Raw genomic sequence first — 127,910 nt, 5'->3', positions numbered from 1 at the left:
ACACACAAATCCATAGGCATTTGCTATAATTTTTTAACATGGCTGGAAATAGAAGTAAGCGCATGCAGTATGCGAGCGTTACAACATGTGTTGGCTGTAAATCTGTCTGGAAGTGGCCTGATCCTGTTCCTGGTTAAACCAGTGGGAATTTTGCCATTGACTTCAATGGAAGCAGGATGGGATTTTTTGGACTTATTTTAAAGTGGGACTTTGTTTCTTTGAAACAAAGCTTTCAGATTCACAGCTACATTTCAGTACTGGTCTTGAACTCCCATCAATTCACCTTTCATGTGTTTAACAGATGGGGCTTCTTTGCTGCTCACCTTCTGTTTGGCTTTAGCACTGTAACCAGTCTCGTCTGGGTGACGGCCACCCAGAACCTGGCGCGCGTGGGATCCGTGGCTGTGCTGTGGGACTGAGCCGAGAGAAGGAGGGAGCTCACGTTGCCTTCCCCGGGCACCTTCGGTCCAAATGCATTAGAGCACTTTAAAGAGAAGGCCACTGCCTCCATATTTTTCAGCACTGGCAAGTGGTAGGCCAAAATGTTTCTTAGAGCACAGAGGAGAGAGGTGGGTGGTGGTGGGGGGCGCGGGGGCCTCTGCTCTGCCCGGAATGTGTCTAGTAACTCTGTGTTGTGTCATGTTAAATGGAGGTAATTGCGATCACCGCGGCTTTCCCAAATTATCTGTAGCCCTTTGGGATAGCACTCTGTTGCAAGTATTAGGCTATACATATATGCTTTTAGCTTAAGTTTGTAAGGAAAAGAAGAGGCTTATATATGGTATATGGCCATGTGTTTGCTGCTGCCACAGTAACTTTTGAACCATTGGGCAATTTTGTCAGAATACAAATCTCCTGCAAGGTTTGTGAAAACAGCTGGGGAGATAGGACGGAGAGACCGTGTTAGTGCCATCATGACAGGAAAAACCTGAGCTCAACCTTTATTATACACCCGTGGATCCAACCACATGCTAAGCACCTCTAGGAAAGCAGCATTCATTTGTGCCACTGCTCACAGAGCTAATTGCTTCATTGATATTCATTTTTGGTGGCCACAGTATGACGAATCCAGCTCTTTTTTTCTCTTCAAAGAATACACTCTCATGCTGCTCCTTTCCAGCATTGTCCCTGCTCCCACCTGGCCTCCTTGCTGAGCACTTTCAGCTCCCCCTTCCCAGCTCTGCCTCTGCCCTGCTCCCCACAAAGAACCCCGGGCTCCTCTGCCAATTGTCTTCTCACTTTCCAGGGAGACATTTCTTCTCCTTCTCACTCTGCTAGCAGTGTGTCATCTAAGCCCCTTCTCTCATTACTCACCCAGGGCACCCCCTCTCAGCTGTTGATGCTTTACAGCCTGTCCCTCCACCCCCCCATCCGAAATTTCCACCACAACAAAAAACTCAGGAACGAGGCAATTAATATGTATTATTTCAATAGGAGGCTTAAAAACAAAAAGCTTTTGCAACAACTTCCCAGTCAGAACCACGGAGACTATTGTAAGGCAGAAAAACCTAAGAAACGGCAGCTGTAAAATATATTTAAAAGCCTTTATTCTTTCCTATCACAATGTGGCAAAAGAGACTAAATACAGCTTTCCATTTGTTTAACTAAAAGCTGCCATTCCTCAGTCTCTTTGATGATAATGATACCCACAGTTACAATCAAACTCCAGCACACACATGGAAAACTTTGAGCTCTGTACCAACTTTGCACAGTGTATTATTAATAGCAAGATTCGCGAACCCAAATGCTCTGAGGTGCTGAGAGCAAGGGAAAGCCTGACTGTGCTGGGCTCGTGACTGATGCTGATAAATGTAGCACACTGAGGAGGAAAAAGAAAAACCTGCAACTGAGGATTGTTTGTATTACAGTAGCCGCTGGACCCACTGTGCTGTGCATGGGGAGAGACCATTCAGGAGTTCAAAATCGAGCAGAGAAGTCAGACAAGGGGTGGGAGAGAAAAGGTATTAGCAGTCCCATTTTGCTAACAGTATGGTAAAGGTCCAGTACTGCCCACGGGCTTACACTGGGTTGGGTCCTGGATCACTTTCCAGGCTGAGGAAGACCAAAAGACCCTACTGATTGTCCTAATCTGCAGCTGCATGGCCACAAAACCACCCCTCATTTCAGAGTGCCTGATAGTGCAGAGTGCCTCTTTACTTCAGCAAATTCTCAGTGCTAAGCCCTAAGTTTGAACTTCTGAGAAGCACAGCCTGAATTTGCGGAGGGCCACATGCTCCTGATGTCCTGTGGAGGCAGCTGAGCACAAGAGTGAAAACATTGCCCTGCCGTACCAGCTGCCCGAAAATGGGCAGCTTCCTGACTATTGTTCTGCAGGTCCCCGTTCCCTGGAGGACCATCCAGTGGAGTTATTTGAGGCGTGGGCCTCAGTGCCATCCTACTGACTGTGAAGCAGCCTTAGCACCATCGATTTCCATGAGAAGTTACACTGAAAAATCAATGGGGTCTGTGTGCAGGATCCTGGGGAGAGAGGGAAGACACCTCTTGGGAAAAAGAGCTACTCTGCAATGATAAGGAAGCAGCCCCACCCCCAGAGGGAAAGGGTGATGACTGTGACTCAAAACGTTCACAGAAAGGGAAAAGAAGCAGAGCAGAGCTCCTCTGAGATTATGGATTTCTTGTCTAGGAAGCAGCATAAATGCAAGGTCTGACTTGAGAGGTGCACGTATGTCAAAGGGAGGATTACGAAGAAAATCTTCAGCCTGATACATCCAGCAGAGCTGTCTCCAGCAAGATCATAGCATCACTATGAAATTTTTAGGAAGGTAAGCATGTACATAAGTTCTGTGCCAAACATGCTTTGAAATGTTCTCAAAACACAGGCATGTTTGGCTATGATTAAAACACAGCTCAACCTTGCTTCCAGCTATCAGCTGGGATCCTCTAGAGCTGATCCCTTTCCTGTCCTCATCTGTCTTTTACTAGCAGAACATACACGGCTTTTTCTGTTATGAGATTGCTTTTTGGGGGTCACTGACACATGCTTGGTGACGTCAGGTAAAAAGCAGGGGCTCCCTTAGGAATCACTGACTTTCTGGGACATCCTCACCTAAGTACTCCGTGTTGAAAACCCATCTCCAAACAACTGGGTATCCAGCAGCATCAGAAGAAAGTTCCTACATCTGATATTGCACAGGCATAGTCAAATGGCAATCTCTCCCTCAACAGTTTACAACTTAACTAAACGCAAAAGTAATCTACAGGCTTGTCATCCATGTTGTATCTGGCTCTTGGTTTTTGTCTGCTTTGTCTCTTCAGATTGTAAACTGTTTGAGGCAAGAACTGTCTTTGACTCTATGTTTGGACAGCAGAGGGGTCCCAGTCCTTGCAGAGCCAGGTACCATAATACAAATAAGGCGCAATAATTTATTTTAAAATGAACATCAAAGAAAATAAAAGATTAAAAGGGAAAGAAAAACCTTTCATAGCTCAAGTCTTCCCCCCATGACAGTGCTCCAGAAGAATGTGCTATCTCCTGGAGGGAGTGTCTAACCCCAGTTGCTGAGAGGGCTGTGCGACGTACCATCACGGGAGCCAACCCCGGAATGTGCCTGGACACGGGGGGAGAGGAGAGGTCAAAAGCTAAAGCGTGATAAGCAAAGGAGAAAGCCCTTTAAAATATACACACGCGTTTTCTTGCCAGGATCTATCAAGCCAAAAGCCAAGGCATGGTAATGGCATTTTGTTTATAAGGAAAAAGAAATTGCTTCTGGCCTAAGAATTTGTTTGACAAGTTTCAGGCAAGGGGGGTCTAAATGACTTGTTGGTTTAAGAATTTGTGTATTTTTAAGGAGGCGTTCTAATAAGATTGCTGGCATGGCCCTTTATAACACCGAGCACACAGCCCTGTAAGCACTTACTACAGAGCATGACACTTACATCGTGGAAGCCAGCCTGGTGGAAGTCAATGGCAGCACTTACAGTTAAAGACGTCATGCTGGCTTTGCGGGGCTCAGCCACTTGGGTCACATCCAGACATCAGTGAAGTTGATGGATGAACTCCCACCAGCTTCAGCAGACTTTAAATGAAGCCCTTGGTTTGGGACTGTAACTGGGTGGGGGTCCACAAATATGCCCCTCTAATTCAGTCTGTGGAAAATTTGCTGTTGACCCTACCTGGAGTGTGGTCCAACTGGAGCTTCTCCAGCATGAAGCTGACCGGATGCTGCTCTGTTGGTAGGGACCTGCAGAGACCACGATCAGTGGGCCATTTTGGGGACTTTTAGCGGATGAACATGCAGAGCTTGGGTCACCTCACACTAGCAAGAGGTTATTTGATTTTTCAGGAGTCTTAACTGCACCCCACGGTTACAGTGGGGTGAGAAACTCAAGCCCAATTCAAAGCCCTCAGTAGCAAAGCCAACAGAATTGCCAGGGTCTGTTGGAGGGACAGACTTTACAGCTCCATGGTCTCCTCTTTACAGGTGAGGAGAAGCTGCGGGGGATCGGCGCCTTCCTTGCAAGCTGGGAGCCAGCACCAGTGGCTGCGTGGAGAAGGAGGATACCAAAGTGAAGTGGGAACCAAGTAGGTTATTTGCGGAGATGGGGTCGGCAGGGTTGGCTCCCTGCAGGCTTGGGGTTTTGCTGCAGTAGCTTCTGCTGCCATTAGCAAAGGGCCAGGCCTGTTGGCGTGTTACAGTGGTTGGGGATCTGTCCTCTCCAGCCTGGGTCACTGTGTGACCCCCTCCCCTTCTCCATTTCCCCTTCCAGGTCCATTCACTGTGCCAAACAACAGCATGCAATCATCTTGTGGGGGTTATTTCTGCCTAATGTACCCACCCAGTGGGATTTCAGTGAACATTAAAGCGGTAGATGGAGCCTTTAATGAAGTTAACCTGCTGAAACCAGGAGAGCGTTTGGTTGAAGTACACCTGAAAGCCCTGGATTACACAGCAGCTGCTTCAAAAGAAACCCATTGCCTCCTTTCATACCGCTGCCGTATTGAGAAATAATACAGCACCTTTATATTCAGCCTAATTTAGTCAGCCTGCTGAAGTCTGAAAGCTTTTTTTTATTAGCTCTGAAGATGCAGGGCTTTCCTCCCCGCAGCTGGCACTGCCGACCCCCACCCCAGGCTGCTGCTCAGAGCAGGCCCCCAGCAGCTCGCCTGCACCCCTCCCGCGGCTGAGCACCTCCTGAGCCGCCAGGAATCACTCTCCCTCTCTCCGCTAATCCGATGATGGATTTTAACTTCATTAGTTTGCTTCCTCTGTTCTCTTCCCTGTTTTCTGCCGTTTATTCATTTTCCCCCATCCCCTTGTTCTGTCTCTTTGTTTCTTTTGCCGCCTCCCTTCTCCGCTCTTTGCTCCTTTTTCCTCTGTTTTTTTCCTCCCTCCTTTTCATTTCTCCTTTCCAGGCTGCCTCAGCACTCCCCTCATTTCCCCTGCAGTGGTGTTGCTCCCCAGCTCTCCCCGCAGCCCTCTGCCAGCTCCTGGCACCGCGGCAGGGAGTACTGTCCCAGGGCCCGCAGGGGCCGCCTGAGCTTCAGGCCATGCTGCAGCCGGGCAGCATGAACGCTGGAGTAGCCTCTGCACACCAGCAACATTCCTCCTGTATGAAATATCTGTGAGCAGGCGAGGCAGGGAGGGGAAAGGAGCTCCCTGCCACCCTGCAGTCGGGCTGGCAGCTGGAAAAATGGGGGGGACACACACACATGGTAGGAGGAGGCAAGCAGTAACGGGGTGGGCAGTAACAGGGTGGGCGGGCAGTAACGGGGTGGGCGAGCGCTGACCTGCCACAGCACCCACAGAGCCGAAGGGGCAGCCTCCAGGCTCACCTGGCACCCGCTGTTTTCAACCGCAGATTAGCAGCCACGGCACTCCCCATGAAAAATTAACTGGGCAGCTTGCTAATTAAGCCACCTCTACACTGGAAGTTTATGGACTTGAATGCAACGTGCCAAACTGCTTTCTCCAAGTCAGGGTATTGGCCTGCTTTTTGAATATGGACGAATTCCCAAGCAAATAGTCTGGCTGAAGACTAGGGCTAATGGGATCCTAAGGTAATTATTGGCTATTTGTGGCTGTAAAATGAGATCTCATAATCATGCACCTGATAGACTAATAAAAACATTTTATATGATGCACTTAGAGCTTTTTAGCTGAGGATCTCAAAGCGCTGTCTGGAGGAGGAAAACTGCAGCGACAAGTTTGCGCTCCCGCAAGGAGTTGGGGAGACAACCCATGCCGTCTGCCCCCATGCCCCACGCTCCCGCTCCTCGGGTATCCTGCCAAAAACGTTTGAGTGCCTGCTCTCCTGCTGACTGACAATACTTATGGTTTTATCTAGGCCGGGTATCATTTTTCCCCACTCTCATTCCTAACACTGTTTCAGTCCTGCTGTGTTGTTTTCTCTGGAAGGCTGTCAAGTTCTGCATTGGAAATAGTGTGTTTTGACATAAAACTGGGGGAGAGACCCTGTTTGTCCAGCTACTCTGGAGCCCAGAGAAGGTTACAGGAATACATGACGCCTTGGTTTTAATTGTGTTTTCTTTTAAATCAGGATTGAGAAAGGCTCTAAGGAAAAGCTAGGGGGTTTCCTGCTTTACAGACACCTCCTGATGGTCAGTTCATGGGCTGAGAAGGAATCATTTAGAAAGAGGAAGCTGTGATTGAAAATAAATGAGGTTGTATGATCAATGTTGAAAAGAAGCTGCAATTAGAGGGAAGAGAAGAGCAGAGCTGAAAAGTACCAGGGAAAACCCTAGGTACACAGGCCCTCGGGTCAGCAGCAGGGAACTAGGCAGTGTTTGAGGAAGCAAAGGCTTTCTGCTGGAGGGGTGGAGAGAGATGGGGGAAATTTCACTGCATCATAGCTCTGACTAACGCTTGGGCTGCAAAATTCCTTCAACCAAATTTAATGCAGATGGTACGTTAAATCTTACAGTACCATTAAATTACATATTGTCTCATTTTCAGTGAGGTTTTGTGGATGTTTCTGACATACAGATATGGAAAAATGCTGCAGTTCCCGATGGGTTTGGCGAGTGCTTACTCGTGGGTTTTAAATCTGAACGGAGAGCAGAGCCCTGAGCCCTTTGGCAGAAGCGGGACTTCCCTGGCATGGAGAGCTCATGAGGTCCAGCCTTGCTTGGAGCAAGGAGCAACGCCCACAGCAGCAGCAGCTGCCCCTGGAAACAGGGAGGAAAATTGCCCCTGTGCTGTGTGGTGTGTGAGATGGGGCCATCTCTGATTAGGGCTTGGTAACCTCTTCCTTTTCCATGCACTTCTCAAGAGAGGAATGATTCATGCTCCGGGTTTATATTACGCTCCAATATCTGTGTTATGGTTTGCGAGGGCTATTTATACACACAAAAAATCACACTTTGCTAGCTTGATAGTATTCTAACTATAAGCAAGTAGTAAATAATAGTTGCATAATTCCACATCAAAATACAATAAATAAGGCAGTAGACTCAGTTGCCACTGGCTTTGCCTTGACTTCAACAGGTGTTGGAGCACATTTGAGCCACAGAAGATGCAAAATCAGGTATCAAAACACACAGAAGGAAGAGGGATGCTACAGCCCTCAGGGCAACGGCTGAAATATCAGATCTATCTGTCAGGCCAAATCTGTTGCTGTCAATGAACTTCCACTGGCCTCGGAGGAACTCGGTGCGTTCGTGTTGTGTGAATGTGCTCAAGCAGGTTGGCATCGTGATTTCACTGACGTGAGCTGGTGATGCTACCCGTAACTGATAGACAGCAGAGTACAAAATAATTAGTCTCATCACCCTAAACGAATACCAGTGAAACGTTAGTACTTTGCCTCTCACCCACACAATGATGTATCTCACTTCTGCCACATGCCAGTATCTCTTCACTAATTACCAACTTAAAAAAACTGTGGTAACGTAGTTTTAATCCTGTTGTCTACTGTAAATTTGGAAGTTGGAATCTATAATCTAGGGACTGATCGACAACATAAAGAATTTGGTTTTAAGTAGCTTTTTGGTGCGGGGTTTTAGGGCTCATTTCACTTGTGTGCTTTGAAATTTCACCTCTCAAACAGAATGGAGGTGTGAGTTAGCCCCTGTTTGCCAGGTACCGGCTTTTAAGCCTGTTGTAGTCTGTGAACTTAAGTGGCAAGTAAATGCAAGGTCCCGGCGGTTCCAACCCCGGCAGGGACCCCTCACCTCCTCAGGGGCAAAGGCGAACAAACTTTCAGAGCACTCTTAAGGTGACTATGTGAACGCTGCTCTCGGCTTGTCTTTTTAAAGAGCATCTTGGAGAAAACTGGTTGGGAGCGTGGAAGCCAACCCTGGTGCGGTCCCGGAGAGGTTTGGCATTTGTCCCTTGCAGCGGCCTTTACACCGCAACGTGGGTGTCGGCAGCGAGGGAGCGCGTGCTCCCCGCTTCCCGCTACGGCGCGGCGGCTCCGGCCGAGGCACGGCGGCTCTGGGTCTCGGCCGGCAGCGGCGGAAGCCCACGAGCAGGGACAATCCTTGTCCTGATGCTCCCCCATCCGACAATTTCTGGGTGTCTCCCTTCGCGCAGCAATTATTTCAATGGGGATTTTTGATTCCCGCCCGCGCTGCGAGGCCGTGAGCGCTCGGGGAAGGGGCCGGCCGGCACCCGGGCCGCGGCACAGCCGCGGATGTGCCCGGCCCCGCGCACCGCGGAGCCGCTCCGCGCGTGTCCGTCCCCCCCCCGGCGCTGCGGGAGCCGCCGCGTTTCCCCGCGGCTGCGGGCGGGGCGGGGCGGGGCGGGGCCCGGCAGGGCAGGGCGGGGCGGGGCGCGGGGCGGGGCACGGGCGCCCCGAGGGGGCGGGGCGCGGGCGGGCGGGGGGGCGCGGGGGGCGGCGCCGCCGCTCGGCGCTGACAGCCACATGCCGCCCTGCCTGAAAAGGCTGCGAGGCGCCGGCGGGGAGGGAGAGGAGGCGCAGACGGCGCCCCAGCCCGCACCGCAGCCGCCGCGCCCCGGGGGATGCCGAGGCGCCGGCCCCGCGGGTCGCCCTAGGGGAGAGGCGTTCCGCCGGCACCGCCCGCCCCGCAGCGCCGGCCCGGGGGAGGCCGCCGCCCCCCCCCCCCCCCCCCCCCCCGCGCTAAGCCCCGCCGGAGCCGCTTGCGAGTGGGGCGCCCACGCGGGGCGCGGCGCGGCGCGCCCGGGGCAGGGAGGCGAAGCCCGGCCCCGCAGCCTGGGGTGTTGGTGGGGTTTTTTCTAATTTCTTCCGAAGGATGGATACGTTTCTTCTCGCGTGGGGATTTCTAGGGCTGTGCTTGCCCGGCTCCGGAGGCACGGCGGAGACAGGTAAAGGCGCCCCCCGGGGCGGGGGATGCCCCCGGCCGCGCGTGGGCGAGGGAGCCCTCCCCGCCCGCCCAACTTTCGGATGCCCGCGCGCGGTCCCGGGCGCACGCACAGAGGCTTTGCCCGGCCTGGGGCATCGCATAGGGAATAAACGAGGGGTCGGCGGCGCCGCGCAGCTTTCGCAGTACGGGGTTGGGGGGGGGGGGGTTGTTCGTGCGCGTGGTGGGGCGGGGATGGCGCAGCCCCCCCGGCAAGGCGCGCAGCGGGTGTAGCCGCGCAGCTCCCATCGCCCGGCGTGAAGGGGCGAGGGAACGGAGCCGCACTGGAAAGTTGCGTGCTGGGTTTGTTTTTTTTTTGGGGGGGGAGGGGGGGCACGGGGAAGGGAGGGGAAGCCGTAGTGACCAGCCGCATCCCGGACACCCGCATCCGGATGCCCGCGGCTCCGTGCCCGGTTGCAGCCTCGGGAAACTTTAGGTGAGAAATTAAAATCATCTGGCAGGCAGCCGGGAGCCGTGCAGGGCGGCGCTGGGAGCAGGCAAAGCTTAACGGCGGTGGCGGCACCCGCCCGTTGGAGGCACCCTCCGGGCAGCCCCCCGGGAAAGCCTGCCCGCGGTACGTGCGGGACCCGCACTTACTTTGCAAACGCCGGGGTGTCCCGGGACCTGGCGGGCTCGTGGCAGGTTTTGGGGCGCGAGTGTGTTTTTCCGGTCTTCGCTTAAGAGCTAGGCTGGGCTGTCAGGAGGCGCTGGGATGAAGCCCCGGCGCTTGCGTTGCTTCGGCTTGGGGACAGGAGAGGGGCAAGGGCGGGCTGAGGCTGGGCCCTGTGCTCCCCAGCCACTGGCTTTGCGTCTGGCCAATGGGTGCAGCAGGGTCTCCACCTGGAGCAGCCGCTGGAGGAAAAGGATATGCCTCACCCAGCCGTCCACCGCTCTCTTGGGGCTCCTTCTGCGGTCAGCGGCCCAGGAGCTGCCTGGCAGGACGGTGTTGCCAAGCCAGCAGCTGCTGAGCTGTGGGTTTCCTTTCCCGTTAGCCGGAGCCTCAGGACATGCCTCGCACAGCCCGCGGGGACGCGGGGTCCTGAGCCGCGGTCTGACCCAGGCAGCGTTAGGTGGCAAGGCGCGATGTGCGTGCGTCGGTCCCTGCCTTTCCCCGTGCCCCTCTGCCTTCCCCGGCCCCGAAGCGGCATGGCCACCCCCTCCCCCTTGGAAAGGAAAGTGAGAGAGTGCTGCCTGAGAAAGTCTCTCTTTTTTGCAGCAGCGAAGCACAGACGTTCCCGGCAAACACGCTCCGTGTACATTCAGTTGCCGGTTGGCATCGCCTCCTTCCTTATGGTTATAAAGGAAAGAAAAAAAAAATCCCATCTTTTGTTCAAATAGGAAGACAAATCAATAGACACTCGATGGGGTGAAGAGAAAGGGCAAAGTCCTGGGAGGCCCTGCTGAGCGCAACAGTCTTTTCATATGGTCCCTGTTGCAGAGGCAGTGTCTGCTCTCCTGGAGTGGGTATCGTGCTGAGGCTGATCGGGCTGTAACCTGAGGCTCGCTCCTGAGGGTGCACTGGCCAGCCTGGCTGCGATCCCTGTGGCTGGTGAGCCTGGGTGTGTGGTGCCTGTGTCTGTGAGCGCACCTCCTTCTATCCTTGAGTGGGCTCGGGATCAGGAGTTCTAACTGGGAAGGGGTTTATGAGCCAACCGTGTCTCTGAGGCCATTCAGTCGCTGTAAGAAATGTTTATTTGAACGGGTGGTTTTCCCGGCTAAGCAGAGCATCACATGGTGTTGGAGCCAGCGACGAAGTTGTCCCCCTGCAGCTGACAGCAGCGGCTGTTTGCAGAGACGTTGTTGTGGTGCTGCAGACCCAGTCAAATGACTTTATTGCTAGCCCAGTGAGCAAAGGTATGGGGTAACAGGACGCGAACCTCGATCAGGCTGTGCTCAGCTCCAGTAAATTAGCCAGCCTAGTAAGAAAAACATGCCAGAGGCAGATGGATTTATGTTTCAGTCTGGTGTATCTGAAAGCCTTCCCCCATTATGAAAGTCCCTCTTAAGGTTCCCTAAGGGAGGTTAGTAGAGAGGGGAGATGTTTTTAATAGACAATAATATGATAATCCACATGGAAAAAACCCTCGTGCAATATTTCTACAGTAAGAGATAAACAGTGCAGCTGCCAATTTGTATGTAGCCAAGCAAACTCGGAGATAACCATGGAGGGGAGTGGGTGGGAGACCCTGGAAGATAAATCTGAAGGCTGGATGACTGTGTGCTTTTCATCTTCCCGTAAAAAGCAATCAAGTAAGAAAGTAACAGATTTGAGTGACCCAAGTACTGAGCCCTTCAGACAATGTTTATGCACCTCCGAGCAAAGCTCACTCTTGAAGCCTTCCAAATAGTTTGCTTAAAAGCTAGTATTTTTAGTAATGACTTAGGAGATGTGGCCAAGTGGGGAGGGGGACCAAAACAAATTGCTGCCAAGCGGCACACGGCCGCACACGTACAAAGATGCACACCCACACCCACGAAAGCGTTGAGTGTAATGCCTTTTGCCCATTGTGCTGTTAACTCAGCTCTTACTGGGAACAAAAGCTTTTTTAGCCTAGGAATCAGACAGTTGTCAGGAGCATCACTGAAAACGACTGATACAAGCTCAGTGGGGGGCTTTGACCCAGGTTAGGATGCTGCATTTTGTTTTCCTAACTTTCCTGCCGCAGAAAAATCATGGTGTGTGGTGTCTGGAGTGACAGGCAGGCATACTGGTCCCAGGGGGCTCTACGGAGGTGCTTCCCATCTCCCTGCCCTGCTCCTTCTCCCCCCCAGCCCCCTTCCCAGTATTTACTCTGTGTTTGGTACCTCATGCATGGCTTAGAAGGTTAAGACGAGAAAGCAACCCCTTTTTGCTGGGCCAGAGAAGGCAGTGCTCCCCGTCCCAGCAGCGTGCCGCTCTGGGCAGGCGGGTGGGTTGGTTTCCTAGCAGAAGCCTCCAGTGCAGCCGGACTCCAGGACATGGTGGCCTTGTATCACAGATAGATAGCCTGAGAGGAGAAAGCATCCTTCATGGGGTTTAGGAAGCTGTCAGGTTCAGATAAGGCTGGGATCCTATCCTGTGGGACCCCCAGTTGTATTAATAAGGAAAAATTAATTTTTAAGCACTGGGATTGCTGCCAAATTATATGACCTCTGACAGACCAGCTGTGCTAGGAAAATAAATCGTCTATATCTGAGGCCCGTGATCCTATCTGAAATCGAAATAGAAAAAGTCGGCATTTAGCCACGATGGTAGGGGCAGATTGCAGCAGCCTGAGAGCAAACTGGAAGCTGCTAAACTTGTTCTCCATTGTGCGGTGAAGTCACCATCACTGTGTCCCCATGGGGTCTCGGGAATACAGTTGTCTAATCCGGGAAGTGTGGAGAGCTGATGTGTCTGCACACACCCAAGCGGGGGCTGACGGTGTCAGCACAGAGATGGGGGCAGAAGCAGGGTGGGAATGTTTCCAGCTCTACCCTCACTCTGTAACAGCCCTTTGACACATTTCTAATTATAATACACACACAGACAAAGAGGTAGCTGGGCTATTTTCGAAATCCCTGTCTACACCCTGGTGGAAACCGCAATACTAGCAACAACATAAATCAGGGCTGTTGCTAGCAGTGTTGCACACGGCTTAGCGCTACAGTAGCATGGTTTTAATCATACTCGGAATCAAAGGGTCAGCCTTCTCCCTGCCTGAGCCAAATCGCAATCTCAGAAGGCCGGATCCTGAGCCAGGCTTGATGCCTGTGCAGTGAAAAGACACAAGCGCAGACACGGAGGAGATGTTTGTCAGCACGAGGTCGGCAGGCACAGGGCCAAACACTCGAAATCACAACTCAGATCTGTAACCCTTTCTATGTGCCAAGCAGTGCCTGTGGATCGCATGGGGGAGGACATCTAGGGTAACGCTGGGGGGCTGGGGTCCTGACCGAAGCCTTGGTGAGGCAGCCTCTTCCCAAACAGGTTGGGGAAAGGGGTACAAGCAGTGACTCGGCATGCAGAATAGCCCGAAGTATTACTTGCAGGGATGGATGGCTGCAGAGACTTTCTGTCTGAATGCTTCTGCCCCTCTCTTCATACCTGATGAGTCAAAGAAAATGGGCCCCAGAGATGAAGTGCTGGGCTCCAGGTCTTTGAAACCTGCCCTGATTTCTTCCCTGTGCGTTTGCGACAAAGGCAAGACAGCTGCCCCAGCTGTTCTGGTGGGTCACCCCTAGCTGTGAAGTGCTGTCTGTGTGGATCTTGAATGCCTGCCTTTCTCTAAGCCCCTCCTAGGAAGATGGTGAAGCCAAATGGACACTGTCCTTTCACTCTGCTTACGTTTTGTTGAAAGGCTCCTTTGGACTCTGGTTTTTAGGGGATGCCTGTGGGGAGAGGAGGGAGGAAAACCCCAACCCCTTGTGTACGTAGACACATACACACAATCTCCCTGGTTTCTCTTCTCTCTTCACAAGCACACAATTCTCTACCTTTTCTCTTATGCATGGAGCCCCTCTGGTCCCCCCCACCTTGCTGCCTGCCACACACACACTCCTGCATCCTTCCCTTCCCTGCGCTCTCCCTCATGCGCCCAGAGCCCCTCGGCAACTTTCTCCCTCATGCACACCCCCAGGCTCGCTCCTGCTTTCCTTTCTTTTGGTCTGACTGCTGAATATGTGCTCAGCAGGAAACAATGTGCTTAAGACACTCGCCAGGATGTGTAGTAACTTCGGTGCTAGTAGTGAGGCTCAGCAGTAGCTGGATTTGAGCAAGCCATTGTAAAGGCTGAAGCCGCTGCCGCTCAGCAGCATGCGTGGAGGGAGCTGCGGCAGGACCTCTCCCCGGGTGGCTCTGGAGGATCTGCTTCCCCTCCCGTCCTGTCCCATCTGTGGGGCTGCCTGCTCCCGAGGCACCAGGTTTTGCTCTGCAGCTCCAACAGGGCCCTTGGGAGGGAGGGCTGAGCCAGGGGTGGTGCGGGATTCAGAGAGGCTCTGCCAGGCGCTTTGGGAAGAAGCAGGAATAAACTGCCATTGCCCAGTGGGGAAAGCCAGGATTCAGTTTTTGTGAAGAATGGACCCTGACAGATGGGCTCGAAAGGTGTGAGGGAGCTGCGAGGGTGCAGGGGGAGATGAGAGACAAGAGAGGCTTTTTTTTTCTTCTTGGAATTGTCGTAATAACAATACTAATTAGTATTTCAGAGGCATTGAACACCTTTCATCAAGACTGAAGCTGTTTAGAGAGGAATCCTAGGTGAATGTATGGCTCTTTCTTTAATGTATGGAATTAGAAATGTCTCTTGCTTTTCCTCCATGGCCCACGAACCAGCCTGTTACTGATAGTATTCACGGGGGTAGCTCAGCAAATTGTTTCATCCTCGTATTATTTCCTAGTGTAGCCTATAGGTAGGGTGGCAGGCTGCCATGCAGGAAGCCTCTGCTTTATTTCTGCCTCTGCTCTGAGCCTTCAAGCTTCCCCAAGTCCCCATTTCCCTGCCTGCAGTTCTGGTGAGGTTTCTTCCAAAACTGCCCGATCTGCAGCTTGAAGGTCTCCTGAAGCTGCCACCTATTCCTGGGAGACGGCAGTGTGTTTCCACGAGACTTCAAACCCCTGGGAGCCTAACACAGAGGCAGGAGAAACGGGCATGATTCCTGCAAGTTCAATATGCAGTTATCCCCCTCCCTTGCACGTGCACATGCGCACTCACACGCTCTCTCGAATGATTGCTGGAGTAGCCAGGAGTTGTAATTCCAGACCCACGGATTACATTCGCAGGCAAGCCGGGAGAATTGTGTGCACACATATCTATATAAAGACTAACACTGTTGAGCCAGTTGCCCTATTGGAATTGCATTTGCCTGTGATACAAGATGACAAATAACAAAGTTAGCGGAGGTGGCACCATGTAAAACCAGGATATAAAATCTCATCAAAGATACAAGGTTTGGGGGGGTGGGGGGAAACCGCCAAAACCCCAAAATGGCAACATTTAAAGGTCAAGGTTGCCACTGACTCAAGTGGTACAAAGCGATGCCAGCCCCTGGAAAGCAGCTATCCAGAACCACCGGGGTGGAAATCAGCTGAACTCCAGTGATTTCAAAGCAAATTACCTGGATTAGCATGCAGGATTTGGCCTCTCATTTTCCACGGTGAAGCTTGAGTAGGTCTCTATTTCAGGTTTCTACTTAATTCTTCTGTGGATTAACATGGCAAAGAAAGTGCAGGTATTGGAAATCTCCAAATCTCCTTCTCTCTCTTCCTCCCACCAACGCTCCCTTCTTATTTAAAAATAATTTTAAATGGTCTCTTTTTGCAAAGGCTCACAGCTAAAATGTTCCATTTGCTGAGCTTTCCGGCGTTCCCCTCTCACTACTGTCCACCGCTATAAAGTGAATATATTGCATCTCTCCCCAGTTGCTTTAGGAAGTGGTCAAACGGCTGCATTCCTCAACTGATGGATTGGCGCGTTCCTTTCTTGCTTAAGCCCAGACAGTGTTTTTATGAGCCTGTCTCGTGACAGGCTTGAGACGCTTTGAATCAAACAAAATCCTAGTTCAGATCACAAAAGCAGTCTTTAAATTCTGCTTTGCTATGCCTCTACTTTTAAGTGACGTTTTAGTTAAACTGGTAAAGGCCCTCAATTAAATGTTCAGGGGCTTTCCCTGATTGTGTGATATCCCAAGATGGGGATGTGGGTACTGCTCTGGGATGAAATGTGCGTGTAAGTGCTTTGTGTTGTTTGGGTGTGTTTGTCCATTAATTTGTTCAGGAAGCTTTTGAAGCTTTATCTCGCAATCCAAAGCAAACACACTTCTGCTAAAATGATCTATGCTACTGGGGATAAAATATCTAATCTTATTAGCTTCCTCTGCACTATGTCTCTCTCCTTGGCCAATGGCTAAGCTGTACCATTTAAATCCGATGGTTCGCATCTGTGTTCCTGCCTGATGCGAAAGTTGTGCCGTACAGTTTGGGGTGAGAGCCCCTGCCACGTTAGCCGTGCCCAGACTCTCCCCCAAGGCCAGAGCCTCGTGAATGAGGCAGGATGAACATTAACAGTAATGAATCCTTGGCAGAAGAGATCTGTTTCTCCCCTCCATGCCAGGGTTTGGCAAAGCGCTTGGATGCACGTGGACCTTGAAAAACTTTTCTTCTTGAAGAGCTGTTTGACTCTAACGGGACTGAAATGCAGGGTTTGCTGCACAAGGGCTTGCGCCAAGTTCAGCAGCTCTGAGAACGGTAGGTCGTGCGTGCCAGGACCCATATTTTACTGTGCTGTCGGAGGGTTGGCAGAGCAAATCTCTGCCCAGCGCTGAATCCTGGGATGTAGAAATCTTCTGCGGTGGTGGGATGAGAGTGCAGAGCTGGGCTGTGAGGGCCTCAGGCGAGGAAGAGAAATAAGTGATGAGGCCAGGCGGTGCATCCCTCTGCCGTGGGACTCCTGGGATCTCTCTCCCTTGCTCCTTTGCTGCCCTTGGCGGCTGCTTTTTCTGAGCAGCACTGACACTGATGGTGCTGCTTGCCTCTGAGGCAACAAGAATGCCTTAAATTTTGTGTGCAGCCCTAAATTACATCCCCAAAGTAAACTGAACCCAGCAGATCAAAACATGTGATAGTTTTCTGCTGGATGCTACAAGCTCTGAGAGGCTGTAGTATGTGTGTTTGTTGTGAAATGGGCCTCTCTGGTGATGATTATTTTTGTTACAGGCAGAGTTGGCTTTAGTTTCTGTGTTGAAGGTCCAACAATAACAGTGAGCCCTGCTCTCCTGGGGTGAGGGCAATCCAGAGGGGTTTAATAGGCAGGAAATTCAAGTAGGAGAACGCTCTTCTCCCAGCCTAAGGTTTCAGTGTGCGCTGATGAGCTGCAGAGCTGAAAAACCCCAAGTGTGGGTGGAGGTTGACAGGGCCTGGCTGTTATTTTTGGGTCTCCTCAGTGATGATTGCTCGTTGCAGCCCAGGGGAGGAAGGGGGAGACTTCATCAGCCTGGATGTCTCCAGCAGGTCAGGGCAGGGAAAGAGGGGTCTGCCCCTCGCAAAGGGTGAGGAGCTCAGCTGCTGATACCCATCTTCATGGGAAACTTTGGAGTTGCCCGCTGTACACTGCAGTGTTTGCAGGAGTCTGCCCTCATGAGCTTCTCCAGGTCTTCCTTTCCCATCCGTATGGCTTGGTTGTCGTCCTCTGGTGTAGTTCACCTGTTGAGGTTGTCCTGCAAGGAGAGGGTTGCTGGGATAATGTAAGTCATGTGGTGGGCCTTAATGAAGGAGGGGATCTGGGGATTTCCCATTCTGAACATGGCCTGCTCTGACACTGCTGGGGAGTGCCGACCTCCGTAGCCTCCATTGAGGAGCCTGGCTGCTCTCCTGTGGCCTCGCTATCGGCACAGTGCTCCACTGGCCCCTCTGCCATGTGGGCTGGCAGGGGACCCAGCAGTTTGCTTTCAACGCCTGCATTTTGCTTACTGAGCAACGGGATGTCCCACGCACCTGGCAGACTTGGCTTATACTTCAGAATTTAATTTTAATTTTATTAAGTGAATTCAGGGCTGGCAGAAGCTGCCAGAGCCCATTAGCTGTGGAGCACGTCTTGCTTCCAAAGCATACAGCCTGGGCAGTAGCCATGCTACTCACCTTTATTTTTGCGTGGATTCAATGCATCAGTTTGAAAGGACAAATTTATGTAGAAGCTTGTCCCCCTACTGTGTACAAAACAGGCCTGATTTCATACAGAAAGCCAGTGGTTGGCATGTCTGCTGAGGCAAACCCTTTGCTCGTCAGTGGGCACAGTGATAGATTTTTTTTTTTTTTTTTTTAGCAGGTATTTATCTGCTAAGTACCAGTGAATCAAAACAGAAAAAGCCCGGCAGAACAATGACAAAGATATTAAAGTCATTTTGCCTCTTCAGATAAGTCTAAGAAGCCCTGGTTTCCCTGGTATGCTATTGCCCACCACGTGGCCTGGTATCATGCGTGGACAAGGCAGCGCTGTACTGAAGTAGCCCCCTTCATTTCTCTGGATCTTCTTAGGGAGGGATGAATGAGAGGACAAAAACCTGTTCCTCTGAGAGACATAGATAAGCTTTCCTGCAGGTGGAAGGCTTTCCCTGCTGCAGAAAGATGGTGAAATTTTCCTGGTGGTATCTGAACACCTGAGGGATGTGGTTGGTGCTCCTGTCCGCTCAGTGGTTTTGCCTGCTTGTCCCATTTTGCTGCAGAGACCACAGCTGCAGGGAGCTGGGCTCCAGCCCCTCTCACTCAGGCTGTCCTCACCGGCACCAGCAGTTTAACTTGAGCACCAAGCTGACCTGAAATCAGGATCAAGCCCATGGATCAGTCCCGCTGACCTGCGATGGCCTCGCAGGGCAAGGGAGAGGTTTTGAGATCAGGGTAAACCTGGGTTTCTACTCCTGAGTTCATTTGTCAGGGAAGAGCGGGAGCAAGCTGGAGCCTGACACCCCTGTTCACATTGCAGTTCCCCTCCAACTGGTTGAGTTGCAACGGCTCACAGAGTATTCATAGTATCCGGCGTGAGTAAGGGGCTAGCAACTTCTGAGTGGTGGGTGATGTTGGTGGTATCAGCCTAGCGGGTAGCATGTGTGTGAAAGCTGGAGAGACGGGGAGGGGATGACGAGGTGTGGAAGGATTGACTGTATTTTCATTGCTTCGAGACTTTGCCCTTTCCAAGAAAAATAATCTGCAGCTTGAATATTTCTCTTTGCTGGAGGGGGTGGACATGTGTGCAAACGAGGTGTGAATTTTTATGAGAAGGTGTGAAAGTGCGTACATGAGTGAAGTGTGAATTACACGTCTATTTGTACATTGATGTCAACAAGTCCATGAATTTCTTCCTTCCACGTGAATGTCTCTCTTTCTCCCCCCAAACCCACATAGACACGTGTGTGGGCAACTATGCCTTGCTGAGAGAAGAGATTTGTGCAAGAACGTAGGTTTGTAAATGTTTGTGTGTTGAGCAAGCTCTCCTGTGGAACAAAACCAGATGTTTTTTGGTATTCTCAGCTCTTCCATAGCAGTGTTGCGATTTTTCCCCTCGTATTCTTCAGGATACTTACAGGACTATTTTAAGAAAAAAGGGAAGGCTGCAGAGATGCCTTTGGGTGTGTGAGAAGAAAGTTATTTTGAAGAATGAATGTGTTAGAGGGCATGAAAAATATGGGGGAAACTGAGATAGTGCTTTTTTCATCGCGAAGGAAGCCGTGCTGCCCCACGAAGGGCCCTCCTGTTGCCCTTGTTCCCGCACAGGGCATGTGCATTTTCTGCAGGCAGCATGTAGGCAGTGTGCAGACAGTGTGCAGGCAGCAGGTTGTTTATTCAAAGTGCTTTTTTCCAGGAAGCATTGTCGCTGAGGGGTCCTGCCTTGCTCCTGCTGCTCGCATTGGCTCCAGCAAGAGGGCAGTTTGGGGGCGGGCTGGGATGTCCCCACTGAGAGCAGACAGACTTGTGGCAGCCTGGCAGGGGACACCCCTGAGGCCTGGCGGACCCCATGGCAGAGGGACAGAGCCAGACCCACGGCGTGGGGTTGAGCCCACACGAGTCTGCACTGCTTTGCTTCTCCCAGGTGGTCCCGGGGCTTTGCAGTGAGTGCTGCTGCGGGAGGGACAGGAACAGCCCTCAGGGCCAGGGTGGTGAGGAGCACCTTGGAGACCCTCGGCCCGCAGAGCCGATGGGGTGGGGTACCTGTGGTTGCTCTCCCACACTGAGGGTGATGCTCCTCCTGTGCCTTGGCTCCCTTGGGGCATGGGATGCGCCTCAGGCCCCATCGCAAAGTGTGCACATGTGGGCCCTGGGAAAGCCCACCCGCACCCTCCTGCAGGACTGGAGCCCTCTGGGACTGAGGGGAGGCTGTGGGGACAGTCTTGCGGTGGGGACAACCCACGAGGGTTTGAGTCCTATGTTGTACCCCATTGCTTATCGTCAGGGATTGTACCCCGATTGCTCATCGTCGTTGCCTTTCTGCAACGTGGGACCGGGATCACCCTGTATTCCTGCTGGCCTGCCTTGTGGAGGGGCTTAGGGTTTTGCTGGGTTTTGCCCATTTTGCTCTTTTTTGCCTGTTTTGCTGGATTTGAGGAGGCAGTGCTGTCTTCTGGGGGCAGCTGTGGCAGCCTGTGGCTGTGGCACTGGGACAAGGCGGTGGCAGGGGAGGGGTGCAAGTGAGAGGCATGCGATAGGGGCCCCGTGGAGAAAGGGACTTTGTTGGGATTTGTAGTGCATTATCAATTGACCCTGTGATGCAGATTTTCCTCCCAGCCAGTAATGCAATAATAAATTTGATTTGCAGCGTTCATGAGATTAAATGGTTTTTTGAAGATGAAATCACCCTCCAGGGCCTGTTCTAACCCAAAGCTGACAGTGCTTCCTCCACTCACCATGCAGCCATTGCCAGCCATTTGCGGGCTAGCCCCACAAAACCACCACTGCTGATTATCCGTGTCTGCAATTCCAACAGCTGGGTTAGCTTGAAAGGTTTTGGGAGGTGGGAGGCCAATGTGCTGAGATGGGGTGGTGGGGGCAGGTGGGGTTGGGGAAGGGAGAGCACAGCAAGCGATGAAGGCCTGTCCTCAGCTCTGCCACCAGCCATGCGGGTGGGGCTGGGCTCGCCATCAGCCCTGCCGTGCCTCAGTTTCCTTCCTTGGGACCAGCAAAGCTTTCTGCACTCCTGCAGCTGAACCAAGGGTCGTACACGTCCAAATTTTGGTGTCTCTCAAGGCAGCTGTGGGAGACTGCCACAGAGCAGCTTGCAAAGGAGGCAAGAGAAGGGATAAAACGAGGCGGCTCCAGATGATCTGATATCAATCTGTCTTACTTTATGGCTCTGTAATTGCCTCGGCAAGAGCATTTATTTCTCTTTTCTGGTCTGTGTGAAATGTGGTATCTATGTGTGGCAGGAGGTGGAGGGGAAAAGGAGTAGGTTTGTTGTGTAGAATAATTGCCCTTGCCCAGAGATTAATATGAAATATTAGAGTACCAAACGGATGTCAACGGCCTGGAGAATGGCCTTTATCAGACCACCCCTAGCAGTGGCCCGGAGGGACCGGCTGTGCGCGGCCGATCCCCAGAACACGTTTCAATGCCTTGTTCCCTTCTGTGTCTTTGCAGCTCAGCCGTGTGGGGGCCGCCTGAACTCCAAGGATGCTGGGTACATCACCTCCCCGGGGTACCCCAATGACTACCCCTCCCACCAGAACTGCGAGTGGGTCATCTACGCCCCTGAATCCAATCAGAAGATTATCCTCAACTTCAACCCTCACTTTGAAATCGAAAAGCACGACTGCAAGTAAGAGCCTTCCTCTTCCTTTCTAGTACACAGTCACCTCCTCTTCCCGCTTTTGCCTAGTGGTATGGGCCTCATGCTTCCTTGCGCATGAAAACAAGTGTTGTCCTGAGCCCCCATAGCGCTGCGTCTCGTTGCCTTTCAGGGGCAAGTGTGCCTCTACTGACTGGGTGGTTATAAGATGCTGCTTTGGACACAGAGGATGAGCCTACTCTGCATTGAACTCGTGGTTCTTAACTCAGCCTGATATCACCTGAAAGCAAGAGCTAACTGGCTTTCAACCTGAGTTTGACTTTGGTTAAAAGGCAGCTTGTTTTTCTCAGTGTCCAAGTGGCCTCACTGTCCTTCTAAACCGTGCTGGGAGAGCAGAGCAATTTCCTGGCATGTAACTAGGCAGAGGTATGGCCTAGAGAGCCCTAGGGCTGGAGACCCAGGCTCGGGTCATGTGAGGCTGGGGGCTTGGGGGTCTGAGCTGTTTGGGCTGGATCTGACTCTCCACAGTGCTTATTCTGCTGCGTCTGGTAAACTGGGGGTTTGGTTTTGTTTGTTTGCTTTTTTTTCTCTTTTCTTCTAAGAAAGGACTCGGAAACTAGATGTCCGGAAAAACAATTAACAGCCAGTAAAGAATAATTAACGGCATCAAAGGGCACCATAAAAGGCTGAGTTAATAACGTGGTCCCAGCAGACGTATAAACCTGTGTTTAATCTGGAATCCACAGCCAGCTACAGGGATGCCTGAGCTGTGAAGGAGCTTGGGGTCTCCTAAAATGGGCCTGACACAGCAGCCTTGCCAGGCACGCTGGTCCTGTTGATTAAAAGGGGGTTATATATGGAGAGGGGAACTCTGTTTGCAAAAAGGACAGAGGGACAGGGGAAGCATTTATGGGGCTGTAGAATCAGTCCTGTGGAGAACAAAGAATTCAGCATGGGTTTGATGATATACTGAAGGTTATGAAGTGTAGAGCTGGATCCTCAGCTACCATAAATCGGCGTAGCTCCTCTAACTCTAATGAAGGTGTGCTGATTGATGTCATTGGGGATCTCATCATCCCCTACAGATAAAGCCTGGGCTAATAAGGCTTCGAGCACTATGAACTCTCCCTGAAGTCACTGTGTGTGCAAGGCGTTTAGCACTTTGCAGGATCAGGCCTGTGTTTAGAGAGGGGAGAAGGTAGAGAAGGGCTTAATGTGGGCATGGATGAACACAACAAGGCCTCGGCAGTGTGTGTGAGAATGATGGTTGCTATCAGATTTTATTATTGCTTGTACAGGCTGAACTGTATAGCCTTCTCTTAGCTAATGCAGTTGCCCCAAATTCACAGTAATAAAAGCTTTATAGGCCTATATTCGCAGTCTGCAGAGTATGTGATACGTATCGGGCAGGGCAATGTTGTGTGCAGGGGTTGAGCTGGTCAGGAGGGACTCCAGCTTCTGCCTCTCCAAGGTCTCAGTCAAGCAAAGCCAGGTCGGTCAGAGAGCCAGAAACCCCACAGGCACCTGGCTTTTCCTCCACGTGTAGGAAGCTGTCAATTTTAGCTCTGAGCACCTTGGACAACTTTTGCCATGTTTTGCTGCCTGTGAGAGAGCAGAGTCTGGTCCCGAGCTGCAGGCGGTGTGTGCTGGAGGGGCCGCCTGGGCGCTGGAGATGTCGTCCCTTTGCTGCTTTCTACTTTACTGTGGCAGATCTGAGTGGCTGCTACGTGGTCTCGCCCTTTCCCTTTCTGCGTGTATGTGCGCGAGGGAGACTTCAGTTAAAGCAGAAAGGTTTGAGTTGGAGGGTTTTGGTCCCCCATGTGGGACATGAATGGTGGAGGGTTTGTCAGGGTCTCTGATTCAGTTCAGCTTCTGTGGGAACATTGCTCTCTGGAAACCAGGTATTAACATCAAACCTCTCCTGAAAGTGAAGTTTGCCTGCACCTCTATCCCCTCAGCTGCCACCTGTGTGCAAGTGAAACCGGGTTCATCCACAGTGCACTTGGGCTTCTGCTGGCCACAGGTATGAGCTGAGAGCCAAGCTGACTTTGGGTGCCTGCTCCCCAGAGCCACCACTGCAAAGGAGTGGGTTCGAAAGAACTTCATGGACAGTGCTTGATAGGAAGCATAACCAACCAAATGAAACAGTGCATGATAAACACTGCCTGAAAGAAATTGATAGGAGGGAGATTTTTTTAAGTGACCTACCGGAAGGAGACAAGTATTAACGCTGTGTAATGCTTGGGCATTAAGCAGTACTAATAGGTGACCATCTAGTAATAAATTTCATCCAAGTGTCAGAGGGTATTTTATGAAGAAACAAAGGCCTCATTGCAGCTGCAGGTGGGAACCTTAACAGGAACAGGAGTTCAGCATCAAAGAAATATAGTCTCACGGCAGAGCCCTTCTTTTGACGTCTGATCATTAATATAGAGCACATTCACACAAAGGTGACAGGCTGATGAACCCCATTGTGGCACTCTGTCTCGGGGCAGACAAGGTTCCCCCTACTCTGGTATTTCTACCTGGCAGCTATCGGAGCCAGAGCAGGGCCGGTCTGTGCTTCCAGCTGCCAGAGGTAAACACAGTAACCCCTTCCTCTGTTGCGTCTTCCTTCAACATTTCATTTTACCTTATTAGGCTAAAGTTTCTCCCTCATAAAGCATAACATTTACATTCCTAAAACCCATTCGAAGGCCTACAAAAATATCTGCAAAAGTCTTTTTAGTCTTACTGTGTCCTTTCTGGCCTTCTTTGTATCTGCTTTAGATTTCCCTTTGGGACAGGAGGCGTTTCCTCCTGTGTTTTGTACAGTGCCTGGCACCCTGGGGACCTCTGCGGAAAGGTCAGTGATTTCCCCTCGCAGGGCAGCTGGCCGGAAAGGGGCCTGTGTACCTGGTGCTGCCCAGACGCGGAGCGAGAGCTGGCTGCAGCCAGCCCTCCCCGCCTGGAGGCGGGAGCATCAGCCAGGGATGGACGCCTGGAGGTGGCAGCCAGGGGCTGCTCCATGCTGATTGTTGCTATTGTTTTTCTGGAGGCACATCTGGGCTTTTATTTTTCGGCTGTGTCCAGCTGCATTAAGAAGTAACTGCACACACCACCCCCCCCCCCCCCCGCTCCCACCCTCATGAAAGGAGTAATTTGGTGTAATTGAAGCCTCAGAACATAGCCCACCCGCCCCCGCCCCCCACTCCTGGGCTCTGTCTGTCTCTCTCTCTGTGCTTCATCCGTGCTCGGAGGAAGCGCCTTACCTTGGGAAGGCACTTCAGGTTAAGAAAATTGGCCTTCTCCTGCTGTTGTGGCTCTTGTGCACCAGCGCAGCAGGGATCCCTGTTGCGGGAGGGTGGGCACACTGTGATAGGGAATATGGCACCCGGGCCATTGTTGGCGCTGTCTTGCAGCTGTGGGGCCACAGCAGTAATAGCAGAGCCAAAAGGGAAGTTCGATGCTCCAATAAAAGACCTGCCAAACTATTCGGAAATAATTGTAATAGCCTGCCTGCTCGCCGTTTCTTCCTCTCTGTGCTGCAAGCGCAGCTGTTGCTCGGGCACTGCAGCCCTGCGCCATTGGTATCTGCTCTCTGAACAGGGAGGTGGCATCCAGTGGAAAAGAGCGTGCTGCTGCTGCTGTGGTGAAATGTTTCCACTCCCCGCCTGGCATGGAGGTAGCATGCACAGCCTTGTGCATGCCAGGGTTTATTTGTGATCCCAGGAGAGACCTGAACCATTTGCAATAGGTGTGCAATAGGGGTGGCTGTCCCCCCGGCTCACACAGTCATGTAGCCAAGCTGCCCGCTCCTTCCGAATTGCCATTTCGCTGTTCTGTCTGTGCTGCTTGCTCGGAAAATCCAAGTCAGAAACCTCAGCTCTGTGTGAATCACTGCATTTATAACCACCTTTTCCATTTGTGCCTCCCTCCCAGTGCTGGGCTTTTCTTTGGACCATTAAAAGCTCCCTCCCAAGATTGGCTACTGACTCTGCCATCCCTGGCCGCACTCGGCTGAATCTGCCGGAGGATTAGGCTGGGCAGAGCTGCCGTTGAGTGCCGGGACGTTGCTGTACACACACGGCAGAGGCACACTCCTTCCAGACTGCAGCGGATGGGCTCGTGCTCCCTCTGCAAGCAGAAGATCTTTCAGCTGAGTCATAACATCTGCACCAGAGGAATGTTATTTAAAAAAAAAAAAAAAAGCCCGACTGACAATCAGACTGTGCCAGTGGGTTTTTCTGTAGCCCGTTCTGACACATGCCGCAACTGCGTTGCGATCAGTGGGATCCCTGCCTGTGGAGGATTTGGGGGACCGCTGCTGTGGCTCGCAGCCCCCTCTGGTGGCACATGCCAAATGCTGGTGAAGGTCTCCGGAGACAGGGGCCTGGGGCTCCAAAACCAGACAGGAGCCAGCAAATTGGAGACAGCCCGGGGCTGCACAGTCAAGCTCTTCCTCCTGACTTTGGCTTCCCATATCAAGCCCTGGGGGTTTCCAGAAACAGGAACTGGGGCCACTGTAATGAGGAAATTTATGCAGTTGTCACTGTGACCTCATAAGCGCCATGGTGGTGCCAAAAGAGTTGAACCAAGTTCAGCATCCTGGTGTGTGCTGGATACTGGACAGGCATGGCAGGAGATGCCCCTGCTCCCAGCCTGAAGGGCAGAGGGGACCAAGGTTTGGCAAGGGAAGACACCACGCTCCCAGCACCTGTCTCACAGAGCGCTGCCTACCAGGGGACACTGGCAGTAATATGCTGGTGTTCCTGGGCCACAGGGTGAGGCACGCGGGCTCGGCTAGCCAGTGAAGGCCTCTTATGGCAGCATGGCCATCTCCTGTGCTTCCAGGAAGCTGGGCACTGGAACAAAACAGCTCTGCATCCTTCCTAGAGAGCAGCAGAGACACTGGCCCGAGTCCCTTGCTCAGGCAGCGGGGGGAGCTGCAGCCAGCCCCAGTGCCCACAGACTGGCAGGCAGCAGGTGGCTGCAGTATTCAGCCTGGCTCTCTTGACTTCTCCTTCAAATAAGAGCATAATATTGCAAGAAGCCATCCTTCCATCCGTGAAGGTTGAATAGACAAGGCAGCAATTATGGACAGCTAATTAGTAAATGCTTTGAAAAGTATGCATAATTAGCTTATTAGTAAACATTTTAGAACCAATGCAGTTCATCTTGAGATTGGGAAAATGCTTAGAAAAGAGACACACATTTGGAGCACTACCGAATGCCAGGGCTTGGGGGGGGTTCTTCGCTAGGATGCAAGGGGAAGTGACTGCATCTCCTGCAACACTGGGGGAGTGAAGCTTTAACTTTGCAGAGAGGGGAAGTCAAAGATGAGATGTTAAGGAAGGCATTTGCTTGCTCATACATTTGTGGCATGGGTAGCCAGAAGCAACATTTCTAACGTACAGGAAATAATTCAGTCTGGGTAACATGACGCTGCAGCTCAATTTGTCTTCAAATGAGCTTCTAGTGTTTTTTAACTCCATCCAGCATCCTCTGTATGGTTCATAATTCCCGTCAAGCCCAGGTCATTTTCCAAAATGAAACATCAATGAATGGGTTAGCTGTGATGGCGTTAGACCAGCACATGAGTTAACAGCTCAAGGTTGTTCATGTCTCTCTGCTGCCCATCCGCAGAGCTGTGAGAGCTTAGCTCGCTCCGCGACTGTGCTTCCCTGTGCCCTAGAGCCTCTCCCTGGGGGGGCAGGCCAAGTCCAGGCTCTGCAGAAGGTGATGGCCCCAAAGGCACTCTCCTGGGGTCTCCTGTCCCGCTGGCTCACCAACGTCCGGTGCGTAGGAGTCAGATCTGGTTTTGCACCTTGTTTCCTGTTGGCATGATGACAAATTGAGGGCCAGCTGGTGACACTGGGAACAATAGAGTTAGAGACAGAGACCTCTCCCCCTCCTTCCTGCTAGCAAGCAGGAGGAGGAGGTGGTGGTATACTCGCTTCTTACTTAGCCTCTCTGGCCAGCAAGGGAGGGAGCAGGACCCCTGGGTCCCCCGCAGCATCTGGGGAGGGAGTGAGCACAGGGCTGGCTGTGGTGACTCCTCACTAACTGGGTTCAGGATCCAGCTAAAAGTGTCAGAAACCTGTGCCTTTTGTGAGTGTGCTGTGCAAGCCACGCTCCAGCTCTAAGCCCCTTGCATCTTTGCTGACCCCACTTAGCGCAGATGCCATAGGACAGTAGTAGAGCAATCCCACTGAAATGGCCTGATGATAAGCACAGCGTTGAGATGCTCGTGCTTTCAGCAAAAAGCCCAAGGCCCTCGGCTGGCTTTACAACGGTGCTCCAACTCACTGGATGTCACCGTTCACAGAGGCTCATCCCAAACAGGTGGGCCTCAGGAGCCTAAATGTCTGTGGGGATATGAGTCTCAGTGACTTTTTTTGCATCGCACAGCGGGGTTAGCAGTGCTCTTCCGTGTCATGGGTTTGCTATCTGGATGCGGGAATTAGAAGGTTTAGTGAATGTAAGGAGAGTGCCAGAATGATATTAAAAAAATTACCCTTTTTTTGTTAAGGACCAGATGCAAAGCCCAGTAAAGGCAGCGGGAGGTTTTACCTTGATTTCCACAGGAACTGGTTTAGGCTTTTAATGAGCAACTGTTTGCGTTAGCTACATGCAGCCTTTTTAATGGATATCATCCCTATTGTCAGGCTGTAACAGGGGAGAGGGGAGTGGCAGACTCCCCTATCAGGGGAGTATCAGGGCTGGGAGTTGTGAGATTTGGGTTCTTCCCCCTCCCTGCTATTGATTTACTGTTCCTGCTTTGGCAAATTACTTTAAATTCTCCGCCCTATAAAGAAGAGGAGACCTGGGCGTCTGCAGGCATAAAACCCAGTCTAGATAGCAACAGTGCATTGCACACTCCCCTCCAAAGGCTGCTGCATAGCAGCATCACACAGGAGCAGGTCAGAGCGCTGCAGACGACGATTGGTTCGTTCCCAGCCTTTTCTGGCCGGGTGTGAATTCTGCAATTAAATATGAATGCAAAATAAAAAGAACAGACTGTAAAGAGCAGACTGAAAACAGAAGAAATTTCTGGTTGCTTTTGGCCAGAGCTCAGCATAGAGCTTATTCAAAAGAATTGGGGGTGGTTAGTTTTTAGTCTGAGACTAGTTCTCCGTTTTCTTTAAGTCAAGCGGCTGCACACCACCGTTGAATGGCAATGTAATAATATGTTGCAAACCACAGTCTGGTGATCCTGGAATTCCTCGTAAGTTAATAGCAGTCATGGTCCACTAATCACAGCTAGGATGTTTTAAGCAACCATCTTTGATATATCAGTTCAAACACACCATAGAAAGCCTTCCTTATGCTGGCTTAGCGAGTAGATCAGTAGATCATTAGAAAGAGTGAATAACCTGGGGGGTTTTGTTGGGTTCCCCCCCCCCCCCCGAATCCCAAGGAATTCTTGGGATCTATGTACAGCGTTGCTGAGCAATCACAGTCCAGTAGTATGGTGGTGGTTTTAAAGTAGCACTGGGTCAGACATGGAGATATTAGTGTTCAATATATTGCTAGAAGCGGAGCCTGAAGCAGTGGGTTCTGGCAGCAGAAATCCTATGCCAAAGACTTAGTCCTGTTACAAATGGCACAGAAACTGGCAGGGCGGCTGCTCTGTGTGTGTGCTTTGGCTGCCCCAAATGTCACTTCTTGCAGAGGTACAGAAGACATTGCGGTCAGTGTGAGGAAGGGCGCACCCCTGTTTTTTGAGGTGGGGTCCCCCTTTGCTGAGACAGGCAGCACTCACCCGCTGGCAGTGGGATAGCCCCCGTGCTCAGCCCCGTGCCTGCCGAGGCTGTGCCGCATGCAGGGTGTTCGCATGGGAAGTGCTTAACATACTAGAAACCTCCAGGGAACTCTTGGAGTTGCGGTTGTTGACGGATGTCTACCAAGGAGTAGGACCCCCCCGTCCCCGCCAGCAGCAGGAGAGTTTGAGGCATGTGCTCAGCTTCCTTCCTCTTTGCGAGTGTTGGTGTGATGTTCCATTTACATTGTTACTTTGCAGTGAAAAGGGAAGGTGTAACGCCTGGCGCTCGCACGTTGTGCCTTTGGTAATGCTGATGTTTGGCTGATAATCATGGGCAGGAACAAGGTCTGGGATCTCCATCAGCTGAGGGGACTGACTCACCATTGATCTATGTTCACTGCATCTTGTTGAAGTTTTTTGACCCATTTGATTTCTTAGGTTTTCTTTTGTGAAAACCTTCTGATTTTTCTGCCGTTCAGGAGCAAAACATCTCTGTGTCTTTAAATATGGCAGATGGGGATTTCTTCAGATGTCCAACAACTCAATTGAAGGAGACCTCAGGAGACCTCTCCCCTTCCCTGTCCCCCTTCTCAGCCTGTCTTTTCATCTGCAATCTGGAGATGTAAGGGCTATAGTAATAGAGTGTCAGAGGAAGTAATTGATTCATCACACGCCGAGAGAGGAGTCTGTTGCCTTCAGTGTCAATGGAGCTGAACCACAGCCTGGAAGGGTGAGGGAGGCTTGTAAACACTCCATGGCTGAGCTGGCAGGACAAAGCAGGCGCACTGCCGTGGCTGAGTGAGAGGGTGACACAAAGGGTTGCTTCAAAGAAAATCTTCCTGAACAAAGCAGTGGCAGGGCCCTTGTTTGTGGGAGAAACAGCGACGCTCCCATCCCCCTGTTCCCAGAGCGCATTAAGGAGAAAAGGTACCAACCAGCTTCATGCAGCAGCCCATTCCCTCGTCTCTGTCTCCCTCTCCTGTCTCGGTGTGGCTGCCTCTCCAACCTGCTGTCCCAGGCAGGGCTGAGCTCACCTCAGGGGTACCGACCAGCCCCTGCAAGCGGCTAATTTCTCCCACACCCCCAGGTAGATACTGCTGCCTCTGAGACCTGGGTGGGGGGCCACCGCTGCTGCGAATGCGCAGCAAGGCGTGATGTGTGCGTGGCACAGTGCTCACCCTTGTCCAGGCATTGATTGTGCTCATACCCTCGGTGAGGCTTGGTTCAGATGGCTGTTGAGCTGCAAGTGCCCATATTTTGGGTGGAGAAGGGGGTAGGAGATGCTGTGCTGCCTACACACCATGCAAGGAGGGATCAGGCAGGTTTGGTGTGCTGTTTGCCCCAGAAACCGCTCTTACTACAAGCTGGCACGGTTGGGTTGTTGTGGGAGTGCCCGAATAGCAGAGGCTGCAGGCCAGCCTTCGTGGCAAAGCTTTGCTTACTTGTGCATCAGCTGAGGCAGGAGCTGGGCTGTGAACAGGCTGCGTCTGAGAAACTGCGGGGTCAGAAAGCCGTCCCGTGGTGGGCTGGTCCCGAGGTGACCATCTGTCATTAACAAGGGATGTAGGCAGCCAGGAGCACGAGGGTGGGCTGGTCAGGGCTCTGTTCTTGCAACCTCCTTTATACAGCTGGTGCTTAATGAGTGTTTGTTTCGGTTTTGTGCTGAAAAAAGCCAGTGCAAATGAGTGATATGTGGAAAGCCGAGCAGCAAAGCTCCCATCTGATCCCAGTTATTACCAGCTCTTTCGTTCTTCACGGCATGTTGTGTCTAAGGCCATGACTAATACCATGCCAGTGAGGTGCGATGAGACATCCCTCGCTACAGCTCCATGGAGGGTGTTCTCCTCTGGGAGCAGGGCTGGCACAGCAGAGCATGTGAGCGTCCCCTAATCCTCATCAGCACCTGCCAGGCAGTCCCCAGCCCTTCAGCCACCAGGGCCAGCCTGACCCAAACTGGTCTCCATCTATTGCCTGGGCTGTCAGGCACTAGATCCCATCAGGAGATGGGAGCCTGTTCACCTGTTCCCCCCACTGCAAAGCGAGCAAAGTGAGCATTTGCCCCCTGCCTTCTGCCTGCTTTGCTGCTTTTCGGCAGTAAATTTTCCTCTTGTGGTTGTTATCTTTTATTATATACATTTTTTTTCTTTCTCTTAGTGATCAAGTGCCTGTGAGTGGTGACAGTAAAATGACATAGAAACCAAAGTCTAATTTTTTCCACAGATGGATTGTAGCAGAAGGAGGAAAGTGCAAATGCAGTTTCTCGTGTCCTGCATTTTGGGGTATGAAAAGGTTGTGAGTTGCTTCAGTTCCCTTAGAGCAGCAACAGAAGGCAGAATGCCATGCAAAGGGGGGCTATTCTTAACATGCTTTATATATTTTATTCCTGGTTTCACCATAATTTTTCCCCCCAAAGAATACCAAAGACATCTTGCAACAAAAGACCCCTGCAGCTAAAGATAGAAGGGTAGGGAATTTAGAGACGGTTTTGGAGACAGAAATAAAATTAAACAACCATGTGTAACTCCTGAACAACAGCCTGCAGAAAACCCCTAAAGTGCACATTAGCACATCTTGTTTTCTTATATAATGAACTGTTTTCCAGACATGCCCCAGATGAGAGCACTTCTCTACTCCAACGCGCCTTTCTGCAGCGATCTGGCAACACAGCTTGAAGAAGGCAGCCCGAGGATGAACGGCAAAGCGCGGGGGAGCCTTTGCTCTCCCGTCTCGGGGGGGGCAGCAGCATGCAGCACGCTAGGAGCTGAAATTCCCTCCTGAATCAGAACTTGCCACAGGAGCAGTTTGCGGCTATGTTTTATTCTTCCCTTGGCAAGATGTATTTTGGCTACCTTTTTTTTTTCCCCCGCATAAGTTAACAGTAACTGCTGAAAGCCTCTTCCTATCAGCGGTGCTTGTATGGGGGTGAAAACAACCCAAGCAGTATAAATAGAGGCTATTTGTAGTTTCCATTTTTTGTCTTCAAGGCATTTTTGAAGAAGTTTTCCAATCTGTTAGGGTTATTTTATTTCTCTCTCTGTCTCTCTTTTTTCTTTTTTTTTTTTTTCTTCTTTTTTTTGACTGGATGACTGGATTTTTCTCATTTCTCAGACATTCTGGTCAGATTTTTGAGGAGATAAGAAAATAATCCAAAGCACAGTGGAATGATTACAAAACCCCACAATACTGTGATTACACAAGATGGAACTGGATGCAACAAATTCAGAACAAACTTCTGAGAAATCCTAAGCAATTATGCCCCCCCAGGCCTGGCTCTTTCCCCGCTGCCACCGGATTTTGGTCATTTTAGTCACTGAAATCCAGTGAAATCCCTTCAGATTCAGAGCAATGATAGCCTATTTCTCTCTGCTGTTGCCAGGGGCATTTATTTCCATCAGGGCAAGACAAGGGCAAGCTCTGCCTCGTGTGTGTGCATCTTTTGCCGCAGCATGGGCAAAAATGGCCCCACAAGCTGCAGACTGAGACCAGATTCATCTCTCCTATGTTCAGCTACCTAAAGTCCAGGTCCAGTCAGCAAGAGTGATTTAAACTACCTCTGTCAGTGCAGAAGAACAATTAATCCCATCCCAAGCTGGGTGTGAGGAGTCTGCTTTCGCTGAGAGCAGAGGAGGTTTAGTTAGCTAAAGCTAGATATGATTCAAGCTTTTTAGGTCTGTGCATAAATCTGTATCAGTCTATGAGGACTGATTCTTCTCTCACCCCAGGATAAATTAGGAGTGATTACCCTTAAAATGATGAGTTACACATGTGTAAAACCGGTTCAAGTCAAAGGAGAATCCAATTCATCTGCTGCGTTTATAATTAATTACTCTGATTAAGGGCTGGCAGCTAAGATCAAACTTCATTGCTCTTGTTTCATCAGACAGCAGAGGTGCTTGACTCTGCTATCATGGCTATAAAAAAAATACTGTTTAAAAGTCCCCAGTAGTTTCTGCAGCAATTTAACCTTTGAAGGGTATGTCCTGGAGTTGCTCAAGATTGTATAAACATCACAGAAAAGTTTTCTTGTCTTTCACAATGTAACCACCCATGAAATAAGGATTTGGTTTGAAGGTGGCATATGAAAGAGCATGAAGATGGGTGGTGACACAGAAAAATCAACTAAGCCAGCTAGCATGTAATGGACGTTAATTCTAGCTGCCCCTTGATTGCAAAACAAGCACAGAGCATCCGGTTCACCATTTCTTAACGATCTCTATACTGCAACTGCTATTTCATTTCTAAGAAACAGCCTTTTCTTAGAGGATGTTTGAAAAACCTTATGCTTTTTATAACAATTCTGAGAAACAAACCACCTGCCACCTTTTCAAAGGGAACAGTTGCATTTACCAGCTGACGTTACAGCTAAGCAGGTTCCCCACACCTTCCCCCAGCTACCTGCAGTGTATTAATGCCTGCTGAATTTCACTAGAATTGTAGTTTCTCTTCCTATTCTCAGCAGATGCATTCGAGACACCATGACATATGGTTCAAGCAGACCAGAGGTCTCGAAGGCTCACGTCAACACTGGGCATTCCCAAATTTGGGGCTGTTGGCATGCAGTCAGTACCTATTTGTCTCCCTGTCTATCTAGGCCAGACTCCTCCAATATAATATAATCTGTCTAATCAAGGCTGGCTTCTATTCTTGGCTGGGCTGCAAACTTCCTGTGTGACCTTGGGCCAGCCACTGCTCCCCTCTGCCTTCCCACCTCTCAGGGTCTCGTGAGGATCCCATCATTACTGTTTGCCAGGTGCAGTCATGAGCCCCATGGAAATGCCTATAAATAACAGCTCCAAATTAAACATTGGGGAAGTTCAGGTTAGAGCCTTGCAACTCTCTCTGGCCCTGGCAAGCACTGGAAACTGGGCTTAGCTGCGTGCGAGCCCTCACCTACTCCAAATCATAGCTCTGGGAAGAGACTGAGAAAGCTGCCAGCTAGGTCAGAGCTTGGTCTGGGGAGCCAGCCCGCCTTGGGCTTTGAAGCAAGGCTTGCACAAGTTTTATGTATCAGGAGGACTTACATTACGGCTATGAACATATACGTTGATTGATTGTTCGTGTTTCTCTCCATCCTAAGCTAATGTCCCTGTAATGTCCTTGAAGCATGTTTCAGTGGGGAAGGACTCAGCATCTCTTAGGATTTGGGGCTGAGGGGTGATAGGTTTGTTGATTATGCGTGGAGCAGTATGAGTCCCAAAACTGTGCTTTGTGCTGAGTTGTGTGCCTCAGGAGAGGAGCACCCAGAGGAATGGCACAGGCTCTCTGGTGCTGCTCCCCAGGTGGGTCGCAGCATTTCTGGAGCTCACCAGTGCCTGGGTGGGCACTTGGGAGGTCTGTGCTGGCCTTGGGGGAGGATGGAGCACAGCTCAATGGCCAGGGAGCAGATTAACTATTTCACAACAGAAAAGGACTGAAAAGGTGGAGGTCTTCTCATAATCACTGCAGTTGGGGCTTGTTTGCCTTCATTGTGCCTCGCAGCCTTATTTGGAGAGCTAACAGCAAAGTGACTTAGGGAAAATAGAGAGAAAGGAAAGACTGGGAAGCAGAGAGGGTTGACTGGAGGAAAAAGCAAGCAAGCATGGGTAATACAGGCATTAGAAGTGCTTTATAATTAGTTTATAAAAGCTCTCTTAACATCAGCAAAGCACTTTCTACTAAAAATCTTTAATAAAAACGCAGCAATATTTGTAAGCATTGTACGTTTTCCATTTAATTCTGTTAAACAGCTCCAAGAAGAGCATCTAAGCAATGCATTTTCCTTCTTTCTCAACCCCCCATTGTCTGGGCAGTTAAAAGCACTTCAGCTTTGCCTCCCTGCCTTAAAACTCCGCAGTGGAAACCTCTGTTTGAGGCGGTTTCAAACCAACTGGCTGGCCTTCCCACTCAAGCAACAGCTGAAAATACTCTGTTGCTGGAGGAGCAGCGAACTGCAGTCATTTTCCCTGCAAGAAGACTTGGTTAATCCATTGACTATACTTGTGGGTTATGGATGCTGCACCCTGCCCTTACATATTTATGGTTGGCTCATTGGAGAAGTGCCTAGATGGGGAGAAGTGGCCATGAAATGTGCTTGGAGATGGCAGCTTGCCCAGTGGAGGTAATGCCAGAGAGGTCAGCCCACAAGGATGTTGGTGCACGTTGACTGAAACAATGGATTTGGTTATATGAGTGAAATGCAAATTGCTGGGCACTGGTCAAGACAGTTTGGATGCCATCACTGCATCAATATGTCCCACCCAGCTGTGCCGTAGTCTGTAATTATCTGGAAATGAAATGGTTAGAGTAGGAAGCATCCCCAGGGTTGGGTTTTCTTCCTTTCCATTTTTCTTCTTGTTTTTCACACGGGAAGAACAAAGTCTGGAAACCATGCTTAAGCTTAACAGAAGCAAAGGTCTGGCCAAACTAGATTTTAACATGGCCAGTGACCCAATGTGAGGAGAATGGGGTTTATCAGCTTGATTGTGGGCCAAGGCATGGACACGACTGAAGCACCTGATGCCAAAAGAGTCTAGGGTGGGGATTAGCCACTGTTCTTGCTGAAGTTTGCAAGTTTCATGTTTTGGACCAGACGTCTTTGGTGTTTCACTTTGAAAGCCTAAATCTTAATTGCTATGTTGGAGAGGAAGTAGGTGCTCCTGCTCATCTGGGCAGGAGTTATTTCCTGAGTGTAATACTCTCCCAATTCACATTCTGTTTATATGACCTGAAGAGAATTTTGCCTCATGAGGAGCAGAGGGCTTGGGCCAAGATTTTTTTAACTAAGGAAGAAAACTTATGCATTTATATTCATTTTACATTTGGCAAAAATGATTCCCTGACCTTCTCCTAGGGGCTTTTTTAGTTGTTTGTAACATTTGATTTATTAAGGATTAGCTCCAGTAGGAGAAAGCTCAGTTAGATGCTTGGATGAAGCCAAACAGGGTTTAATTCAGAGAGGCAAGTATTTCCTGATGGTTTACTTACTAGATTAATTCTTTTAATTTTCCATTTGCAGATTGCCCATGAGCAGATTGCAATATTCCCAAATTGTATGTATTATTGGAAGCTATTTACCCATTCAATAAGCAAATATTTCTTGGTCCAGAATTTGCTTCTGAAATTGCCAGGGCTCCTACAGCACTGGGTGGTTTGAGGAACCATGTGGACAGCGCTAGGATGTTTGGTGTGTTGGCTACAGCCAAAGCTGTGATCATTACAGTCAAGTAGTTGAAGCCATGTACTGTGTTGGCGAGTTATAACCCCATGAGGACACAAACAGATGTGATTCCCTGGGATGCAGCTAACCTCTGCCTCTGCCATGCAAATGGCAGCTTTTACAGTCCACTCCGTTAACTGTGTTTTGCCAACATTCATGTTTTCGCCAAATTAATTTTTTGCCACATATTCACAATTTCACTAGTAGCCGGTAGTCCTGCGGCACAGATATGTACTTCAGATGTGGAAGGGCTGCAAGCACACTGAGAGCGAGTAGTTATTTAGAGAACAAAATGTCCCTGCTGTTTGCTCAGCGCTACTTTAAACAAATAGACAAACAAAGAGGAAAAAAATTCTACTTAAAAGAAGCACTAACACTGCCCTCTATGTTCGTCCTCCCTGGGGAGACTGTGGGATCAAGCCACACATGATGGACATTAGTGGGGTCATGCAGGGTGCTGCTGGATGGTGTCAGGGTAATAAGGGGTCACGAGGTGATAGGGAGCCACACAGAACTGAGGAGAGAGCAGAGGGAACAGAACTTCATTTACATCGTTGTGTGTCCACCCACCAGCTAAGCCAAATGCTCTTCCTGTGCAAGTGCCTCTTCTCAAGACCACTTGGATTTCACCTTGGCCAAGCCAATTGAGTCTATAACGAAGTTAAAAGCTGGGTGATTGCAGCTAGCTAAGTGCTTGGTCCAGCGTGGACAGGATTTTATCTGCAGGCATTTTGCTTCTGGCTCTCAGCCTGATTTAGTCCAAGAAAGGAGTGAAACTGAAGCCGCTTGGGCCATTTTTCTTTGTGGAGGAGCACACTGAGTCCCCCTGTAAGTTTGTTTTGAGGTTGTTGCCTGCCGATGTGTGCTTTGCAGAACAGGAATGAGTCACATGAGGATCATTCTGTATCCGGCAAGCTACTTCTCCTTTCAACTCCCCATTCCCAAACAGGAGATCTTGTGACAAAGAAGAAAGGCAGATTCCTGGCAGCCTGGAAATGCTTTTTCCCTCCCTGGCCCCGTGAGAAGAGCTGTAGCATGTTGTTCAAACAGGTTGATACAAAGCGAATAAACAGTCGAAGAGATGGGCAGTTTCTGTAAATAGCAGCATGCTGGCCAGAGAGGAGAAGAGGGGCGGGAGAGCACGGGTGTTAGAAGGCAGCTGAAGAACAAGATGTTCACGTAAAAGCTGTTTGTTTCTTCACAGCACGCAGAGCCCGATAGTACCTTGCCATTAGTCATGGCTTAGAAAATATGAAGGAATCCGTGGGAGTTTCACCTTCCAGCCAGACTTTGCAACAAGCTTTTGTCCCTGTACCAGGAGGCAGTTCTTCCAAACCTACAGATTCCTCCCCCAGATGGTTCAGATGCCCAGGAGCCATGCCGGTGGGCAGGTGGGGCATTGCCAGGTGGGGTTTAGCAAAGGCAGATTGTGGTTACAGGGTGTACAAGGGTCAGGCAATAGTGAATGTGGTCACCCAGCTCTTATGCGGCACTTCTCATCCACAGAAATCTTTGATAGCACTTAATAGAAGAGGATCAGTATTACTGTCCAAGTGCTAAGTAAGTATACCAGCCACACTTGTTAAAGGACCAATGTGGTGTCAGACAGTGCACAAAATAGCTACCCGCTCACATGGATTGAACATTGACTATTTGTTTAATGCTTGGTGTGTGCTTGGCCAGATCCCACCTGGATAGTGGAATAAACTGAGCAGTGCTAAGTAGCACGATGGCACTTAGGGAGAGAGGTAAGGGAAGGAGAGTAGCCCCAGGAGAGTTGTATCTGAGCTTCTCCCCATGCTGAAGGAGTCTTGTGGAAATGGAGGCAAATTGCATCCTAAATTTTGCATGTTGGCTCTGAAGTTGAAGTGGATGTGGCTGTAATAAATTAATGATGGAGCAACAGGGAAAGGGACTTAAATGTAGCCAGACAAAAGGGAAAAACATATTGGGGGCTCTGTGGTGTGAGTGACAGAGTCCCAGGTACCTGTCTGGAAGATGTTCTGTGAAATATGCAGATATAAAGAAGTGTTTTGTGTTTGTTCCTGGCATCCTGAAGCATCTCCCTGACAGATGGTTTTACGGCCATTTCATCTGCCTCCACAGGTATGACTACATCGAGATCCGAGATGGGGACAGTGAAGCGGCAGAGCTGCTGGGCAAGCACTGTGGGAATATAGCACCTCCTACCATCATCTCTTCTGGCCCCTCTCTCTATATCAAGTTCACCTCGGACTATGCACGGCAAGGTGCTGGCTTCTCCCTGCGCTACGAGATCTACAAGACAGGTGAGTGTCTGAGTCAGTGCCTGTCTCCCAGGCTGTTTGCCACGATGATCTTCACAAGGAGATGTCTTCGGCCACCTTTTCAATATGATTTTTAGCATGTTCTCCAGAGATGAAGGGCTCTTTTTTTTTTTTTTAAATTTAAGCAAGTCTGTTGCATCGCATTTCCAAGAAGGTAAAGATGTTAGTGGTGCATGATAGTGCATTTTTGGATCACAGTGTGGCACCAAAAGCAGGGTTCCTCCTTAAATGCTCTCTTGTATTCGAGGACTAGAAACATTTAAGTTTTCTCCTTGGCATGTGTGGAGCTTGTTAGGGCTAAGTGGGTATTGTCCCTCGGTTAGGAGCGCATGGAGCTCCCCCTCCTGTGGAGTTGTGATTCAGGGCTGACCAATGGTGCTGTGTTTTCTGTCCCTGGAAGCGGGGTTTGTAACTGGGGAGCTCTGGTTTTCAAGGTACTGAAAACAGGCACATATAAGAGGAACTATTCATAATTCTGTTTAATACCAAACTATTATTGAGGAAAGGAAAAGCGGCTCAAAGGCCTTTTAATAGTGTTTCTGTTTAAATATTTGCCAGAATTGTGTGTCTGGGAAGAAGGAGGCTTGAGAAAATAAAACCTGCTCTGTGTGTGCAGGTGAGAGAGGTGTGCCTGCGTGCCAAGGGAACAAGAGTATGTTTTGCATGGGAATGCGGGTGCCCGCCCTGTGCCCACATCCCTTTGGTGGTGCGTTGGAAGAAAACACATGCAGCTTTCACGTCATCGCATCCGGCATGAAAAAAAATGGCCACGTCTGGTGAAGTACCAGAAAGGAGCACAACAGGGTCACTTAACCAGCCTCTTCAAAGGGAAGGCAGGGAGCACAGGCACCAGTGCCCAGGGGCCCTGGCCCAGCTGTGCGGCAGGCAGAGGTGCGCAGGCAGCCCGCAACCCAGTCACAGGTAGATGTGAATGTGGAGACTCTGCTGGAAGAGGATGGGAATGGGACTCCCCAAATTCATTGTGAAATGGTGAGGACAGGAGGTGTCTGGAGGTTCAGGTGGATGAGGAAAGTGCTGTTGCTGGTGGTTGCCTGGGCTGTATAACCAACCGGCCCTTGAGCTGTTGTGGTGCAGCCAGCTTACCACTGCTGTTTGTTAATGGTTAGGATGCAGATTAGTCCTGAAAGAGTTTAGTGGTTCACCTGGCTATTAGGGTTTGCTGATACCAGCTGCCAGCATGGAGGATGGCAAAGAATGCTTGAGTTCAGGTGGGAAGACTGCTGACCCACCTCATCCTCCCTTGCCTCTCCCTCCCTGTACACACCCCCTCTGAGCCCAGCAGACTGCACTGGGTTGTGCTTGTCCTCACATCAGGTCCGTGCCCTGAGTCGGGCACGGGGCAATGTGGTCCAGCTGGCTGAAGTGGCCGGGCCAGGCTGAGTGCGGCTGGTGGGCAGTGACAAAGGCAGGAGCCCTGTCTGTCTAGCTGAGAGCCAGCAAGGGCCAAATTAATGGGAAAAGGAGATTTTGTCTGAGATTTTTGTAGGGAGTGAGAGGAAGCAAGGGCTGCTCTGGGAGAGAGCAGATGTTGGATGGAGCCAAGTTTGTGTCTCTCTATGTAGGTCCATGTAGAGCTGCCCTCAGGTCTGAAGTGGTGTTTGGGCTCCTTTAGTCACACCGCCCCCCCCCCCCCCCCCCCCCCCCCCCCGGCAGCCATCCTCTCCAGATACAGCCACGCTTTCTTCCAGCCACAGCCCACAAAATCCAGCCCAGCAAGGCAGGTTTTGGCACAGGAGCAGGGATAAGCCTGTGATCCAAGAGCACCCCCAGCCCACCCACCTGCAGGGCTCCCAGGGAGGGCGGTGAGCAGCCCTGGCTGCAGGGCCACCACAGTACAAGCAAACCCTGCCTTTTGTTTGCAGGCAGACAGGCATGAGTGAAGTTTCCTTCTGAGCTGTCAGCGTAGCCAGCAAGGGTGTCACCAGCTTTAAAGGTCATAGGATTGTCATTGTCCACATCAGTGAAGGCAGTGTGGCTGCAGCTTCTTTCTTTCTTAAAGGTGACCTAAAAAACCAACTCTTTTCAACTGAGCATTTATTTCCACACCTTGTGCTAAATTTCCCTTATCACAGTGTGAGAGAGGAGCAATCTGCATACAAACAACTGCATACCAGTCTTTGAATCCCCTGATGGGTATCAGTCAGCGGTCTGTGGGCTGACAAAAGAGCCGCCTGCCCTGGCTGGTCCAGCCTCCCTGCTGCTCACTTTGCGAGTCAGTTTGGCAGAGCTGGCCTGATCTCTCCATTGCTGGGCAACAAAGTCTCCTCTCAGGCTGGTCGGTGCTGCCGAAGCCAGCATGACTCCCATTGATTATCTGCAGCTTCCTTATAAAAAACCTGATCATTGCGTCTGCTGGTATCAGCCAAACTGTAGACAAAGATGCCAAGTGCTGTAAGAGCCCCACATGAGGAAACTGTTGTTGTCTAATGCAGTGACATAGTTATGTCTCTCTCCTGTCTCTAGAGGACAGTCCCTGACTCTGGGTTTAGTCTTTGCTTTTCTCCCTAGCTTGGAGCTTGTGTTATTTTCCCTATTTATCTCTTTGTCTTTCAAGCTGTTTGGAATGAAGTACACTCTTATCCCTGTTTGCAGCGTTATGCTGTGATTTGTGTTTGGCCTTATTTTTTGCCTCTGTGTTTTACCCCACAGGTTCACACCAGAAAAGCTGGCTGCTTCATTAGGTAGTCAATTAAGAGCCTCTCCTGAGTAGCTCTCCAGCTAGGCGCTGCATAATGCAGTGCCGGGATCCTGCTATTACTGCGGGCTGCTGGCCTGACTCCTGTAGGTTAATGCTGAATTGAATAACAAGTCTCACATTAGTCCCAGGAAGGCTCATGCTGCCTGGAAGAGCCGGAGCAGAAGGGTTTGTAGGGGAGAAGGAGGGTGTCCCAGTAAAACTGAAGCAGAAACCTTTGCGAATGCTAACGCTGGGTTGCAGCAGTGGCCGGCAGCCTCTCGTAACATCCCCTTTCGCCTCTGATAGCTTCAGGCTGCGGATTTCTGTTGCCTATTGTCCTGTCTCCACAGTGCAGTGGTTTCAAAGTCACCGTGGTATGAATACGACACAAATTCCCCTTTCCCCGGCCACCCCGAGGCACCTTGGCTGTGTGAGAGGGGGCAGGGAGCTGGCCCGGCTGCAGCCGAGGCCAGTGCTGAGGTCAGCAATAAATAAGATGCCACATTGTCTGCCCTCATTGCCACGCAAAGGTCTTCCTTAAGGATAGAAATAACTTGCATTTCTGGTGCAGACAGCTCAGTCTGTAAGAAGGAGGGCTCTGTTCCTCCTCTCAGCAGAGATGCCCCCCATTACCCCCGCTCTTGCCACGGCCACGGAGCGGGGCCGTATGCTGTAGCTGCCCCTCATCCTTTGCGTGGGACTCAGGGGTCTGCAGGCTAACTGCATGCTTCCCGAGGGTTTCTGAGGGTTTCCAGCTAACAGTGGAGACATTGGCACCCTCCCCCGGGCCCTTTCACTATGTAAATATTTGTGCTTCCTGATTTTCTCAAGAGGAAACTGAGGCACAGATGTCCGTGCTGGAGGGGGAGAGGTTGCAGGAGACCAGACCCTGGGGACAGCTTTTTCCAAAGAGATGCCTCTCTGCCCCTTCCCAGGCAGCCCTCTCCCCGAACGGGGGCTCCTCCGTCACACCTGGAGCTGCTGTGGCCCTTTGCCAGCACAGCTGGCGGGTGGCAGCCATGGCAGTGAGGACCACATACGACAGCCCCCTGCGTGCTGGCCAGCCCCTCCACGGGCTTTGAGCAGCAGACACAGGTCTCCCAGCAGGGTGCTGTTTGGGGAGCCCGGCAGACAGTGTGCAGGGCTGGCAGGGGAATCCCAGCCCAGCTCGGCATGGCCTCCCTTCCCCACCAGGGCCACCACCACTGGCGTGGGGGACACGGCAGGGTGCTGACCTGCCAAATCGCAGCTGTGGCTTTGGGTGGCTTTGGATGGGATCACTCTCCTAGTCCTGGTTTTGGAGTAATTGGCAGGGGGATCAGCAGTGGCACATGGGTAACATTTGCAGAGCTGTCTGAGGGATTTAGACACATGCTGTCCACTCCAGTGAATGCACGGACCTTGTCTCTCCACCTGTGGAAAGCTTTGAAAATCACCCTCGGTCCTTGCAGGAATTCACACAGCTCTTGGGTTACAGGACACTTCCAGAAGTGAATACGCAATTCCTCTAAGCTCAAAATGGGGTTTCCACAGTGTGTCAAGCTGTTGGCATTAAGTTGCATTGTCGCTAAGGCTGCGGGTTTTTTCCTGCCACTACAGGCTCTGAGGACTGCTCCAGAAACTTCACTGCTTCCAACGGCACTATTGAGTCTCCAGGTTTCCCTGACAAGTATCCACACAACCTGGACTGTGTCTTCACCATCATAGCCAAGCCAAAGACAGAAATCCTCCTCCACTTCCTGCTCTTCGACCTCGAGCACGACCCGCTGCAGGCGGGGGAAGGAGACTGCAAATACGACTGGCTGGACATCTGGGACGGCATCCCTCAGGGTAAGCCATGGGGTGCTGTGCTGCTGTCCTCAGCCTCACAAAGCTCCAAAACTGTGCAGTCTGTGTCTGAACACCAAAGGTGCCTTACGTGAGATGTGGCTGCAGCATGCAGCCTGCCATCAGGGCGCTCCGTGGCTGGCTGTGGGGATGATGCGCTTACAGCAGGCTGCATGCATTAAATCCCAAACTACTGCTCTGTTGTAACCACTGATCTGAAAAGCCCCATAGGACACTCCAAGATACCACTGGTCCTCCCTCAGGGAAGGGCAGTGGGTTCATGCAGTGCTGGGAGGACCTCCCTGCCACGTACCAACACTGAGAAACAGAGCAGATTGGAGCATTTCCCAGCAATTGCAGAGCAACGCCTGCTGCAGTGGATATTTCTGCATGGCGCACTGCATGGCACTGGGCCAACGGATGTAAAAAATAGCCCATCCTCAAAGCCTTTCTTTTACCCTGATCAGTCCCGCTAAGGCATCCCTGTTGAGTGATGTCAATCTGCTGGTGACCTAGGAGGCCGGTGGAAAAGCAGGCATTACCTTTGCTGCTCTTTCTTTTGCAGTCGGCCCCCTGATAGGCAGGTACTGTGGCACTAAGATGCCATCGGACATCCGCTCAACCACCGGCGTCCTCTCGCTCACCTTCCACACGGACCTAGCAGTGGCTAAAGACGGTTTCTCTGCTCAGTACTACTTGATCCAGCAGGAAGTCCCAGAAAGTAAGTTGGAAACGTGTGTGTATGACTTTAGGCGGTCATGTCACCTGTTTTTCCCAAGTCTTGTCACATGCGAGAGTGAGGCAGGCAGGAGTGTGTCCAGGGGCTGGTCCCCCACTGGCAGTGCAGACAGCAGTTACACTAGGTGTGTTCTCTGTTTCTCATAGAAGTGAGATTGCAGTAAGAATCACACTTTCTAACCTTTCTTTGACTTTTCACTTGCTTGTGAAGCCTTCTCAATACCTTTTGGGATAGAATCCTTCATGTATGTGCTCAGCCCAAAGGATTTAAGGGAAGGCTTCAGCCCAGCGGGTGCAGCAGATTCATTAAAGCATGGGGGAAAATACTCTCTCCCTCTCTCTGGTTTTCCAAAAATTCATAGGCCCAAACTACAAATTGGAATTTCTTGGCTGTCTAATTAAAAAATGCCTAAAGCTCTAAGAATTTCAAACCAAAATTTGTTTTAGATCCTTTATTAAGGGAGGTAAATTGATGTGGAGTGAGGAAGTAAGTTGTGTGTTTTGAGAATGAAGAGCATTTTGATTCCCTGTGATAATGCTTGCAGGCGAGGAAAGATTCAGTTTGTTTTCCCATGGTATTTTTACATCAGAGCTACAGTTCTCGACCTCTGTTAGCAGTGAACCTGTGATACAACAGAAGAAGCCTTCAGGACACCCCTCAGTCCCAGAGAAAGAGAGGGGGTCCCTGACCCGACACTGAAAGCCCATGACGGAGAGCAGGGTAGAGTAGGGGTTGTGCAGCACTAGGGCAGCTGGGTTACAGGCTCTTGCTCTGTGATTGAGTTAGGGATGTTCTGCTGAGGCTGTGAGAGTTACAGACAAGCATGAGCTTTTCACCATTACCTATATCCACACTCAGTTGACCTGTTCTTTAATCCCCTTTCTATTCAGTTCTTTAAAAGGATTAGGGAATAAAATGTTAATGACACACAAGCTTGAGAAATCAAGCACAAGAGCTGTTAAAGGGCTGGGCCTGTTTTGATTTATGCTGGTGTAAAATTGAAACCTTAATAATACCACTGAGATCTTAACTTGGCCCATCGTTTTCACCCAGGATTGACTTGGCCACATTAAAAACACAGGCAGTTTGGTGGAGCCCTATTGGTTTACAGCAGCGGCACGCTTGGGCCCGTGCAGTATTTCCTATCAATGTTTTCTTTGCTATTGTTTTTTCAGGACAGCTGCCATAAAATATATGACATGTGCAGTAAGATTGAGCTAATTGTGACTTTTAAAGCCTTAGAAGTGAGGAAACCCAAATGAAAGCATACCAGAGTCTTTCATATTCTTGGCTGGTTAATTCCTATGGGCCTGATATCACATACAGCGCATGCACATATACACAGACACATACACGCATGCATCCATACTCTCACACGCACACAAAACCTTTAGACCTTCCCATTCCAGGCCTGGACATTCCTGCCAGCAGCACAGCAGTAAGCACCCTCCCGTTGTGCCTGCCCATACTCCTTGCCTTGTCAGTGCTTAGATTTCACCTCCAGCCTTCAAGAAGATGGGGAACTTTGTGGCAAGGGGACTTGGGACATCTTGGTGGAGATGGAGGGAGGGAAGGGACAGAATTGTGTCAAAACTGTGCAAAGGTGAAGGAATTAGAGAAAGGGAGAAAGATCTGGACTGTATTAGTTTTCAGAGGGCCATGCAAACATAAAGCTGCCCCATCTTTAATTTTTCAGTACCATCTGTGACCACACGCAACCTGCAAGATGGTGTAGATCTGTTCATCTTTCCAGGCAGGCAGCTTTGCTTGGGGTTAGCTGGGGAGGATAGTTCAGGGCTGCCTTCCACGTGGGAGTGAAGTACAGAGACTGTAAGCTGATCTGCATGTGTGCATGTGTGTGTCCGCTCCAGACTTCCAGTGCAACGTGCCGCTGGGGATGGAGTCTGGCAGGATCTCCAACATGCAGATCAGTGCCTCCTCCACCTACTCAGATGGGCGATGGACCCCTCAACAGAGCCGGCTCAACAGTGATGACAACGGCTGGACCCCCAATGTAGACAGCAACAAAGAGTACCTCCAGGTACACACGCTTTCCAGCCTCCTTGCCTCTTCCCGCACCAAATGGAGTGTCACGCTGTTAAACTGACCCGTGACCATAAGGCTTGTTGAATTTTTTATTGCCTCTGTGGCTCATGGGGAGTGAGCAGCAGGGGAGCTGCAGTGCCTCTGTGAAATGCGACAGGCTGGCTCTCCCATTAGCGTGCCGGCATGAGGGCTGACTCAACCTGCTGTCTCTCTCCACTCCCTCCTTCCTGCCCAAAACCTTGATGGACTTTCCAGCATACTGACAGAGACTGAGGGACCTCTGCCACTTACAAGGGCCACTGACTCCACCACTGGCCTGAGGACCAAAGTCTCCAGGAGGCACGTGGAAAAACAACTAGAATAATATTTATCTCATCAGTGATGCAGGGAGTGTGAGCAGGCTAACGTCAGGTAGGAGGCTGACAGAGCAAAAGGCTTTCCCTGGGAGCTGATTACATCCACAGTCTCTGTCCGCACAGGGCTTCTGGCTGTGTCGCTTCGCTGTGAGACACTGCTTGCTAAAGGGCACTAGGAACGGGAGGTGGTGAATGTCATTGCCTCTAGCAGACATCTCATTCTTCATTCATGGCAGTGCTACCAAGCCAGCTCTGCTGACCTTTCTCAACCCACATTATAAAAAAAAAAAAAAAAAGGAGCAAGGGAAAACCAGGAACTGCAGCACTTGCTAATTGGACATCATGCTTTTATTTTACATGGAAAAAGTCAGCCTCTGTCCTGCTTTAATGGACATGAGCTTCTGTGCAGATCCTGTTGCTTGGTCTGAGGCAGGAAGAAGGCTTTGTGATGGTCCTATATGGACAGACATCAAGATCCTTAGTTGCTCTTGTCCCATGGTCATATCTGCAAGCATCCTACTAAAGTCAGCCCAGGGGGTTTGTGCCTGTTGAAATGTGTGCCCACAGATGGAGTGAGACAGACTGAATTCACACCTTTTCATGTTTCAGAGACGGAGTAACTAACTAGCCAGCCTGGCCTCTCAGATGGTCACCGTTCTCTCTCTTGTCCCTTTTTCCCGTGGAAAGGTGGACCTCCACTTCCTGACTGTGCTCACAGCCATTGCCACACAGGGTGCCATCTCCAGAGAAACCCAGAATGGCTACTATGTCCGTACCTACAAGCTGGAGGTCAGCACCAATGGGGAGGACTGGATGATGTACCGACATGGGAAAAACCACAAGGTAAAGGCCTTTTTGTCTCTTTTGCATGCACCTTGGTGAGTCTTGCAGCTGACAGGAGGGAATAGAACAGAGAGATTTTACAGGCCCAGAGAGTTCAATCTGTGAGGGACCCTTTTTCTGATGAGGGCTAAAAGACTGATGATGCTCTGAGCAGAAATAGTCCTTTCTCCTCTGCACAGCAATGAGGAAACACTATTCCTTGGAAAACCTGGCTGCTGTTGCATCTTTCGTGGTGGCAAGAGTATGTTATTTGACTGCAAATGAAGGAGAAAATGCTTTCACAGCCTGTGTTTTGCCATACAAGATTCATTGAGCTTTTATGGCCATAGCCCCGTCTGCATGCTGGGTTAACAATCACAAAACCACATGAAACTGTAGTTCAGGAGTTATTGAGGCCTGGAAATGAAAGGGCACAAATCCTAAGAGGGTATCGCACCACCCCAGAGGACAAAATGAACAATAAATAATGAGGAGCAATTCAGGCTGCCAGAGCTGTGGGATCTGCGCTAGCAGGTGCAGTCGGCAAGGATGCATTGAGCCCTGGGAGCTGCTACACGCTCTCGACATGTTTCTGGGAGGCACACAGAGATGGGAGCGAGAGGGAGGGAGGGTAAATATGGGTGTTCAGCCCTTCCAAGCCTTGCAGGTGCTGCTGCGTGGCCAGGTGAGGCAAGCTCTAGGTGGTCCACATGGGAGCTTTGGCATATGGGGAGCGGGGTTAAGGCAGCCATGGTGTCGGGCTGGTCCTGCTCTGTCACTTGCCTTGGTCATGTGGTTGTCCCCTGGTTAAGGGCACATCAGGAAAGCCCTTCCCTGCTCTTCTGTGGTGCCCACCAGCTCTGCTGCTGTGGCTCAGGTCCTCCCCGTTGATGTGCCATAATCTGTCTGCGTGAACTTGGTGGCTGGGGTCCCACACACCTCCCTCAGCACGTACGTCCAGGCGATTTCTGCTTGCTCAGCGCTTCTGTTAAATTAGCTGTCCCCTCCCCTTGCTGGCACAGGCGCTGCTGGCATGAAATGCAGTAGCCTGCCTTGTTCAGGATTCATCCAGACATTTCCTTCCCTTCCGGGCCGTGTGATTTCCCCTTCCCCACAAGTGTGTCTCATGGTTCAAATTCACTCTGCTTTCCAGAATGAGTCCCCTCTGTGCAGAGGCCCCTAGCAGGGTCTCATACCTCCAATATTTGGAGTATTTAAGCTCCCCACATGCCAGTGAGGTGGTGTTAGTCCTATTTTAGAAGTAGGGAAATGGAGGCACAGGGCAGCCCAGCACCCCATAGGAGAGTCAGCAGCTGGGCTCCCCCAGACCTCAGGTGGGCTGGCTCTGGGGCCGGAGCTCATGGCAGAGCTCACGTATAACCCTAACGCGGTGGCCGTGCGCTGGTGTGGAGGCTCTGTGCTCTCCCAGGACCCACTGGCTGCGGCAGACCTTTCTGTGAACCAGGGCTGTCTCTCCTCACCTCCACCTCCTGGGCACCCCATGGAAACGGGTGAGTTTGAGGTCTCACTGGGACCATTTCTGCAAGTTGAGGCAGATGGGAGACTGGCAACATGCCGGGCAGAGAGATGGGCTAAATACACAGTTCAGTGTTTCAAATAACCACTAAATTTACCTTTCAGAGTCTAACTGGGGCGGGAATCTGGCCTGGAGGGTAGTTTTAGTCACAGGGGAGAGTAGATGTCCCATCCTTGCAGTCCCGGGTGTTGGACTGGATCCTCAGCCAGGGTGGAGCAGGACAGCACAGCTGGTTTTAGTGCTGCTGGGCCAATTTACATCACTCCAGCAAGACCCTAAATCCTGGCTGGTGTCAACCCAAAGCAGCCCCATAGCCACGTGAATTGCCACCATTTCAGGATTTGGCCCTTGAGTCCTATCAGCTTTTTTCTGCTCTGTTTTCTCTCTTCATAAAAAAGAGGAAAAATCAAACCTCTCCTTTTTTACTCCTTTATTCCAGTCTCACTTCGTTCCCATGTTCTGGCCTCAATTTAGCAGACACCTCCCGAGGCTGGAGGATAAGTAATTGCTTTTTGGTGGCTCGCCTACCCCTTGCATCCGTGTGACTGCTTTCCCTCCCCACTGAACAACCAGACGCCAGCTGCCGAACTGCAGCAGGGCCAGGGCAAAGCCCCTTGCTCATGCCGGGGGGCTCTGGCCCCGCATTCCTCACCCGCGTGAATCCCCGCTGTTCCTGCGTTAGGCAAGCTCCCAGATGTCTGTATTCAAGGTGCAGATTCCTCCCTGTGTCAGTGCGGCACTCCGCATGGTTCAGGCTGCAACGGTGGAGCGAACCATGCCAAAGAGATTTGTCAAGTCTGCCACGGCTTGATTTGGTGCCATGAAGAGTGGGGAGGGAGGGGAGAGGGTGGACAGAGAGGGACTCTCTATTCCTCTATATACATGCAGATATATATACCTATATATATACATACACACACACACACACACACACACACACACACACACACACATATATATATATGTGCGCATGCACACATAGGCATATGGGGTGTATCAAACACTGCTCTGAACTTCTGCCAGCTGTGTGGGCCAAAAGCAAAGCTCTGCCGTGTTATAGGCGGGTCAGCTAACATGTACATCTTCATCAGGGAACTAAAGCAAGAGAAAACCAGTGAGTGCAGGAGGGGTGGGGAGGGGATGGCGCTCTGCAGAGAATGGGGAGCTCTGACCTCCTCTCTTTTGTCCCCCCGCTTCCCCTCCCTCCGGTGTTTCGGAGGAGAGTGGGGCCAGGGTGTTTCCCTGCAAAACGTGATGGCTCACCTTTGAGTCGCCAGCCGTTGGCACTCACAGTTAGGGAAACAGGAAAGGCTTTCCCCCTGCCTGGCAGCCCGCTCCCCACAAAGCCCAGCCCAGCACACCCCGAATGTCCCCCTGTCCAGGGGGCGATGCTCTGTCTTTGCCCAGGGAGTGGGACCAGGGGGAGAGGCTAACCCAGCGACCTGGCCGAAGGTGCAGAGCTGCCTTCTGTGTGTCCCCCTGGAGAGGAGACAGGGAGGAGAGCGGCCATCACCGCACATGTTGCCCCACACTCACCCCTTACTACCCACCAGCGCATCCCCATGGGACAGGGCCAAACAACCCCTGCCCCAGAAATGCTGCTCTGGCTCTTGCCCTCCTTGTTGCATCCCCCTCTGTGTCATTGTTGGTCGATGGCCCCAGAGGTTATCTTCCAGGCACCGGCCCTGGTGTGTGCGACAAGATCTTATCTAGCAGTTTGCAAATGTCTTTAGAAAAAACAACTCGTTCTTGAACCCAAGGAAGGAAAAGAGCACCTGGCAGGATTTGACCTTTTGTTTTTGGCCACTTTCTTTGGACAGATTAAGCTATGAGGATTTTATTGGAAAACAAAGTGCTCATCCATTCTGGTCCACTTCCTTCTTTGTAGGGTCTCGGGTTCCAGCTCCCGTGTGGTCTGAGCCGCTCTGTCTTAGTAACTGCGGAGATCAGCTCACAGGGATCATCTAGTGTGGTGGGGGATGGGATGGGTTTCAGGATTCGGGGTGGGTTGGGAATGTGATGGGTGCTCTCGCTGCCTCCATTGCTCTGTGTGTAAAATGGGAGGATGCAAATGAAACATTTGCTTTGAGAACCTGTAGAAGTCAATGGATGAGAAATGGCAGCAAGATCCAGCTGATGTGCATTTTCCATTTCCTACTCATTTTGACAGCTTTGTGCTTGTTATCAGCTAACCTTCCTGGGTGGTATTTCAGGTGGATGCAAGAAGGCAGGTTGAATTGCTGCAAAGAGCCAAATATCTCAGCTGTGCATGGAGCTGGGGACGTCAGAGGTGTTTGGTGCTGGCAGGGAATACTGAGGATGTCTCTTTGGAGACCCTTGTGCCTTCCCTTAGGAGCATTTCCCTGTCCTTTCAGTTCTTAATGAGGTCTCCTGTGTTCATTCACCTGGGGATGGAGAGAAAAGCTTTCAGTCCTGTGGCTTCTTTATCTGGAAAACTCAGGAAAAGCTTGCGTAATCAGCCAGAAGGCCACAACTGTGCTTCTGCGCAGAGACATCATGGTGCAGAGGGTTTGCCCAGAAGCATCCCCAGGTCCCAGCCTGCTTCTGCTGCTTTCGCAGGCAGAACAAAGATGTCAGGCTTTGGGAAAGGCAGCCCCATGCATTCATCCTTGGTGCAGTACCAGGGGAGAACTACAGCCCTGGCTTTCCTAGCAAGGCTGCAGCTTTGTACTTCTGGGCCTGATATCTCCTTTGCAGGCTAACAAAGTGCCACTCCTCGTGTCCCTGGTGGGCTCCCGGATCTGAGTGGAGCCTCTCAGAAGACACGGTGCTGGCAAGCCCAGCCCAGCATGCTGTGCCTTGCCTAGACGGCTGTGCTTGGTTGAGTGTTGCCAAGTATCATTTTTCTTTTACCTCCATGTTCCTGGATTTAATAAATCCAGAACTATCCACCCTCCACTCGAGCCAGAATCCTCCCACCATCAAACATGCCCCATTTTATGCCTTCCCTATCTGACAAGGAAAATAATCTCCCCTACTTTTCTCCTTCATGCTTCTCTGTCTCAGTCCTGAAGCCCTAATCCTGTTAGCATGCTTTGTTCCAGGGCTCTGTCTCCACGGGAGTAACATAATCCTGCAGTAAATCTAGTGGGTCCAGAGAGACACATACATACGGACGAAGGCAGGGCTGCTGCCATCCTTGGCTTTCTCCTCTGCCTCCCCCAGCTGCTTTCTTTAGCTCCCCAAGAAATTGCATAGTGGCCAAGCAGTACAATAAATAAAGTGGGAGAGAGGTTACCTCCTGCCCCCTCCCTGACTCGCTGCCTCTTCGACTTCATGGCACTTCTTGTCTCCCTGTCCTTCACTCCCTTCACTCCACACTCTGCCGTTGGCACAATTCCCATACCCACTGGAACTAATGCAGCTTCAGAAATCCCCTCGTTGCCCTGCAGCAGTTCCAATGTGTCAGAAATACGACTTGTAAGTGTTGGTGTGGAGCCTGCATGTGTGTGCACATGGAAAACTTGCCCGATCCTCCTCTAGGCTAGACATCATCTCCCACCACTTGTTTTCTGCAGCAAATTAATTAAGCTGGTCAGCTCTCATTGATTATCAATTTAATTTTACGTGTAGACCTGCCGACTGGACTAAAAGGGAAGTAAACATAAAGTATATGGGGAGGGGATGGGCAGCTTTTTGATGCAGCAGTGAAAATGAATTCTCTTGACTGCTTCTTGGAAGGTGCTTTTAATTTGTTAATGGTTTTCCCATTTGTCTTCTGGCTCCGTCACCCTTCAGCGCGTGTGTGTGTGCATGCGCGTGCGCATGTGTGCTCTCTGCTGAGTGTGTATATATCTATCTCCCTAGATCACAGCCAGATTTTTTTTTTCTGCTGGTGTAAATTACTGTGACTTCTTATACTTTGATGGCGATATGTTGATTTACACCATTCGAAGACTTGGCTCAAAATATGTGCTGAGTGGGATGGGAAGCAGATAGGATGGGAGGAATAGCAATGTTCTATTTTGGTAAGGGGGAAGAAATCTTTGCTTTCTTGGCGCTCCCAATTTCACACATTTTTCCTGCTAGTTCTTCTCATGCCATGAGTGCTAATTTGAGGCAGGATGTAGAGCCTGTTCAAGTCAATGGGACTCTCTCCACAGTGCGTTCGGGCTCTGGGGTCAGCATTTTCAGTGCAGAGAAACCGTACACTCAGGGTCAGACCCTGGTCAGCAGCTTCGGGACCTGCAGGCTCGCGATGCATTTCCACTTGGGAAGGAGGCTGAAAGGCCAGGCACACAGGAGGACCCCACTTCTCTAATAGCACTAAGTACCTGCCCTCTGAAAATGGCCCCTTTCTGTTATGCTGAACGGGGTGTGAAGCAATGATTTGCTATGATCAGTTGGGGCTTTTAAGAAACAAGGTTCACTGGGGCAGATCCTGCCAATGTGGCTGATACTAAAGCTGGAAGTCAGGTGCTGTTTCTGTCTTCATAAACTGGCAGTTCGGAGTGTCAAGGCCCTAGTTCAGAGTTACATAGCTTGTTGAATGTGATCTAGTCTGAGGAAATTACTGGGCCCCAAATCTAAAGCAGGATTGAGGTTGCTCTCCTTGAAAGCAGGTGGTTGGGACTAAGGTCGTGTAAGAGTTGCTTTCAGCAATGCATGTGGTAGTGATAAAGTTTTTGGGCTCGGTCCTGCTTCTGCTTTCTGTCAAGCTTGACTTTGCAGAAGTCAGCAACAAATTACACTGGTGTAAATTTGGATTCTGGCCCCTGATGCTCGTATGTGCGAAGTGAGCTAAAAAAGAACAAAACTGGAAATATGTTAAACCAAAAAGAGCAGCAAACCTCGTCAGTGACTGTTAAACATGCTGGTCCATATGCAACCTTTGGCTCATGGAGTCTTCAAACTGCTGATTGTGGGAAGCGAAGAGAAGTTGCCAGGAGAAGACTCTCCCGGGCTTGCTGCCCCCGGGCATCTGCTGGGGCCACCATCAGGAGCCTCCTCCTGGGACAGAGGGACCTTTGGGCTGACCTGACGTGCTGCTCCTCACGCTAAAATAGTTGCACTGGCTCAGATAAACATTTCCTGTCCTCCGGTGTTAGGTTCAGAGGTAAGGTGTTGTGTATCAGCTTCTGTGTTGACCTAAAGCTGGAGGCTTTGCTGTGGTGTGGAAATGTATCCTTTTGGCCTGTGTGTGTGTGTGTTCCCACAGGTTTACAAGACACACACACACACACCCACACACACACCCCCCATGCCTGGAGAGTGTTTCACAGTAACCACTCTTCTTATAGCCCTCCTGCTGGAAAAAAGGGTATTTGGTGTCTGCTGAACAAGGAAAAGGATGGGAAGTGGGGTCAGACAGGATAAAATAGGATATTAAAAACACATAAGCCGTGCTGTGTTGCTAAACGGTAGCAGCATGATATATATTCTCCAGATTAGCATTTCTGCTCAAGTTCACATCAACCCCAAATCCCAATTACCAGCCAGATTTGCAGCCAAGGCCCTCTGTGGGGTGGCTGCTCCTTGCCCTGACAGGAGTGCCGCCGTCCCGGGCTGGGCGGTGATGTGCAGGGGCAGCCCAGAGCTGGTTGTGGTGCTGTGAACAGCCACTGTCCCTCTCTGCGAACACCCTGTGTGCCCTGGCGCGCTGGATCCTGGGAGAAGAGCAGTAACGTGCTGTCTGCAGGCCTAGAGCGGTGAGAGGCTTATAAAATGCTTCTTAACTGCTATTCAAGGCAAGAGGCCAGGATACAGCCTCACCCCTTTTTCTGTCCTGGATCACAGGGATCTGCAGTTGAATTGTTTGTCTCTTGCCTCCGACAGAAGGAGATCGGTGCCAGAGACTATACTCTCCTGCTTCGCTCTGAGATAAACTTAGTGGGAGCTCCTGTGCTTAGCGCTGCATATGCAGGGTAGGAGCCTGCAGAAGAGCCCAGCCAATATCTCAGTGCGGATGCGTCTCCTGGCTGAGATCGGGGGATGCTCTAGCCCTGTTCTGAGAGCCTGCATGTTTGGAGGGAAAGCGGGCAATGCCTGCAGCCTCAGTCTGTGAGCTTTAGTGCTTTATGCTGGGGGCAGAAAAAGGGTTGAAAATTACCCTCAGGTTGGGTATTTTCTCTTTTCCCTCTTTTCTTCCCTGCTATGGCTCCGCAGCCTGAAACAGAAACGCAAGGATCCAATCCTTGTCCGGCCTATTAAAATAATGGGCAGGAGGGATGGATCTAACGTCCATCTGGTAGTTATTGATTATGGCCATCTGGTAAGGCAGCAGGCTTTTCATATCATGTTGGATCATAAACTCACCCAAAAAGCTGTCTCTGTGTGGCGGGCTGCATGTGCGCCGGAGAGGCAGAGGCGAGAGGCTGGCTGGGACGGCCGCTTGTCACCCCAGGCAGAGGCAGCATCCTCCCTGCTCGCGCCACTGCTTGCGTACGATGTTTCCTGGTGGAGCTTGGTGCGAGGACGTGTCAGGATATCAGCCTATCTACCCATGGAGGGGAGGCAAGATCTCATGCAGCGTTCAGGGACGTCTGGCCTTTTGCGTTGGAACAGCTGTAGGTTTAGGGGCGGGCTCGAAGCAGCTGTGGCCTGATAGTCTGAGGTGCTTCAGGGTGCCGTGAGAGGCAGCGGGGCAGCAAGCTCCTGCGTCTCCTACCTGATGTACGAGTCCATCCACCATGCTGTCCTGCCAGCGGCTCAGCTTTCCCTGCCTGCCCCTGGGTGCTTGCTCTGGCCGGTGGCTGGCCCTGCCCAGAAAGCCTCTCCTCGGTTTTCCCTGCTGAGATTATTTCAACTGCTGATCTGGTTATTTCTTTCTGCCTGGAGGGGACATAACCATATTTGTGCCCCCTCTCCCTTGCAGACCTTTCAGGCCAACGAGGATGCCACGGAGGTGGTTCTCAACAAGATCCACAGCCCGGTGCTCACACGCTTCGTGCGCATCCGTCCCCAGAGCTGGCACAATGGCATCGCCCTGAGGCTGGAGCTGTATGGCTGCCGCATCACTGGTGAGGGTCCTCTCCTCCCCTCGGCCTCAGCCCTCCCCTCTGTCCCTCTGACAGCCTGTCCTGTGGTGCTGTCCCCCGCAGCTGTCATGGCTGCTTGGGGTGGGAACAGTGACACTGTGAGCAGCATGGAGGCACCCATCCCAAGGGATGCACCTGGGGGGACAGGCACCCAGGCTGCGGAGGCAAGGGGGAAACGCCCAGTGCTGGTACTGGTTTAGTGCCCAGAGCTTAAACCTGCGGGGAAAACCACGAGTGCTCCCTTCAGTTGCCCCGGCTGTTCATGCCCTTTCCTTCCCTGCAGATTCGCCCTGCTCCAACTTGCTGGGAATGCTTTCTGGCCTCATCCCTGACTCGCAGATCTCGGCCTCTTCCATCAGAGGCTACGACTGGTCTCCCAGCATGGCCCGCCTGGTGAGCAGCCGCTCGGGCTGGTTTCCCCGTGTCCCCCAAGCCCAGCCTGGGGAGGAGTGGCTGCAGGTGGACCTTGGCGTCCCGAAGAATATCAAAGGCGTCATTATCCAGGGGGCTCGCGGAGGGGACAGTGTGACCACCACCGAGTCCCGTTCCTTCGTAAAGAAGTTTAAGGTGGCCTACAGCATGAATGGAAAGGACTGGGACTTCATCCAGGACCCCAAAACAATGCAAGCCAAGGTAGGCACTGCCTGGAGCAGCTGCAAATGAGAGATGTTTCTGGCTATCTTCAGTCTGCCTGATGGGGTCTTGGGAAATTAGCTGTCTCTCCCCACAGAGACCTTGGGAGTTTGAGTTGTCACCATGAAATCCCAGGTTGTGTCCCCTGGTCCTGCTCCTAAGCTGTACTAGAGGCTGTAGGTTCCACCTTGCCCCAGGGTTGTCAACTTCCCTTCATTTCTTATTGTTGACCAGGCCTGGGGATGTGGACATCACCTTCTGGTCCTCCCAGCTCCTACAGGTCAGAGCCCACAGGATGGTGTGTTCAATTATGTTTGACACAAACTAATTACATATTTTAAGGGGAAAGGTGTTGCTGTTGTGGCTTGCACCTCTGGAAGAGGAAGATGAATCACAACTTCTTTTCGGGAAATTTGCTATATCTGAAAGTCCCTTTTGCCACACTGGTGTGACCCTGAAATTCCTCGTGTTTTTCCCATATCGTTGGAGTTCCCCATAATCTTTCTGCTTAACAGTATGGGAGTGGCAGGGGGCTTGAGGAATAAATGAATTCTCTGCTTCTGCCTGTTCTGTTTTTATGCAAACTGATCTGCTTCTGAAAATTTGGGTAAGTTTTAATTTTTCCTGATCCTACAAATGAGTCTTAGAAGGCCTGATGCTATCTATAGCCCTCTGTTTATTCCCCACAGACTTGAGTTCGTGCACGTAAGCTGAAAAGCAGCAGTACTTGGACTGTGAGGAAAACTGAGCGTTTACACTATTATAGAGCATGCAGTAGCTTCTTTATTTGGCAAAGGACAAATCTGATTTATATGTGAAGTTAGTGGATGTTCCCCAGGCTTCCCCTGTGTGGCTTGGATCAGAACCTGACCCCTGGATATAAAGCAAAGGCCAAGAGAGATTGTGCAAGTTTCTTAGAAACAGCCTGTCTGGTCCTCTTGAAACTGAGGAGGAACAGTCCAATTTCTGCTTAGCTGGACTCGATGGCCCGGAGTCGCACAGCTAAACTATTTCAAACTGTGGCTGCGTCCTGCCAGACCCAAATTATCAAGTCTGATGGAGAGCAAGTGGGATGCACACATCACTCGCCTTTTCTCTCTCTCTCTCTCTCTCTCTCTCTGTAGCTTTTTGAAGGCAACATCCACTACGATATCCCTGAAGTCCGGAGGTTTGACCCTGTTCCTGCCCAGTACATCCGAGTGCATCCAGAGAGGTGGTCCCCAGCGGGAATAGGAATGCGCCTGGAGGTGCTGGGCTGCAACTGGACAGGTAGGAGCCCCTGCGCCTCTGCCCGCTGGCTCCATCAGGGCCGCGGCAGGCACTAAACCAGCAAGGTGCAAGTGTAAGGTTATTTCTTTCCCTGCTGTCCCACCTCAGGGCCATGCCGTGGCAGGGAGACTGCAGCCATGAAGGCAGGACCTGCAGTGTGGCCTGACCCCATCTTTTTACTTCCACCTTAAAAAGAACTGGCCTCGATGCAGGATGTAGCAGCAATGTTTGGACCTCAATCCAAGCTTTCACACAGAGCCCCATGCGGGATTTGTCCCCAACTCCCTTCTCCCTCCTTTCTGATCTTTTATCTGGATGTTGTGCAGGCTTTCCCAGTCTCTGTGTTAGATAACATTTGAGCTTTTTAATCCAAATGGGTAAGACAAAAAGTAGGAAGAGAAGCAGAGGTGCAGAAGAGGGGTGCGGTGCCCAGTACAGGTATCTTGAGCTGCCACAATAAGGCTTTGCTGTAAAAACAACTGTCCCTCTCTCATTGAACCCCATGTGGAAATCCTTTTGCAGACAGCGTTGGGGATTTAACTCTACGACATCTCTATAGCATTCCTAAGACCAGGAAAGTTTGTTCACTTTTGCCCACCTGTTTTTCACAAGCGGTATGCCTTGCAGCCACCATTGTTTTTAATACAGAGGTGAAAACTGTCTAACATGCTTACTGGGACCAGTAGAGGTTGTGCCTCTGAGCGTCTGAGGCTCAAAGGTGATTGATTGCTCCATAGTTTCATCCCCAAAAGCCAAAAATGCACCCAACAGCTCACTGGGTCTGATGCTAGCTTTTCAGTGCCAGGGGCTAGTTGTCCCTTTTTTAAATCTATTTTATTTTTTAATAATCTGCTTAAATCTGAATCTGGTGTCCAGATGTCGGTGATAAAGAGGTATGATTTCCATTTTATAAACACATCTGTAGAAGGCATTTTCTTGTAAGAATTCCCATTCTAGGAAGCTTAAAAGACACAGAGCTTTTTTCCACCCTTTTGCGGAGTCTTTACTGCCCTTTCCTCCTGTGATGTGCTCTGAGATGCATTACAAACACTTAACAGCAAATCACACAACACACGTACACACAATTAATAATGATCATTTGTCACCTTTGAAGTCAATGGCAAATCTCCCCCTGGACTGGGAACCCATTGTAAATGATCTAAACTTTAAATCAAGATTAGATCTTAATTTAAATCTTACAACATCTTTGGGATGTTGTAGGAGAAGCACACGCCGTGGCTTTTATGCAAGCAGTGGGAGCTGAGGCTCCGTGCAGAAGTGGTCGGGCAGCTCCCACATCGCTGCTTCCTGCAGCTCCTGGGAGTCTCCAGCTGCCAGATTTCTGCAGACCATTGCTGGCTGGTGCATCACAGCACTGCTTCACTGCCGCAAAGGGAGGCAGTCGCACAAGACCTCCAACCATGTACATGTCAGCCCCTCCATTGCACTCCTCCAAATTAAAGAATAGGAGGAGTTTGGCATCCTCAACTTCTTGTGCTATTTTTGGTCCAAAGTTTCTTTTACAGCCGTGTCCACACTCAGTTTCAATATCAGCAGCAACAGCCCATGTTTTTTCCAGGCAGGGTGCTTTATGGTCATTTCCCAGTGTGGCCGTCTAATCATTTGCACATTGTAATGTTTAAAACTCAACTGCCAAGTCATAAATATTCGTAGCTTTATTGATCTACAGGCATTCAGCTTTGTAATCAGAGCAGGGCTTGTAATCCTGTGGATTCACCATGTTATAAAAAGCATTTATATCCCTGATGCAACCTGGGGAGCAGAGATAGCCCATGGCATTATCTGCATGCTAAATCCAGGCTGACTACATGCAGCAGTCCTTGACAATGCCAAGATACAGCCCTCCTTTGCTGGGAGGACCCAGGCACGTTACAGAACTGGCTGTGAAAAGCCAGGCAATTGCACTTGCTTGGGAACAAGATTAAAAGATGGATTAAAACAAGCTGATCGAAAGTATTTTCAAGTGAGGGCTTAAGCCCATGTGTACCCTGCACAGCTGTTTCTATTTCTTATCAGCAATGAGCATCTTAATTACTGAGTCAAACAGGTAACTTAACAGCAACTGGGCTCACAAACTAGTTGGCTAGTAACTCAAAAATTGGGAAGCAGGCAGTCAGCAACTGGCTTCTTTCAAAGACCTGCCAAAATTTTGCCTCTGAAGAGTGGAGATTGATGAATGTTCACTTGCAGCTGGTTTTCTCTCCTTTGAAGTTCCAAACATCTGGTTTCAATTGCTCAGTGACTTTGCATTTTGATCAGCAGTTACCACCAGTTGCACAGACACTTGCTGGGCCAGGGAGAGAGAAAGCGAGCAAGCAAGACCTCTCTTTTTCACTTTCCATTTCACACATCACGTTGTCCTCCCTGCTATTTTCATTATCTCTTGTAACCATCGTGTTGCGGCTCTGCCATGGTAACTGACTTTTCAAGATATATTTCTGCGGCTTGTCCAGGGCAATGCAACACTTTTGATTTACATCTGCTCAGCATCTGTGTCCTGTATGGGACTTGACTTTCAAGGTCCTTCCACACTGTCACATTTCAGCTATAAATCTCAATATACAAGAACAACAACCTAAAAAAATGTACCAGCTCTAAATAACTTGCAGCTTTTGATATGTTGCTTTCACCTGTTGCTTTTTTCTTTTTCTTTTCTTTTTTATGACATTTTTCTGTGCCTGGCTGCTTGCAACTTGCTTCTTGGTTGCATGGGGTTTAACAAATGTGAACTTAAAAATTAAAAGACTTTGAGGTTATTTGGTATTTTATCCTGAACAAAAGACAGCCACTGGAAAAAAAAGAAGTAAAAAAACCCTGAGAGTTTGTGTGCAACATGTTTAATAACAGGAAAATAAAAGGGCAGAAAGGAGCCTATGGAAAATATTCAATGTATTTAGCCATTTCCTCCTGCTTCTGGCTTTATTAAATGATAGCCTGAAGGGTGCCGACATAGAAACACAATCACACATAGCTGAGCAAAGCAGGCTCTTTTTAAAAGTGGAAAGAATCAAGCCTGCTGTACTCCAGTTAATGCACCCGTAAAAGGAGAGACTGCTGGAACCTAATGTCGTTTACTGTTGATCTTAATATCCTTCCCTTTCTTGCTTAAATTTCCCCTGACACCTGCTTGGAGGTTGTTTCACACGGGCCATGTTGGAGAGAGGGAAATTGGACAGAGACCCTTTGAAAGCGTGGTCAGGAGCCTGGAGTGTGAAACCAGATGCTTTCTGCAGTGAGCCAGAGCACACTAGGGGATCCTCTGGGTCTGTTTGCGGTTACGTCATTTGTGGGTTTGAGTGACTTGTTTTATAAATTGGCACAATTGGTGGGAATGTTGTGTGTGTGGGTTTTTAACATGTCATATGCCTTTATGAAAGAAAAAGACGTTCTGCCTGTGATCTCTCTTATCCAGTAATGACAGCTAAGTGGATTGCCAACACCAGTGTAGATTAAAAAATTAAGAGAAAAAGTAGCATGTATGTCTAGAGGAGAGCCTTGTCCAACGGGAACTCTAAATCAAAGGAACTCCCATATGGAAACAGCCAGTTCACCTGAAGTTCAAACCATGCTGACATTTGTAGCACGTGGAAATTTCATGGTATTCTTGTTCTATCTCTTCCTGCCATTATAAAAACATGAGAGAAAGATTTTTTGCTTTGTTTCCTCCTACCTGGGCTTTTTGTACTGTCTGTTGCAAATAGCATCTCTACTCCATTTTTTTCAGATGTAAAGCCCACTGCACAGACTCTAGTGCCCACTTTGAAGAGCGAAGAGACCACCACCCCATACCCAACTGATGAAGAGGCAACCGAGTGTGGTGATAGTTGTGGAGAAGAGGAGGGTATGTATCAGAGCAGCACATCTTTATCTCAATAAATGACGGGTTAAGAGCCAAGCAAATACTCTTATCTTCCCATTAGCTCCTATACATGGGGCTGATTCCTGGAAAACTTAGAGTAATATTATTAGCGATAGGCCAAGATAAAAAAAAAAAAACAAACCAAAACCTGCCAAAATCTGATAAGTTATATCAAGGAAGGATGCAAGAATAAGAGATAGCAGCTAATTCAGTCCCTAGGGTATAAGACTTGAAGAGCTGCTCTCCCAGCCTCCTTATGTGACCTGAAGAAACTCACTTAGTGCCCTGTTCAGAGCCACCTCCGTTCCAGATCCCCTTGGCTGGGTGTCATAAATTCAGAAGGTGATTCAGGGGAGAGATTCAGACTGCCTCATATGCAGGGCTCCTTTTGCAGAGGTCACAACTGTGGGAGTAAATCACGACATGTAGAGAAGGCTGATGTCCTGAACACCTATCTGTTAAGGATCATCTTCCCTAATGTCAGCTGCTTAAAATTTAGGAGGACAGTCTGGGCTCCTTGTGCAGGCAGCAGAGAGAGGGGAACACTAACTCCAGGCAGGAGTTTGTCGCCCCAGTCTTAGATGGCTGTCAGATGTACAGGGGCTGATTTGGTATCTGTGGCACTTGCCTGCCTCTTCTGACTATAGAAGAGGCTGAATGTTAGTTTAGACAACATGCTGTGCTTGTTAAGAGCCAGTGCTGGGGGGGACTAATCTTCTCTGCCTCAAATACCTACCTGTAAAAACAGACATCATATTCTTCTGCTCCTTGCAAGGGGGATGTCAGCATCTAAAGCTTGTGAAATGTCCAGATTAAGGGGAGAGGGCATGGCAGAGCTGTGCAGGGTTAGTTGTACAGTGCAGTGTGCAGGAGATGCATGCCTCTGGGCACAACAGCAGAGCCTGGACCTCAGCACTGGGGCTGGGGCATTTACACAAGGACTTCAATGAGAAATCTCATGAGGAAAAGCTATCCTTTGAGATAGCTCCTAGGACTTCTGTCTCTTCAGCTTCCAGTCCCAGAGAAAAAATTAATGGGTTTTAAAATAAATAAATTTTAAAAAGAACATTAATTGGCTTTTTCACAGCTCCCATCAGGATTCTGCTGTAGTTCAGTTCTGGAAATGCAAGTTGCAGAAGTAGCTCAAAGGGCCTGATTCTCATTGCTTTGCCTCAGTGATAAGGCAACGCTGCTACCTCAGTGTGCAACCCTGCTACCATTGAGGCACTTGGGAAGCTGCCGAGAGGAAATTTAGGCCAGTAATAGTCTTTGCAACAACACGATTCCTGGGTGCAGTCCAGGGCAAGAGAGCGAGCGGAGTATGCTGTGGAGCGTGGAAGCAGCCTCCCTGTCAGCTTCCCTCAGATTTAGCAACAATTTTCATTCTCATACTCCATAAACAATGAGTGTGTTTCTCTGGACAATCAGATTTATGACAGCCAAACAGAAACAATGCTGCTCTCCAGGGTATGAGATTAGATTGGAATAAAAGGATCCATGATCTGCATTGTTTTATTTCTAAGTGGGAGCATGTAAAGAAAGCCTTCTGCCCCTCGCAGCAAAAAGTTCCCCTGATGCCTATCGCCTGAGTCACTCACCTCCTTCTGGCTATCGCTCACTTTGTGAGCACTGTGATTTAAAACTTCCTCTTTGCTCACGGAAAAACCCGGCCTATAATTGGGCTCTGACGTGTGTGTCCGCTGAGTGCTTGGGGTGGTCTCAGACCATTTCTGCAGCCTCCATGCCTTATGGCTGCTTCCCCAACCAAAGGAGCCAGCAGCTGCCTCGCTGCTACATGCAGCCCCTGGCATGTGCCCTCTTGCCCACAGACCTGTCTCTGCAGGAAGGCTCTCCAGAGCTTTTAAAGCTGTTGACACAGAGGAATTAGCTCTGCTCCTGTTTCACAGATGAAAAGTTAAATGACTCGCCCAAAGACCATGTGGTGAGTCCATAGTGGAGCTAGAAATAGAGGCTGGCTCCTTTCACTCAGAATCCAAAAGCTTGAGCTCATGGTGGCCCCATGTTTCCCCTGGTGGCATTTCCACGAGAAGGTAGGAAGCAGTGAGTGACAGCTCGCCACGTTGACAGACAGCTCCCGTCTGGTGCAAGTGGCTAGATCTGTCACTCAGGAGCTAGGTTTCTGGAGCATTTGAGATTCTCGTTTTGGAGCCAGAGCAGGAGCTGATGAGCACAGGGCACTCAGGAAGCACATTTCCCTGACATTTAAGAAGGCATTTAATATTTGACCGCTCTAGGGGATGAAGAGAAGGTGCTGATTAGAGTCTGGAAGCATTTGGTACTTGCTTTTATATTTGCTTAGTTTGGTGGATTAGCCACAGAATGTGGTGTGAGCATTTTGATGATGTAGAACTTAAGGCTGATCCCTGGAGCTGACGAAATGTGAGATAGGTTAAAAGCATCAGTATGAGTGAGATTTCATGCTTTCTTCAGTATTTATGGCTTGCCAGCTATTTTAGTTTTAGGTTGTTTTTTAATAGCAACCCTTCATGGGTAGGTCATTTTTTAATCCAACTTTATTTTGCTTCTATTTCTTTTTATAAGATTTCCACCTCCCTGCGAACTTCAACTGCAACTTTGATCTCCCTGAAGACCTCTGTGGTTGGTCACACGACTTGGCAACGGGTTATACATGGTCTTTTCAGCCTACAAGCACCTGGACTGGCAACTCTGAACCAAGCCCTGAGACTGTGCCTGGTAAGATGGTTAATACCACACCAAAGCAGGGAAGAGGGAGCTGATGGGGCTTTCTCCGTGTGAACAGTATGACTGATTATTACATAGCTATCAAGAGTTGTGAAGGATGTGCAGAGCTGAACGTTTTCTTTTGTGGAAACTTTCAGATGCTTTGCTGTATGGTTCATGACTTATTTATAGGACTGTGACCGCTGGCACTGAATTATACTAACTATCCTCTTGAGATAGCCTTGAATCAGACACTGGGCTTTGAATCCCCTGTGACTGTGAAGGTTAGCCCAGGCTTTGTTCAACATCTTGATCCAAATGTCCTCTGTAGGACTCAATGCTTTTTCCCCAGAATGCATTTCCTCATTTGTTAGAGATGCATTTCTTCCTCCTATATGTTGCTCAGATTGCCTATAGTCCTCAGCTGTTCTGCACTCTGGGCTTACATAGGCTGGATTTCAGCCTCCTGCAAGTGAAAGATGAGCTAAGCCCTAAGAATGCTGAAATATGCCAGCTTCTTGCTGTTTGACTTTTGCTCTTTTTCTCTTCTGTGCTTTGGAAGCAGAAGATTTGAATGAGCATGGCGGATCCTAATTTATGGAGGACCTCACTGAGATGTGCTGGCATGGGTTGGAAGGGAGCCTGCCTCTGGCATTGTGGTTGATAGATCAAGTTCTTCAGCTTCACATCTTGGAACTCGCCCTGGGACTAGTACCCTTTCCATACCATCATTGACTTTGTGGCACGGGTGGTATGAAGAACATTTGCCAGTTTCCTTATAACGGTAGACTGCGTCACCATAGCATCACTTCTCTTTACTATCAGTCATTGCTTATGAAACTCAAGGCTTCCCCAGGGACAGCTGGCTGATCTTACCTGTCTTCAGCTCTGCCCTGATGCCCGGTGACTCCAGTGTCTGCATGCCATGCGCCCAGGGAGCCATGCATGCTGTGGGCTCCTCCCCACCCTCCCCCTGGTAAGGTTGAGTCTCGAGATGCAAACATTCAGGCGAACCTGTTAGCCACCTGGCAGAGGCGCTGGCCAGATTGGCAGTGCTGCCAGCCAGTTGGAAAGCCGTGCAGCCAACACCTGGTAGGCAGTGCTAAAGAGGAAAATATGTATTCCAGAAACATATGGGAAGAGAAGAATCTGCTACATCTCCACACACAAATCACCCCCACACAAATGCACACATCATTTCTCTCTTCAGCTCCTGAGGTGCTCGGCATTTTTCTAAGAGACATGGTAATGCTGTAAGTGCAGCCTATATGGACATCTGACAAATTCTTTGGCGTGACATAGGGTCACAGTGTCTGCTATGGAGAAAAACATTTTCATATTTCAAGTGTTTATCTCTTCAGCATTTGAGTGCTTTAGAAGATTAATATCTGGAGCTCAGTGGAGCCTCAGGCAACAGGAGAGAACACTTACAGCCAGCCCCAGACTTAATAACCCTCCCCATCTCATTCGCTGTAATAATGTTTAATTAATATAAGCCTCCTGCAAGTCGGATAAAAATTACTTATTTTTATAACTCAGACTCAATTTTTCATTTCATTTCCTCTCCCCCGAGTCTCCCTACAATTAGTTGGCCATAGTTTCTTAGAAGACTCTTGTATATGCGCACGCATGCGCGCGCGCGTGCACAGCCTGGGAGAGGCTGGTGCTGCCTCAGACAGCTGAACACGCAGTTCTGATTTTTACCCTTCTTCTACCCTTTCTTCTCTTTCTTAGTTAGTTATGAATTGCAAAACCTCATCGCTGCGGCCGGGGGAACGTTTTCATACTGAGTTTAGTGATCTGGTTTTGTGCCAGTGTGGAGACCTCTCCCTTACGGTGCTGTGCTGAGCCAGGCACCGAAGCACCGACGAGGTGCAGGCAGGCGCTCAGGCCCTGCCTGGCAAGTCACAGGCTGTAAGGGCAGAGGAAGAGGAGGGGGTAGCAGGTCCAGGGGGCTGAAGTGACTTGGCAGTGGAGGAAGTCAGCAGCAGACACCAGGCACAGGCTGAGGGATGGTTGTTGGTGCTGCCATGGGATCAGCCTCCTGGCTGGGTCAGGTAGGGATGCGCCCTCCCGGCGGCCATGCCACTGCCGGCATGCAAAGGCGTCGCTGCCGCGCCTTGCTTTGGTCCTGCTCTTAGAAATTAAGAAGACATGACACAAAAGGAAACAACTATTTGCTTTTTTCCTCCCGGCACAGCTTTTAAAAGCAACTTGAGAAACATGAAAAAAAGGCGATGCCGGCCCCTCAGCAGGGACAGAATCGAAGCATTGTTTGGTTCACACTCCCCCATTCTTCCCCTGCCTTTCCCTCGTGCTCCCTCCAGCACTTTGTTTCTGCTTAGAAAATTCATCCTCAGACTCCAGGGAGCAAGGAATGAAAAGCCCTTGTTCGGGGTGGTCTTTTCTTGTGAATTCCCCACCCTGGGGTGAGCAGTTGGGTGAAGGAAAGCAGCTGTGCTTAGTTTAGGGGCAGGGCAAAAGCTAACGGGAACTCAAAGCCACTGGAGCCCAATTCACTCTGATTTAAAGGTGCTGGTCTGGGCTAGAGGCCGTGGCTGCTCCGCAGTAGCAAGGAAATGTGCTGTGCCTTTAAAAGCCACATGGGATGTGTTTCTATTTCTCCTGAAAATGGCAAAACAAAAATTAAAAGGGACAAAAAAGATAATGAAAGGAGGAGCCCTGGCTCAGTCTGCATGAGAGGGAGGGGGAGGGAAATGACCATGGTGAAATATCCTCTGTGAAGCACTTGATTAGAAAAGTCTGCTGAGAGACAGGCCTGAATTCCTCAGATATCTCCTGATTTCATTTTATGCGCTGCATGCAATTCCTCCTCATCTTTGGCGCGGAGAACTTCTCGAGACTGACAAGACACCCACTGCTCTCATTCCACTATTTTTATTTCCAAGATACTCTTTCAGGCAGCTCTCCATTTCTTTTTTTAGCCCTGTGTTCCTTGGGCTCTTCACACCATGGATTAGCTCCACGTCCTCTCCTGCAGGCTCACGTTACATGTCTGGGGACCCCATTGGTGAAAGTGGACCCAAAGTGCCCAACTCAGCAGAAACCCAGCATGGTTCCAGCTGTTACCCTGCCCTTTGCAAGCCTAGAAAATACCGTTGCTCCCTTTTCCATGCCCCCACAAGAGATTGCCAGGATTTTTCACTCTGTGGATTTTCAGATGCTTCCCATCTGTAGAAAGATTCCCCTTAGCTGCACCTAGAAAGCTTCAAGGAGCAACAAGTTCAGGTTTCAATGAGGTTTCATCCTCCCTCCTGCTGCACACAATGGCAATGTCCCATTGGTGTCAAGATAGAGGTCTTAAGACCTGAAGATAAATCTGAGTTGGTAAGTTGGGCACCTCAACTCTTCACTGTCTTTGAATTTCACTGGGGTCTTGATCCTGAAGGGTGTAAAGATCCTGGGTCATATCCTTAGCTGGTAGGTGCAGTTGCATTGCTCTCAGTGATGCTACACTAATAAGCCAGCACTGAAAAGCTGGAATCGGTGTGTTTTGCCCATTTTTTTCCCCTCTCCTTTTCTTGCAGTCATTAAGTAAATACCTTGGGGTCCTAGAAGAGCACTGTGGGGTCTGCACCTCCACCACACATTGCTTCTCATTCGGGTGAGCACAGCGTCGGGTTCAGAGCCCTGGCAGCATTGTGAACCCCGTGTTGTTCAGATGTTGGCAGCTGTACATGCATGCAGAAGAGGAAGCGATTTTAACCTTGCAGCTCTCCTGACCACATAGCTCTTGGGCTGGGCTGCAAAAACCCACCGAGAGCTTCTGTTGTGGGCCATGGCCTCGCTGGCTTTGAGGGTCAGGAATGCTGCTCATTCGGGTTGCAGGCGCTGCAGGGAAAGGTTTATTTGTTTCAAAGCGTTTCCAGCAGAGGAATGTTTGTAGTGCTGTGAAGTTTTGTAAGAGCTTATTTTTTAAGGAAAACAAATGTTGAGCTGTTTTTAAGCTGATGATGACCCTTTAACCATTCCTGTGTTTTTCCCATGGGATCTTTAAAAGGGAAAGTTTCATATTTTTCCTGCAATCCATGAGAACTTCTGCCTGAAGGCCTTGATCCTACTCTGTCCAAACCAGCAGAAAGGTTTTCATGGTGTTAATAGAGCAGGGCTGGACTGAACTGGGTCTGCACTACTCTCATGAGACTTACTCTCAGGACTTGTGCCTTGGGGACACATTTTGACCTCTAGGGTCAATCCTGTCCCCTTTGAAGTAGGAGGGATTTTTGCATATGGGGTGGTGTGAAAGTCAAGCACTTCTGCGCAATGAGTGAGCAGCTGCACGCTGTGGGAAGGAGACCACATACCTGGCTCTGTCTCTCCCCACTCCCCCCATGTGTGGTACAGATGGCCTCTCAGCAAAGCTGTACGCGGCTCTCCTGACCCTCGTTTGCACAGTGAGGACAGCAAACCCTAAAAAGTCATTCGTGCTCTGGCTGCCCGCAGCATGGTGGAGCTGGGACGCCCTGGCACCCAGATCATGGGAGGTTTGCTGAGCGTCGTCTGGGCTGTGCAAGTGCCCTGGCTGTGGGCTAGGGCCAGGCTGTGGCTGGACTGTGGCCATCCTTGTGTCCGTACTTTCTTTCATGATCAAAGGGGCATGGCCACGGTCTGTCCCTGCATTGCCAGCAAAGCTCCCACTCGCTTGGGCTGGGCTGGAGGCAGAGGAGAAGAAAGCATTCCTCTGGGGCTCACCCGTTTCTTCACTGCTTGCCTGTCTGAGTCCTTAGTCACTTTTTGGACCCAAACACCAGTGACACACGCTGCCTATAAAACCGGGCTGGAATGCTCTCTGGAAAGCCAAGACATTGTCTCTCAAATCTTAGCGTGTGCATCACTCCATCACTTCGCAGCAGTGACTTAGCAGCCCGTGAGTCACTGAGCCCGATTTGAGAAAGCGTGCGCGTGCGCGAGCAAGCTGCAATGTGCAGCCTGTGTGGTGGAAGCGCCGGCTCGGTTAATGCCTTTAATTGTGCATGCATAAACGCCGGGCGCGGGTGGGTCTGCGCAAACCCTTTCATGTATGGGCATGCAGGGTGCCTGTCAGGCTGGCAGTGGACGCGGCGCGGTGGCAAGCAGCTCACTTAGCATAAATGTCAGGCTCCGATTGGCATTTGGTTTGTCAGGGACACAGTGCCCTCCCTGCACTCCCGGGGGTGAGGCAGCGGGACTCACAATTGCGCCGTGCTGTTGAGGACATGAGGCTTAATTAAAAGAGAGGATGTAATGGCCTGTCCATTAGAAAGGCTCTGGAGAGCAGGCGGAGGGCTTGGTTCTGGGCAGGTGTGGGGTTTTATGCCTTTTCACAGACTGATTTAGAGACTGAAATGGCAAGGACTTGGCAGGCTAATTAACACATAATCAAAATTGAGGGGATTTTCCAGCAGACGCAGTGATCTAGTTAATATAAATATTAGTTTTACGGAGGATTGATTTCCCTTCATAAATGAAAGTCAGTCATTGAGGAGAGGCCTGTCACTGAAATTACAGTGGCAGCCTTTTGAGGTGAATTTGCATGATTTGCCAAAAAAAAAAAAAAAAATTAAAAATATAATAACTATCCAATTTCAATCTGCATATTCATGCAGCTGCCATCCCCCTGCTACCAGAGCACCCTGCAGTCGTGAGGGGATCTAAGCTGATCCGCTCCCCGGGAAAGGCAAGGGCTGATGCAGCCTCCAGCTCACATGCCCCAGAAGGACAGCAGGGTCTGGCCCAGCTGGGACGTCTCCCCAGCCCTGACACAGCACGGTCAGGGGTCGCATTTGGGGCTGTACAGGCAGCAGGCAGGGTCCAGAGCAGAGATGCCACCTATGGGATTTGGCAGACAAGAGGTGGCTGCCGGTGGGCTGCGGCACTGCTGCTAAAACACACTGTGAAACAAACTCTGCAATGAAGAAGAGTGCGGTGACCTTTGGTGGGACGTAAGTGAAGGCAGTTCAGTGTCGGTCCTCCATAGGAGCAGAAGCTGTAACTCAACGATATCCAGTGAGAGGGAAATGCGGAGGGAATCTGAAATCTCAGTAATTGCTTGTGTACATCCTGCCCAACATGTTTTGCTGGAAAACCTCCAGATGGGCTGCTGAGACCGATGAGGGAAGGTGCTTTTCTTGGGAGAGGGGGTGAAACGTGCAGGACCCAGGCACAGGCAGGCTGACCTTGCAGAGGGGGCGGCTGCCATGCCTTGTGCTTGCAGCCTGACCTGAACCGTAAGGCTTCATCCCCCGCTGCCCCTAATGTCCTCTCAGATGGCTTGCTAGCAGGAGGGGATTGGTGCGCCAAGAGGAAGCTGCGTTGGCCAGATGGTTTGTTTGCAGGGCCCGACTGGTGATTTATCCGGGACTCACTGCCGTGCACATACAACAAGCGACTCTGCCATCATCTGGCTGGGGATGGTTGCATTTTCACGCTCCTCTGGCTCCTCTACATCCAGATGATCCCATAAATCTTCCATGAGATTTATGCCGTAGCATTGGTTGCAAAAACAGCGGTAGGTTAAAATGCCTGAGCAGGTTTGTCCTGCCTTTTTTGAGCTGGCGCTTTGAACTACCAGTGCCGGTTTGGTGGGGGATGTAGCTGCCATGTTAGCTGGAATAGAGGCTGCAAAGCGAAGTTCTGGGAAAGAGATTAAAATGCATTTCTGATCCTGGAAGAATTGATCAGCTCATTGTTGCAAGGCTCCCTTCAAGTGTTTTAGCAGGGGAAATCAGCCTTTCAGGTGCTTTCTGTGCCAAAGGCTTCCATTTACTGTATCAAACAGAGCGACTACTGGAACCACCGGGCTCCCACATGCTGTTCCAACAATTAGCTCCACAGTGCTCTTGTTCAGTCAATCTCAGCAAATTCGCGGGGCTTTTCAGAAACTAGCCATTAGAGTGATCCAGCCATTTCATCTTCAAATGACACAGAAAGTTGTGTCTGCTTGCACTCTGCTCTCCGTTCCAGAAGCTCCTGTTACCAGGAGCAGGAGCGTGTGGTACCCAAACCCACTGTCACTTGCAGGGGAGCAGCTGTGTTCATCACCCAAACACTGACCCTCCCCGCAGCCCTTGGGATTGCCAGCAAGTCCTGGAGAGCTCTGTGGGCCCCAGCAAGCGCTGGGCACGGAGCACAGAAGATGCAGGGTTTGGGAGGGCTCCTGCGGCTCTGAAAGAGCCTCTGTGGTGGGGGGGGGGGGGGCATTGCTTTTGGCTGTGGTTCAGGAGTTTCTTTGATTTCACAGCCTGATAGGAATGGGAACAAATTGGAGGTCGGTGTCATCCCTGGCGGGAGGGATGTGACTCAGAGACACACAGGCTCTTTTGCTGAAGCAGCAGAGGCAGTGATGCTGGATACCACCAGCTCCCACTGAGGGGTGCAGATCACGGGGAGTGTCCAGCTGCACAATTAACATAGTCCCCTGCAGTCAGCTGTGGGCTTTGGGTGGATCCAAGGGTGGCTCACATCCCTGCACTCAATCAGGCTGCCTAGATACTGGCACCAAAGGTTGGTGCTGAACTTTGAGGATCTGAATTTGATCCTTCTTGAGCCTGGCTGGTGCTTTTATTAAGGATTTGCCTGTGAGACCATTTCAGCTGTGAGATAATTGTATGATTGTAGTCTGATTTGCTCTTCCACCTTGTTTGTTGTTGCTGCTTTTTTCTTGTTGTTGTTGCTTTTTTCTTTGAAGAGGCTTGTAGGGAATTACAAAAAGAGGATTTTAATTCAGGAGACCTTGATGACTTATTATGCCTTATTGCTCTTTAGGCATGGAGTACAGCTTGTTCTTTTTCCTTCCTCCACTTGTTTATCTCCCACATCTCCTCCTCCACCACTACCACTCCAAGGTAAATCACAAGAACACTCCTCCATTAGAGAACGGCATGGTACTTTTTCAAGTGATTCACTCAAGCAGGAGTGGGCAAACATGCTTTCATCTTTTTTTCTGCTGCTGTTTGTTGGCATAAAGTGCCAAGTGGCCGAAGTACATTTCATAGGTGCTGGAAAATATTGCTGGAAAACGTTGCTCGCTCTTTATGTGGCCGGTCAGGGACAGATTTGTCCTTCACGCAGCAAAATCAGTGAAAGTTCATATGGAGTGGATACGCTTTTGCAGTATTTTGATCATACATCCCAGGAGTAGAATGATGGCAAATCTTTCTGCTGTCTTGTCCTAAATTTATTTTAGAAAGCTGCATAGCTCACGGTGGTTGGTTTCAGCCCAGCTCTCTGGCAGTGACAAACTTGCGGCAGGGCCAGTGACTGTGCGACCACTGATACATGTCCCTTGGGCTGGGATGTCACCGGATTGCTGAGCGGCAACGAGGTCAGCTGCTATTTTCTGGGTAGGACCTGTCTTTCAATGCTCGGGAGCTGAGCTCTAAGTTCAGGTGTCTCTGGTTTAAGTTTTGGAGGTGTTTTGGGTGCACTTTGCAAACATTCTCAGTGCAGACACTGCTCTTCTGCCATTGCTGTGGGCACTGAAGCCACAGAGGGAGCAGGGCAAGCAGGAGGCAGGCTGCTGCTCAGAGCTTTGCCTGTCAAGCGCAGCAGGCTAGGACGTGGGAAAAGGAAGTGACAGACCCTTAGGTGTGGTCCTGGGGCAGAGGTGACCCCGCTGGGCTGCAGGAGGGCTCGCACGTGCTGGCATGAAGCACCAGTGATACTTGCCCACTGTGTTCCTCCCTCTGTTGAGTGAAACGCGAAATACAGCAATATCTGTCGTTGGCCTGTCTGTGTCGCCTTGTACTGCAGGCACTGCAGTGGAGCAACCCAAGGGACTCTGTCCTGCCATTGGTCATGATGGGAGGGGGCAGGTAAGGATCAGATGAGCTACATGCTTGGCTTTCAGTCTGTGCTAAGGGACTTCAGGCATCCAAGCTCTGCAAATGGGGAACTCCTTGAGGAGGCTTCTCATCAGAGAGGGCTGGAAACCACTGATTCCAGACCAAATCAGCCATGCCCAGGGATTTGTATCCACGGGCTTTTGCTGCTATTGGTATTCAGATCAAGTATCTCCAATTCCAGTCTCAGCCTTGAACTTCTCGTGGGATATCAAACGTACCAAATCTCCTCCCTGAGGATTGACAAAAAGCATGGCATAATTTAAAATGTAATATTAAAGCAAGTTAATCCCCTGCTGTATGTATTTCAGCTACCTTCAAGTTTGCAGCTACCTGGTTGTCACCTGTGCATACTTCACTCACTGGGACCACGTCCTTCCTCTGTGCTGTGCTTTAGGGGCTGTTTTGCTGCATTACGAAAAACCGAGAGCCAGGCTTTCATTTTGTCGTGCATATCCTTGAAACAAAATTGTCAGCTAAACCGTGATTGTGGAGTATTTACCTCTGGGGATGAAAAGGGGCAGGATGAACATAGCTTGAGATCCCCATCCCAAGATGAGTTTTCAGCACCAGCCGTTAGAAAAACCCACCTCAGGCTTGTTCAGTGAGCAAGCTCCCAGCAGAATAAACACAACCACACACACACCCCCCAGTGTCATTATCATGGCGTCGCTTCTTCTGACAATAACTGCTCTTTAACTTCTCCTAATTATATCGATCTTTGGCTTACCACTTTCTGGTTTTGCTGTCCATCTCCTACCAGACAGTAGTGGCTGGTGAGGGAAGTGTGCTCCTCAGTGCCCTGCCCAGGCTGCACAAGGCGCAGCAGTGGCACGGCTTGCTGCACACACAGAGGGTGCCGGTGTGAGGCCCCACTCCTGCCGGCATGGCTGTGACAGCCTGCCCAGCACTGCCAAAGCCACCGGGCAGGAGGTGAGACACTTGTTGCAAGCAGCCGCATAAAATAATATAATGGTGCTTTTCTCTTTGAACAGATGGCAAGAATTACCTGCAGCTGCAGAGCAGCAGAAGGAGGGAAGGCCAGCGAGCCCGGCTCATCAGCCCCACCATCTATCTGCCCCGGAGCGCTGTCTGCATGGTCTTCCAGTACCAGGCATGGGGCAGCAATGGGGTGATGCTACGGGTCTGGCGGGAAGCCAGCCAGGAGCGCAAGGCGCTGTGGGTCATCACAGAGGACCAAGGGGAGGAGTGGAGGGAAGGTCGCATCATCTTGCCAAGCTATGACATGGAGTACCGGGTAAGATGCTCGGGGAAGACGTGCTGGGCTAGCCAGGCATCTCCAGCATCTTTATTTCAGTGTTTCAGAGCCAGGGCCCATTCATCATTAGGGAATGTGGCTGTTTTCATTGTGTTTCTCAAGTTACTATAGTAACTAAATGACACTGTTTGTTATTCAGAGAGTGCCTGTCTTCTGCACAGACTTGGGCTTTTGTTCAGCCTGTTGCCTTTTATATTCCTCAAATCTCCCACTTTGCAAATATTTTCCCTTCTTTTTTTTTTTCATTTTGTTTCGTGCATTTGCCCCCCCCAGCTGATGGTCATCAGATAGTCTGACCAGAGGCAGGTGTGCAGCTCCAGGGAGCAAACACAGACCCTGCAGCCAGGAGAAGTGAGAAGCTGGGAGGGGGCACAGCCAGCTCTTAAGGGTAGGCAGCAAACAGGCCTTCTCCAGCCTTGGCTGCAAGTGCTGACATGGGAGAAGGAAGAGGGAATGCGGGTTCGTTTGTGAATCCACTTCTCAGATACCTTAGACCAGATCGGAGGGCTGGGTGCAGCGCTGTGGGATCAAGGCCCAGTCCCACTGTCAGGAGATCAGCGGAAGAGGAGGGATGAGCTGGAGGGAGCAGCGCTGCTTGCCACAGCCGCCTGAGCCCCTCTGGCATGGCTGTGCCAGCGCCCTGCGGAGAGGCTGCTGCTTCCAGGAGTGCCTTTGGCATGGTTAACCCTTCCAGGCAGCGCGCCGTTTGCCAGGGAGCCAGGGCTGCTGTTGTCACTTGTTAATGAGCATCAGCGTGGCATCCAGCACCCTCCGAAGCAAAAGGAAACACTCACTTGGAGGCCCGAGGCAGCGCTTTGATGACCACTCCCGGCAGGGAGCATTGCTCTGGCTGGCTCCCAGCCCCAACTCTGACCCGGGGAGCCGATGCTCTCAGGCCACTGACCCCCCCAAACTGCTGCCTCCTGCAAGGGCCGGAGGGTGGCCTGTGATGCTGAACATTGATTCACTGAGTCTTTATTCCATGCAAGAGACATTTAATTGAACAAATTGCAAGCCGAGTGCTGCCAGGCCAGGTAACAATCTTTCTGCCGAACCTGTCCCTGCAGAGCAGCTTTCCCATGGGGAAGGGGTGGCAGAGGCAGGGCAAGGAAGCAGGACTAGTCTCAGGTCATCTGCAGGTGTGCAGGGAATGCCAGAAGCAGATCTCCTGCCCTTTCCCTTAGGAGCAGCAGCTGCTCTCTGCCTCCCAGCTTAGCATTGACATTTCTGTCCCAATTTCTCACAGATTGTGTTTGAGGGATTTATACGCAACGGCCTCTCAGGAGAGCTGGCCCTTGATGACATCCGGCTAGGCACCGACATCCCGCTGGAGAACTGCATGGGTACGTGGTGTGTCCGGCTGTGGGGTCGGGGATGATGGTGGGGACAGCTGGGGCTGGAGAGCCTTTGCTTGCAGGCTGCCAGTGGGCCACTTCTTCTCCCCTGCTTGAGTTACCGGGAGTTTCTGGATCTCAGCTGGGACGTTCCTTGCCCACGAAAGAAATGAGGAAGACTCAGTCTCTGAGGGACGGGGGTTCTGACCGTGTTGGTGTGAAAGGCAGGAAGCACATGTCTCTGCCGCGCAAAGCTGGAAGAGCAGCTGAGGGTTACCGAGGACTATTCTATGCGATAAGGACATACACCAAATTTAAAAGGAAAGTGCTGGACAAAAGAAACCAGCTGTCAGTCAGTATTACATCCATAGAGGGGCCGATGAGTTCAAAAGGAGTCTTCTCTAAAAAGAAATAAAATAGCAGAGGGGTTCTACAGCAATGTTAACAGAATAATAAAAGGAATTTTTGTCCTAGAATTCACCGTTCCCCAAACCAGGCCAAAAGCCAAGTGGATTCATTCAATTTGAAAGACAGAGAAGGCTTTAAAAAAAAAAAGAGAGAGAAAAAAGTGTGTTTTAGCAGTTTGCAGTGGAGCTGTTGCCCTGCCCTGTTCCTCTAGCTGGTGTATCCATGCACACACTCTGATGGCTCTGGTCGCCGTCTAGTTTGGATGTAGATTTAGAGCCATCCCAGTTGAGGATGGGATCAGCAGTATTCAATTAGTGGGATCTGTGCTAAGAGCTGCCCACAGTAGCGAGGCCCTGCTCTTCTGCGTGACCTGGGGGAGGCACGTTTCACTGTTAAACACCCGCAAAGTGTCCGACCCATCCTGAAGTCACTGGAAAAAGTCAGGTGGAGCAGAGCCTCTCTCCCCTTTGGGCTTTTAAAGGCCCCGTTCAGTGAAGCTGCTCTCCCCTCCCACACCAAGGGAGGGGGAGGATCCCGGTGCCTCCTAACCCAAGCAGGACCGACACTCTCTTCCAAGGGGTGTATCTCAGGGGAGGAGGCATGGGACAACTTGTGCCTGTGAAGGGCTGGTCATGTCGCTTGCCACCCTGTGCAGGCAGGTGATGGTGAAGATGGTGCAGGAACCGGCATTAATAATAGAACAGAGTACTGGGACTGCCCCAGAGATGCTCTTGAGCGCCATTGGTCCCAGTTTCTCTGATGCTTTGAACTCTGCTGGTCTCCCATCTGCCAAAGGAGCTAATACTCCACATGTCAAATTCTCTGTATTTAAGGCTTGACAGTGGTGTTTTAATCCCTTGCCTTCTATGGCATTAAAGAGAAGTAAGACTGATGATTAACACTAATAGCATTTCCTATCTAACTTCTGAGCTCAGCAATTCGCTCCAGTGTTACTGTATCTTGGGCCTCATGAAGCTAAAGTTTAATATTTCAAAACAAAAGCATTAATAAATTATAAAGTTTCAAGCGTTGCCAGCCCTAAAAATAACACCAAACTGCTACACAAAATTATTTGTCCCATTCTAGGAAGTTGAACAGGAATCTTAAAACCGATAAGGATAGTTTGTTTCAGATCATTTCTAACAAAGGGCTCCCACTGCAAACTTTAACATAACTCATGGGTCACTTCCGATGTCACCAAAATAATAATGAAATGGTAGAGATACAGTGCTGCTCTCTCTCTGTCAGGGCCATGAGAACAGCTGACTCCAGCACAGGCTACTGTTTTTTCAAATGTAATCCTGGGAAGTAATCTGATTCATTTTTAGCGTGAAAGAACGCTAATAAGTCACAATAATTTTTTCTTTTGACAGATGTGTCATTCGCATTCTGAACTTGAGTGATGATTTCATAGCACTCAGTAGAGCCAGAGTCTGCTTCTGTGACTCACAGGCATAATGCAGAAGTAATCTAAAAATAATCAGAAGTCTATTGCTTCTGTGAGAAAGTAATCAGTAATAAGTACTGATTATTGCTTTTCAGATCCAGTAATTTGTAATAGATTACTTCAAAGTATCTTGAAAGAAGAAAAAATACACTTGCCTTTGTTTCTTGGCACTGTGAGATGCAGAGGAGCATGGCATCGATGCCCAGAAGTAACACAGTTCCCATGTGAATAACGATGCCAAAGTTGAGGCAGAAACCAAACTGCTCTTGGAAATTTTAGGGGGCTTCAGGGTTTCATCACTGGGCCAGGTGGGGCTTTGTCTTCGGATGACTCAGGCCAGCCAGCTGAATCCACATGACCCTCAACTTTGGATATATTTTTCTCTGAAGCCTGTGTCTGAGTTGAAGCTTATTGCGTCTGGTCACTCCTCAGCTGAGACAGGGTTTCTCCCCGTCCTGGTGAGGTTGGCTAGCACCCCGTGCCGTTTCAAGCAAGTGGCTTCTGTGGGCCATAGCCACACGCCTGCTCCGCTTGGCCACTGCAAATCAACAAAGACATGAACTGCGGCCCTGTGTGTAATATTCCCCTCTCTAATACTAGGTTGTTTTTTTTCCTTTGCAGAACCCATCACAGCTTTCCCAGGTGAGAACTACTTTCCAGGTAAAACTGCACTTCTCTCGGTGGTTTCTTTCTGCTGGCATGGGCTTTTACATTGAAGGAAAGTGATGTGTGTGCTTGTACAAACAGCAAATGTTCTGAGCAGTGAAATGGCAAGCGTGTGCTAAACCTCCCCCGCCGCAGCAGCAGGAGGTGGCACCCTCTGACTCCTGCTAGGTGACAGGGAGCAGGCAAATAGACAAGTCGCACTATCTTGGGGCTGCATAGCATTAGGAAACCTGCCATCATGAGGCACTCGGCCTCCTGAAGAGCAGCTGAGCCCAAAATGGGAAGGCTGAGGAGTAAAGGGTAGTTATCAACTGACTTAAATGAAAAAACAGTAGCCAAATAAAGGTGAAATGGAGTGGCAATGACTTATGGGGGAAGGTTGTTCTCTAGTTTATAGATGCTCTGGCAGTGGTGGTGTTCGAGCCGCTAGCGAAGGAGCATGGGGCTGGTCTGCTTGGAAGGGGAAGGGAGCTGGGAGGTAGAAGTGGGAGAGCAAACTGCCGTGAGGAGCTCTGAAGGTGACAGTCAATAAAAGGAAAACAAGGTGAAATGGTGCATTTAATAGCTTAATACCAGCCTGAAGGATAGAAACCGGCATTTCTCTGATCAAACCTACAGAGTAAGACAAAAGGTGAGGAACTCAGAAAAACTGCCTCGCCCTTTGAGCAGTCAGTGGGGATGATGTTTGTCTTGCTCTGGGGTGAGAAAAGCTATCTGCTTTTGCAGGGAAGATCAGTTTAGTATGTTTGAGAGTTTTTTTACCCTGTTTTGATTTTGGATTTTGTTCTCCTGCCTGCCTCTTCAGGAATGCGTCTGGGGGTTGTGTTGTGATGAAGAGCAAACTTGGGGCTCCCCTTAACTTTGAAAGTTGTTTTGCCAGTTCAGTCAATGCGCCCTTCGCTTTCACTTGGACATGATGTCTGTAGTCTTCCTGTCCCCTACTTTGCTGGTGGGCTGTAGGGTATGGCTGGGCTCTGCCCTAGAAGCAGCTGCATTTCTGTGTGGGGCAAAGCTGTCCCTGGTAGGTATGCGTGGTGGGAGCTGTGGCGGTAAAGGAAAAGTAGACACTGAGACTGAAGTCACGTGCGCGACTCCGTCCCTGGGGTATGAGGCAGGCTGTGGAGTGTTACCAACGGGAAGGACATGTGCAGGGTGTAACACCGTATTTTACAGTCATACCCATAGTGTAACAACTAGGAATTTGGGCTTGCTTGTTTGTAGGCTGCTTATTTATCTGCTACTCAGGCTTGTGGTGTTACTGAAAAGCTGCTGCAATATTCTCAGCTGACAGTTAAAGCCTCGCAACCCTTCCTCGCTTATACCATCTATGTTCTCCTGGGCCTGGTCTGGTACCTATTTTGCAAACAGCATCCTTGTCTTTTGGGGCTTGTAACGTGCATGTCATATTCGGTTTGAACCTCATTCTGGGTTCTCACATTGTGTCTATCCCGAAGTCATGTTGTTTCTTTTGCCCTTCGCCCCAGGCCCTGCTGCCTGTATGCCTCCATTTCCTCGTCGTATTCCCCAGGGCACGCTGGCTGGGTAGGGACAGCGTTTGCTGTGCCCAGCACAGTGAGGTCCCAGAGCACCACAAGCAGATGCTGTTGCAGGCACACCTCCCCTTCACACAGGAGCTCGCCAGCTTGTGCCAGTGGACTCCTGCCCATCGCTAGCTCCCTGGAGGACAACCTAGCACTGCTCATAACAGGGGAGCAATTGCAGCAAAAGGTTGAAAAGGTTTCCCTGGCTGGCAGGCAGGAATAGATGGGGCAGAGGGATGGAGTGACCAGGGAAGGAGCAAAATGCAAAGGGAAAACATGAAGAAGTGAAGATGAAGATTGGAGAAAGCAAGATAGCAATTAAAATGAGGGGAAGACAGAGATGCCCAACAGAAGGAGGGAGCAAAAGGAGGGAAGAAGTCCCTGGCTGGAGAAAAAAAGGGAGCTCAAGAGGAAAGACTGTGCAGGAAGTATTGAGATGTTCTGTAGCCCCCACTCCTGCAATTACATGATGAGCTGAAAAGTTGGATGCCATTAAAAATAATAGCAAATCCTTCCTCTCCTGGCTTGGGAGCAAAGCTGAAAATATGCACCTTACAGGCTCCAGGATCACAAGGCAAATAATAAGAAGAGAATTGTGTGGGTGGAATATCTTTCAGCTAGTAGGTCGGGATCTTACAAGACCAGTCAAGTGTGCTTAAACTGTGCTGCATTTGAGAGTTGATGCATCTCACCCATAAAGAAAAGGTATAGCAAGTGGCTGGAAGCAAGGACTTAGATAAATACCAGGCTAAAAAGAAGAGACATATTCCAAAGAGCATGGAGACAAACTGCAGGGAGAATTTGCCTTTGGGACTGGTGGATTCTCCCACACCAGGTATCTTGAAATCAAGACAGCGATATCTTCCTGGAGAAATTACAGGTAGCAAATAAGGGGTTGAGGCTGACACCAGTTTTGTGGCATTCAGATTAGATGAGTGTAGTACTCGCTTTCATCTGTGCCATCTATGAAAAGTCCAGCTGTGTTGCTTGTCCACAGTGGTTAATGTCAGTGATTTTGGAGACGAATACGAGCTGTGACACGGCAGTGGCAGAGCAAGGCAGGCAGCTCTCTAGGAGGCTGTCTGGAAAGGATTTTCTCCTTTTTTTCCCCAGATGACTTTTGCTCTTGCTGCTTTTGGGTTTTGATTTCTGCTACACAGCTCTAAAACTGGTCCCTGTAGAGTCTTCCCTGTTGGGAAGGGGAGGGGGCTGTACCTGGCCAGGTTGGAGGTGTGAGTGCAGCAGCACACCCACACGAAATCATCCACCCTGTAGGGATTAAGCCAGGTTTCCACTGACCGATGTCCCAAGCTGCGCATAAACACAGCACCCACAAACTTGACAGCGACAGCAGGAGGCATTTCTTTATTAAGACAAGAGCCCTAGTGAATAAATGAGGAAGCAGGGGGTGGGTGTGTGGGTGTGGGTGGGTGTGTGTCAGAAGGCAAAGGGAAGTGGAAAAATTATTAAGTTAGGATTGATTTTTTTTTTCCATCTCCCTGAGCAGAGAACTTTTCCACTGATATAAGAGAAAACTTCCAGAGAGCAGCAGAGCCAGTAAAAACAGAGAAGATAACATCAGCACTGTGTGCTTAGTGGATGGGCAGCTATATTTAGTGGCTGACAGTGTAAGGAAGAACAATCATTAATGTTGGGAATTGGCTTCGTTAGGGCTTAGAGACAACTGAGTGTGATTCCTTAATGACTTCAGTTGCTAAATGAACTCTCCAGACTTCTGCTATCTCCTCAGCAGGGCAGCGGGGTGCGGAAACGGGGGCTGAGGAGGAGCTCTGCACCACCCCTCACACTTGCAGCCCTGGCTGCTGTACGGGGACATCTGGAGTGGGTCAAAGCCAAGCAGAGGTTGTCCTGAACCCGCAGCTGCCTCAAGATCCCCCAGAGATCCTTCCCACAAGCGGGATCATCTGGGGCGCATCATGCTGCCTCCCTCCATCCCCAGGCAGGCAGGCAAAGGGCAGAGGTGCGTGGGGAAGGGGAAGGGGGTGCAGGCTGGGCACGATGGCACGTGCTCCTCTACAGCCAGACCCACCCTTTGTACTCCCAGCCTGGCACCGGGCAATGTACAGCCATCAGTAGGCCATGGAAACCTTCCTCCCCTCTGTTTTTCAGAGGGGAGCGCTGCTCCCCTGCAGGCTCAGGAGCCGTCGGCATCCCTGACACCTGCCCCCCTCTCCCCACCCTGGTTTCCACCGGCGGGGCCCGGTGCCTATCAGCGGTGTGAGAGGCTGTTCGCCTGTAAATCTCTCACTGGAGCAAGGCGCTATGTAAGCAGAGACTGTCCTGAGTGTAAACACGAGTGGCCTCTGCACAGCGAGCAGCCCCGCGATCTTCCTGGGGGCCAGCCCCGTGCCCTGGTGCTGTCAGGCACAGGCGAGGTGTTGCTGATCCATTGGGGATGGCGGTGGGATGCATACGGGTCTGGGGCGGCTTGGCCGGCTGGATCTGCGGTGGGAGACAGTGGCAGGTTATCTATCAGTGAAGCTCAGGGCGGTGTTGAACATGCTTACCCCGGCAGGGGGCTGGCGGCAGTCTCCATGGGGTGTCCCACACTGCCACCCCCCATGCAGCCGGATGGGGGGCAGCAGTGGCTCAGGGATGCACAGGGATGCGCCGCTTTCATTCCCCGGCGCCAGGGTGGATGATGGAGGTAGAGAAGGAGGTCGGAGGGCTGCCTGCTCCCTGCCTTCAACCCCCCCTCAACACACAGCCCAGCCTGGATGCCCCTTCTCTCCAGGCGCCGTCAGGGGGCAGGAGGGACAGGGCCACCCCCATTCCTGGCAGTGAGGGGTGGCTGGGGTGAGACGGGGCAAGCATGGCTTATCTGGCAGGTAGGCTTCTCCTGAGACATCCAAATTTCTTGCCTACAATGACGAATATGTGGGTGGTTCCCAGCCTCCTGCTCTGTAAAAGCAGGATTTGTCTTGCCTGTGTGGGGTTTTTTTCTTGGTTTTGACGGTTTGTTTGTTGTAGCTGTGCATCTGGGTGCAGTGTTCATTCTTATTTTTACTCCCTCTGCCCGGGTTTTGGGGGATGGGGAGGGGAGTAAAGCCTTGTGACTGGCGGAGGAACCATCATTTTGCCGCGTCTCCTGTGCCACCAGCAGCAGAAAAGCCATCGCCATCCCAAACTTGCCAGCCTGCTGGCAGGGCAGTGTTAGAAGGGGAGGGCAGAGGCCATGATGCGAGATGCCCTTGCTGCTAGCAAAGCTGGCTGCATCCTGCACTGTTTTGTTTTTTCCCCTTGGCATCCTCTGAGCCTGCTCAGGAAGCCAAGCTGGAGTTTGGTTAATGCAGAGCTCAATGATATGCTGACGCCAAACTGCAGGAGCCCCCAAAATTCTGCTTGCCAGCACCCAGCCAGGGGGCTGCCCCCCACCAGCAGGCCGGGGGCAAGAGGAGAGGGCAAGCGGAGTGGGGGGTCAATGTGTCTAGTGGCAGAACGAACCCTTCGGAGAGTTTCCCCGGGGTCTTTGTCGCCCTTGAAGTAGCCAGTAAATAAATGTGGTGCAAAAGTGCATCTCTCCCGAGTTATTTACAGCTCGCCCCCGCGAGCGGAGTTGGGGAGGTGGGAGCAGCATGTGCAGGAGGAATAGTGCAGAGCCGTTCTCGGGCCGTGGGCGTGAGCACAGGCACCAGCGCTCCTCTCCTCAGTGCCTGCCGGAGGCGCGTGTGTGTGCATGCTTCTGCGGACTGGCAGTAAGGTCCTATGCGCATCTGATCACCAGATGTGCACCGAGCTGTCCTGGGATGACCTGGGAAGCAGGAGCAGCGGCTTGCAGCCGTGCCCTGCCTCCCAACATGCTGCAGCTGCAAGAGTAGGAAGGGTTAACCATCATTGGGCTGAGCCTGGGCGCTGCCTGCCCTTGAATTCAAGGGAGGCAGGTGCTTTTCCAGCCCTCCCTAGGTGTGTTTGCTTTATCAGCATGAATTCATAGGCCTGGCTTGCTTAAGCTGCAGAGAGGATGAGTTTCTTATGTGAGCGTTGGGTTGAATTTTGCAGCCTGTGCCAATCGTAACCATCCTTTCTCACTTTAAAAAATAATAAGGAAATCTGTAAGTCTGTGAATGGGGCGCCTAGTGAGACCAGATCTGTGTGCAGAGCACTTTCAGCCAGAGATCTTCTTCTCTGTCTTTTCCGTAAGAACGACAAATGTTTCTCCCTGTAATTTCTTTCCCAGTCTCCTCCAGTAACTTCCTTGGCCATCTGAGATTATGCTCTTCCTCCAATTAGGAATGTGATGTGTTTTGTCACTGCTTGACAACATCTGCCATGTGGAGACAAAACCCGGCGGCTGATCTGGAGGAGGCCAAAAAAAAGAGGGGAAAAAAACATTTGTTGATGCCAGAAATAACAGTAATAATAGCGTGCATATGGAATTTGTATTGCGATCCAGGCAGCCTGATTAATTAAAAGGGAAGAAAAAGGCGCTTGAATATGCGGGCTCAGCAAACACCAGGCTGTGCTCCCCCCCCGAGGAGCACACCCCGCATCCGGAGGTAGCCCCGGGACCTTGTGTTACTCCGTGCTGTACTCTTGAAAGCATGTGTGTTTCTTTTTGTGCGTCTGCATGCCTCCCACCTAGCAACCCTGTTCTGTGTCTCCTCCCCAGGGGCAACCCTCCTGCCAGGGACCGAGCCCACAGTGGACACGGTGTCAGTGCAGCCCATCCCAGCCTACTGGTATTACGTTATTGCCGCCGGAGGTGCTGTTGTGGTGCTGGTCTCCGTCGCGCTGGCCCTTGTGCTCCACTACCACCGGTTCCGCTATGCGGCCAAGAAGAGCGATCACTCCATCACCTACAAAACCTCCCACTATGCCAACGGGGCCCCCGTGGCCGTGGAGCCCACCCTAACCATAAAACTAGAGCAAGACCCCAGCTCACGCTGCTGAGAGCCGAACAGGAACGAGAGAGCAAACAAAACACAAAACAGACAGACAGACAGAAACTAAGACTTCAAATACGTTGCCTCAGTTTTGCACTTTTTTCCTTACCTAGCATACGTGTGAACTCTTAGACATCTCCGTCCCTCCTCCGTCCCCCCAGCCCTCCCCGAATCTTTTACAAACTCTAAACTAATGCTGCATCTTGGATCGCCAGAAGAGACACACCGCCCCTTCACTTCAGAAGTGAACACTCCCTTTCGATTACTTTTCGAGGACTCTTGAGGTGTCGGGTGGGGTTTTTTGTTTTGTTGTGTTTGTTTGTTTGGGGAGTATTTTTTTGTTGGTAGGCTTGTTCGGTTTGTTTTTTTCTCCTCCCAGTAGGCAACCTGCAAGGAAACTTGATGGCGAGCCTGGAAACTTGTGTGTGCGGCTCGTGTGCGTGTGTGCTAAATCTGTGTATGCAAGTGTGCATGGGAGCGCGTGCATCTGACTGACTGAATGTATATTTAGAAACAGCCCCTTTTTAATTTGCTTGTTGTTGCTTCTACTTGCACAGGGAATGTTTTTTTTTAATTTCCCCCCCTTCCCGCCTCCCCTCTGGAAGGTCTGGGACATGTTTGTGGTAAATACCCTGATTTGTTTACTTGGGGAAGAGAGCAATGCTTTTTTGTTGCCTTATCTAGCTTTGGCTGGGTTTCTTGTTTGATAGCATTAATGTCTCGGGTGCAAAATGAGAAGAAGAAGCCAGGCTGGACAGTAGGAATGTCCGCCTCAGATGGCTAGAAGAATCCAGAGAGGTTCATAGACGTCCAAAAAGTAAGATCTCTCCATCTTATTCTTTCTGCAGCCAACATGATAACACAGCCATTGTTTGGAAGGGGGGGGGGGGGAACCCTCCTTTTTCCCCACCCGCAAGTGAATCTATTTAAAGTTGCCTTATATCAGAGAAGCTCATAATGAATGTTTTGTTTGTATCTGTTAAAGCCAGCCTTAGGGTAACACATAGACTTCAGCAGGTCTAAGGTGGATGCTAAATACTGTAGTTTCTTGAGAATTGAAGGTTTATTTATTTTGTAAGTATCCTCACTTTGGGTGCTGATGGTTCTGCTTTTACACAGGGAAGGGGGAAAGGGCTCCTCCTTGTCTTTCTGCTAGAAATGTTCAAGGGACAAGTAAAATTCCCCTTTCTGAGTTTTGGGTTTGTTTTTTTTCCTCTGCCCAATTCATAGCTGCTGAATCATAAAAATTGCCAGTTGACTTTCTAGAATGTCAATTAGTTTTGCGTTTGCTAATGTTCTGCTTCTTAAAGCATCACTAACATCTAGCAAGCAAAGCCTAGCAGGCGCGCCTGGGGGGCCCAGCTATTGCTGCTGCTTTAACCGGGGGGGCAAGATGGACCCTCCAACATGCCTCCGACTGTTGAATGGCCCAGCGTATTGTAGTGGAAATGCCTTATATAAGTTACTGAATGATGACATGCAAAATTGGTTTGAATTGTTAACTCTAATCTGTTTGCAGGCAAAAAAAGTACCTCCAGTGAGCAAGGTTCTCCATCTTGTTTGTGTTCATTTGTGATGAGTGATCAGATTCCCTGCCCCCTCCTAAACTTGCTAGTGCTCCCCACCCCTCCTTCGTCCATGAATATTGCATAAAATGAATCGAGGCGAGCAGCTCTGTTAACTTCCCTGCAGTCTGGGGAAAAAGCGGAAACACAAACAGTGCTGTGCGTACTTGGTACTGGCCCCTATTGCAGCGGAAGCCTCTCCCCAGGGGATCTCTGTTGATGGGGGTGTCACACTCCCCTCCCTCTCTGCCTTTATTCATGCAGCCTGTTTCAGGCCCTCGTGCCCTTTATTCAGCAGATTTCAGCAGGACCCCCTCAGCAGCAGCAGCAAGTGTCTAAAACGTGCAGGGAGCGCAGAAAAACCCAGGGCAAGCATGTTAGGGGTGGTGGCTGCTTTGGGCAGCATCTCCCAGGGCCCCGACTCCCACCAGCTTTGCAGCACCCCCATGCGAGGGTGGCAGGGGCGTGCCTGTCCCAGCAGAGCTGGAAGGGACCTGTGGGAGCTCCTGTCACCTTGCAGGTCTTGCTGCCCAGAGGTCCCCGGAGAGGGGCTTCCAGGGCTGGGGTGCTTTCTCTGTGAGCCTCCTCGTTACGCAGCACTGGTGTTGCGGTGTGTATGGTTTGTGATGTGAAATCCCACCCCCCCCGCTTCAGCCAGCTGCAAATTAAAACAGATGTGAAATATTGGCATGCGCTTGCTGCATTTTCAGGTCAGCCTAAGCCATGTCAGCAGATGATACCGTCACATTTCCAAAGTCAGTTCAATCTCCCTAGGTCAGATGATCCCCTCGCTTCGACCAGGTTCATCCCCATGGACTTTAGCAAGTGTGCATCGGTGTGTCAGAGAGGAGAATGTGGCACCCTGTCTTTCAAACCAAAATCACCAAAGACAAAACAGAAGGTCACTTCAAGATTTTTATTCCTAGTTCTCCCCTGCTCCTCGAGCCCTGACATCCCCAGCATTGCCCAGTTGCCTATGTGTGAAAAATATCTTGTGGAAATTTGAAACTCTTTGAAGATGTATTGTGTGGAATGTAATAAAATGATGATATTTTTATACAAATATCTGGGGTTTTTCTTCCTTCTTCTTTCTTTGCTAACAAGAACACTGTCGGTTGAAGCAAAGTGGTGTTTCAGAACTCCGTGTTTGCTTTCGGAGCATCAGGGCTATATCCTTTAGGGAAGTGAAGCTCCCATTCCTGCTGCATGCAGATTGGCGGCTAACCCCCAGCTCCTGGCAGCGGAGCTGGTGTGCACACCCTGCTTCAGTGCACTCAGGATCGGGCCATTAATAGCGGCTTTTAGATCCATTACATTTGTACCAGTCCTTAGTGGGAGTTTTGGGCAGCTGGACTGACACTTAGGATTGTTTGGGGATTTCACTAACATTGCTTAAGTGCTAAATTGCTCAATGTGATTATGCAGTATTTCTCTGTCCGGGGCCCCTGGAGACAGGACATCCGACTTCCCAGGGCCCTGGGGGCCGACTTGGCTGCCAGCTCAGCTGAGCCATGCACTCCATCCCCAAGCACAGCGAAAACTGGGTAAGCCATTACCAAAATTAAAAATGAAAATGGCAATGCGTTCCTCTTCTCTAAAATCCTTGCTGGGCCTCCGCATGTCAGACTGTGGAGGAGAGCTGCACAGAAACGGCCCAGGTGCTGCGGCACTGAGGGTTTGGAGAGGTGTGCGTCCCCTGCCTTCCCTCCACCCAAGTCCTCCCAGCTTGTTACAGGGACCTCTGCTGCAGCATTTGTCCTTCCCATCTTCTTCAGGTGCACCTTTCGCCCCTTTAGAGGAGTCAGCAGCATCACATTTCATGTGAAATATATTTTGCTGTCAGTTTGAGAGGTTTTTCTTTCCCTTCTGCAATTATTTTCCTTCTATCATACTCTTTATCCTGGCATACAGCTCAGCTCTGCAATGAAACTTCCTGGCTTTACTAGGAATTCAGGCCATTGACAAAAAAATAATTCAAATGTGATCCCTCACTTTGGCTGTTCAAACACAAGCAAAGCTGAGGACCCATGCCACCTTTTTTTTTTTTTTTAATTGTACAGCAAAGCCCATACACTTGTAATTTGCATTTTGTACACTTCAGTGACTGTCCAAGCAAAATTCAAAACAAATAAGCACATGCGAAAAACAGGGAGGGAGACACTGGCTGATGGCTTCCCAACGAGGAAGAAAAAAATTCTGTTAAGTAAACAGACGAAAAGGGAGGAATCGTTCGGGGTTTAATTATTCCATATGTGCGCTGCAGCCAGATTGACTGGAGAGTTGGGTGCTGCTCAGGCTGCTGCACATCATAGGGAAGAAAGCAGCGAAAATTAGCATGCTTTGTTTAAGAAAATAAATACAACTTAGTGTGATTTTGATGCAACTTCCTCTGCAGGTAACTTCAGGCGTTTAAGAATCTACTTAAAAAAAAATGGGGTAAAGTTTCTGGGGTAGCAGTAGGGGCTCCATATTTCAGGGAGTGGCATTAGGGGTGGAAGCCTGATGTCTCTGGCATGCCACGGGGCAGGTCTGGACGTGGCTACCCTAGTTGTATGTGGGGTAATGGTGTCGGTCTTTTTATCTCTGCAGTTGCTGCCATGTCGTAGGGAAAGCAACTCCGTGCGGCTGGTGGGAGAAGGCCCACGGGCACACTCTGTAAGCGATGGGGCAAAGCCAGTGGCAAACAGGGGTGTGAAAGAGGGACCGATGGCCTGGCAAAGCGAAGGGCTCTGTGGGGAAGGGCTGTGCTGTGCCTCGCCCGGGCAATGTCAGCGTGCCCGAGATGGATGATTGCTCAGGAGCAGGCTGCAAAGTGCAGTGCTCATTCACCCAGCCCAGAGACTGGACGCACAGCCGGGTCAGCCTCCTGCCAGGGCAAGTGCCTGCAAGATGACACTTGGCGCAGGGAACCCAGGGCTGCTTTCTCCCGGGCTGTAAGGGCGAGGTTGGCTTTTTCCTGGGCAGGGATGGGTTGCAGTGCCTCTGCTGGGAATGCAAAGGAATGAGGTAGAAACGGGATCATGCACGGGGCTGTGTTGGGATTTTTGCCCTCTGTGAAAACCTGCTGATTCTATCGGGGCTGGCCCCAGCTTAGCCCATGCCAGGGCAGCAGAGCTTGGCACGCAAACACCAGGCAAGGGCCCCGAGGCAAGCTTGGACAGCCTCTTGGCTTTCCGCCACAGCTCCTCCATCAGTGGCTTTGGCGGCTCTTAGCAGTGATTGCAGGCGTGATTGCCAGTTTGAGGAATAGTGTTGTTAGCCATTGCCGCTGTAAAAACAAACAGCAACAACAGGGAGGGCGATAAACATATCAGGATGCTGCAGAGCTGCCGGCTTCTCCCCGGGCTCCGAGCCTTTGCACGGCAGCAGTGGGCTGGCAGCGCTGCCCTTGTGCTGAGGAGCTGCTTGGTTTGGAACCGGTGAGCTCTGGCATGGAGCGCCGAACCTGAACGGCAGCTCCTTACCCAGGTAGTCCAGTGCTAAGAGAGGGGGAGAGGAAAACCACGCTGTATAATGCCACTGTAATGCCATACGCATGCACGCCGCCGGTGCTTTTTCCCTGGCCTTGTGCCAGTGCCAACGAGAGGTGTGGGGGAAAGGGTCGGGCTGCAACGGGGGACGTGGCTGCTGTGAGGAGGGTTTGGCAGGGTCCCTGATTTGGGCAGCCGCATTGGCCATCTGCCGTGCATGCAGCGAGGGCAGGGTGCCACGCGTCGGAGGGCAGCACTGGGGCTGGAAATAGCTGCTTGCTCGCGTTCGCCTCCGCACCAAGCACCCAGCCCAGCTTCACATCTCTGCTTTCGGTGAGGGTCTTCACCTGCCCAGCTGCGCTTCCCCATCTTCTCTGCATACGGGAAGCCCAAGGAATGCAAGAGGCTCCTCGGTGCCACCCGGTTTGAAGATCGTGCTGCGGTGTGCACTGCCGCCGGGGCAGCCCCGAGGCAATCTGAGGATAAGGTCCGGGAGTTCCCGCGCTGCGGAGGGCGGCCGGGCCAGGGGAGAGGCTGCTTGTTTGCTTTCTTTCATGCTCAGCTGTAGCCAAAGCACTGTTTTAATTTGAAATTTGGCAGGGATTTAGCCCTTTTGTAAACTAAAATTGTTCTGTGTTTCTGGAGGAGTGGGGAAGAGAGAAGTGAGGCGGATTTTCGGCTGGAAATAGAGCAATGGGGAATTTGGAGGGGGTGTTTCTGCCTGGTGCCTGTGCTGCTGCTTTGAGAAGCACTTCCCCGTTCACCGAGGGTGGGAGGTGTCACCCCCCCCCGAGCCCCCAGAGCTCCCAGCCGGAGGAGCAGTGCTGCGCCGCTGCCGCCAAACGGAGTGGTGTCAAGGCGAGGCCACAGCGGCTGCTCTGCTATGTCAAAACAAAATGATGTGTGTTGGAGTCACGCTATTGCTACAGAGAGAAAAGGGCTGGGAATGAGCAAAGGGAGAAAAGTGAGGATCAGAGCGGAGCTGGAGCTCTGCCTCTCTCTGCCAAGGCTGGGGAGCAGTAATTTCTGACCCCGTTTTCCTGGGCTTAGCTGGATTTAACGTTTCAGGCCCTCATGGGCGCTGTTTGGCAGCAGAGCAGCTGTGCACCTCTAACGCTCCCCTTGCCGGACAGGATAGCACTGGCTGAGATGGCTGTTGTGGCAGCAGGAGAGAGGGGTGAGCACTTGCTCTTTTGGGGGAAGTGAGCAGCACGCGGTTGTTTCCCCGCTGTTGAAAGGACCGGAGGGCAGTTGGCTACACCTCTTTTGTACCAGGAGGCACAGCCACAGATGTTACTGGAGAATGAAAGATGGTAGGTAGCAGAGCCCACAAGCCACCATCACCTGGTGCATCCCCTTCGGCCCCAGAGCCCGCAGACCCCTGCGGGAAGTGGGGAGCAGGAACACAGGGATGGCGGGAGCGCATCCCGGGCAGTCTCCAGGCCAGGCTCCACTGCGCCAGAGAGGCTGCAGGCAGGCAACAAAAAGGGCTGGAAATTGCTGCAAGTTTGATATATTGTTTGGGAAAAGCACCTCCTGCTGAGAGGCTCATTTTGTTCACCTAGAAAGAGCCCGAGAGGCGCCATGGCCACCATCTGCAAATGCCTGTGTGTAGAGAGATCCATGGTGATAGCCAGAGCTCTGCCCTGGGATGGAGGGACCCGGCAGGAGGCAGCACTCGGTGCCCAGACTTAAACCAGACAAAGTCAGTCTAGAAAGAAACAGCAATTTTTTTCTCAACGGTGGTCATTTGCCTTGGAGGAATGTGTCTAGGCTGCAGCAATCGGGACTGGGTGTCCTCTCCAAAGCAATAGCTCTTGGCTTGGTGCAAATGTCTCTGCATGAGGTGGTGGGCACTGCTGGTAAGCCTGTGCAGGCAGGCTGGCATTGAGCGTGTGTGGTGGCAGGAAGTACATGCCAGTCCCTATGATGGTCTGACCTCAGCTTTGCAGACGTGAGCTGCCTTGGGCAGGTTTGGAGAGCTTTCCTGCAAGAGGCACGTGTATATCTGTGGTGGGACACCAGAGAACCTCGCCTGCTCTTGTGCTTATCAAGCACGTCACGCCCGCTTCCAGTAACCCCCACGCTATCCCAATCCCTCCTGCCCCTGCTACTATTTTAAAACAGATGTACATTAAAGCTCCTTAATCGCTGCAAATACTAATTCTCTCCTGCTCTCCCTCCATGTGAGTTCATACGACCGTGGTACTTAAGTTGCTCCTTGTCTTTGATTAGAATCTCATCTTTCTTTTTTCAGGTCCCATAAATTAGCCTTTTAGCTGGCAGTGCTCTCAGATCCAACAGATAACAGCCTTTTCTTGGCATCCAGCCGTTTCCAACAGCATCGCTAACATCATCTTTTGGACATGACCGGCTAGGTGCTCACAGCCATCATTCAGGACACACGCTTTAAAAAGGGCCTTTCACTTAGGAGAAAGCGCTCGTCCTGTTTAAATACAGTTCCCCCTAACTTTCTTGTCTACCCTTCTCCAGTATATTTTTTTTCCTTTTAAAATGCAAAGTAAATTGTGCCTGAAAGCTGCTCTTTAAGGAAGCAGCTCTCCACAGCACAGGGCAATGCATGTTTCTCCCATTCTGCCCAGCAGCTTGGGAGCAGGGCTTTTCTGGGGACCACTTTCCAAGGGGGTCACTTTCCATGGCCTGCTCCACTTGTGACAATATTGCTCAGATTTGTCACAAAGGAGCCTAACTGATGACAAATAGCAGGCTAGTTTCTGTGACGGGAAACCATTTCCACTAGGAACTGAACTGAGACCACCAGCTCAATTCCCGCAGACAGCCACGCAGCCAGAGCTGATTTTGTTAATGACTCGAGAAACCACAGTATGGAAAAAGAAACGTCGAGTTGTATTTTTCCAAAGCCAACATAGAGCCCTGCGTGACAACATACAATCTGATAGCAATGAAATGGTGTGTGGGGAGCAGAAGAATAAGGACCTGAGGAGGAAGGAGAATGGGCGAGGAGGAAGATATCATTTAAGCAGGACTTGGAGTCATATTAGCATGGGGAACTGAGAAAATCGCTAGAAGAGTAAATAGATTTTGGGCTGGGCTTTTTGTATAAATGTTCTCTCTTTTCAAGTTTTCCCAGTGCTCCTTCCTTTCAGGCTGTAAGAGCTGGTGTTCTTTCAAAAGTGTTGATTAACCGGTACTTTGTTTTTTCTGGCTTTTCCCTCAAGGCTACCCTGGGAAATAAAAGAGCACCAAACTGCTAGCTTGTTCTCACACAAAATTTAGAGGAGCTACAATATGGAAAGGCAAAAGATTTCCAACAGCCTTTCCCTGCACATGGGCTCCTTGGGCAGACCGTGGTCCAATTTCCACCTTTGCTCGTCTTCGAGCAACCTACAGTTTCCGTAGGGTTGTGTGGGTGACATGGATGGCAAATTTCACTGCTTGTCTTCTGACGGAAGACTAGCAAAGCAGACGTCTCCGTGTGTGAACTGCTTTGCAAGTTATTTTTCCACATGTTCGGCTCTAAATGTTTGCAAGAGGCCCTCAGGCAGTTCTCCCAGCCCTAAGATGTTGCCATCTGGGCCTGTCGTTCTGGAAGTGTTGAGAAATCATGTGAACTCACTGGGATTTACAGAAGATGGTGTGCAGCTATGTTTCTTCAACAAGCTACCAGCAGCCTTGAGTCAGCTTAATTACCTGGCTCACTAGATGCAGAGCTCATCATTAGGAGGGGCAAGTGTTGGGTTTTGTGTGTTCCTGTTGCCAGGTTCGCTTGAAAATTCCAAGAAATCCCTTAATCCTTTGAGTGCGGAGGGCAAAAGACAATTCTGCCCAAAGAATGGGTATTTGGGAAGGTATCATCAGTACCAGCACGGAGGATCACTGCAGTCAGGTGTGAGGTGGTGTTGGGGCGGCGTGGCATTCAGCAGAGCCACCTGCTCTGGAAATGAACCTCAAAACATTACTGGTGGGGATTGCCTGATACCTGGGATATTGCCTGGGATAGCAAAAAAAATAGATTTGACAATTCAGGAGGCCTTTTCCAGTCCTAAATCTCTGTGTAAATATGCACAAGTATTCTTTTATAAGGTTTTGAATAATTTCTTTGCATGTGGCTTTTTAGGCACAAGTTACATTCTTTGGCTTTGGTTGGTTTTAAGTACTCTCTTAAAACTTCTTGCCGTTCTTGCGCAAGATGTGAGGTAACCTTGGTTTTCAACCAAAACTATTTCAAAGGTGTGACTTCTACTGCTTTCTAGTAGTCCCTGATTTTCTGCATTCCCGATCATTTTGAGGTGCCTTCTCAGTTGAGCACCCCAAGTTACAGTCAGCTTTGAAAAATCTAAGCAGATCAAAATGAAAGGGCATTTTCTTTTGGAAAAACTGAAAACACGGTAACTATACGTAGAGATAATGCTAGGAAGACTGCACAGGAAAATAACTTTCTTCTGCTCAGATTACAGCATGTGCATTTGGTTACTAGTGCTTGATCTGTGCTGAACAATAAAAAGAAATGTCACCACTAAAAGGAATTTGGATCAGAGAAATGTTAACATAAATACCTAGATACGGACACCCATTTGCTGCTCTCCCCATTTCAACCAGCTTTTACATTAAAACATATAATGATGATACATGACTTCCTCAAATTACTATGAATTTATCTGAAACCCAAAGAGAAACTGGGTCATTGAAGCTCTGTGTCCAGTAAGATGTATGGGAAAAGATGAAAAGTAGAGTGTGCTAAATGGATCTAGCATTAGTGGCAAGTAATGATAGGCACTAAGATCCTATTCAAAGTTGTAAGGATAATACCCATGAGCATGTTAATAGTGAATTATGGCCATTATGCAGGCACCAATGACAATGGTTTAGTGCTATTCAAGTTATCTGGTTTCTTTGCTTTTCGCTCGTTCTCTTTTCTTCTTAAAAGCTGGTCATTTGGGGGTCATGAAATGTGACGTAGTGGGCAGATCCTATTCTCTCGAGTGTGCAAGAGTCTTCATTGACTTTGGCCAAAGGAAGAAGAGGAAGAGTTCTTCCTCCTTCCATGAGGAAGAGCCTTGCAGTAGTTCAACTATTGCTTTCTTCTGGCCGGTCTCTCAATCCAGTGACCAAAGGCCTCTTTAAACAAACAGTGCTTCCCATTTTGTTGTTCTAGTGAACTTCCCAAGAATGGAGGATGACTTTCCGATCTCTGAGCAAGACTTTGAAGACAACGATGATCCAGGTTGGTACCCAAATGCCACATGGGCAGTTTTTCTGGGGGAGCTTGTGTTTCAGTATCAGATGCTACAATTACTCACAAACCTCAGCTTTAATGGGGGGGTTACGAGCTAGAACACACTTGAGAACGTACACTTAAGTGGTGGCTCAGTGCCTGGACAAAGACATTAGTTTTCTTTTCTTGTTCTCCTTTTTCAACAGCAAGCAACCTTGCAAAGTCGATATATTGTATTTGTGTTAGGACAAGTGGAACTGATCTTTCAAGCATTAATTGCTGCTTGCGTGGCATTTTGACTTGTAAATGGAGAAAATTAAGTCTGGGAGCTGTGACAGATTGTTTCCATAGTTTTGAACCCAATGGCACTTGAAGGGCCAAAGTTTCAGTGGGTGTAAAATGCTAGCATGCTATTTACATAGCCTGTAAAAGTGAATTAGGGCACCTAACTTTCTTGGTAGTTTGGTGCTTTGCATTACTTCTAGACCTGGGTTAGAGAATACTGCTGAGATATACCTATGGGGGAGCTTATACTCTTATAAGGCCATCACAACTCCAAGTAAGAAATGCATAAAGGTGTCGGGGGGGAAGTGATCCCTGGATAATAAGTGCCCATTCCACTGCAGATTACTTTGGATCGGATAGGAACGACACACTGTTCTCTACTAACTCTCCAGGAACCCCAAAGCTGGACAAAGAAAAAAGCTGGCTCTACACCCTGGATCCCATCCTGGTGACCATCATAGCGATGAGCTCCCTTGGCGTCCTCCTCGGGGCCATCTGTGCCGGTCTGCTCCTCTACTGCACATGCTCGTATGCCGGGCTGTCCTCACGGAGCTCCACCACGCTGGAGAACTACAACTTCGAGCTGTATGATGGCATCAAGCACAAGGTCAAGATGAACCACCAGAAGTGCTGCTCAGAGGCCTGATGGGTGCCCTGGGGATCACCCTCGGTGTTGGCACCCAGTGAGGTGGGCTGGCAGGGGCTTACATTTTTTGCTGTTTTCTATTGGAAATGAATGCCATAACGGGGAACGAGGGGCAGAGGAGGAGCGAGGGGAGGCGCTGCTCCTGCTGCCAGCTCCCACCGTCCGGTCACGCTCCACCAGGACTGAGCAGGCGTTCCCGCAAACCGGACTGTGCCAGGCGAGGGGGAACCGAGACCCTTGATTGTTGGTTCATCTTCATTTTCTGCTGATGCGAGTGGCTGGGACGTGGCGAGGGAGACTGGTTTGCCTTTTGGATGTGAGAAACTGAATGTTGATCGTTATTTCCCACCTCCTTTCTCTGGTGAGTTGCTGAGAAGGCTGAGGGATTTCTTCAGCCACCCTGTCTTTAGAAATAACACACACACACACACACACACACACAGAGACCCTGTCAATTTTAGACCCTGTCCAGATACCTTTTTGGCTGTAGGGATTTGTGCACTTCACACTAAGTCCAGGAAGCTGCAGTGGAAGGATGTTGTTACCTTCAACTTTCCTTCTCCTGGTAGGGAGGAAAGGTGGGATACTGGCTCTGGTGTCGATGGTAACAACAGTGCTTTCTGAAGTCGTTAAGAAATAAACTAGAAAGGAAACCCTGTGTGTAGAAGCACCTCTTTGAGAGAAGCTGAAGAGCCTTAAAGTGATTTGTGAATAAGAGCCATTTATTAAATCCAGATCTTGGATTGCAACAGCTGAGGCCTTCATCAGGAAGGCCTTTCTTTGAATCTCCCACCCCACTTGATCCTGCCCTTTTTCTTTTTTTTCTTTTTTTTGCTATAATGAGAAAATCGCAGCAAACAAAAGATAGAGCCTGCCAGGCTCCCGGTGCTCAGGCGACGGCTTTGGGAAGGGGGCTTCACTCGGGGTTTGACTTGAGGCACAGCGCTGAGGCCTCTCCAAAGTGCCAGGGAGGGAAAATGAACAGGGAAGGAGGCTGGAGCCATGCCCACAGCCCCGGGAGCCCGGCCGTGGCGCCCACTGGTCCCCCTCGCCTTTGCGGTGCTCCCCCTCTCCCTGGAGCTGGGGGGTGCGAGCTGGCACTGTCAGCACCAATGGACCAAACGGCTGCTGTCGTATCCCCTTTGGAGCAAAGCTGTGCTGCTCCTGACCAGCAGCAAAAACCTGAAGTTTTATTTATGAGCTGTGTTTTGTTTTACTTTGAACAAGTGCCTTAGAAGAAGTATTTTTCCTCCATCTGATGATCAGTGCTGTATCAAACAAGAAGTGAGGCCTTCATCCTTCCCCAGCAAAACACTCTTCTTCACCACTCTCTACCAGGTAGAGCCCGGCTGAAGAAGTCTGGTCCTTCTACTCTCAAGTGGTCTGGCTACATTGTCTGGCAGCTGATAGCTCTCCACTTACCACTGTGCCATGGGAGAGGAGTGTTATGAAAACAATTTAATGGGGAAAAAGAGTTCAAATGCTGGGCCCCAAACCAATGCCTTCATTTCCAACTCGGTGCAGACGGATCGCCCCTGTCAGCTTGCACATATATAAGTGAGAAACCTTTCCAGCACGTTGTGTTTGCTTTTCCAGGGGCTCTTTGGAAATACCTGACATGTCCTGATTTTACATTTTGCCTAGCAAATAGTTTGGGTTGGGGATGGATTTTTTTTCCTCACCAACCGCAGAGCGCCGAAGGTGTGATGTGCTGTGAAGCTCAGTTTGCACAGCCCCTGCAAACACTTCCTGCAGGAGGCCAGGTGTTCAGGGAGACGAGCAACAGCTGGAGAGGAGATGAGCACGGACAGTGCCACAGCTGCTCCTCGGTGCGGTGGGAATAGGAACATTTGTCTAGTGTTTCATGAAAAGCTCCACCAGACAGTAAGTTTTTAGGAAAAGAAAGAGACTTCTCCACTGTAAGAAAGACACGTGTTACTGGGGAAGCAGCAGCTGTGTCATCAAAACATCCACAGTTCATACACGCACACTCAGAGACGCGCACACACAAAGGCCTTCATTTTTTTAATTCACACTGTGCACCCAACAGAAATGGCAGTAAATGTATCTCAGATTCTCCTTTCGAATCACCTTATTTCTTTTGGCATTCTTCGTGGACAAATTCCCCAGGGGTGTTATTTTACTGTACAAAAGAAACAGAGGCAGTAAGAGGAAATGTACCAGACCATTTCAAAGCTGGATTGCTGCTGCTCAATGATTTTATCCCCTTCAAATCACAGGTGAGGGGAAGGATGAAAGGAAAAGGACCATACAGTAGAAAAGTCGACTTAGGCAAACAATAGGTGAAAATATATAATTAAAAAGGTGATGTTATGGTGTCTAGTAGGCGTACAGAGAGAGGAGTTCGTATATACATATATTCAGAAATAGTGTGTTTGCACACGCACGTGAATTCTCTGTATGTATCGTGTATGTGACTTATTCCGTGGGACTGACTCGTGTTAATATATCTCTTGATCTGGGGCAGGAGAGTACTGCTGATCTTGGCACTAACTTGGCATGGGCCCAGCAAAGCGTCCGCCCTGCGTGTCCCACTTGCCCCTTCCAGACGGGGCAGGGCCCACGCGCGTGTGCTTGCCGGGCGGGAGCAGGCCAATAATGCTGCAAAGCCGATACCTCACTTACCTCTGCTGGGTGCTTTACTGTTCTACAGAAAACTGTGTTTGATTGTAACTTCAACAGGGAAAAAAAAAAAGTCATCCGTGCATTCAATTCATTGCATCCTCCTCTGCAAATAGATTAGGTTTGCTGATCGCAATTCCCTCTGTGAAATTCAGAAAAGAAAAAAAAAAAAGAAATTGGTATTAATGCCATTGCTGAAATGGGCTGTTGCCTCCACAGCCTTCCCATGGCGAGGAAATGTTGCAACCGGGCAGGCTGTAGTGCTGCGTGATTTCATTTTGTGTGAAGGTGCCAGGGGTGAGCATGGGAATTAAACCATTAAGAAATTATATGCAGAAATGGAACTTCTCCAAGGTTTGCAGTTCAAGGTATTTGACTGTTCACTGGCTGAGCCAGGACTTATGGACTTAAAGAGCTTTTACTGTGATTCTTCGGTGTAAAAAAAAAACAAACAAAAAATCAACAAAAAAAAATCAAACTGTGTTTATATGATTTGTATAAAAACCTTTTAAAATTACTATTTAATAAACATTATGGTAGAGATTATGTTGCAGTGACTTTTTTATTTATGATGGAACAACAAGAAGAAAACCGAACTGAGAGGGCTATGGGCAGCCAGAAACCCCCAGGAAAACCGAGGCACGGCTGGAGGCGCGTGGGGCCGTGCACACCGCCCTCCTTTGCTGCGCACTGCCCGTCCCCCTGGGGAGGTCACCTCGGGCTGCCTGTCACCCCGAGGTGACGCGGGGCTGTAACGCAGACCCTGCGCATGCACGTGGCCTCCCACTCGGACACAGCCTCTCCTCCAAAAGCCAGGGATGGCTGGAAGCGGCTCTGGCCCAAGAGCAGCACCTGAGCACAAAGCCAAAAGCGGTCCCTTCCTGCCACTCTGCGCCGCTGCCCAGCGCTGCCAGCGATCCCAGAGAGGAGTGTGGTTTTAGGCTAAGAAAAACATCATTTAGGACTAAGACGGCTCGGTGCTGAGCAGAAAGGTGCAGTCAAGGCTTTGCAGTGCAACCACGTAGCATGGTAATGGCCAGCTGGGGGGATGAGGGTTGGGACACTGTGGGGACACCCTGGCTGCATGAGGGGCTGGGGGTGACAGAGCGCGGCAGCACAGGCACCATGCAGGGAGCAACCTGCACCCTCTCTGCCTCCTTCCAGCCAGCTTCAGGGTGCACAGGGGGCCAGACTGTCCCAGCTCAGCCACCTCACCAGAGTACAGGTGCCAGCATGCCCCTGTCCTGGTCCCACGACCCTGTGATGGCGGGCAGTGACTGGACCAGGAACATCCTCTGTGGTTTGGCTTCAGCCCCATCCTTGGGTGTCACAAGAAGCATCGGGCAGCAGGGACTCGTGGCAAACCCCAAAGCCAAGCCTGCCCCCACACACTTGTCTTCTCCACCCTGTCCTGCCACCCTGCTCACCCTGACCCAGGGTGAGCCTCGCATCTCGCAGAGGTGCCAGCACCCTGCTGCTCTCCACCACCGGCCGGCCAGGAGCCAGCGCAGAGCTGCAAGGAACCAGCTGGAGAAGCAGTGGGGCGGAACCTACAGCATGGAAACTTGTTTATTTATGGGCACCCTGACAAACGAGGGAGCCAATCCATCAAGCCCTGGGCACCTCCAGAGCAAATGAAATTTTGCTGCCGCCTCCTTACCTCCAACGCGGTGGCCCCCTCCCAAAGCGCACGTGTGTTAAAGAGGGTCTTTAAGCGATGAAGGGCAGCTGGCAGCTTAGATGAAGATGACAGTGTAGCTGCAACCTTGACAGCTCTTCCCTCACCCAGGAATAAAGAACTGATGTGCAGATTGATACCTGGGGGAGAGGCTGTCAGCGAGCAGGACGGAGACGGCAGATAAGCGACTCAATCAGTGTCAGTCTTGTCCTGCCGTAACACCGCCTGTAAATCACTGCGGTTAAAGAGGTGCCTCTGCTAAAGCGAGGAGCAGAAAGCAGGTAATAGAAAAACAGGCAGCAAAACAGATGTGTGCACCGGCTGGGTTAAAAGCCTGATAGCTGGGCTGCAGCTGCCACCTGGGCACAAAGGGGAGGCAGGCACCCACTTCAGGACATTTAAATCCTTTGGGATTTTTAGCAGAAGCTGGGATTGCATTTGGGTGGGCTGCTCTGTGGTCGGCAGGGTGGGGTGGGACCCGGGGAGGGGGGGCCCTGTGTGCATTTGCCATGCACACATGGGTACCTGCCACCAGCGGAGGCTGGAGTGTGGGGGGGCTGCGGGGGCGCTTCATGTGGCACAAGAGTAATCAGCGGCTGAGCGGGCTAATAAAATCGATTTCACCATTCTCAGCCTGCTCCAAGATGGGGATCCAGCCGCTCCAGCACGTCCTTGAGAGTTGATTGCAATTGTGCACGCACCCTCGCTGTCTCTCTCACCCCTTCTTCTTTGAAATATTCCTTTGCTTTTGGGTTAATGGGAAATCTTTTCAAATAATGACTTGCTCTCTGGACAGCTGGGGGCTTGGCAGTGAGGGGGAGCCATGGGGCTGAGCTAATGAGTGGATTCGTAATTAATTAATTGCAGGCAGGTGCAAGCAGAGTCTCCTGTCGCCTCTCTCTCCTCTGTCGCTCTCTGAAGAGCTCCTCTGTCTCCCGGAGCCTGGCGCTATCACCAGCCATCCAAGGGGATTTTGCAAAACCTGGTGCCGGCTTTACTGTGGACAGTGACATTGGCAAGCAGGACGGAGGCCGGTGCTCACGTCCACTCCCCACAGGGACCATGGGGAGCCTGCCTGTTGCAGCACATTGCCTTTACATCTCTGTATCTGCCAGGCTCCCTATGCTTAGACCATGACGACTGGCACCCATAAAGACACCTTCTCTCCACCAGGCAGCTCCCCACTGCCCCTCCCTGGGGAAGTTTGATTGCACTCTTTACAGTAGCTACACTGACATAGTTCACACCTCCCAACTTTACACCCCAGATGGGCCAAACCCACCCGAATGTGAGAGGCGATGATGAACCCCCAAGCCCTGACTCCTGGTGAGCTGAGCACTGGGGACCCTACTGCAGCCGGTGCCACCGCTGCTGTGCCCACGCCGTGTCCTCTCAGCCTTACTTTGGCTGCTCCGGTGGGTGCTCAGCAGAGCCCTGTGGCTATAAATATGGAGGGGACCCCGAGTTTTGGTCCGTACACATTCATAGCAAAATTTGCATTGAATTCAATAGGTCCATATTGTCACTCGCACTGATCAGGTAGGATTAGGCTTTCCTATCAATGCCTGTTACACACAACGACCCATTTAAGGCAACAAATTCACCATGACTAAAGCAGTTTAATAGGAAAATAACTAATCCTTAGTGTGTTGACAGGGAATGACTCCTCTCTAGGCTCCTGCATCATAACTCAGTTGCACCACTAATATCTGAAATGGAAAGCACTGAATTAAACACTCAGCAGCTCTACCCCCGCCTTGGCCCAGGTGCCAATCAAGGGAAGAAATACAGCCCTGCTTCCTTGTGCTGCTGTGGAGCGTGGAGGGCTGCGGGATGAGCCAGCATGGGCTGGTGGCTCAGGACTGTTTGCTGCAAAAGGCTTTGCTAACATTTCCTTGGTTAAATGTTTACAAACCCGGAGGAAATAGCTGTCCCAGATGTTGCTGATAATTTCCTATCAGGTCCCTCCTGGCATGGTGCACGGCTGCTTTGTCACCCTTTGGATCAGCTGCCAATCTCATGCTTAATAATGGAGTTGACTGACTTCTTCACAAATGCCATCAAAACTTCTAGTACTATTTTTGCCCCCCTGGTCTCTTGAGTTTATACAGAGAGTAACTCTGCCCTGGCCTCAAGCCCAGCCTGCTTTGCAGCCCTTGAAGCACACTCCCAAGCAGAGTGGCCTTCAGCAGAGGCACAGGGCAGCTCTTCTCTCACCCCACCACCTTGCCAATGGGCTGTGTTGGACAACAGAGGCAGCCTTGGGCTGTGCTGTCCCTTGGGAGGTGCTTCCCAGACGTGTCCTGCTCTGCCACACCAGCAAAGGCGAGGAGCTTCTTCAGCAGCCTCCAGGGACAGCCATTGCCAAATGAATGTCAACCTCATATTTTAAGAAGACATTCAATGTGCTTACCAGAGCTGGGGAGCCCTTTACACCGCAGCAATAATCCAGCGCTCGGCCATGAAATCCTCAGCACAGTGTCACATCCATCCCTTTCAGTAGAGAAGTTTTATTAACTTAGGGTGTGAAAAGTTTTGGAGAGCAAAAAGTCTCTCTCCCTCCAAGAGAAATAAGGATGATTTAAGCAGTCTGGGTGCATTTGAGATGGAGAGCAAGTCCCCCAGCTGACACATCAGAGGGAAAAACTGTAAGCCAAGGCTGCATTTATTAAAGAAGGAAACTGGGGCTCCGTAAAGCCAACCTTTTTAAGCACTCCACGAGAGCATTTTAATAAAAAGCACAACAAGCCCACAACAAATCACAGCTTGGAAGCAAAAAAAAAGTCAATTCCTGTCAAGTTTTGAAGAATCATCTGAGCTTAAGGAAAAGCAAATTCCTGCTATGGTCCCCTCCCCTGCCCTCCGCTCCCATGCATGGAGCAAAGCCACCCCAAACGCTGCCTGCGACACGCTGCAAATCACGCCGGGGAGTGGGGAGGGGGCGGGCAGCTGCCGACCCAGCCGCAGGAAGGCCCACAGAAGGATTGAAGCTTAAGGAAAATGAAATTTATAGTCGGAGCATTAAAATATTAAAGGGCCTTAAAGAACAGCCATGAATCTGACTGGGGGGGGGGGGGAGGCAAGTCTGTCATCAGGCAGAGACAAACGGCTGCTGGACTTGACAACTCACATAAATCTGGCAGAGGAGAAGAAATAAAGCCCAATCAGACCCAAAAGTTAAAAAAAAAAAAAAAGGCGATGAAAAGATTTTGGGGCATAAAGAGTGAAAAGGAGAGGGAAAGCTAAAGAAGATAAGGAGTTGAAAGCAGAGAAGTGATTATAAAAATAGCAGCAGAAGTACAGATGGAGGTAGAGGAGAGAAATTATTAAAAATGGCCAGAAGTGCCCCAGTGGCACAGGTATGTTTGACAATCTTGCCTGAGACCGCTTGTTTTTCTTACACAGCAACAATTCGTTGGGTGGGCTTCAACAACTTAGACCCTGCGTGGACATAAGGAGGAGCAGCCCCTACCACGCAGAGCACCAGCTTTAAACTGCCTGGCAAGGAGGGGTGGGCACAGGGAGCCCCATACAACCCCGGCATCCTCAGGCATGCTGGAGCGAAACCCCTCCATTTCCAGAGGCAGAGCAGCACTCGCCAGGCAAATCCATACATGCTGCTCCTCATGAGCAGCACAACCCACTCCTGAACTGGGGATCGGCTCCCCTGAGACGTGGCTCTGGGCTGACCCCAGAGCTTCCCCCGAGAGCCGTGGCCGGTTGCACAACATGGCCAGGCTGCAGATGCTCTGTGGTGCATGAAGTCAGTAGGGTGGACCTGCCCAGCCCCATACCTTTTGCCCCACGTCACTGGGGACCCCTCCCATGGGGTCTCCCCTGGTGGCAGCCGTGCCCTGCTGAGATTGGGACAGCTGGGGATCAGCCCTGCAGCGCCTCGGGGGCTGCTGCCACGCTGTGCTGAGGAGAGACTGCAAATCCAGCCGGGAGCCACAGCCAGGACCCGCCGTAAGTTGGGAAACAGGGTGCAGCAAGGGCTGGATTTACGAAATGCTGTCTGTAAGCCAGCCCTCCCTCCGAAACACTAAACAAAAAACAACATTCAGATACATTTTGGAGGAAAACACGAAGCATCTGGTTCCCTTCGCTGGTGTACATAGCAAGAGAAAAGTTGGCAGTACATTTGATTACCATAAAAGAGAGAGCTATGCAGAAAAAAGCCACATTAGAGTAACATTGCCCAAAACAAAGTTAAATGTCTGCCTTGTTTTGAACGTGCTCGTGGTGGAAATGTGAGCAAAGGTCAGCCCAAATTAATGAGAACTGCAAATGAATTGGCTGGGCTGGGACTGGCACCCTGCCACCACGTCTCGCCCAGCATTTCTTATTTATCAATTTATTTATTTTGCTGGATGAGGACACATCCTGCAAACACGTAGAAAACCAGGCCTGGCGCTTCCTATGGGTGACATGCGCTGTTTCAGCCAGGGTGACCGGCAGCCACGGGCTCACACGCACCCATCCCCACCGCATCCCTCTCCTGCACCTGCACAGGGGGGGTGATGGGAGCCCAGCCCTCTGCCGGGGGGGCTTCCCCGGGTACTGGGGGCCCTGCCCAAACACCTCCTGCCCTCTGCCAAGGCCGAGCCAAGCACCACGCTGGGGCCACCCATCCCTTATGGCCTGGACAGGGATGAGGACGGGGACACGCAGGGGAACCGTGCTGCCTTCTGCCGCAGGCTGCCCTGTCACCGCTGCCCGTTGCTGTCACTGCAAGAAAATCGCAGTGCCTGGAAGGTGCCAGTTCCCTGCCAACACATGGCAGGACAGCTGTGTCGAGGAGAATGACGGATGTGTCTGCTCAGTTTTATGGAGCAAAGGGGGTTTTCCATGGCTCTTTCTGACACACAGGCAGTGATTAACTGCTGAAGCAGCTAAAAACTTGGTTTTGTTTTGGTTTAGGGGGAAGGAGGAAGAAGAAAGGCCCAGCCCCAGCCTCGACTTTCCTCTTGGAGAGGAAAAGCCATCTCTGCAACTCTTGCTTTTCTGAACTTCAAATACACAAACACCTCGGTGCTGCCCAAGCAGCTCCTTCCAGCTTCAGCAGCGACACACACAGAAGGGTTGGGGGAAACACAGAGGGAAACATGCTGAAGCGGCCAAAGCCAAAGGCAGCAGTGCTGTTAACCCTTCCCACAGGTACCCCCATGGGGCTGTGTGCCTCAGGGGTTTTGGGGGGAGGGATGCAAAGCACATTAGACCATCTCCCTGGGATGGGGAACCCCAGCCTTGGCCCCGCCAGCTCTGCGGAGGCCAGATGCAGATACAAGTACCAGCAAGGAGCATCCTCATCTGGGCGCAGCAGCATTACGGAGTGAGTCACAGAGTCGCACTTGGACGCTGTTTCAAAAATAACCTTTTTTTTTTTTTTTTCAAAGGAAGAAGTTAGACTTTGAGATTAGAAACAGTGTTAGCCTCAATTTAAGGGGGAGAGCTGGGTAAGAACAGGCCCCTTTAAGCACACTTTCTAAGGCAGTTTCAGATCTCAGCCACAGCCCAGCCATGCTATCGGCATTGCCGCAGCTAGGGCCGCAGGCGGGCATGGGGCTCTGAGCACACACCAGATTAATTAGCCCTGCTGACCGCCGTCACACAGCCGGGTCCACACTGCCGATGCAATCTCCAAAGCTCATTAAAACAAAGCAGTGCCACGCTTGGGAATGAGCTGGTGTAATGCTTTGGGTGTCATGATAAAACCATTAAAATGGCAATCTGGAGTCCCTGGCAGGCCCTGCTGCGCAGCAATGCCAGACCGTGGCACAAGAGGAGGGGGCTGTAACGTGACCTGCAGCTGAGCTGCTCTAAACTGCTCTGTCAAGGGCTAAGCAGGACGGTGAGGCTGGGTCGAACGGTGGAGGGTCTGGCAGGTGATTTGGGAGGACGGGAAAGGGCTGCAGTATCTTGTATTTCTGGATATCCGTGGTGTCACAAACAGGACATTGCTCAATGAATTAAAAAATTAACACCTCTGCCTGAGGTTATCAGACTCGGGGTAATGACAATGTTGTGAATGCAGCAATGTTGCTGGAATTGAAGAGATTCAGTGTCCTGACTCAGGAATACGTGATGATGATTCCCCCAGATACTGGAGGTGAAGGGGAGATAATGCTGATGAAGCGCAGGGACGGAGCAACGGTGCAGCCACAGTGACTCATTGCAGCTGCCCTGGCAACTTGGCAGGCGAGGAAAATATTTGCACAAGTTTTAACAAGCCCCGTCCGCATTCCTCCTGATGCCCAAGGGATGCCCTGACAAATTTGGATGGCAGAGGCAGGGTGCTGGGCTCCTCCGACTGGGCAAGCAAGGTGCAGAGGTCTCCTCTGGGCATACAGGGATTTTCACATCCTAAAAAACTCTGGTCAGGTGTCCCAAGCTGCACCGTAACGCTGTCCCTGACAAACTTGTTTTTCAAACGAGGTGGCTAATTATAAAACACCGTCTCTTGATGCCCCCATCTAGCCTAGGCAGGATACACTTTGGCTCGGTCTGCAAACGCGGATAGTGCTGCCAGCCCTGCGCCCACACCAGGCTCGGTATCCTGTGCCTCCTCCCTGAGCACAGGTAACTACGGGATTTGATCCACTGCAAGACAAGAGCTGGGAGGACCCACTCCTCCTGGCTGCCCCCCTGCCCTGCAGTCCCCATGTGGAGGGGGCCCTACACACGTGCAGGGACTACGGAGGCACAGCCCGGGACACCCACCTGCATCCACATGAGGAAGTCGCAACCTGCTCACGGGCATCCTCGCATGGAGAAGGAGGCTCCCGGCACTTGGTGCATCATTCACTGTGAATGGGTGGTGGGGCTGGAGCTGATGTCTGCTGGAGCCACTGCCTAATATGGGTCAGAAATGTTAGCCAGGGTCTTAAAAGTAAACTTTTGTTTGCACTTCCAGAGGAAAAATATACACCCAGAAAACATATCTTTAAAAAAAAGAAGGAAAGCATGGAGATAAATACAATACATTAACAAAATAAATTAAATAAAATCAAGGCTGGAATTGTGTTTTGGTGGCACTGAGCAGCAAAGCCTTTGCCGGGGATGTGCCGCAAGGGCTGGAACCCTGTACGGGCTCTCCCTCCGCAGCCGGCAGGGATGGGTGTGATTAGCTGTGGCAGCGCGAGCTGCAGGCTCAATGCAAAATACCCGTGCAAGAAAAGGGAAGGGAAGAGCCGGAGACCTGGCCCCTTTCCAAGTGCCCTATGTCAAGTGGCTACGGACCGCCTGCAGCACTATAAAAGCCCAGGCACTGCCAAGTGCCATCGCAGCCAGTGAGGCTCTGCAGGCACCCCGGCGATGGACTGCACATGTGGCAAATGGGTCAGACAGGTGCCCCCAGCTGGCTCTGTGCCACAGGGGGACACATGGCAGCAGCAGGAACATCATGGTCCCCCTGAGCGGGTTTTTGACATGCTGCTGGCACTCCTGCACACCTGGCTCAATGCAGGGTGAACTCATCGGGATGCAGACGTGGGGTGTGGGAGCAGAGCAGAGCAGGCTGCCTGTCCAGAGGCATGCCGCGTGCTGTGCCATGCCGTGCTGTGCCACAGCAGCCATGCAGAGCGAGTGTGACAAATTGCTGCACAGGTGCATGGGCTGCTGTTAGCTGTGCCAGACTCGCACATGCGTGTCTAACCCGCAGCCTGGCCTTTCCCTTCCCCGCACCACCACTGCAGACCCTGCAGCCCCGCAGCCCCGCAGCCCTACCTTCAACTCACATCCACGGCAGGGGATCCCTGTGCCAGGCGCAATCCTGCATAACCTCGCTCTGCAGAGGGCCCTCGGCCCTGCTGAGGCAGGCTGCAGCCCTTCTCGCCATGAGGCCATCCCCTTCCCCTACCAGGCCGTGCCCGATTTTCCTGACTGATTCTTGCAAGAGCCCCATGCTCCAGCCTCGGAGGGCACTGGCGAGGCAGGATGCCGCCTTTATACTGCTCCTTTGTTGCTCTGCTTTACAGTGGAGATTAATTTAGAAAAAAAAAAGCATTATTTAAAAAAAAACCTCACCGCTCTCTCTCCTCCTCCACCCTCCCCAAGCAGTGATGGGGGATAATGAACTGCTGGGACTGTCATCCAAAGAGCGCTTAATGACAGTATTCGCTCTGTGTGTGTGTAGCATTGGCTGTTCTCAGAGCTCTCATTATGAATAGTTTTCAAGCTGTTTTGACTGTTATCTGTTACAAAGAGGAACTCACTGTTAGCTGCCTATTTCCATCACTGAAGCTGGCCAACGTAATCCACACGGAGCTGTGACACCACGGCCGATGGCTAGCAGTCCTGCGCTCTCGCCTCCGCCTTTATGGCAGTGGAGAAGGGCCAGGCTCTCCTTCCCTGTCCCTTGCCTCCTTCTCACTGCCAGGCTTCTTTTTTGGGCTCATGCTCCGGTTTTGCAGGTGATGCTTCCCCAAACTGGCCAGCTGCAGCATCCCAAATCGCATCCCCACACGGCGCTGGACCCACAGGTGCTCACGGCACTGCCGAGCCCGTGCCTCCGACTGTCCACTTTTGGGGGCTGAGAGTCCCCACTGCAGGCTTGGCAAGGGGAAGGGGACCCAGCCTGAGCTTCATCTGTGCCGCAGAGACACCGCAAAGATGTGCTAAAACAATCTGTTCTCCCATCTTTTCCAGGACCCTTTGCCGTGAGACACAATATATTGGAGGGGCAGCTGAAACCTTGCTGGTGTTAATTTAGTTTCGGTCTGCTCGTTGTTCACTTTGGGCTTGCTGTGCTTTTTGTGGTTCCTTTTCCTTAAAGAAAGCTTATTTTCTCTTAAAACGGGGCGAGAAGCAGCTTGGCACCACAGACACTTTAAAGATGTTTGAACATTTGCAAGAGGAAGCAAACACATTTTTTAAATATTACGAAAAGCACCTTGAACAACAACTTCTCAGCAAGAGCCCTCCGCAGGCTCCATCCTTTGCTGAAGGAGCCTGTCGCTCAGCCCGGGGCCGTCTAAGGCTCAGCATGTCCCTCCATGCTTTTGTGCTGCATCTCAAAATCCTGCTCCTGGCACATTGTCCCACAGGGCCGGGGCAGTGACTCTGGGCACAGAGTGGGAGATGAGCTCTGCCGAATCACAGCATTATGAAAAACTACAAGGGGCAAAGCAAGGCAGCTCCTCTCTGCAGCCATACTCACCTGCCAGCCCTCACGAGTGGCTCATAAAAATAAAGAGGAAAATAAGTTCACAACGTACTTCAGCATTGCCAAGTGAGCAGTGGTTCCTGGGTCTCACTGAGGTTTTCGGGTATCATTTCACTGTACCCTTCTTACATGAAATTGGGATATGGTTTGTCTTTTTCTTTCCCCAAATGAGGTTTTCCTACTAAAACCTTGATTTTCTGGTCAATATAAAACTTGAGAGGTGGTTTTATTTTTAAGGAATTGTGAGAAAAATTAGGGGTGGCTATGCACAAAAAATTTACATGTCTGCTAATGTCCACAGAGTTCATCTGTTTTTTATAAAAAGCCATTTTCTGGCTAAAAGCCTTTACTTTCTAATGTTTTGACTCTCCCCACACACCTGTCAGTCTTTGCCTGTCTTCTTCTTGTCCCTGCTGACACAGTGCCGCGTTCCTTGCATTTCCCCACCAATTTTTCTTGGTAGAGCCGCGTCCCTGTCAGCTGGCTGGCCGCAGGCACACAAATCACAGCCGCTGGGCGCGGGAGGACTGACAGCCAGCAGAGACCATTTAGATCATCTTGCCTGACCTCTCCCTGACGCAGGGCCGAGTCTGGCATCCAATTACTCCTGTACCGAGCCCGATAGCTCCTGCTTGGCTAAACTGTATGGCGCAGAAATGCATCCTGTCTGGGTCTAAATATATCAAAGGCGAGGGAATGCGCCGCTCTCCTGGGTAGTTTAATCTTTATTAACACTCACTTTCTAAAAGGTCTGTTTGATTCCCAATTTGAATTTGTCTGGCTTCAGCTTCCAGGCGCAGGCTCGTGCGATGCCTTTCTCCTCTAGATTAAACAGCCCTTTAATACCTGCCTTTCTCTCCCCATGAAGGTACTTCACACAGCACAATTAAGTCACCTCTTGATCTTCTTTTTAATAAGCTAAACAGGCTGAGCTCCTCCAGTTTCACACCGTAAGACATTTCCCCCAGCACATCCCAAGGATCAAGTCTCTAATACCGCCTGATCCCATGCAGGGGGACATGTGGCAAAGCAGCCCTGTGCAGCCGATGAAATTAAGCAGCTTGTTGGGAGGCGGCAGCCTTTCCCTGCTGCCCGCTCCCCCAGCCAGCCCATATGTTTGAGGAGGCTGCTTAGGGATGTCCGGTGAGGTTTCACACCTCTCCGGGCACCTCTGTGCCCCACGACCCATCGCTGAGCGATGGGGAGGCACTACCGCAGCTGTCCCCACCTGCACATATGAGATGCCAGATGAGCGACAAAATTTAGGGCTATTTCCTAGTGCGGGGGACTGGGGTGTGCTCAGAGCCACCCTGTGCTTTACACTCAGGGTGGGAGAGGAACCATGGTGCCACAACGAGCTGTCCCCATAGACTTTAGCCATCCCTAAAATTCACAGCTCCCTGTGGTTTTAAGTGGCGTCAGTTCCATCACTCACCCCATCTCTGGGAGGTGGGGGGTCAGGACACACAGGTCCCAGACGACAGGCAGCAGTGCCTCCCAGCCAGGGCACCCACTGCATTTACCAACCGAAACAAGCAACTGGACAAGGCCTCTCCTCACTCAACATTTACCTGGAGGAACAATAAATCTCAGCATTGGCCAAAAAATGGAAGTCAATGTACACGCGATGCTGCACACACATTATTGGCAAGAGTCATCACTTTTGATCCAGTTTTTTACACGTTTCCTTCTGAACTGGAGCCCAGGTGCCACAGCCAACGCATGCAGGGATGGGCATATTTTGGGCGATGCAATTTTACAGCCAGCCAGCCCACAAGCTGGATTTTAGCCACGGGCTTCAGCAATACCATTTCACACACCATTATATTGGTTTAGCCGGGAGAGTACACAGAATCCCTCGCACTCTCCGCCAGGTATTTGTCCTGCCTGCGAATCAGTTACAGCAGAGACACCGCATGCATTAGGATTGCTGCTTGGCGCGTATTTCAGCTGTGATATATGTTGCTCTGCTCCACAACAAATGACTTAGATAAACCTCCAGGAGGTCGTGTCTGTCAGCGAGGTTTTTATTAGGTCAGCCGTGCCCATTCTCACAACAGTAAGGGCTACCTGGCAGAAAATTGTAAGCCATTTCCCTCAGAGGGGGCAAGCCCTAAATGAGTTTCCCAGTCTCACACTCAGATATTAAAGGGACCAGAGAGTATCATTACTGCCAGGTGATAAAAACAACCACTATTTGGGAAGACTGATGGCCTTTGTAAAAGCTCCCAACAGAAGCTTCATTCTGCACAGTGGATAGTAACAGCCGTCTTGGGCTGAAATCCCAAAGCAGCTGCATTTTCCAAGGCTACAAAAGTGACTTCAGGATTCCTGGCGCCACGTTGCTCAAGCATCACTTTTTGGCAGTCACAAAGCCTGAGATCGGTTAATATTCTTCAACGATCACAGCTTAAAGATGTCGTCTGCTCTCTCCCCACTTCCAGCTCTGCTTTCTGGATTGCCTCCCTGGCTCAGCAAGGGTGAGGTGTCAGCGAGAGCAGAGGCTACTTTGGGCAGGAAAGCCAGCAAGCAAAGCTCCTCCTTTTATCTTCCCCCTTGCAACAGGGAGAGGAAGGTTTAAGCCTCACTCTCTGCCACTAAAATAACTGCCAGCTTGCATTATGACACCATGAAGACATCATAGCATCACACTGCAGCTATGACCTTGCACGACAGCTCGTTGTGCTCCAGGAGCAGGCTGCACTTTCCAGCACCATCTCCAGCCCATTTTCACCACATCTGGCAATCACAGTCCCCTGTCTGGCAATTGCAGCCCCCTGACGGCACTGGGACTGGCCCCAGGGCGAGGCACGGGCTGGGACATCCTCATTTACCTGCTGCTTGCTTGGCCACAGCCACATCGAGCAGGTACCTGTCCCAGCTGAGAAATGGTCACCCTGCTCAGGAGTCACTGGGATCTTTCCAGGGTTTTGCCAGTCCCTGGGCCAGGGCTCCGCACCAAGCACAGAGTGCCACCAGCTCACCTGTGAGGCGGTCAGATCCCCACTCATCTACTGACCAGCTTAAAAAGTAGTTCTGTGCCCATTTCCTGCACCCTCCCCATTCCCATGTCACGCACCCACTGGTGACCTTGTGAGAGCCCAGAAGGAAGGTGCAGCAGCGTGGGGATGTGGCGAGGCCATGATGTGCCATCACCCCACCCATGGGGCTGTCCGCTGTGGCAGACCCAGCAGCCCGGAGCAGGGTCTGAGCCCTGGGGCTGCCTCTCACCAGTCTCCCTGTCTCGGGGCAGAGGCTGAAATGGTGGCACATTCACCAGAGGGCAAATAAAAAAGCAGCAGTGCATTTGAGCTCTGCTTTTTGCTTTAACACTGCCACTGTTTGTGGCCCCCCCCCTCGCCAGCGCAGGGGCTTTGGGTGTGCGAGGGCAGGGGTGCCGGCCAGCCCCTCGCACGCCTGGTGCTGGGGGTGAGGTTTGTGCATGGCAGCCACAGGCCGGCTCCTGCACCAGAGCTACCCACATAGTGGACTGGCTTCGGCTTGCTTTCACGGCAAGGTTCCCTGCTGCCGGTATCGCTCGCATTCAGCCCTGACGCCTATTCATCCAGCTCAAGTGCTTTTTTCTACACGAGTTTTCTTGGCTGTTTTCTCTAGATGAAGATTTTCTGAAGACCGCTGGTTCCCTTTGTAACCTTTCAAGAGTCCTCTCTGTATGAAGTTCTCTTCACATCATCTCCAACAGATGCAGGTAATAAAGTCGCAGCAAATTTACGACTTTGAGAATCTCATTATATCTATCTACCCATCAGGAAAAGGAGCTGTTTTTAAAAAAGGCAGGAGATGGATTTTGCCGTTATTTATTGTTTAAAAAGGGCAAGAAAAAGAAAACCTCTTCAATCCTTCCCAGCCCCAATTGTGTAAAAACATCCTCTGAACTCACCAAGCACAGCGCCGGTTCATGCCAACGTCAGGACACGGCGCCGTGGCTCTTTGGAGAGGCAAGAGCACCCAGCTCCACCTCTGTGCACCTCAGCCAAAGCACCTCAGCCAGCACCAACTTCAGGCCCAGCCACGGTGTTGCTGTGGATGACAATCAGTCCAGGAGGTCGGTGCTGTTAGAGACCAGTTAGAGACAAGTTAGGACACCTCCTGAAGGACTATGGCAGCTCACTGCTGCTGCCTGCCCATGAAGGTGAATGTCCTCAGCAAGCAACAGGGTGGGACAGGAAGCTCCCCACGTGGTGCCCATGCCCTTGACGGTTCCCAAAGCCATGCTGCTATGCCCAGAAAGCACAGGTTTTGGTTGTGGAGCCCAAGCAGGACCTCCATCCATCCCAGCACAGACCCCACACCACAGCCCACCCACCTTGGCAGTGGTTTGCCATGAAGGACAAAGGCTGCAAACAAAGGATTAGGCAGCAGAAAAAGAGCCAGGGGGACTGACAGCCTTCAGAAGCAGTCACGTGTCAGGAAAGAGGTGACAATCCCCCGTCCCACCCCAAGGAGCATTGTTGCGACCGCCCTCGTGAGCCTTCGCCCTGAGCAGTCGCTCTCGGGCTCTCCATGGGAGCGGCGCAGCCAGCTCCTCACCCGTTCCCATGCTCTCCACTGCTGCTTTCCCAGCAGCTGAGCCAGGTCTCCTCCAGGGAGCTCCCATCTGCCCGTGCCTGCGGGGCGGGGGGTTTTGTGCCAGGAAGGGCTGACACTGGCGGTACTCAGAGGCAGAAGCTTCTGGGTGGTGTCAGAGAGGGTTAAACAAGCACATTAGCAGGATCCAGCCGGGCGGATTATGGTAACAGGTCATGTGTTTGCCATGTCCTTCGACCACATCAGTCAGGGATTCGTAACTGCTGAAGTCCCCGCTTGGGAAATATATTTTCCAGGCGTGGTTCCAGCCAAAAGGCGGCTTTGCAGGCCTATTGTCAGCATGATTTTGCAGCTTGTTTGCAAATGGTCAGAGACCTGTCTAGCATCTCTCCCAGCACAGCTCATTCCCAAACTGCCCAGCAGCCCCTGCTCTGCCCACCCTTGGAGCAGGAGAAGCCCTTGGGCTCATCCTGCAGGAGAAGGGCCCAGAGCTGTGCTGGGTTACATTGCCCGGGGCAGGTCAGAGACTGGGACTGGGAGGGGGGACCAGGACGTGATAGACACCTGGCATGAAATCATGGCTCCTGCAAGCTCAACAGGACTTTGGTCACCAGGTTACAGCCACAATTTCAGCTCTAAAATGCTGGTGTCTGAGGCCTTCAGTCACTCCCTGCTCTGTTTTGCCGATATGGAGCCTCTTTCTCTGCAAATGTAACAAATCAGTTTTGATCTTTCCTGTCAGCCTCTTTTGCAAACATACATCCCGCACATCTCTACTTGTACATCAAAACACTAGGCGAAACAAAGCAGAAACCTGTTCTCCCTGTCAATTAAAAAATTAATTAGGAAAGAACCCTGATTCTGAACAAATAAACAAAACCCCCACCTCCCTCCAGCTCTTTAAGCAAAAATTGCCATGCAAGGATTAACCGCCGGTGAGCAGTCACAGCCGTTTCATTTGAAAGGTGACTGGTCTGTAGCTGAAATGTCAGAGTTTACTTTGCAAACACTTTCTGTTTTTTACAAAAGAACAGGGAAAAAAACCCACCCTCAGCCATGACTGTTACAAATCATCACTGTTGTATGAAGCAAAACGCCATGGCCCATCTGAATGGTTGATGGTAATACCCGTGATGGTAAGTATTTTGTCTCACGCTGATCTAGGTTGTGAGCCGTGGTGAAGCACGGCCTGTGTTCAAAGAGTTTAATAAGTCAGTTTAAGTGTAGCATAAATTAAGGCCTTGATCGGATGGGACCCCCCCTGCCCCCAGCGTCCCTGGCCTCGGTTTGCTGCACCCTGTGCTGGGCTGGAGGTTCAGACCTGCTTTTGCACCGCCCAGACCCTGCAGCCCAGTGCACCTGCCTGGCATTTGGGCTGTGTGCAGGTACAGCAGCTGAGGGGCTGGCCCTTCGCAGGGGCTTTTACCCCTGCAAACCTCTGGCTAACAGCAGTGGCTCAAGGAAGCGGCACTTCCACGGGCTGTGCCGGAGGAGAAGGGATGGGCTTTGGAGGGGAGCAGCTGGCGGGCGCCCGGCTGAATGGCAGCTGAACAGCAGAGGTGTTGGTGCACTGCAAGAGCGAGTGGTTTGTCCGAACTCAACTGCATTGCAGCCCAGTTGCTCCCACGCCACCGTGCCAGCAAAGGGCCCGATGCCAGGGTGTGGAGCTCCACAATGTCCTCTTGGTCTTCATGGGATGGGACAGCAGTGACATCGATGGAGCATCTCACCGGCTCCCAGCTGGAAGAAGACAGGGAGCTCCGGCTCCACTGCAGGCTGGCGGTGACCACCACCAGCTCCTGCCTTCTCCCATAGCACAGCATAAAATACAGCTGACTGAGGAGTTTTGGTGCAATCTACAGACAGATTTCAGTGCAAGAGCCAGCAAAAATCTCTTCTGCTTGAAAAAAAAAGCCAGTCAGGAGAGAGACAAAGTCTGATTTAGAAGGGTGGGGGAACCAATCAACAGAGAAAAGAGACAACAGTTTTGGCCAACACACCATGGTCTCCATTAAATAAAACAACCTGTCATTTGCATTCACTTGGCAAGTGACTAGTCCTGAACTTGGCTGCACACTTGATGATCCACCATTACTTTCCAGGGAGGAGGTTGAAATATTCTTATTCCTATTCATTAGGCCAAAGTAATTCTCTTAATGCCACCGAACCAGCCATGGACAAGATCCTGCACATAATGTCATTGGCAGCGTTGCTAAATAAAATCCCTCTGCAAGCAGCCGGGGTAATCAATACTTGCAGTAATTTGTCCTTCCAAGTTTTCCTCCCACGCCACCTTATTTGTGGCACCAGTCTGCTCCAGCTCCACCTACCTCAGCCGTGCATGGGGCAAGGAGGGTCCTGGGGCTGGGTAGGTGCCCCGGTGCGGTGCTCTACCTCTGCTACCCTCCTCCATTTGGGAGCCGGCTCCCGGCCCCATGGGCAGTGCCTATGTACAGCCTCGGCATGTCACTGTGGGGCGGGCAGGCTTTGCCGCAGGACTGATTAGGAGCTCAAAGAGAAGGATGAGGTGCTCTCCGCTGGCTCCGTGGAGTATGGAGGGCTGATTTTATAACATGTAGCAAAAAAGAATCATGGCTTTTTCCAGTAATCGGAAATACAACGAAGCCTTCATTAAATTATTAGCCAGCAATTCAGCTTCTGTTAGGTGAGGCTGCCACGCCATGGCAAACGCATCAGGCTATCGGCTAGCACGGGGCCCAGGGACAACCCAGCCCTCGCACATTAGCTGGAGTAAATCTTTATTGCTTCCTGAGCCCTTGCTTTGGACCACATTAAACATCAATATCGCAGCACTCAACGTCGCCCAATATTATATCAAATCATTAGCAGAGGGTTAATCATTACAAAAAGAGGAGGTCTCGGCTGACAATTCACTCATTTCCTACGTGAAAGCACTATTATTACCACAGCAGCTAAAGATTCGGGCTCGGCTGTACTGTTCGCTACCCGAATGCGTCACCGCGACCAGTAGGTTCGTTACAGCAATGGGGTGGAGGGAGAAGGTGACCCCGTCTGTTCGCAGCCAGAAGAAGGGACATGCCCGGAGGCCGGACAGACTCCGTCTAAATCTCCATCCCGCCCAGCCAGTGCAGTAGCTGGCTCGGTGGCGGGACCGAGCTGCCAAAACCAAGAGCCGCACTTATCACTTCCCCCCTGGGATTAGCCCTGAAACACGGTCCTGGTTGCAGCCGCCGCCATCCTGCAGCACAGCAAGCCAGGTGCCCTGCAGACATGGGGAGGTCTGCGCGGCAGGGGGGGTGTGGGGGGTGTGGGGGGTGTGTCCCTTTAGTGTTCTGGCCTGTCATAAAAAATATATATATTACCAGATTCAAATCCTTGTGTTTCTTTTCTGCTGGCATAATAACTTTGAAATGTATTATTGCTGAGAGACTCGCCTCTCTCTGCCAACAACTCCCTGGGGAGAAGCACTAGCAGAAGAAAAGAACTTTTTACAGCTTCTTCATAAAAGAAGTCAGCAATCCACTGGACCTAATCAACTTTTCCTAGAGATGATGGGGACAGAGCCTCAGCTGCAGTAAACCGGTGTAACCTCATTGGTATGCCATTGACGTGGGTTTTTTTACACCAGTGGACAATTTGGCCCACTAATTCAGGACCAATGTACAGGAGACGGCTCCAGATGTGCTCTGTACCTTTGCCGTTCTCTTCCACTGAGGCAAAAATTTATGTTGCTTCCTCCTCTGCCAGCTGTGCTAGGAAAGGGTAGAGGACCGATACTGCAGCCTAGGAAGAACTAATAAAAAAAGAGAAGCATTTAAGTAAAACCACTCACTAACACTATAGATCTCCTCCCGGGGTCGGCCTGCCAGTGTATCAGCACAGCTGGATGGTGTGCACAGAGAACCCACAGCTGATTTAGGATAACAGCCTAAATCAGGTGGCTTTTAGGCTGCTCTTTTCACTCAGCTGCAGAACACCAGTGCCAGAGATTTCAGCGAGAGCCACATTAGCTGCTGGTCTTTCCACCGCCAGGAGCTGTGCCGTCTGCAGGAGAAGACTTCCATTTCAGAAAGCACCTCACGGCCTCCGAGCTAATTTTCCCTGCTCCCAGAGATAAAGGCAGCCACAGATGTGGTTACAACTTTGATTTTTTTTTTTTAAATCATTTGAGAAAGCATCTTGCCAGAGAACAGTTGGAAATGATAGTCCTAAGCAGAGGCAGCTCAGCTGGTAGTCTTCAAAATAAGGCCATTGTATTAAGCATTTAAACTGGAAAAGTTAATGGTTTGGCAACGAGGCAGTAGATCAAAAACTGATGCTGTGTCCTGGGGTTTTGCAAGTAGGCAAGGACCAAGGGCATGAGGTGGGGCTGAGCTGTCCCAGCATGCTGCTCAGCTCTGCAAGACGAGGGCTGACCCAGGCAGGGTGCCCCTGCCACAGGCAGCTCTGACCCCGGCCAGCGGCACCCCCGTGTCACTTTGCCTTGATGCGTCCCGGTTCCCTTCACCTATAACAAGGGACACCAGCACCTCTCTCACCCAGCAGTATGTTCAGATGCGGAGTGGGAGAGCATCCTGGTCAGCAGGTCAGGGATCCCAAACCCCGCTGCAAAAACTGGATCCTGACGCCGTTGTTTCTGGAGTGCATGCTGGCTGCAGCAGCGGCAGGCGGCTGCAGGCACCCGAGGAACCAAGTGGTGTGGGGCAGTGGTTTGGGGCAGACCACGGGGGACTACTTCTTCCCTTCCTTCAATTCCTGGTGGAGAAATAGAAAGGCAAGTGCAATCAATTTGGCATGTATCTATTTACTATGAGCACATACAGAAGACTCACAACAGATCTCCTCCCCCACCTTTGGCAGCCAGCCTACACGTTGGCAAGCAAAAGATGTTATCTTAAGGATACACTGCAATACCCTGAGTCATGCTGGAAGTCTGAATCTTCCAGGAAGCCTGCTGAAGTCAAAGACCTAATGCAGGGATGCTGCCTTCTTACGTATTCCTTGTGGCCACGTTCACCGGGGTGAATGAATCCTCCACACTGCCAGCACTGACGGGGCTGACAGACAGCAACGTTTCACCTGCCTGTTCCAAAGGGTGGGAGATACGAGAGCCCAGGACCGAGATGACAAGAGCACCACTCCACCAAAGCTCTGCCCCAGAAGACTGGGCTTTAATTGGCATCTCCAGCTAAACCTCACCTTCCTATGCAGGGCCCGTGGGGGCAAGCGAGGTTGCTGCGGTGGCTGCCTCGGGGCGCCAGGCTGTGGGGGAGATGGCGTGAGCCTGCGTATGTGACAGAGGAGCAAAGGCAGCAGAGCTAAACTGATTTACATCAGCTGAGGAACTACCGCATGGTTGGGCAACAGAGCATAGCAATTCAAGGGAGGAATAGCAAATTCAAAGCCCAGCATTAAAACAACGCTCAGCTGAGCAACTCAAGGACTCCGAGGAGAAGAAATTCAAACTATGCAGCAGCCTTAAATCAGGAGGATTTGGCAGCCAAGAGCTTTACGTTTGTGCCCTCATCAGACAAATTTGGACTTGGCCAACAGAAGCCTGAACATTTCTTGAGGGCAAGAGAGGACTCCTTCTCCCAGACTGTAAAGTTTTCTGTAAAAGCAGGTATTGGTTCTCACTATTTCAGTGACAGTCACTTTTCAGAGTAGCCAGAGCTCAGCAGAAATAAAGCCATATGGCCTCTGCAGATGATGCCATATACCTCAGTAGTCCTCGGCAAACAGCAGAGCCCAGACCACAAAACATAGAATCATAGAATAGTCTGGGTTGGAAGGGACCTCTAAAGGTCATCTAGTCCAACCCCCCTGCTGTGGGCAGGGACATCTTCAGCTAGATCAGCCTGCTCAGAGCCCCGTCCAACCTGACCTTGAATGTTTCCAGGGATGGGGCATCCACCACCTCTCTGGGCAACCTGTGCCAGTGCCTCACCACCCTCAGCGTAAAAAATGTCTTCCTTATTTCTAGTCTAAATCTACCCCCCTTTAGTTTAAAGCCATTCCCCCTTGTCCTGTTGCAACAGGCCCTGCTCAAAAGTTTGCCCCCATCTTTTTTATAAGCCCCCTTTAAGTACTTATAGGCTGCAATAAGGTTTCCCCAAAGCCTTCTCTTCTCCAGGCTGAACAACCCCAACTCTCTCAGCCTTTCTTCATAGGAGAGGTGTTCCATCCCCCTGATCATTTTCGTGGCCCTCTTCTGGACCCGCTCCAACAGGTCCATGTCTTTCTTATGCTGAGGGCTCCAGAGCTGGACGCAGTGCTCCAGGTGGGGTCTCCCCAGAGCAGAGTAGAGGGGCAGAATCACCTCCCTCGACCTGCTGGCCACGCTTCTTTGGATGCAGCCCAGGATACAATTGGCCTTCTGGGCTGCGAGCGCACATTGCTGGCTCATGTCCAGGTTTTCATCCACCAGTACCCCCAAGTCTTTCTCGGCAGGGCTGCTCTCAATCCCTTCTCCATATCCCAGGTAACCAGGTCTCCCGTTTCTTTCCGGAGAGGACCCCCATTTTCCCTCATCTTCCTTTTATCCCCAACGTACCTATAGAATCTTTTCTTGTTGCCCTTGACGTCCCTGGCCAGATTTAATTCTATCAGGGCTTTAGCTTTCCTAACCTGATCCCTGGCTGCTCGGACAATTTCTCTGTATTCCTCCCAGGCTACCTGTCCTTGCTTCCACCCTCTGTAGGCTTCCTTTTTGTGTCGGAGTTTGTCCAGGAGCTCCTTGTTCATCCACGCAGGCCTCCTGGCGTTTTTGCCTGACTTCCTCTTTGTTGGGATGCATCGCTCCTGAGCTTGAAGGAGGTGATCCTTGACTATTAGCCAGCTTTCTTGGGCCCCTCTTCCCTCCAGGGCTTTGTCCCATGGCACGCTACCAAGCAGATCCCTGAAGAGGCCAAAGTCTGCTCTCATGAAGTCCAGGGTAGTGAGCTTGCTGTGCGCCCTCCTCCTCGGTGCCCTAAGGATCTTGAACTCCACCATTTCGTGGTCACTGCAGCCCAGGCTGCCCTTGAGCTTCACATTCCCCACCAGCCCCTCCTTGTTGGTGAGAACAAGGTCCAGCACAGCACCTCTCCTCGTTGGCTCCTCTACCACTTGGAGAAGGAAGTTATCATTGACACATTCCAGGAACCTCCCGGATTGCTTATGCCCTGCGTGTTGTCCCTCCAACAGATGTTGGGGTGGTTGCAGTCCCCCATGAGGATCCGGGCTTGTGAGCGTGAGGCTGCTCCTATCTGTCTATAGAACATGCTTTCATCAAATTGTGCAGCAGCAAGTCTTCAGCCATCCCTGGACAGAAAACTAGCGTGCGGAAAATGCTGCACCACTGAAATCCATTTGAGGGAAAAGGGGGGCTTAAGGGGTGCCCTGCTGTCTGCAATGTCACAGTGGTCCTGGATGTACATCAGGACCATGTTTTGGGGTGAGGCAGACACAAAGCGTATCACATCATGATCATCTACAAACTACCAGATGGATTTAGCAGGTTTGCAGCAGCTGTTAGCTATTGCAAGGAGATGTATAGATCTTAAGGCCAAAGGATCAGATAAAAATCATTTAATATGAACTCCTGCAAGACACAGGCCACAGAATCACAAGTCCATAATTTCTGTCTGACCCCAAGCATGTCTTTTAGAAAGATCTTCAATCTGGATTTAAAGATATTGAAGGATGGAAACTCTACCATCCCTGAGTACATTAGTAGATAACCTTAAGCATTAACAAGGGAGACGCCCCTTTTTTTGCCTGTCTTCATCTTTCAGGCATTGTATGTTGTTATGCCTTTCTCCTCCAAATTAAACAGCCTTCTGCTCCCAGAAGTCTCATTCCTAAATAAGTACTTAGAGATGATGATCCAGTCACCTCTTAACCTTTCTTTTGTTATGCTAAATTAGTTTAAACTTCCTTCATGGCTCCCTCCAGGGAAAGTTTTCCAGCCTCTGAACCTTTTTCTTTCCCGGGGCAGCCCCTCGCAGCCCCTCCGGCCACGCTGCCCTGCCAGAGGACCCGGCTGATTGAGCAGGAAGTCAGGGCTGATTAAGCAAATCACTCTGGTAGGTAAGGAAACACGCTCCTGGTCACACCACTGGTGTCCAGAGGCCTCCACAAAACCTCCTTGTCCCAGCCTGGACATACTGACACCCAACCGTTGGTCCCTCCATGAGTGCCCTGCCAATGGCAGGGCTTCCCTGCCCTCTGCCTCTGCTGCTGCCATTACCCCAGCCCCATCGCCCTGGCTTTCCAAGCACGGAGGGCACCAGGTGGTGCTGTGCGCAACCGAGTCTGCAAAGCAAGTAATTAACAGCGATAATTAACCTCTTCGATTACTTTCCTGCGGTCCCATCAAAACTCTGGGGTGCTTTTGTTTACTTGCTGTGTGACAACTGCTTGATGGAATTATATGAAGTAAATTAATAAATAGGCAGTACTCATGGCAAGAAATAATTGGGAGGACTAAATGTCACTGATTAAATTATCCATTCAAAAAACAAGAGTTCTAGCGAAGCTTTTCTCTTTTCTCCTACATCCACACATCAGGAGTTCAATGCCTGCAAGGCCACCTCTTTGTGCGCCTTGACATCTCTCCTTAAAACTCATCTCTGCCATAGCGCTTCAAAGACACGTGGCAGCGGCCGACAGCGAGGATGACGTTTTTCACCCTAACCTTCACCACCGCGTCATTTCCCTCTGCTGCCCCAACAGCCGTTTTCTGCCCACTCCTTGGTGGCTGCCACCCAAACCCCACACTTCCATTTTTAGCCCCTCAGAGCAGGGATTATCTGAGTTCGGCTGGAGAGTTCGGGTCGCAGCCTGACCCTTGCAGGCGCCCACCCGCCCCCGCTGGGCCCGGACACGGGGTCAGCCCGGCCACCGCCATCCCCAGCCTCCCGCAGGCTCCGGTGCCGGCAGCAGGCGCGGCACACGCGCCCGGCCGGGCTGGCGGCCGGCGATGCCGGGGCGAGTGCCGGCCTGGCAGCACCCGCACGTCGGCCGGGGTAGCACCCCCGCCTGCTCCATCCTCCCCTCCAGGGCCGCACACCGGGCGAGGGGCAGGTGCTGCCCGCAGCCCCCTCTCCCCCACGGTTCTGCTTTGCTCTGCTCTGCTCCGCTCTGGGGGCCGTAGCACGGCAGGGCCACCGGGGAGGTGCGAGTAGCGGGGAGAAGGCCGTGCCGGGCGATCCCCGGTGGCGGCGGGCGGAGCGCGGAGCCCGCGGGCCGGTGCGTGAGCCCCGAGCTCCACCTAGCGGGGCCGAGCCGGGCTCCGCGCCGCGCCGCGCCGAGCCACCCACACGGAGGGGGCGGGCGGCGGCCGTCACCCCCTCGCAAAGCGCCGCCGGTGGCAATCGGACATTCTGCTGCCAGGATCTGCCAGCCCTCATCCAGATCTCCCCGGCACCGCTGTGAATCAGGAGCCACCACTCGGCTGCCCACAGGGCCGCTATCTGTGGAGATGAGACCGGAACCAGGCAGAGAGTTTGGGGAGGGGGGTTAATCTTTAAGATGATCCCGTAAATATAGCCCACACTGTCAGAAAGGGAGCTGCGGGAAACTCCATCGGGGAGATTTGTTTGAGCTGCCAATGGACTGTCCCCGCATGCCCGGCCAGAGAAGGAATAGCTTCTTCTAAAAGACCGTCCACAAACATCACACTACCTGCTGGGCACACATGCACGATGCACAATGCACCCCACGGGGCCTCGCAGGGCAGAGCTGACATCAGGGCTGGTGTGATAAAGTATGAGGAGACCAACCCGGGTGCATCCTGTGCCTTGGGCAGAGCGAGCAAATCCCTTGGTCGGAGTTTGGCCAAGGAATCCAGCAGGGTGAGGAACGTGTCCATCCTAAACCCGGGTGCTTTAGTGACATAAAGCCAGCATTGATGCCAGCTGCAGCCTTTGTAAATCACTCTCTGCCTCTTTTCTCCCCGGCTCCTATCTTTCTTTCAAAGATTCTTCACTAAAACACAGATGGAAATGTTCACAGGTTGCTTTCATGAGTTCATAGGTTACTTATAATCTGCTGGCTGCGCAAGTTCCCTAAACTTCTTTAGATTTTATTTTCTCTGTAAACATGGAGAAGGGACACAGACAGATTCAAGGCCCAGGTGACATTTTCACTCTTCTGCTCTGGAAATTGCAAGGTTTGAGCTTTGCACCCCATTCCCCATGGAGTCCCCTCCAGAGAGGGAACATTAGATAGTTACTTCTGGCATGACTCCTTGCCCAAGGGCCGCAGTATCTGGTGTTCCTATGGGGTCCTGAATGCACACTTTGCATTTACCCCAAAGGGGCGAGAGAAGCTGCTGCTCAAACCTAGTGCCCAGGTGGTCCTCCAAGCCCATGGTCCAGGTGGCCAATGGGGGAGGTGGGTCATCTCTCCTTCTGATTGGGTCTCTTTCCCCCACCATCTACCAGAGCTTCAAGAAAACAAGGTTCTAACCCAGAACACCACAAGGTTTACCTTAAAAAGTTAAAGAAAGCAACAAAAGTTGGGTTTACTTACTCTCTTTGTTTGAGTCTATGGGGCAAGAGCTTTGGTTTTTCTCTGCAGCCATGAGATCAGCCACTTTTCTCCTTTCTAAGAGAGAGCAGAGTTTCTTGCTGAGACTTGAGGGAAAGTCTAGCTGCTGGAAGGGCTGGCAGCAGAGAGGCCCTGCTTCCTGCAGAAGAGATGCAACCAGTCTCTGTGTTTCTCCAGTTTTGTGTTGACATTTTTATTCTGCGTTGCTCCTTATCAGCTCAGGGCCAGCCTGGCCCACAGGCAGCTGATGACATTTCCAGTCATCGGCATTTTTCCAGTTGAGCTAAGATTAAGCCAGAGTCTTCTCATAAGGACTTGCTCATTAAGACGACTGAAAGAGTGCTAACAACCTCATCAGCGACCCAGACTTTCCTGCGGTTTCGCAGTGCTCCTGCCGCTGTGTGTGGTGTGTTTCAGAGCCAATGCCACATGCCGTGCCTGCACCTGGAAAGGCCCAGGGAGGGCTGATGGCCAAGCTAGCAGGGTGCACACAGACCTCAGGCGCCGCGGAGACCGTGGCTGCCTGCTTCCACCTTGTGAATCAACCGAAGCCAGACATCACCCTCCTCCTCCATGCACCTTTGTGCCAGCAAAGACAGCAGCAAGTGTAAATCAGGGTCTGCAAGAGCTTCGCCAATGGTGCTACTGCCTGCACCCTGGCTGCCTGCCTGCCTGCTGCAGCAGCGTTGGCTCTGACCTTGTTTTATGGAGGCTGTATCATGGATCCTTCCACCTACACATCTCTCCTGGCCTGAGGCTCAACCCTGTGCCAGCTAAGTCACTGCAATGTCTTGCCTGGCTTTTAAGGGGGCCTGACCCCGGTTACCCTTGTCTGTGTGGTCTGGGGTGTGGATGTAAATGTGCATTGACCCTCCCTGTGAAGAGCATTGGGCACCTGATTCCTGAACTGCCTTTGAAGCTCCAGGGCAGGAGTCCCGTGCAGAGGATGCCAAATGGCCTTAGTCAGTTTTTCTGCACCGGAGAACATCACCACTTTAAAGTTTTTTATCTCTGACTTTCCACAGATGTATCAGAAACATGACACAAACACACCCAGCCTGCAGCCCTGTGAGACATCACGGCTTGGGCATCCAAAAGGGTACAGAGAAACACATTTCTCCACGTACTGTGCCAGGTCTGAGCATGGCAGTGTAGAGAAAAGAGCAAGAAGATTAAGAAATGACAGTCTGTCTTACAGATGTGCACCCACACCCCCACACGCCTGGCCCAGTTCATGCCGAGGAGCCCCCTCTCAACATCCCCACATCGGCACGCAGGCAGGGTAGGCTGTGGCTTGCCCAGATACATACCCACAGATTCACTGCTAACAAAATAGGTGCTGTCATTTAGGAAGGCAGAAAAAATGGCCTGTGTGTCTTGGCAGGTGTCCATAATAACAAATAATAGTAATAATAATAACAACAATTACAATAATAATAAGAAACGGTAATAAAGGACCTTGTGTGCTGCCGGCTGGACTGAAGTGCCCATGCAGAGCAGCCCATCAGCTCTCCCCACTCTGATGGCAGAGGTGCCACAACATCAAACGGTTCCTTATCTGGAGAGAGCCGATAAGCGTGGGCTGCTCCCCCTGGTCTCCTCACCCCCAACAAAATCTTCCGCCAGCAGCGAACAAATCACTCACATTGTAGGCATTCACCAGAAATCAAAGCCCCAGCAAGTTATTATTGCCCTGACGCTCTTCCCAAGAGGAGGCTAATGCTGAGCTCTTTATCCCTTCTGTGTTCCCACTTTCCCTGACACACTTTGATTTTTTGCATTTGCAGGTAATTCTGCTCTGTTTGATCACGGCTCGCTCGCCTGTCTAATGATTTCACATTGTCTGTCTGTCCTGCAGGGCAGCCGCCTCCACGGCAGCTTGCTCTGCCCGTCCCACCTGTGCGCTCAGCCCAGCGTTTTCTCAGCAATTCAGCTTCAGAAACATGTTTCCCCCTTATCCAGCGCAAGGGCCAGGCCGTAAGGCTGTGAATGCTGGCCTCGCACAGCGCTGCCCATGGCCAGACCACGGGGGAGACAGCAGCCTCAGCCCTTTATGAGATGTGAGGAAGCCGGGGCAAGAGGAGGGCAGCTACCATCCCCTGGCCAAGCACAGGGATGCTCTGCTCACCACCAGGCACCAAAGCTGCCCCACAGGGACCAGGAAACATCACCAGCCTCAGCTGCAGGAAGAATCGCAGGCAGCCCTTCAACCATACCCCTATGGGATGGAGGGCAGGGGCACTTGGGGGTCGAGCAGCTGCTCTAGCAACCAAATGTTAGAATTAAAATTAGGATTTGCCATGTAGTGTTCGTGACGCTGAAGAGGCAATGTCGGTCCTGCACCCTGCTGGCCCTTGCGCTGAGCCCTGGGGACAGATGTGTCCTGGGGCTTCCAGCTCCCAGTGGGGCAGCAGAGAGCCGGGTGGACAGAACGGTGCCATGAGCCTTTGACTTTCCAGCCACCCGCAAAGCAACCTGGCAGACAAGGTGCCTAAAACCTCATTTCAGATTCACAGAACAGCGTTTCCATTTCTCCAGGAAATCCCTGTGGACCCCCGCCCCAGCAGCCCCATTGGTGAGGGCTCGGGGCTGCCACGGGCATGGCTGCACCAAGCTGCTGCCTCAGCCAGCGATGCAACACCCCTCCCCGTCCCACCGCTGAAGGTCCCCTCTCCCTGATCCTCAAGGAAGTGGCTGTTGTCGCTGCCCATCTCTGAGGGGTGTGTGGGGCTGGGGAGCGACCTCCGCCCGTATTCCCTGGCATGAGGTCCCACTGGATGGGCTGTGAGGGTGTTGGAGCCGTCTGAGCCCCTCGCCAGCCTGGGATCACCATGAGCCAGCTCTGCGCACTGCCCCAAGCCCCAGGGCATGGCAGAAAGCTGTGCATGCTGACGGCAAGTGCAGCAATCACGTTACCATGTGCTGCTGGGATGAGGGTTTGGAACTGTTATGTTTGCTGTATACAGCGAGATCAAAATAGGAGCTTTCAAAATGACTTGAGATTAGTTGGGGGAAAACAATGGAGAGAGGAAGAGCAATGCATCCCTGCTTGATTTAACTGCTTGCACAACATGCACACTTCTGCAGAGCTGAAGTAATCTAGAGGGCCTGATGGGCTCCAGAAAACCGTGCCCCTGGCTGAGAGCATGTGGGTCCTCTACGTAAGTGGCCAAGGCTGTGCTGACCTCAACAAGGGCCAGGTGGGTCTCCCAGACCTAAATCTCACCTTCTGGCTGTGCTGCAGGATCTCAGCTGGACTAGGGTCCAAGGTCCAAGGTGAGTCTTGGGTCCTCAGCAACAATCAGGTGTGCTGAAGGGAACCACAGAGAGCCATTCCCAAAGCCACTGGATGACAGAGGAAGAGCAGGAGCTGCTTTTTTTTGTCAGGGATCACCAACATCACATGCACAACACTGGACGCACAGAGGAGCCGTCTCCACCATGCTGTGCACAGCCACACCAGCATGCCTGCCTGCCAACACGAGCAGGTCAGCGGAGCAAAT

At 51.0% G+C, this 127,910-nt stretch overlaps 1 protein-coding gene across 6 annotated transcripts; it reads left to right on the top strand.

Annotated features, from left to right (window-relative positions):
- The first annotated feature begins 9,129 nt into the window (after nucleotides 1-9,129).
- Nucleotides 9,130-99,043, top strand: NRP2 (neuropilin 2). Of its 6 annotated transcripts, none has more exons than XM_076342433.1 (17): nucleotides 9,130-9,266; nucleotides 21,378-21,555; nucleotides 38,571-38,752; nucleotides 43,068-43,298; nucleotides 43,861-44,016; nucleotides 45,906-46,075; nucleotides 47,124-47,279; nucleotides 55,631-55,775; nucleotides 56,077-56,426; nucleotides 57,551-57,695; nucleotides 61,441-61,557; nucleotides 64,138-64,290; nucleotides 74,114-74,376; nucleotides 75,644-75,740; nucleotides 78,208-78,228; nucleotides 94,870-94,938; nucleotides 95,607-99,043. In XM_076342433.1, exons 1-17 carry the CDS (start codon nucleotides 9,194-9,196, stop codon nucleotides 95,858-95,860), a joined length of 2,760 nt encoding a protein of 919 aa, XP_076198548.1. In that variant the 5' UTR covers nucleotides 9,130-9,193; the 3' UTR covers nucleotides 95,861-99,043. The 6 variants fall into 6 exon arrangements, with proteins under 6 accessions (XP_076198548.1, XP_076198546.1, XP_076198547.1 ...); XM_076342431.1 differs by having other exon boundaries at nucleotides 95,556-99,043; XM_076342432.1 differs by having other exon boundaries at nucleotides 78,208-78,246.
- The last annotated feature ends 28,867 nt before the right edge of the window (nucleotides 99,044-127,910 follow it).

The sequence above is a fragment of the Aptenodytes patagonicus genome, chromosome 6, assembly GCF_965638725.1.
Source record: "Aptenodytes patagonicus chromosome 6, bAptPat1.pri.cur, whole genome shotgun sequence".
Classification (NCBI taxonomy): domain Eukaryota; kingdom Metazoa; phylum Chordata; class Aves; order Sphenisciformes; family Spheniscidae; genus Aptenodytes; species Aptenodytes patagonicus.
This window is presented reverse-complemented; position numbering and strand designations above follow the sequence as displayed.

Coding starts and splice junctions, on each gene's coding strand:
- NRP2 (XM_076342430.1), top strand. CDS start 9,194: ATGGATACGTTTCTTCTCGCGTGGGGATTTCTAGGGCTGTGCTTGCCC. Junction 56,427..57,550: donor CCAAAACAATGCAAGCCAAG/GTAGGCACTGCC, acceptor CTCTCTCTGTAG/CTTTTTGAAGGCAACATCCA. Junction 78,247..94,869: donor AGGTGAGAACTACTTTCCAG/GTAAAACTGCAC, acceptor TTGTTGTTCTAG/TGAACTTCCCAAGAATGGAG.